This window comes from Chelonia mydas, chromosome 6 (assembly GCF_015237465.2).
Source record: "Chelonia mydas isolate rCheMyd1 chromosome 6, rCheMyd1.pri.v2, whole genome shotgun sequence".
Lineage (NCBI taxonomy): Eukaryota > Metazoa > Chordata > Testudines > Cheloniidae > Chelonia > Chelonia mydas.
The window spans coordinates 70,599,319-70,723,185 of record NC_051246.2 but is presented as its reverse complement, the minus strand read 5'-3'; the positions used below and the strand labels follow the sequence as shown (position 1 = coordinate 70,723,185).

The 123,867-nt window shown below is 42.3% G+C and overlaps 3 protein-coding genes and 1 long non-coding RNA gene across 23 annotated transcripts; 1 reads left to right on the top strand and 3 right to left on the bottom strand.

Annotated features, from left to right (window-relative positions):
* Positions 1–1,723: 1,723 nt before the first annotated feature.
* Positions 1,724–34,233, bottom strand: VPS39 (VPS39 subunit of HOPS complex). 6 transcript variants are annotated; one of them, XM_043548093.1, is made up of 27 exons: positions 33,931–34,159; positions 29,571–29,636; positions 28,553–28,579; positions 28,007–28,071; positions 27,120–27,162; positions 26,605–26,655; positions 26,069–26,163; positions 23,819–23,917; positions 22,919–23,011; positions 21,442–21,625; positions 20,710–20,830; positions 18,642–18,762; positions 18,093–18,222; positions 16,947–17,089; positions 15,949–16,092; positions 15,129–15,270; positions 14,662–14,748; positions 12,558–12,631; positions 11,735–11,833; positions 11,311–11,428; positions 10,026–10,154; positions 9,308–9,410; positions 7,559–7,604; positions 6,800–6,949; positions 5,625–5,759; positions 5,235–5,326; positions 1,724–3,965 (listed from the first exon to the last, which is right to left on the bottom strand). In XM_043548093.1, the coding sequence occupies exons 1-27, from the start codon at positions 34,001–34,003 to the stop codon at positions 3,890–3,892; spliced, it is 2,706 nt and encodes a 901-aa protein (XP_043404028.1). In that variant the 5' UTR covers positions 34,004–34,159; the 3' UTR covers positions 1,724–3,889. The 6 variants fall into 6 exon arrangements, with proteins under 6 accessions (XP_043404028.1, XP_037756351.1, XP_043404029.1 ...); XM_037900423.2 differs by lacking the exon at positions 26,605–26,655 and having other exon boundaries at positions 33,931–34,216; XM_043548094.1 differs by lacking the exon at positions 28,553–28,579 and having other exon boundaries at positions 33,931–34,194.
* Positions 34,234–40,754: 6,521 nt separating this feature from the next.
* On the bottom strand, positions 40,755–69,738 carry TMEM87A (transmembrane protein 87A). Of its 9 annotated transcripts, none has more exons than XM_037900417.2 (21): positions 69,529–69,738; positions 68,428–68,488; positions 65,931–66,028; positions 64,486–64,602; positions 62,361–62,414; positions 62,202–62,255; positions 61,011–61,146; positions 60,073–60,134; positions 57,868–58,051; positions 55,949–56,048; positions 54,461–54,554; positions 53,761–53,832; positions 51,681–51,789; positions 49,843–49,901; positions 49,444–49,547; positions 48,918–48,988; positions 46,695–46,756; positions 45,377–45,429; positions 43,679–43,709; positions 42,808–42,934; positions 40,755–41,559 (listed from the first exon to the last, which is right to left on the bottom strand). In XM_037900417.2, exons 1-21 carry the CDS (start codon positions 69,652–69,654, stop codon positions 41,537–41,539), a joined length of 1,797 nt encoding a protein of 598 aa, XP_037756345.1. In that variant the 5' UTR covers positions 69,655–69,738; the 3' UTR covers positions 40,755–41,536. The 9 variants fall into 9 exon arrangements, with proteins under 9 accessions (XP_037756345.1, XP_037756343.1, XP_043404587.1 ...); XM_037900415.2 differs by having other exon boundaries at positions 45,377–45,432; positions 69,529–69,736; XM_043548652.1 differs by lacking the exon at positions 53,761–53,832 and adding an exon at positions 53,050–53,118 and having other exon boundaries at positions 69,529–69,732.
* A 406-nt stretch (positions 69,739–70,144) lies between these two features.
* On the bottom strand, positions 70,145–72,912 carry LOC122466277. The gene is made up of 3 exons (XR_006291667.1): positions 72,764–72,912; positions 71,596–71,730; positions 70,145–71,506 (listed from the first exon to the last, which is right to left on the bottom strand). It is a non-coding gene; the product is annotated as an uncharacterized LOC122466277 (long non-coding RNA).
* On the top strand, positions 71,409–122,724 carry GANC (glucosidase alpha, neutral C). 7 transcript variants are annotated; one of them, XM_037900409.2, is made up of 24 exons: positions 71,410–71,561; positions 75,101–75,163; positions 76,756–76,864; positions 78,398–78,480; positions 79,077–79,259; positions 81,172–81,220; positions 84,348–84,414; positions 86,899–86,995; positions 88,612–88,792; positions 89,443–89,596; positions 91,153–91,388; positions 95,544–95,670; positions 97,829–97,908; positions 99,029–99,172; positions 99,605–99,701; positions 100,049–100,150; positions 100,673–100,916; positions 103,043–103,107; positions 107,311–107,387; positions 114,367–114,441; positions 115,276–115,389; positions 116,128–116,240; positions 117,158–117,270; positions 118,727–122,724. In XM_037900409.2, the coding sequence occupies exons 1-24, from the start codon at positions 71,533–71,535 to the stop codon at positions 118,834–118,836; spliced, it is 2,712 nt and encodes a 903-aa protein (XP_037756337.1). In that variant the 5' UTR covers positions 71,410–71,532; the 3' UTR covers positions 118,837–122,724. The 7 variants fall into 7 exon arrangements, 6 of the variants coding, with proteins under 6 accessions (XP_037756342.1, XP_037756337.1, XP_027673962.2 ...); XM_027818161.3 differs by having other exon boundaries at positions 78,398–78,525; XM_037900410.2 differs by lacking the exons at positions 71,410–71,561; positions 78,398–78,480 and adding an exon at positions 74,663–74,816.
* Positions 122,725–123,867: the final 1,143 nt, after the last annotated feature.

Here is a 123,867-nt window from a genome sequence, read left to right as displayed (position 1 = left end):
TCAGCAAATTCAGAAAGTACCATGTAAGCTGCCTTGGCTGTCAGTCCTGGAACTTTTCAGGCTTATAGCCCTTAGATGTATGAGCCTGAGACAAGTTACGCAGGTGACGACTCTTCTGTCTCTTGCTTGCATCTGGGCTCATCTTTGGCTTGGTCCTCTTTTCCACCGGTCAAACAGACACCAATGTAATGGTGGATAAATAGGACCTGAGTGGATACAGAATGGGAGCTTGGAGTGGAATCACAGCTCTCTAAGAAACGGACCCGATGACTGAGCCCTGGTTGTAGCTCTCCTCTGAGTCTGAGAAAGTTTGCATCTGCTTCTCTAGGAGGAAAAGTTTCAGCCTCAAGTCCCTTGCTCTCTGGTATGCCTGAAGAAAATGCAAGATGGAACATCTTTCCGGGACATTCTCGGAGACAAAGCAAGCAGCTTTGTGTCTATATTTCTGGCTCTGCCACAGATGGGCATCAAAGCATATAGAAGAGGCAGGTCTTAACTCCTAGCTACTTAGTGTCTGCCATGATTCTAGAATACCTGTACAGAAGGGGTCTAGGTTAACTAAAAACTTATCTATGTACAGTATATGAAATATATACACACATTTGCCAGGCACAAAAAAGAACTGCATTAACTACACTGCCAACTATACCAACTACATTATACAAGGGTAAGTAAATTGGCAGTATGCAAAGTAGACACTTTTACTGATTCTGGCACTAAGATGGAACCTGTAGAGGCAAATGAGGCACATTCGGACCCATTCTGCCCTTACGTGGTGGTGCATGATGGCATTTAGGGTACAGGTTGGCTACAGACACTGCTGGCCAAAAGAATCCAATCTCATGTGCCTGGGGCACATGCAACCCAAGAGTGAAATCTATGTGGACAGGCATGTGAAGTAGAAAGATTACAAGGGACACTGGCAAGTTGAAGTACCAGCACACTCAACTTTACACAAAACATGGAGATAGAAAAATTTCTCAGAACACATTTCTTTTACATTTGCTGACAGGACTTAGATGTATTTTTCTCTCCCAATGCCTTTACATATGTTCACCTGTAAAAACATTATGCCACAGAAATATTGTCTATTTCATGTAAAAAAATAGCATTATACAAACAATGTTAAGGCAGAGAGAGGAAGAATAGTCTTGGAGCTAGGGCACTGGAATGGGGAAGTCAGTAGACTGGGGTCCTATCTATTTCTGGCTCTCCCAGAAATTTCTTGTGGGACCCTGGAAAATATCAGCTTTAAACCTATGTTCCCAAACTGTTTTGTAGACCTCAGCAAGAGTTAAAAATATAAAGTCTTGCTCAAAGAAAATCACTTCAGTAATTAAGTTATGAATGTCTGACATTACTAAATGCCACTTGAATGGGAGCAACTTTCAAAGCATAATTAAAAAAAACAAAGGATAGAAAATATAGAGCTTTAAAACATTCAAGTGAATAGTAGACCCTCATAGCTCTCTAGATAATGCTCAAGTTCAGGAACCAACAGGCAAGAGGGGCCTTAGCCCAGGTTTTTAAAAACAGGATAGTGCCACCTGCATTATTTTCAGTAACATGGAATGACTTCTGAAGACTAACAGGTAAATAGGAATAATACTGGGATCTCAACTTTGTGTTACTGACCCTTAGAAGACCAAAGGAAAGAAATAATATGTAAATCCAGAGCAGCTCAGCTAGCTACTATCATCCACACAATAAAATGAAGAATAGACTGGTTTACAATATTTATTATTACAATATATTGCTTTAAACAAAACTTCCATACGGTTAGTAAATCCAAACCACAGTACGAGGACAGCAGAACTGCAGCGCAAACCACACCTCTGCAAATGTATGCAAAAAAGCTGAACAGAGGCACATAAGCGTCACCGTGAGAGAAGAGTAAACTACAGACCCCAACAGTGGGAGTGCAGATTTACAGGCAGCAGATAGTCCGATTTACCCATCCTCCTTACCAATATCAGAAAGGTCTTGTCTTCTGTATGCAAAAACTGTAGGGCCTTGAGAGATACCCTTCTTTCACTGTCAGCTCCCAAACATCTTCCTCTTGTACCTGAACTAGTATATAAACACACTATAGAATATGTGCAAATTGAACACAAGCATGTATTAGGTTCTCTTGTTCAAAGAGAAGGTTAAAAAAGTAAGTCCAACGCCCCTAACCTCTACAGAAAGGCACCACCAGCAGTATTACCCAAGACATCTAAGGTTAGTGGCAACCATGGCCTTGAAACAAAAAACAGATGGCAGAAGGAGTAGGCTATATGACCACAGTATGGTATTTGCAGAGTTTGAAGGTGAGGTAGGATCAGTTATATCCTACAGAAGACCTGTTGCTAAAAGTGTTTTTAAAAAAGGGACTTAAATAAACATGTAAACAGTGGAATTCAATGACATTGTGGGCAGATGGGTTTTTGTTTTTAAAATTTGTTTTCTCAACTCCTTGTTTGGGGAGTAGAATAGATTTTAAAGGAAAATGTGTATGATAATTGTGTGCCATGCTCCATATCATTTAATACTTAATTTTAGAAGTATGGCTAAACTGGGATGTTATTACCCACATTCAATTATGCTGAACCATGTATTACTGCTGACTTTGTTCATTGCTGCTCAGATTCTTTGTACAGTAAGTGAACACGCAAGTACCCTTATATCAACTTTGCTACAGATTAAAGTTCATAGAAAAAGAAAAGTATTACAGACTATGAAGAAGTATACTGCATCCAGTTTTGTGTATTTAGAATCCTCACGCCAAAGTAAAAATTAAAAAAAAAACAAAAACCGCCAACCTGCGCAGAAGGGAGTTGATCTAAAGCCCTCAGAGACATCGAAATGCAGTCTATATTTTACTTTAATGCTGGAGAGAGAACTATAGACTGAAGAGCTATTTACATGCATAGGGATCTCAAATGTTCTCTAGAAGCTCAAGCAAGAGATACATTTCAGTCCCTGTCAAAAATGTTACTTTTAGGGGGTGCTCTTTTTGGTACAAGTGCAAGTGAGAACTTCCCTTCTTCAGGTAGTCATTGCTGCTTCTCAAAAGCATCCACTCATGTTGGAAGTGACTGTACACAGTGCAAACAGTATGTGAGCTAATTCATATTTACATACCTCTACCAAACTAAAGTCAAAAAGGGAAAAATAAATGCTTACCACTGAAGCCTACTGTGTATGACTAACTCCTGTGGAACTCCTGTATATCAGAAGATGAGTTGATAAGCACTCTAGGCATCAAAGATAAGTTCCTTTGTTCAACATCTAGTTATTCCCAACATTGGGACAAAGGTGAAGTCAGACACAATTGTTCAAGTATTAAGCACAAGAGCCTCATCCTCTTGCTCGCTCTCCCTCCCCCACCCCCTCATACACACAACTTGGTGGATAAAAGTAGATTTCAATACAATGTTAATACAGTTGCAGTGACTTTTCAAGGGTTTTACCTTTTGAGGAATATTAGAGTGAGCCACAAACAAGGCCAGATCAAGAAGTTTACACCTTAATAGAAAATATTTACTTTAAAACATGCCCTCATTGGTAAACACCACAGAAGTGTTCAGAAACTAGCCTGCAAGGTTTGGAGCACAATACTAGCTCATTGCTGGTCAATTTCCATTCTTCCTCATCTTGGTGTGTTAAGAGGTATATATAGTTGCCAGCAATTTAACAGTTAAAAATGTCAATTTTCAAATAAGTCAGTACTGCCAAGTTGCAAGTCGAGTCAGTCCAGAGACATGCTGGGTACAAGCTATTTATAACATGTTCCTAGCAACATGCCTCAAAACTTCAGATCATCAACTTTTCCTAAACAAGTCTTCACTTCTGTATTTCATGCGAGTGTTGTCGCTAGTGCAGTCCGTCTAATATATGGCAACATGCTTCAGGTATCTGCCGTACTGACTTCTTTGGAGCAGAAGTAGTGCACAACTACTGCATTAGGGTATCGGGCAAATGCACTGTGAAGAAACAGAATAGCACACAAGATCAAATGTCAGTATAATCAATACCCAGTTTTCCCTGTTCACTATACAAGCTTGATTTTTGTTACAGTCAGAAAAGTGACTAGATAAGACTGCTACTTTCTTAACTAAGAGAATTCCTGACTACGTTTCAATTATAGCATCAGTTTTATTGGAGATGTCCCAAGCAAAGAACTCATCTGGACTTTGCAGCATCGTGATTCAAAAATGAAGTACACAGTATACACTAACCCTACCTTCAGCCAGTACTTCAAGATCATACTTAACAGGGAAAACTGGATCAATGCACACCAATAATTCAGTGCTCTAAGAGACAGCTGACTGTATTCATTAAAGCAGCAAGCAGAGAGAGCTCTACTCCCCACTAGATTCTGAATATCAGTCATGTCTTAAGAGGGAATTAATCCCACCACCAATAACAGCAGCTAAAAGTTGTTAGGTGATATAAGATTTAGTTTGGAGCTGACGCACTGAAAGGGGTGAGGGAAGGGAACGTCAAAATCTCTGCTCCACATCAGACTGATTTCTTCCTGAAAACTCCAGGGATGAAAATGGTGAGAGGAGAATAATTATTGGAAGTTTTGACACCAAACCATTGCTGCTGCTCAGATGCATTAATGTGATTGGCACATAAGGTGCAGGTTGATTTGGGAGCACAAAGTAGCCATAACCACACTTAAGGTTTCAGATTTACAAAGCCTTTATATTATATACATTATACTTTCAAAACTGAGAGACCACCTATAAAAATGTATATAAAGAAGCCATGTGCAATCCTAACGAGGGCCACTCGACATGGACCAAACTGTACTGTGTTTACAAAGAGTTTTCAGATTCCAGGATGCAAAACTACTTTTTATAGTGATCATCATCCACTCTGTACAGAGTTCGAGCTCTGCAGTCAACATCTTAGGTGATATCAGCATATCAATTACTTGCTCCATCAGTCTTGGAAGAAAAGCCCCATGAAACTTGAAATTGCTTTATTGTGTCTGTGCTGGAGGCTTGAAAATCCAAGAGAAGTTATTTTTGCAGTTCATTTTTTTTTTTTTTTTTTGTTATAGGCATCAAGAGGTTAACCACTCTGCTAAGATTACAGTTTCCAATTCATTGTACACTTCTGAAAGTTCTCCCTCAGTTGTCTGCTCCTGGATTTACATATCCTTACTTCTCTGCAAGAATAAGCCAGACTAATTTGTTTTTGTACCACAAGCCTCTTTAGGAAGAATGCTCTGTATTACTCACCTATTTCCTATCTTCTTTTTACACACAGTGCACACTTTTTCCTCTGTGATGATACACTTCACCTGCTGATGCAAAATCCTCTCCTCCTGAACCTGTAGGAGAATGGAAACATGGTAAGCAGTGCAATGCTACACCTCAGCCACCTTTCTAGTCTGAATAAACAGAAGGATAGTATTTTTAATTACCTTTAGTTTCCCACTATCCTGAAATGCAAGAGTTATGATTTGCTGATTAGTGTGCATTTAGTAATCTTGGCTATGCTACAACACCATCTAGAGGACAAGTTTCCTGTACTGGTAATGAAGAGCTCAAATTTTTACAGTCTTTCCATTTAACAGAACTTTTGAAAATCCACTCTGATAAAGGAGGATAAAAGAGGTGGATACAAACCCTCAGGAATTCTGCATGAAGAAGATTTTTTAGTACTTGGTTGAATCGCTTCTTCTGGGCATTTTCTTCAAGGACTTTTTCTAGGAAGATTCGAATCTCACTAATTTGAGTATTTGCTGGGAGCAGGTTTATAGCCTAGAAGCGACAGGACAAGTTGTAAGAAAGACAAAGGGGTATGGAAGGAAAACAAAAAGCAATGGGATTGAGACATTCATTTTTGTCCAGTTTCAGAGCGGTAGCCATGTTAGTCTGTGTCAGCAAAAAGAACGCGGAGTACTTGTGGCACCTTAGAGACTAACAAATTTATTTATTCGTGGGCTAAAGCCTACTTCATCGGATGCACGCAGTGGAAAATACAGAAGGAAGGTATTACACACACCATGAAAAAATGGGTGTTGCCATACCCACTATAAGGAGAGTTATCAGTTAAGGTGAGCTATTATCAGCAGGAGAAAAAAAACCTTTTGTAGTGATAATCAAGATGGCCCATTTCCAACAGCTGACAAGAAGGTGTGAGCAACAGTAGGGGGAAAAAATAAGCATGGGGAAATAGTTTTACTTTGTGTAATGACCCTTCCACTCAGTCTTTATTCAAGCCTAATTTAATGGTGTCCAGTTTGCAAATTAATTCCAATTCGGCTGTTTCTCATTGGAGTCTGTTTTTGAAGTTCTTTTGTTGAAGAATTGCCACTTTGAAGTCTGTAATCGAGTGACCAGGGAGACTGAAGTGTTCTCTGACTGGTTTTTGAATGTTATAATGTTACTGTTACTCACACCTTCTTGTGAATGGTTGGAAATGGGCCATCCTCATTATCACTACAAAAGGTTTTTTTTCTCCTGCTGATAATAGCTCACCTTAACTGATCACTCTCGTTATAGTGGGTATGGCAATACTCATTTTTTCATGTTCTCCCTCTCTCTGTGTATGTATGTGTATATCTATCTATCTTCCTTCTGTATTTTCCACTGCATGCATCCGATGAAGTGGGTTTTAGCCCATGAAAGCTTATGCTTAAATAAATTTGTTAGTCTCTAAGCTGCCACAAGTACTCCTCGTTCATTTCTGTCCAGATACTTTTAGGATCTGCTCCCAGAGCCTACCCTTAACTCCAGTGTTTTTCACTGTAATTCAAGATATAGCAACTATCCATATCCATAAGGTAAGGAATCCTTACCTTAGTAGTATCTAATTTGCTGTGATGCAATTCTAAAACCTGCAGGGCAGCCTGGAGATTGGCTTGAGGCTCCAACAGCTCCATCTTGATTGGCCCCAGGCAATGTACACTAGGTGGGGATAGATACATCCGGAGTAGAGACAGATACACCTGTTTCACACAAAACACAATAAAGACAAGCATAACAAAAACAGACACCACTGAACTCTAACCGCTACAGGGCTAACTCTGCAAAACACCATGGCACTGACAAGTAGGAATTTTGATATAGACTTAAAATCTATTAGCCTTAAGCAGCTTGTCTCCTGAACAAGTTTGTGCATTTATTAATTTTCAAGCCTTCAGCACAGAACAAATTTTAGATATTAAAATTTGCACCTCCTTTCTCTACAGCTCTGCTGCATGTATTCAGACTCATCTGTTGTCTTAAGTAGCAAGTTTTACTACTTTTTATTCTGGTTAGCAGCATCAACACAGCCCAGAGGGACACAGCTGGATTCTATTCCTACTTGTAAAACAGAGCTGTTGGCCAACGAAAAAGTTCAGTCATTTCCTACAACCCAGCAACATTCCAAACAGGAGAGAAGTTGTGAAAAATGTACGACAAGTTCCTCAATAGAAGATGATACAAAGGACCCTGCCCCCTGAGAAGTTCTGAGCAACCACAGGTCTCCTTTAAATTTGCTAAATATGGAGACAATAGTTTAATTCATGTATCACTCACATGAGCAACAAGAATATGGACATAAAGCTACTCACATCTTTGTTGCCATCTTTGCTTCTGTCATAGTGTTTATGGCAGTACCTACAACAGACGTGAAATGAATGAAATGTGAGATTGTCTTGTAGATCAATAAATCCACACAAGCAATAAGTATTAAGTTTGGACAGCCTCAGCAATACAGAACATGTACTAAAAGTAGAGCAGAGCATTTACAAGGGGCACTTTTCATTCTCATCTATGTGATACTGGTGAAAAGGGGAGATTTTAAATTTTTTTAAAAATACCTGTCTCAATCCAAGATATTTAAATTTGAAATATCATTGAGTTCTGGGGTGTAAACAAAAACAAACAAAAAAATCTGAGAAACTTATCTTAGGTTGACTATCAATGCAGCCAAAGAAATAAATGGATAAATCCTGGGGTAACAGGCCAATGAATGGTAACAGAATTTAAAATATAAGAAAGAGGTGCCTGATCAGCACACAGCAGGGTGAATGCCTCCCAATAGGCGTTACCTGAAGAGGTATGCACAAAGTTAACAGCCCCCATGTCTAGCTACAAAGAAACCGTTGGAAGCACACCTGCCAATATCTAGGTGCTGGTTAGTTGTATTTTCACCCAAATGCTTTGAATTTGTTAAAAAATACAGAGAGGAATCAGCCATAGACTCCACCTAGTAGGAGCAGCTGCAGAAGCAGACAAAGCAGGGACTACTGCACGGGGTGAGGGAGAGGGTAAAATGTGGCCCTAGCTGGGCCACCCCTTCCATAGCACCATCTGGACTCAAATGGGGACCTCCCCGTCACCAGGAGACCACAGGGAAAAACTGCAGAGGAACTGCAAGGAACTCCAGCCCACAGGAGCAACTGAAAAAGCAGCCAAGGCAGAGACCTTCAGTTATTCAGAGACCTTTCCACAGTTTTGACTGAAATTTCTCTGCCATGTGCTGATTGCCTCCCACTTCCCAGTCTCAGTTTCACTTCTTACCCTCTCGTCCCCTGCCATGTTCCCCTCATCGCCTTCCCTTTTTATGCAACTTATCCGCTCCTCCCGACTAACCCCTCTCCTGCCTGCTGCCAAAAAAAGGGCACTATTATAGCAGTGCTTCCTCTGCTTGTGTTGTATGCTTTCCCCTAGCCTCTGTCTTGTCTATTTAGATTGTAAGATCAGAGCAAGGACTGTTCGCTGTTCTCTTTGTGAAGTGCTAGCACAATGGGGCCTCACTCTCATTTGTTTCTTAGGCTCCATCATAACAAACATGCTGTTTAACTACCAACAACTTCTAATGGAAAAGAAACTCCTTGCTAACACAGTTCCTTCTAATTAAGGAAGGATATTGCAGTAGAAGATTAATATGTAATAATAGGGCACAAGCTAAGAGACAACAAGAAGTGCTTATATTACAGGGTGAAAAACTAAAAAAGCCAGTCAGTGACTGCTCTGCTATTTAAGACTAATTGGAGCCCAAGTAAAGAAACAGGTACTTGGCTTGAGGCACTGACAAATGCAACAGCATGGGAAGGCCAAGCCCCAAGAAATGTGGAGATGCTAGCTGTGATCAGAAGAGTTATTCATGCATCATGCACACAGGGAGAATCCCAACCAACAAGCGTGGCAGGTATGAGAGATCAAAAAGTCTACAATACTTATCATGTTCTAAGTGCACATACAACATTTAACAACCCCACCCCACCCACAGAGACATGAAGCATCAATGGTTGGAGAGAAGCTATTTTAAAAAACAACCTTGAAAAAAAATGGATATGGAGGGAGAAAAGGCTTACATTTCAGCCATTTTGGTATCCTTCAGAATGTGGACATAAATAATGAGGGCTTGTTCATGCTTCCCCATACGACCCAACAGCAGGGCACGTTCTTCTAGGAGACCTAGAGGGGATCATCATAAAGTAATAATCAGTGCCTGCCACAGAAAAGAGAAAATTCAAGCTCCACTACAACAACAGACCAAGGAACTGGAAGAGATGGGAACAGGAGTGAAAAGCAGGAGAAAAGTATAAATTGTGGCATGAACAGAAGGTCAGACACGACTAACTCGATGACCCATCGGTGGTGTCTAACCACATCAAACACTATCACTTTACTGGATCCTGAACTATTTTTGCCAGTGTCCCCACCACCTTTTTTACTGAACATGCTTGGGATGCTTTGCGATGCGCGTAGGATGCTTCAAGGGCCATTGTTGGTCTGCAGCAACCGAAGTTCATCTACAGGTTACAGTATAAATTTAAAAGAAGTCAGTCAGCAACTCATCTTATCCCACCACAGACCCAGAGGGGAATTCCACTCTACGAGTCACAAAGCCCAAACAGCCAGCACTGGTGTATACAACAATGATTGTCAACAACTGACCTAATAGTTCTTTTCCATTTCTAGTTACTATAATTTTATAAACAGGAAGGAGAGCACAGAAAGATGTTGCTGTGCAACATGAAACTAAATAGGTCTCAAGCTGAAGGAAGCTAGAGCATGACTAGCACTCACCATCAAAGGGGAAATCACTGATGAGCCTACTAGGTTCATAGCAGCTAGAAATCTCAAGAAAACAGAGCAGCTTTCTCCGATACTCCCCCAGCTCCCCTTCCTCCTCTCCAGCAGGCACTGGAATTTTATCTGTGAGGGGGAGAAAGCTGTCAGAGTTAGTATCATGTGGGTTCTCCCACAGTAACAAAGGGAACAGGGAGACAGAACATTTTCACCGAACTATTTTGCAAGAAGTCAAATGTTGTTTACAATACCCCATGCACTGGGGACCATGTGCAATAAAAGATGCATGAATAACTCTTAAGGAGTTGAAAACGATCGTCTCCTTTTTTAGGCCACTTGATAATGAAGCAGATAAGACTAGTAATGAAATTGAAAACCTCTCTTTCCCAAACCACAGAATTCAGGAAAGCCTAGTCTCAACTCCACATAACCATGACAAAAAAAGTTTCTTGTTGCTACCCTAGAATTTCCTTTAACGCATGAAACTATAAGCTCTATATAAGTCCACCACTATTGTACTCCCTTCATCCTACATTAGAAGCATGCTGTGCTCTTTTCTCTAGTAAGTGCACTAGCAAAGAGAACCTACAATTTAAATAATTGATGACATGAATAATGGAGTGGACAATTTACTTATAAAATCTGTGGATAACGCCAACATGGAAGGGGTTGCAAGCATTTTGGAGGACAGGACTGGAATTCAAAAGGACCTGGATAAATTGTAGAATTGGTCCCACACTTTAAGAACGATGTGGATAAATGAGAGAGAGTCCAGAGGAGAGCAACAAAAATGATAAAAGGCTTAGAAAACCTGACCTGTGAGGAAAGGTTAAAAACCTGGGCGTGTTGAGTCTTGAGAAAAGCAGACAGAGAGCCTGAAAACAGTCATCAGGTATGTTAAGGTCTGTTAGAAAAAGAGGATGATGATAACTGTTCCCCATGTCCACTGAAGGCAGGACAAGTAGTAACGGGCTTAATTAGGAATGCTTTTAGCTGTAAGAATAGTTAAGCACTGAAACAGGGTTTCAAAAAAAGAGGCTGTGGAATCCCTGTCTTTGCAGGTTTTTAAAAACAGGTTAGACAAACACCTGTCTAACGGGATGATCTAGGTATACATGATCCTGCCTCAGCAAAGAGGATGGACCAGAGGACGGGTTGAGGTCCATTTCACCCCTACATTTCCAAGAGACTTCTAAGACAACATCTAGCCAGTGCGCTCTGCAATCTCCCCTTCCTGTATCACTGCCTGTTGCAAGGCAAGGCAGATCATGGTTAGAAGTACCTGCAGGGAAGGAGCAGAGATATTCCTTCATTAATCCTTGCACCTTCTCACAGTACAGCTGGATCAGACAATTGTGGAATTCTGAGCCTGTCTCCTCCCAAACATGGATGATGTGTTCCTGTGAATAAACACACAGTTCAAGAGCTCATCAAAAAGAAAAAAAGCTTCCTCTTCCTTCAGAAAGTGAGTCCGTGCAGTCTAGCAACAGTTCCACACTTTTCTCCACTGACCACCACTTAGGAATGCCAAAAATGGCTCCCGAGTCCCACTCGCTTCCACCTCCTAATAACTGTATATTTTGTTTATTTCACCTCATGCTGAACTTAGTATTCTTTACAAAATTTCAGATTCTAACACTCAAGAGCAGAGGCTTAATAAATACATATGTTAAATTAGCAGCACTGTTTTCAATGTAAGTTCTTACCAGGTAAGGGATAGCCAGGCTTTTAAAGCTTTCTATCAAGAAGTTGAGTACTTTGTCTCGAGGCAGGGATTCTACTTCAGGAAGGTCTTCTGTAAATATCTGCCAAACAAAATTTCTATTCAGGGACTGATTTTTACATGTAGAGTGTAGTCTTGTTTTTCTGAAGCATAGGAGTCAGAGGTATTGCAACACACAAGCCCTCAAATCAAATGTGGAAGCTGTCTGACGAATGAAAGCAGCAGATTCACCCACTTGGCGCTGCCTTGTATCTGGAATGAGCAGCAATGTTCTCCATTGCTACCCTATGTATCACATACATTGCCTACTAAAAAGTGCACTTAAACTTGTGTTCTACCACCAGAAGCTGCAGCAGAGAAGGAATGAAAAACGAAGAGAGCAAGTTATAGCTGGTATTTAAATATACCATATGAAATTGTGTGCAACCACAAAATACATCATCAATAGTAACATTACACAGGGCCCTTATTGCTGGTTACAGCAAAAGCCCCGCGTACAGGGGGAACTGCATGGATGAGAAGCTTTAGTTGTCGTGAAATTATTCCCACATGCTCATCTTCAAGTAGAAGGCTATTTTAGGAAACACATAGGCATGCTCTACCTCCTTCCATTACCAGACAGGTAAGGTTCTTTAATTTCTGCACTGAATGTAAGTGAAAAACTAAACATTGCACTGGAGTTCAATAGTAATAACTGGACTCCGATCTCTGAGGACAAGGCTTCTGAGGACAAGGACAAACAACTGCTGCTATACTAATGGCATCAATAGCCAGATGAAAGATACATCTAATGTAGCAACTCTTACCTTCAATCCATCATCAGGAAAGTCTCTGAGCACCCATGTGGAATAGAGGAACACCAAGTGCAAGTTTTCTGTGCCTGGAACAAGAACCAAAGTAATAAACACTCACCACAATCTGAATTACTGGTTCCTGCACATGCAGTGATTTGCATAGTGAAGTATTTTCACAACCTGAGGTGCTAGAAGTTTGATTTAAGAAAAAAAATAAAGCTTGAATTAGAGAGAGCAAATTCTGTACTAAGGCCCCAGTTTGCCATTCAGCTAGCTCCCACTTGCAAATCAAGTCAGCCAAATACTTGGGGGGAAATAGCTCAGTGGTTTGAGCATTGGCCTGCTAAACCCAGGGTTGTGAGTTCAATCCTTGAGGGGGCCATTTTGGGATCTGGGGCAAAAATTGGGGATTGGTCCTGCTTTGAGCAGGGGGTTGGACTAGATGACCTCCTGAGGTCCCTTCTAACTCTGATATTCTATGATTCTATATGGTACCATTAGACTTAAACAATCACAAGAAAAACAAGATCCAATGGCTGGAGACTGAAACAAAAAAATTTAGATCAATAAGATGCTCTTAAAAAAACCAGAGTAATTAACTATTGGAACAACTTGCCATGGGTTGTGGTGGATTCTTCATCACTGGAAATTTTTAAATCAAGATTGGGTATTTTTCTAAAAAAAAAATATTCTCTACTTTAAACAGGAATTATTTTATGGGAGTCCTAAGGCCTGTGCTATATCAGACTAGATGGTCATAACGCTTCTGACCTTATAATTTCAGAGATGCCAACCTTGCTCGGAGTCTTAGGAATGTTTATGAAAAAAGTTAGGGAGAAATAGGGAAGTTGCTTGGACCTGTGCCAACTGCCAAAGTTGGGAAGCCAAATGAAGACGGGAGTCTGGAGTAGCGCTTAAAAACGTCTAATCGATATTATAAGCACTTCTGTGCATATCAGAGTAATAAGTGTTTCAAGATGAAGTGACATTTAGTAACAATAAACATCAATAGCCATGACCAGGTCAGACCATGATTTTGGGGATATCCTCACTCATTTTTAATCACCCACACCAATCATTTTGGTTAACAGTGGTGGCTGGTGAACTTTGAGGCAAGTCACTGCAGCAGAGCAAACAAACAAACAAACCCACACACCAATCATGCCCACTTCCTCGCATGGCAATATCCCCTCCACCGGGGGGCAACCAGAATTTTCCTGAGGTGTCACACACACCCCTCTCACCCCCTGGGGCATGCACGTTTATATGGGGTTCCTTCTTTTGCATTATCATGACCTCTTTTTCTCTCTCCCCAGCCCCTTAGAAACAGGAACCTCTCCCCCAACCTCCATCTATGGTCAAGAGCTGCCCCCACCGGTTGTCTCCTTCCATCAGAACAGGCAGAAGGGGAATATTGGCCCTAAGAAAGCTGCCCTCTTACACCACCTAATATTGGCCCTTCATTACCTTGGCCAGCCCAGACCTGGACCTCCTTCCCAGGATGATCCTCCTGTCATGTACCCTCTCTTCCTCTGCCCTCTTCTGCCCCTCTGGCTTCTCTCCCACAACTGTGCAGTAAGGGTCAGCCAGAAAACAAGCCATTGTCAGGGGATTTGGGGAGCTGATTCATTGCCCAAGCCTCATGTTGCATGTTGCACTCTAACTGCCCTATGTGAAATCCCCTGGTGCATTCTAGGTACCTAGAGCACATTGCCATAACAGCACCCTAACCCATTCAAAATCACCACTGTTTGCTTTCTATGAGGCCCTCACTGCACCACAGTGGCACTGGAGCAGAAAGCCCCTTGCAGCCATGGCACTACTTGCGGTGTTCGTCTGAACCAAGTGGTGGTGGGTGACTGACACACACACACACTTTATATGTTATACATATAAAAATGTGTGTGCTTACAAAATAGATAGATTTAAGACAGAATTAGTAATTTTGTAACATGTACAAATTGGGAGGATTACAGAAAATATGGATGGTTGGCATCTCTGCAATTTATGAAAATTCACAAAAAAAAAGAGTTAAGTGGCATGCCAAGTCTAGGTAATGAGGGTCAGAGGCGTCCCTTTAAAAGGGAGATTCCCACTTACCCCGATCTGCACTCACCCAAATGCTGTAGATATTGCACGGTCCTTTCATGGCCCTTCAAAGGAGAGTTGGCTTTCTTTGATTGATCCACTAGCACCTGCAGAGCTTTTAGTAGAAGAAAGAGATCAATTCCATGGGGATTATACTTAAATTTAGAAAGCAGCTTCCTGCATTCACTGAGAACTCATGCTCCTGGGAGAGCAGGACGACAAAGCATGCTCCTCCCATTGCAGCAGAACAGGAAAAATTATTTTTACATGTCAACTTTTTGCTACACAAGAAGCTCTTGGCAAGGACATACCCCAGGCAAACAACAGGGATAAATACTTAAGTCAAATAATTATTTAATCAAGAGACTGCTACAATGGGAGGCCATTCTGAAATACTGTTAGTTTAAGAATGAACAGACTCTTGTCAGCAAGGGATGGGTTAAGATGTATAGCAGAGGTGTGCACTCCATTCACCCCTCTTCCTTCCTCACTTACCTTTTTCATGCAGCCCTTTCTTCTCATACAGTATTATCAGCTCACTGTACTTGTGCGCCTTCTTCAGTACATGCTCACTCTCTTCTATGTGGCAGTGATTATTCTCCAGTCGTAGCAATGGTGCTACCAGAGCTACATTTGTCTGTAAGCAAGGGAAGGGCATTCAGAGGTTTCAGATTCATGAACTGTGCACTCAGGCTCATAGTGTCCAACACTATAATCAAGAACACAGGAAGGGGAGGAGATCCAGAAAAGAGAAAATATCCATTATGGCACAAGAAGTGGGATTTTAACATTTGAAAGGGAATCCTCTACTCTTGTCAATTTTACATGCAGTTTAACTTTGGTGTTCAGTGAGCAAGCAGATAGCCAATGGCCCATATACCAGCACTTCTTTACTCACTATGGTGGAGGCCAGCTGTTGAGAAACATTAACTTCAGGAGTAATGGTCTCCGACAACTCTCTCCATCTAGTTAAGCATAGCAATGAGAGAGAAGCATGCTTACAAATATGTAGGTATTTCTCTATACTTCAAAACAGAACATTTCTCTTTGAGGAAAAGCAACCTTGCAAATCCAAGGAAGTAAACAGATATGCTTGCCAAGTTCAGTGAAGTTGTCTGTTGCTAATGAAGAAATAAGATGAGATGAAATTAAGTTCCACAAAGCACTTTAGTCCATGAAGGACAGATGTTCACTTGAACAACCTCAAATGAAACTATTCCTTATCCTGTCTTCCAATTTTCCACACCCCAAACTCCCAGTGGAGTTTACTTTTTATAGACCTTTATAAGCTCGCTGGGTTAGGCAGGGAACTCACATGTAGGTAACACTTGAGCAAGGTGGTGTCAATGATTTGGAGCAACTTCTTTTTGGATTTGATGGTGGGTGTTCCTTCCATGAGGGGTGAGGTGCTGGACTGGTGGTCGGAGTCATTTAACTTCTTTACCAGCTGACTTCTTTTCTGCAGACAACAGAATGAGATTTTAAAAGTATGTATTTTATTCCATCATCCCACAAATACCGTTCCAAAGGAAAACATAGGCCAACCTAAACCCTCTTAATTATAATCCATTACACACACCCATCAACTGTCCCTCCGCAAATGTCTCAATTTAGATACAAGATGTACTCATCCATAACTCTGGGTGCATTTAGCTCTAGGGCCTCAACTAATATCACCTTCCATGATACCACACCATGATAGGAGTAGTCCCCAATGTATACTAATTTTACACCCCCAATTTGACAAGCCTACTATTAATCTACATTAACCAAGTTTTATGAAAATTTAAGATTTGACATTTGTTTAAGAAAAAAGCACAAATGTCCAACTCCTTTTGGTGGTGTCTTTCACCATCTATCCTTAATAGGCCAACGTGTCACAAACTAGTGAGAATAAATCTATAAATAGAAAAAGTAATATTTAGTTACTACTTTTAATTATTTAAGTCTAGGAAAGTAAACTATCAAAGTTTGTCAGCATTGTAAGTACCTTATAGAAGCCAGCCAAATTCTCAGCTGATACAGCTCCATTGATTCCACACTAGCTGAAGTTCTGGTCTTTTATCTTTATCTTGGCCCTATCACTATGTAATTAGGCTTTTTAGCTATCAAGGGAGAGAACAGTATAGTAGACCATGGGAACCAGTGAGAGGGAAAGCATAGCTAACCAGATACATTTGGGGTATGCTCCAAATCCAGCACTGTATTCTTCTGACATCTCCCTGCTATGCAGTGTCCCCTTACTGAAGTCACCAGGTCAGGGCTGGGCATCAGAAGCCAAATTCCCTAGAGGTACATATTAACAGCATTTACCTGAGTTAGATAGTCTATGAGTGCTAAGTGTGCTTTCTCCAGCTCAGCCCCAGAGAGCACCGGCAGAGGATTAGGATACTGCAACTGTTTCCTGTAATCAGTGGGCAGCAAGTCAGGATACAGACCCATCACATGAGTGGGATCTAAGCAAAAAACAACCAGTATTTGTAAGTTTCATAGCATCTTGTTTTTCAAAATACCAGTATTATATAGCTTTCTGGTAATTAGTGCAGTTGATCATAGACAAGCCCCCAGCACTTAGTAGTTTCATCTTCCTGGTTCTTTACAAATAATTGTCTCTACACTATTAAATCGCTAATCAAGTATCCCCATTTTACACATGAGGAAATGGAAGCAGAAGTTAAGTGAGGCAAGGGGGAGACAAAGCTGGAGCAGAATTCTTAAGTTCATGCCTTCCCCGACCCACAATATTCATTCTGTTGCTAGAGCTTAGTGCAGAGTCCCAGCACTAATAATGAGGTTCAATGGTAGGACTGTGAATTAATACTGCTGGTTGCAAAAGGCTTCTAAGAACACAACACCATTGTAATAAATCCAATGAGCTTCGGAACAGATTACATGGACAGACCTGACCAGCAGTTCCCATTACTAATGAATATCAGTTTCATGCAGTTTACAAACTCTAAAGTTCATTACTTAGATTAAAATCCTGGCTCCTGATCTGTTCCTCAGGTCCCAGGAGTAAAGTTTTCAAGAAGTCCTAATTCCCAAAAGTGACTTAGGTGCTTAAGACTCACTGAAAGTCATGTCTGAAGCTGAAAGTTGACTATTCAGGGAACTTCTGACATTCACTCACTTCCTTCTTATTCCATTCCATGAAATGTTCATCAAGCAGAAAAACAGGTAGCGGCTCACTGATTTTTAGCAGTGGCTGGTGCTCATAAAACTCAGAGTGAAGGAACTTTGTACAGGTGCCCCTTCTACTTCTATTCCAACTTGTGACACTTTTTGTAGAGTAGTGGGGAGGGTTTCAGGGTCTAACCAACAAACTAATCTTTGGGCTGCACAAGATGACACTACTTGTTCTCAGACTAAATCAAGTTCAGCACCAGCATCAATTTCCGGTGAGATTTACTGTAGTCTCCCCTCACTCACATTCTTCAACCCCAGGCTATACCAAGTTACCTGTACCGAGCTTTGCAAAAACCTGCATGGATTCATCGAAGCGCTTCTGGCAGAAGAGGTTAAAGGCATAGAGGTTCTTAATGTGATGAATCTGTTGTTGCTTTTCACTATCTGAATCGTCTTTCATTTCCTACACAAATACAAACCCAGGAATAAGAAGAAGAATTCTTGTGCTTAAATATAAAGAGAACAGAGAAGAAAAACTGACAGTGTTGAGCTTGAAATCCATTGAAAAGAATGGGAAAACCCAGGATTGAACAGGTGACCAAAAGCACCTAAACTTCTAAAAACAGACAGCTTGTCAAGGATGGGCAGCACTGGATAGCAGAGTAGAGCCAGGAGACAGGAAGTTGTTAAATGGCTAAGGGGTTAGTCAAGAGAAACTAGAGAGTTTGTGTGAAGTGGACATCAAGGAGGTTAAGACCTCAGGGCTTGCAACAGTGCTTAGTGGCAGCAGTTACCAAACAGACTACAGAGACTGGCCCATGATTCTATACCCAGCAATACAAATAGTGTATTCCACCCACACCACTAAAGATGACAACTTACCGCCAACTGCAGAGCCAATTCAAACTGCTTGTCTTGGAGAAGCTGCTGGATCTGGGTTGCTATGGAGACTGGAAGGAGACGCCAAACAAAATGATTGCTGGCCACATACACAATATTCGTACTACAATTGGAAGAGAAAAGGCCAGTTACTAAGATATAATAGTGAGGCAGGAACTCTAGCCCACATCTTGCAAGAAGAGTCTATCCTGGTTAACACTTGTATGACTTAACCAGATATACTAAAGTGGTGAGGTTACTCAGGTTCTCCTTTCCCTGCTCAACATAGCGGTGAAGGCAAAACAGAAAGCGATTAAACCACCACTATGAATTCCTGAGGACACTTGGGGTACATCTACACTGCAATTAGATACCTGCGGCTGGATTGCAGGAAAGAACTTCAGAAAGGAATTAAAAGGAAGAGAAGCATAGCAAGGGAAGAGAACCTTATCTTGAGGTGCATATCAAAGGCTTGCTTGTATATATTTGGGGGTACAAAGGGACACAGGCACCCTTCAGTGAGGAAGTAAAAGGACCGCGCTTTTGCTTCATGCAAAAGGAGTCTCAACTATGCTTAGCTGAAAACACCGAAGAGAACTTTGAGTGAGAAATTTCTTTGGACAAGAGAGTAATTTAGTTAAGATTAGTCTCTTGAAAGTATGTTACAATTTTGTTTTATATGTAACCATTTGTTTCCAATATTCTTACTCTTTATTACTTAAATTTCTAGTCATTGATAATACTGTATATATTCATATTTACAATGAAAACAAGTTTAAGTGTACTAGTGTTAAGCAATGTGCTCATCTTGAGTTAAATCTTAGAAGCTGGTGTTTGGGAATAGCAGGGCCGGTGAGTCTGAGTATTCAATGGATAGAGGCCGGACGCTGCAGGGAAGATGCCAAGTATTTGCGAGTTGTGGTGTGCCTGTTGCTACCCGTACAGAGAAAGTGAGGTCTGCAGAGGCCTAGCAGGCAGTGCTTATGCTCTCAGAGGCTGGTGGTGGTTTCAGGGACTTGACCACAGAATACACAGACAAGACTACTTCACAGTAAGGGCAGGCAGCAGTGAGGTGCTTCACAATCCTGGGTACCCTCGTGAAGAGTCACAGTATTCCATTTCCACAAGAAGCTTGTCATGAAGGCACTACTGCAGCCACCCCAATAATCAAAACTTGAAACAGGAATCAAAGGTTCTACTAGAGAGCAAGGGAACCCCCCACTATGCCCTTAAAAGCCACGAGAGATCAGTTTATACATATTTACCGTCATCAAGGTCAAGTGATGCTGCCCTGAATAACATCTACTTTTCATATTCAGAGCGACTTAAACACCCAATCAATCCTCAACACCCACGTGAGGTAGGCAAGTATTACCTTTTACTTTAAAGAGGGAGAAACTGAGAAAGAATGTTTAAGTGGCTTAGTCAAGGTCAGAGGGAGTTGGAACAGAATTAAGGATTTTCTAGCTCCCTGTGTTGTGCTCAGAACATGAGCCTCCCCAGCCCCTGCCCCACAATCAGACACATTTTGTTAATCTTAAGCCTTTTTTTTAAAAAAAAAATCCCAGGGAAAGTTTTGTGCAAACTTGTCAGTGCTTCTAGCTGCCTTCTACCAAAAAAAAAAAAAAAAGAAAAAAAAAGAAAAGAGGGCAGTTATACCCCCAAATCACCAGGTTAGTTTAAATCAAAACAGGTTACATAACTAAGCAATCAGGATACAAGTATCCTGTCTATACTAGCCACTGCAGAATGAGGAGGGCTGTGAGAGGTACAGAGGAATTTAGTTCCAAGAAAGCAGCAGAACACAAGAGAACAGTGTCCCTTATCCAGTAACCCTAAGGTCAACACAGCATAGTGTAGCAACAAGAGGGGCAGATTATTAAGGTTCTGGCTATGAGCTGTTTACAACTTCTGACTCCACAGGTCAGAGAAGAAACATGATGATGGAACTCATGGTGCTAGTTTACCATAGTTACATTTCAGATTGTATGGAAGGGCACAATACACAGAAACTGTTGAAGAAGAAAGAGACTAGGTATAGGGAGAGATGAAAAAGGAAGTGCTCTTGTACCCTCCAGAGGTGATGAAGCGTGGTCTTTGCAGCTCAATACTCTGCACCAGCAGCCGGGGTTCAAAAGTGCGAATCTCCACATATCTTGGTAGCACCGCAATGATGTATGGAGGCTGATGTTCTGTTTGGGAGATGGAACAAGCATGCATCAGACAGATTTCTCCAGTATACCCTGGAAAGGGCCATGACTCACAACATAACTTCCCTCCAGAAATGTTCAGTATGTTACGCCCTTCTCACCCATCCCCCAAATCCATCAATGAGCTTAATGCTAGAAATTAACAGCAATTCACTGATTCCTATCATTTTTTTCCCCCTCAGTTTTCCTTGCCACTTCTCTCTCACCACGTGCAAATTCTGCAGTACTCAACTGCTCACAAAAGCCAAAATCAGGTTTTAAATTACAAAAACAAGTGGCACATATGTAGTGTCTTATTTGCAGATCTCAAATCACTTTACAAAGATGGAGTTATCCCCACCATACTGAAAAAGAAACTGAGGGCACAGAAGTTGAGAGCAAGGAAGTAGAGACAGAAATATAACCCATGCCTCTCTGCTCGAATCACTAGGTCATGCTAGCTAGCACTCAGATGATTTTAATAAAATCAGTGTGACACAATCAAAGCCTCATACATTAAGCTAGTAAACTTAAATCTGCTCCATTCATAAGAAACAAAAAGCTGACGAATCCTAGTTGGATTACAGCAAGGAAAAACTACTTCTAGTCCTCACCCATAGCTATGGGAATGTCTGTCCAATTCAAGGCACCTTTCTGAGTACAGATCCCTTCTTCGTTAAGTACTACCGTTAGATCATCTTGACCAACTGCAACTTTTCCATCTGCTAAGGGAGCCACCAATGGTTCAAGCTGCTTCCCTGTGGGGAACAGTTCTTTGATGGACCCTTTTCCATCCACCTGTGAGAGGAAGGGGGCGGGTGGGAGGGGAAAGGTCATTCAGTTTTCACTGTGGAGTTGTCATCTCAAAACTGTAGAAGACTACTCGATGAAAAGATAGACTTTATAGCATATTTTTTGGAAAGTGATACATGAGTCTCAAAATATCCACTAACACATGAAGGTAGTTTTGAAGGCTATTTGTAGGTCATCTTTTGTATGTATCAAAATATTACTTGTTAGCATTGCAATTTAAAAATAAATTTGTATTTTTCTCTTAATTTGAGGAAGTCTGTTCCTATTGCTAATAGACTACTGTAACTGGATGATCTTGTTATTTAGCCACTAAGGCGTACAGTCTGTGTAGCATGATAATACTGATGTCAGTAAAAGTGTGCAGTAGTCCATAGATTTTCCTTGGACTCCCTTCTCATTCATATATGGGCCTTATTTAAGTGACAGTACCATAGGAATGTATTTCATTTTCCTAAAATATCAGCATAAAATGATAAAGATGGAAAACTATAGTAATGGGAATAATTATGACTATTGTTAATGTTGCTGTCAAATTAACCAATAGAAGGCACTATTTCATTTCAGTCCTGCAGTGGAATCTGAAATAATTAACAGTGATGAATTTAGATATTTAAAAGGATGTTGTCAAATTGAAACTGTTTAATTTCAGCTGAAGCACTAAAATAATTTTGGTGAAGTTACTCTGCCCCTCGAATAATCTCACTTTTAAAAAAACCCTATTGAATAAGTTTCAGAGTAGCAGCAATGTTAGTTTGTATCCGCAAAAAGAAAAGGAGTACTTGTGGCACCTTAGAGACTAACAAATTTATCTGAGCATAAAGTGAGTTGTAGCTCACGAAAGCTTATGATCAAATAAATTTGTTAGTCTCTAAGGTGCCACAAGTACTCCTTTCCTATTGAATAGGTTATTTTTAAAATATTTTCCCCTCTTATGTTGAGGTGTAAATACACCAAACAAAAGGGAAACTATGAAACAGAGTTAAAGTGCTGCCCAGCTGAAAAAATGTTTTCTTAATTTAATTCAGTTACACTAATCTTAGGCATTACTTGCAACAGCTAGATAGTTTGTTTTTCAGAAAGACAAGCAAAATAAAGGAACATGCACGCTTTTGCGGAAGGAGGTGTAAGCTGAAAGACAGCATGTCAAAAATGGCACATTTTTATAATAAACAGTGTCTATCTCACACTCTGAATCCTCCCTCCTTGGGAGCAGTCTATGTCTTCTCCTTAAAAGGATTAACATCCCCTTACATACTCAGTTCAAAGTCCTGTTCTTACCCTTATCAGATAATAGTCCCTCTTGAAACCTACACAGATAGAATTTTCACACCATGCCATAGACTTGGGCACATCCGGCACACTGAAGTCCCCCTGAAGAATGAAAGGAAAGTAAGTCACATTGGCTGCTTTAGGAGCTAACTATGCCTTCCCCGGGCTCCCTTTTAACCTGTGGTCTGGAAAGCTTGTTTCATATTTAATTGTGGGGAGGCAATACTGTAACACTGAGCACATTACCCTTTCTTCACTCTTATACAGTAGGAAAGGTTTCTTTTAAGACTGAGCACCCTACTAGCTACAGAACTGCAAACATTAGATATTACTGCAAAATATTGATCTGCTTATTGAATAATTCTCACTAACATCATGCTTGCTGCAGGAAAGGGCAGACTACATCGGTTTAAGAAGTGGAGTCTACTTTAGAATCACTCCCAACCCTTCCTGGCCAGGGAACGATAGCATTCAGCTAGAATGTCCCAACTCCATATTCTGCACAGCAGCATTTTTCTATAACTAGACCGTGTGACCTTCCTGAACAGTTATTTAATTGGGCCTCAAAGTGGACCAGAGCTAGAATGCAGAGGACAATTAGGATTGTATACAAATTGTACCTTTCTATCACTACCCATAGTCTTCAAGAGAGGAGTCAGTCTTCTGGTTCCTGGTGATTTTCACCCATAACTAGCTCCCAATCCATTATTTCGATGGTATCAACACTTTGCTTTCAATTGCTGCTTCTTTGTTAAACCATGCAGCACCAACACTATCAAGTGCACCCTGGAAGCAGAACCTAACACTAATTCTGAATTATACTGCTGATTAAACTGGGGTATTAAAAACAATTTGATACTCTGGCAAGGGCTCTCGTACGGTCTAGTGATTCCCACAGCACTATCTCACCTGTAGCTCATAGAACTCCCTGTCCTTCCAGAAATACAGCTGTAGCTTCTTCCGCACTGCCACGCACATCCTCAGCACCTCCTCCCCTGTATCAGAGTGCTGTGAAAACAGACAGCCTCACATGCGTTAGGATTAGAAGGTAAATAAGGACGATAATATCGGGCCATAAATAATCCTAAACCTATAGCACAACTGGTCAATGGAAAAGCTGAGTAAATTTTCATGCTCCCATCGGGTCACCATGAACTATTTTCTTCACTGGGCCAAACCCAAAGTGGATGTCAATCAAGGTGCTGAACTTGAGTTCAGATGTGCATGTGACCAGAAGAAAGATTCAAGATGTATTCTGAAATAATTAATGTAAGAAATCTAGGCCACAATAGGACTTGTTATTGAAAGCTACCAGGATGACAGCCCTGGAGACTGAAGTTGTGTGTACATGACAGAAATGAATTGGGTAGCAGCAGTATAAGCTTACTCACATTTGTCACTGTTCCTCAACCTTATTTTGGTGAGACCACCTCTATACAGAAAAAGATAGGCCAAAGCCCCAATGAACAGGCATAGACTGACCTTTCTGCAGAGACCAAACACTGGGATGGTGGTTTATGCAATGAGGACACCTGTTCCATTTCCCTGTAGACAAGATGCACCAAACCCTTTCATGTAGTCATCCAGCCAGCCTTCAAGATGGTAATGGCTCACAGTCACTACTACCCCGAGCTAGACCTGAAGAGGTGAAAGCCACCAATTCCCATTGCCCATTATTCAGCCACCTACTCCCACTATTTTTCCTGTAGCTCTCACAATGTGCTAGGTGCTGTACAAACGAAGAAAGGCAGTCTTTCCCCAAGACCCTTCAGTCAACAAGAGAAGTTGTTTGTACCTTTTTCTCCTACTCTAAGTGGTCAGTGGTGCTTTGCTGTCCCCAGTTGCCCTTCCACCTCATCATTAGTTAATTACTTTCTTGACAGCGTCATGGTAGGAATATGACTATGGAGAGGGCAGTGCTTTACATATCAGCTCCAAGAGGGGTTCCACATGTAGTCAAGCAGTGTGGGAGAAAAAGACAGCAGGTGGAAACTATTACTACTGATGAAGTGGAAAGGACTGTGGCAATATGAAAAAGACAAGGACAGATAAGCATTAAAAATTGGCATTAGTCAGGACCTTGAATGTAAAGATGAAAAGCTTGACACTTATGTGCTGAAGGAGTGGGGAACAAGGGATTCAAAGAAAGGGGGATATGATCATATTAATGAACTAATATGATCTAAGGGTCTATGTTTTGTATTCTAATTAATTAGAATAGTTTATTGACAAGAGGCACCACTGCAAGTACACGCTAAGTCAGACACCCACACACAAAAAGTACACCCAATTATAACAAGACATTTTGTAATGCTTGGATTTGCATGTTTCATATGATTTAGCATTAGCTGTATGTTAACACTAGAAGCCCAAGACTAAATAATTATGAGAAAATGTTTAACACTGGGCAAAAGTTTCAGCTTGCCTAATTACAAAGACCAAGCTCCCTTTGAAGAGTAAATCAAAGCACTAGAGGTACACCATTAACTTAAGTCTCCTCTAGCTATAAGCAAGGCCTGGGGACCAAAGTACAGGTAAATTGATTAACTGATTTGTGTGTAAATAAGAGACCATTTTTATAAGACCGTAGGACCTGGATGAAGGACCACCTTATCCTTATGGAACATTATATAGACTGAATCAGCCATTAGTGTCTCTAAGACACTCTAGATTAATGTAACTGTTACCAGAAACAATTTTCAGAGAAAGATGGTGAAGTGAAAATTCAAAGAACCACTCAAATGGTGGTTCCATTACCTTTGTAAGCCCCACTGTAAGTCTCAAGATGGGGATGGCTTCCAAACTGAAAAAAGCACTTGAAGAACCACCCTTTAAAAATCTCATCACTGAGGATGAAAATTCAGTTGAGTCTTGAATCAATGGGTGAAACGCCAAAATTACAACCAAGTGTACTCTTACAAAGTGGAGGAAGAAACCAAGACCAACATTCTTAAAACTTGGTGCCTGGAGTGAACTTCCTAAGTCCACTGTTAAACACGTAAATAAGCAGCCTGATTTTCAGAAGTGCTGAACCCCAACATCTCCCAATTTCTCACATAATAACTTTGTAACATACAAAACCCTCTGAGCAATTTGAAAGTTAGTCTTTGTTATGAGACTTTGTCAGAACACTTACAACATTAACCTGCCTCCACTTACCTGTAAGTCACACGTGAACAGAGATGCACCTTTTGCCTTAGAGACTGTGGTGATTTGTTGAAATGTCAACAGGTCGTGGACATAAATGTTATTTTCTGTTTTAGACAAAATTCCTAATTATTGTTCAATAATTTAAAAAACATGCAACTCATTTTTAATTTACAGAAACTATCACAAGACACTTTACAAAGCAGATCCAAACTAGTGAGAGAAATTTAAAGTTTCAGGATAGGAAGGAGACGGGTTTTTTTTTCCCCCCTTCACAATCTGAAAACAATCAGTGAGGCAGAGACAAAAAGGTTTCTGGGTTGCAGAAGACTTTCACACCAACTGTGGCAAGACTGCATGAAGGAACCAAGAACGGGTGCTAAACAAGCAAGCAAAGTGGAAGACAGACAGAAGAGAAAGCAGGCGACAGCAAGTTCATGATGGAAGCTCTCATTAAAAAAAAGACCATTTTGAACTGGCTCCTGAAATTTGTGGGTGGTGAACAGAGTTGAAAGTTGGAGCTGGTGTGGTCAAGTTTTTGTACGCACGAGAACGCAGGCAGCAGCATTCTACACATGCTGGAGTCGGGAGAGCTGGGACTTGGAGGTCAAAAAGGAAGGAGTTGTACCATAAGTAAAAAGAGACAAGGAAGATCATAATTCAAGAATAAGTTCACCCAACATACAGTACTCAAAATTCTTGCATAAGTTATTTGAATATTAGTGGTCTGTTCCCCAAATGTCTTTACTGGCTTAAGGGTAGCCCAGCTGCTTCTTAACCTATACTGCACAACACTTCCCTGCAAATTAGAGGGCAGAATTCTAGACTCAGTGACTTTAAAACAACTAGACCGCCATGCAGGTGTGAAGGACCACCCCAAATCAAGATGGTGGCAAACTGTTTTAAGAATAAGCCTTAGAGTAGGTGAGGGTATGAATTATTCACTTTCCTTGGTACAACAAACGGACAGTCTATATGGGGGTGGGGAAAAAGAGATGTCATGCTCAGCCAAGTAATTGCACCAAAAAAAAGAACTAAATACTGAAACATATTCTTCACTTACCTAACAAACTGACCAGAATTTTAAATTGGGAAACGACATGAATCTGAAAAGAGAATTGTATTAAAGCAACATCTCTACAAGCCAAACACTATTCCCTGCCCCCGCACCCGGACATGGACAGAGATTTAATTAGTCTATGCAAATAGTTTTATTTACCCACACAAGGCAATGAAGATGGGGCTACTGTTACTTTCTATGCAACATTCCTCCAGCTACTGTACAATCCCATACCTATACTCATGAAGTGTCTGATAAAGCTAGCTTATATTTTTTATATCCTTTCCGAGTGAGAAAGCTTAACAATGTAGATCCCTTTAACAAGATTTAACCATGTTCTGGTGCTTCACCAATAAAAGGATGTAAATGATTCCTTAAAAACTACTGTTCTTCTCCAACGAAAAGGTAAGGTGCTCTACTGCAGTGATACATTCAGTGTGCTAACATCTATCGAAATTAAAATGATAATAAAACTGACAGCAAGTCAGTACACAGCTATTCTAGATTCCAGCCTCTAATAGCCAAAACAATATTTGCACTTTAATAGCATGTTTCATCAAAGGATATCAAGTACCATGTCACACAGCAATGTATTATCTCCATCGTACAAACATGTATGATTTGCTGGAGGTCACAGCGATTCAGTAAGTGAGTCCTAACACCAAGTCATCTACTGTAACCACCAATCCAAGTTCCTTCCTACTGTAGGAAGGGACTGTGGACAAACTCACAGTCTAGTCTGTGCCACTCCCAACAAAGTTTACTGCTTAACAAAAAAAAAAAAAAAAAAAAAAGCTTTCTGGGGATTCCAGATTAATGTATTTCACATTGCACCCTCTTAGTGGAATCACCAGCAATTTTCCCCAATGTCAGCAACTGCCATTTCCTACCTGCTGAATCTTTTTTGAGAAGTTCTTGTTGGATTTCTCTAGTGTCACTTCAAATCTGTTGCAACCTACCAAGCAGAGATTAAAGAGCAACATAAAATCACAGTTGCCTTCAGATTTATTACTGCATAAACCCTTACTCTAAGTCCCATAAATTATAGCAGAAATCAAATTAAGTATCTAATGACAGAAGACTGCATGTCTTGTAAGAAGTGTGTGCTTCCTTTTTCTTAAACCAGTTTGGGGGATCTGAGGTTGTCATACATATCTAGCTGGGGATTCCAAAAACATGGTTTCACTTCATGAAGTCAGCAAATCAGAAGGTCCCATCTTTAGCTAAATCCTTGCCTTGGAATCTCAGATCCTAATATAATTTAATTAAATATTTAAAAAAACCCAAGCTATGAAGACAGCCCTAAAGCACCTTTTTTCCCAGCCAATCAAATACCAGCAACTCAAATCTCCAGGAAGCACATCACTGCAAGATGGAAAAAGAAAAAAACACTTCACTACAAGGGTTTAAAAGGAGTTTTATGGATACAAACTTACAGCCACTTTCTGATGATGTAACCTCTCCTGGTATTGATGCAAAAAGGGGGAGAAATTTACCAAGTGAGACAAAAGACACTAGCAACTCAAGTCAGCATGATCTATTGAAATACTGCCTATGGAGGCTGGGAAAGAGCTGGAATTAGGGTTTAGGAATCCAAGTGTCTACAATAGAAAGAGAATCCTTCTGAGACCAGGTGCAATTGGGGGCAGATCTGCCACACCTTTTAACTTTTTCCTTTGCAATCCAATGAGCTATTAAATTAAAGTACATTTAATAGTATGGCTTTCTGCATATTATAACTGGTAGATACCAGAGATATAGATCTGCTTAACATGAGTAATTTTATATATGATTCTAAATATAATAAGCGCTCTTTGTGGCATCACCAGAATGCACTGAGGCCACTTGTGACCGCTTCCTCAAAAGACAGAGAGGGGAGTATTTTTTGGTCTAGATTAGAATGTTCGGATTCTGAACCAGGTTTAATTTTATTATGTATATTGATCAAGATGGTGGGTCTCATCTTTTAATTAAGTTGCCCTTTTACTGAACCACCAATCTGATCTATTCGCCAGGTTCTGTTAGAGTTTATGCATGGTGGGTATTGTATTCATGCAGATTACACTAATTTACTGTAAATACACATGTGGAAACCATTATAGTTCAGATAGATAACCAGAAACTTCTATGCTTAAACTCTGTACCATTTTCTTTTTAATTTTATCATCTTAATACAATTCTTAACTTTGGTGGAATCTTGTGAGAAAGGGTAATTTTTAAAGCAGATGGTAAACTCTAGAAGACAGTTAACAGAGTAGAAGGAAAGAAAAGGTAAGATCTGTACATATTGCAGTGGCCCTGTATAAACATTTTCGTAAGCTACAGGTGATAAAAGCTGCTGTTCAGTATACTAAATGTACAAGGGTACCAGTATTATTAGAGTCACTGAAGAGTGGAGAAAGATACGTTGTCATAATATTGCACAAAAGCTTGGGGTTTTTTGTACAAGCTCACCTATATCCTTCCTGATCCTGTAAAGGAGGAGATGCCCTTGTTTGGTGCCAACAAGCAGCCATTCCTCTGTAAGATAAGAGAATTCTTATCAGTACCAATAAGAATACCCCTCTCAGCTAAAATTAATCTGAAAATTCTTCATCTTCTTAAACCGAAGCCCACTGTTGAATGGTCCAAAACATATTATGGCAAATTTCGGCTGGGGAATGTGCATGGCTCTTCCACTGTTTCCCTAGAGCAGGGGTACGCAAACTTTTTGGCCCAAGGGCCACATCTGGGTATGGAAATTGTATGGTGGGCCATGAATGCTCACAAAATTGGGGGTTGGGGTGAGGGCTCCGGTTGGGGGTGCAGGCTCTGGGGTAGGGCCAGAAATGAGGAGTTCAGGGTGTGAGAGGAGGCTCCAGGCTGGGGCAGGGGTACGGGGGTGAGGGCTCGGGTGCAGGCTCTGGGGTGCGGGAGGGTGGGACCAATGGGTTCAGAGGGTAGGAGGGGGATATGGGCTGGGGCAAGGGGTCAGGGTGCAGGCTCTGGGCTGCGCTTACCTCAAACAGCTCACAGAAGCAGCTTCATGTCCCCCCCAGCTCCCATGCAGAGACACGGCCAGGCAGCTCCGTGTGCTGCCCCATCTGCAGGTGCCGCCCCTGCAGCTCCTATTGACCCTGTTTTCTGGCCAATGGGAGCTGCGGAGGCAGTGGCAGCGTGCAAAGCCTACTGGCTGCCCATATGCTTAGGAGCCGGAGGAAGCCGCACAGAGCAAGCCTCCAACCCCGCTCCCCAGCAGGAGCTTGAGGGCTGGATTAAAAGGTCTGAAGGGCTGGATGCAGCCCCCGAACTGTAGTTTGCCCAAGTCTGCCCTAGAGGAAGTGCTTACATATAGAGTAACCTTTGTTTTGGGAAACAAACATTTCCAGGGATCAGGAAAGAAGTATGAAAACATGGCCCCGATACTGGAGCCTACTTGCTCATAATTAGGGCCTTACCAAATTGGTGGCCATGAAAAACGTGTTATGGACCATGAAATCTGGTCTTGTATGCGCGTTTATCCCATACTATACAGATTTCACAGGGGAGACCAATGTTTCGCAAATTGGAGGTCCTGATCCAAAAGCCAGTTGCAGGCACGGGGGTGGGGGGGAGAGTGTCGCCAGGTTATTGTATGGAGATCATGGTATTGTCACCCTTAACTTCTGCACTGCCTTCAGAGCTGGGTGGCTGGAGAGTGGCGGCTGTTAACTGAGGGCCCAGATCTGCAGGCAACAGCAAAGAAGTAAGGGTGGCAATACCATAACATGCTGTCTTTACTTCTGTGCTGCTGTTTGAGGAGGCTCTGCCTTCAGAGCTCGGATCCCAGCTAGCAGCTGCCACTCTCCAGCTGCCCAACCCTGAAGGTGGCGCTGCCACCAGCAGCAGTGCAGAAGTAAGGGTAGCAGTACTGCAACCCCCCTACAATAACCTTGCAATCCCCCACAACTCCTTTTCATGTCAGGGCCCCTACAATTACAACACCATGAGATTTCACATTTAAATAGGTGAAATCATGAAATTTATGATTTTTAAAATCCTATGATCGTGAAATTGACCAAAATGGACTGTGAATTAGGTAGGGCCCTACTCATAATGAAGTAAAAGGGAGAGAGCTCCGCATTCTTCATAAATATACATAAACTACTTTTCAAGCATTGGCTGCTGCATACAGATGCCTGGTGTTCCTCCCAACTTATTGGTCTACACAGTGAAAAATTGGAGGGAGCAAGATAAATTTAGATACTACCATTTGTGAGTTCTGACTTTGAACACAGTAGTCGAACATTTAGAAGCCACAGTGGTCCCCATGAATTATTCAGTTATGTCTGAAGTGATTACATTAGTAAAAAAAAAAAAATGGTATTTGAGTTGCTGTGACACGTAAAAGTCAATCATTTTGGATTTACAAAGTAGAATACTTGAGAAATCCACTGTTTTTCCACACACACACACTTTCATACATTGCATATTAGAAGGCTTTGAATCTAAGTGTTACTGTGCAACTCATCCACAAAAATCTTTGTTCATTAAATTTCAATTAATCTTTAGCTTCATAACAGGGAAAACTTTACTAAACATATGAAATTTACCTTTCCCTTTTTCACACCATATTTTCTCAAAGCTACTTGTGATTTAACAAGATCTTGCTTCCCCTGAGCCTCCTTTTCTCCTATTTAATCAGAAATTAAGTCAAAACTGGAAGTACAACATCTCTCTTCCATGAGACTGCTGTGCTCAAAAAACCCACAGGATTATGACTTCAATGAAACAAATAAATTTGTTCTGCAATGAAGTTTCTCAGTTTCAATGTTTTCTCCACTGTATTAGTGCCACTGTAAGGAATATATTCAATTTAGCTACAGAATTTAAGTCACAGTGTTTTGTTTTTAAGGCTTAATTAAAAACAAGCCAAGTTTCTGACAAAGTTACTCTTTTACATGAAAGTTTTTGTTCCATAGCATAACATTTATTTGAAACTGCTCCAATGGTTTAGTATTAAAAAGAGTCCCAAAGAAAGCTGATTAGAGCATAGATGAGGCAGTCAAAGGTGCATGATAAATAAGACCTATTCACCTAGGTATCACTCACACAAATTTGCTATGAACCATCTACTTGCTAAACTTGATTTGTTAATATCACAGCTTTACTATATTAACAAGCAATCTACAAGAAAGAAAGTTACAGGGAGAAACTAGCTAACCCATATTTATAAATATTGAAACATTTTATACTACTGTAAGTAATCACTGCTCCATCTACAGTAATAACAGTTACTTGAATTGTCACTTAGGCCTGATCTACACTTAAAATTTGAGTCGACATAGGTTGGCATAGCCCTGAGAGACATAGCTAACTCCCATGGTAGATGCTGCTAGTTCAATGGAAAAATGATTCTATCCTCGGGGGTGGGGGGTGTTTACCTACACTGATAGAAAATCCCCTTCTGCCAGCACAGACTGCATCAGCATAGCTATGGTGCTGTAGCTATGCCCCTAGTTCCAGAGTATACACACAGCCTTGGATAACTGTTCTAACCCACCAGGTCAGATTGTTTTGTATTTAAGACACAAAGAATGGGTTTATTCACAAATAAAACACACCAGGTAGGGAAAGGCAAAGTATCACTTCTTATGCTACACAAGAACACATTTTCTCCCTCTCTACCATTCAGACTCACACTTAACACACAATGGGAACGAAAAACACGGAGGATACACAAGACCAAAACAAAAAATTTCATCCCACAACAAACAAACCTATTCAAGGTTTCAGAGTAGCAGCCGCATTAGTCTGTATCCGCAAAAAGAAAAGGAGTACTTATGGCACCTTAGAGGCGAACAAATTTGAGTATAAGCTTTCGTGAGGTACAGCTCACTTCACCGGATGCATGCAGTGGAAAATACACTGGGGAGATTTATATACACAGAGAACATGAAAAAATGGGTGTTACCATACACACTGTAAGGAGAGTGATCAGGTAAGGTGAGCTATTACCAGCAGGAGAGCGGGGGGGGGGGAAGGGGGTTTTACAATGATAACACCAATTTTTTCATGTTCTGTGTGTATATAAATCTCCCCACTGTATTTTCCACTGAATGCATCCGATGAAGTGAGCTGTAGCTCACAAAAGCTTATACTCAAATAAATTGGTTAGTCTCTAAGGTGCCACTAGTCCTCCTTTTCTTTTCACTTTGTGTAATGACACATTCACTCCCAGTCTTTATTCAAGTCTACAAACTGAGCGCAACCAGATCAGACAGATCACCCAAACGTTTAAAAAACAGACCCATACACAGACCAAAGTGGGTCACTTCCACTACCCTTCAAAACTGCATCTTTTTAATGAATGGAGGCTACAAATCACACTTCAGCCCAGTTCCAGTCCCCACTCTCTCTATTCCCTGTAACGGGGGCTCAATCCCCGCTAGCCGTTGCCCTGGGCTACGCTCAAGATGGGTCACACAAGTGGTTTGTAGAGACCCCAAAATTCGAAGTCTGGAGCGTGTTTTTAGAAAGAGTTTCGAGCCCTTCCCGCGAGGAACCCACCCCGCGGACGGGAACAGCCGCAGCGAGCCGGGAGGCTGAGGGCAGCGCTGTGTCCCAGGGGTGCCTGGAGACACTGGGCTCAGGGGCAGCGGGCTCAGCCGCGGACACCAGGGCGCGCGGCCACAAGCGGGCCGCGGCCTCGGAGCTGGTCCCAGGGGCAGGCGGACGAACCGCCGCGGGGTCCCCGGGACTCCTTCGCGGGGCCCGCCACCCACTCCGCCGCCGGGTCCCCGGGGGAGGGGCCAAGGCCCGTGGGGAGGAGTCCGGGGGCAGCCCCGCCGCTCACCCCAAGCCGCCAGACAGTCTATCTGCAGCGGCAGCTTCTCCAGGATCGGCACCGGCTCGAAGGCGTCGTGCATGGCGGCAGCTCCCCGCGCTCGCCCCGGGCCGGTAGCGCCACCTCAACCGCACCCCCGGGCCGGCCAGGCTGGAGAATCCTGCGCCTCCCCGACGCAGGGCCCCCGCGGCCCCAAGTACAGGCCCAGCTGATCCCCAACCCTTCCCAGCAGCCCCCGCGCCCAGTCCGTTCCGCTTCCCCGCGGGAGCCCGCCCATAAGCTCCGCCCCCTCCGCAGGGCAAGCTCCGCCCTAGGCCCCGCCCCCTCCCCGAGCCTGCAGCCCCGCCCTATGGGTCCGGCCCGCTCCCGGCTCCACCCCGACCCGCGAGGCCTGTGCCCCTTAGAGGCGCCTCGTCCGGCCCGAGGCGTCCCGCTCCCACCTCCCCTTGACTCCGCTCCAGAGCCCGGCCCTTCCCTACCCCGGCACGGGGCGAGTCCCCCCTACTGCCAGCCCGGCCTCCCTGCAGTGCCCCTCGCCCTTCCCCGGCCCGGCCCATGCGCACGGGGCCCGCTCGCCCCCAGACCTGTAGCTCAGAGCCCGCCTGCGCGCCGTGACTCTGCCGCTTCTGAGCGGCATGGCCTAAAGCAAACGCGCTGTTCAGCAGGAGTAACGTGACACCTGCTCTCTGAAGCAGGACCCCAGGCCCTGAGCGCTGTGAACGTCCCGTCCCTCTTAATGGGGGGGGTAGAAACACCGAAGGCTGCTGCCTCCTTAAATAGGTTCAATAGTCGCCACTTCACGGCTGCTCAGCTTGGCAGAATCATCCAGCCACCATGCTTGCAGCCGGGGGCCATGGAGCAGTAAGCACTGGCGCACGCAGGAGGGCATCCAGTTAAAACACAAGCGCTGGCCCAGGGAGTTCAAGCTGCTGTTCACTTCCGACCGTTCCCCCAACATTTAAGGTACCAGGAGCCTGCCCGGAGAAGGGGAGGAAAGGATGGCGTATCACCCTGTAACAGTAGCTATTAGAGTCACCCCGTAAGCATGACCCATCTCACAGTGACTAGGACCAAACTAAAATTAAAAAGGGCAGTTTCGTTCCAGCACTCGCAGACGTGTGCGTTCATGACCTCAGCTTCAGCTGCTTCCTTAGGGCTAAAACACCAAGGGGCAGCCAGGGCCTATGCACCAAAACCACAACTTATCAAAGGAACCGTTACACTTGCTAAGACCAATTGGCCATCGAGCCTATCTCCTTTCCTTGACAGTTTACAGTAGAAAATGAATAAAGCTCAAGATTATGAGGCTCAATAAAATGAAGCTTACATTTTGATAAGATAGTTATGTCATGCCTTTGCAACCATTTGTCAGCCTACTTTTTACTGCCTCTCACAGTTAAAGTGAGAATAGTAGTGGTGTTACTGTCCTAAAACAAACATATTGCTCTTTTTGACTTCTGTACTATCAGCAAGGATGTATTAACATTGCTTTATACATGTACAGTATTTATGATACAATTGTACCCATTACTTCATAGAGGTGAAGCCAAACTCCATTGTCACCCTCTTCAGCAACTGCATGTGAGCCTTATTCATTCTCTTTCCATCAAGGCTGATGGTTCTTCCCTTCATCACATGACCCTAGTCTCATCTAATTCTACCAAGCTTCTACCACCCTCATCATAGATTCATAGATATTCAGGTCAGAAGGGACCATTATGATCATCTAGTCTGACCTCCTGCACAACGCAGGCCACAGAATCTCACCCACCCACCCCTGCGAAAAACCTCTCACCTATGTCTATGCTACTGAAGTTCTCAAATCGTGGTTTAAAGACTTCAAGGAGCAAAGAATCCTCCAGCAAGTGACCCTTGCCCCATGCTACAGAGGAAGGCGAAAAACCTCCAGGGCCTCTTCCAATCTGCCCTGGAGGAAAATTCCTTCCCGAGATCCTGACTCCTCATGGGGAGGTGGCCGGGGGCCACCCCGCCCTTCACCCCAAGCTGCTAGACAGTCTATCTGCAGGGTAGGGGCAGCCTCAACACTGAGTCTGTGGCCTGGGGGAGCTTCACAGGGATCTTCCCACCTGTGCTCCCAATGCCATGCTGGAGCCTCCACCTTTAAACACATAAAATTTGCATCATTTTTATTTTTTTGGCACAGAATGCCCTCAGGAGTAACCACTTGCACTGTTAAGTACCCTACTGCTCATAAGACTACTCTCAAATATAAGTTATCCAGAGTGATGGTACAGCTGAGCCCATAGCATTAAACTATTTCATGAGAGGAAACAGACTCTTGCCACTGAAAAAATATAGGAAACCCATGTCAAAACAAAAAAAGGGAAAGTAGCTGAGAGCCAGAAATTGTGTAGAATACATACTGAAACAGAGTGTGCATTTTGTTGATTAGGTATAGTATCCATCCACAGGATGGAGAGACAGCTTCAATATTGAATCAATCTACTGCTTGAGAAAAGTCAAGTAACAGCATGGATCAAGAGCCCAGCATAGCTGTTGGCTGATAGTATGCGATCTCTGCTATAAGAAAAGGAGTACTTGTGGCACCTTAGAGACTAACCAATTTATTTGAGCATAAGCTTTTTTGTGAGCTACAGCTCACTTCATGGGATGCATACTGTGGAAAGTGTAGATCTTTTATACACACAAAAGATGAAAAAATACCTCCTCCCACCCCACTCTCCTGCTGGCAATAGCTTATCTAAAGTGATCGCTCTCCTTACAATGTGTATGATAATCAAGTTGGGCCATTTCCAGCACAAATCCAGGTTTTCTCATGGGGGGGGGGGATGAGAAAACCTGGATTTGTGCTGGAAATGGCCCAACTTGATTATCATACACATTGTAAGGAGAGCGATCACTTTAGATAAGCTATTGCCAGCAGGAGAGTGGGGTGGGAGGAGGTATTTTTTCATCTTTTGTGTGTATAAAAGATCTTCTATGCTTTCCACAGTATGCATCCCATGAAGTGAGCTGTAGCTCACAAAAGCTTATGCTCAAATAAATTGGTTAGTCTCTAAGGTGCCACAAATACTCCTTTTCTTTTTGCGAATACAGACTAACACGGCTGTTACTCTGATCTCTGCTATGTTTATTGTCCTCTCAAACCTCTTGCACACCTAGCCAGTTTTACCAATTTTGAAAGTTGTTCGAAATACCTCTTAAGCTTAGATTCAAAATTCAAATATATGTCCTGGACAACCATCTCAAGAGCTTTTCAACCAGCAAGTGACATCAAGCAAGTGACGATTATTGCTGAGCTTAATTTATAACAGGGAATAGGACAACTATTAGAATGGAATCAGAGAGGAGGTAAGTAAGATAGCAGGCATCTGAGGGTTAAAAGGGAAATAGTAAACTAGAGCTTGATTATTGTTTAAAGAAGCCAAGTTCCTTGCAACTCTTTTGAACAAAGATTATTTTCTGTCCATTCCCCATCACAAAGCAGAGCTGCTCAGCAGAAGGAATCCAACTGAGTTAGGTCCTTCCTATGCCCTGACCTAGGTTTTATTAAAAACACACATATAACCATCTCCACATTGCAGTTCCAAGGCAGGTGGTGATTCTTTGTTCTATTCACCTCTAATATCAAACAGGAGTTAAAGAAAATAGCACAGAAGAGCCAGTTAGCAGCAGCATGGGAGCCAGCAAACAGAGCCAGAAAACAGGGGCGTTTGAGTGTAGAGCTGTTGGAGAAGAAGGGAGGCAAGCCCCTCTTTCTTAAGGGCAGAGAGCAAGTTCTTGGGAGTCTGTTTGCTTGCTGGTTTGCTTTCTGTTTTTCAGTTTTCAGAGGCTGGTAGGGGCAGAGTGCTGTGAGAGAAGCAGAGCCTTTGATCATAGCAGAGCCCTGATTAGGGGGCCTATAAAGGAAGCCAAACAGCCAGCAACAGGGGCACAGGAGACAGCAAACAGAGCAGAAAATGGAGTCTGGAAGAGGGAGTGTGGTGTTCTGAGCTTGCAGGGTTTTTCCCCCTTGACAGGAGCTTAGGCAGGAATGCTATGACAGACACAAAGGCAGCAGTGGTAGTGATCCAAGGAATGGAAGAAACAGAGAAGATGACTAGACATGGATGCTATGGGATGTACGTTATCCTGGAACAGGTACCCAAAGAGCCCAAAAACTTCATTTGAATGAAGTGGCGCCTGATAGAGCTAATGGAAGAGAAGATCCGAGGTTTGGAGATGCAGGTGGAAAGCATGCTTGAGTTTCAAAGGGGATTCAAGCTGATGATGGAGGGAAGGCAAGGGGAGGCAGAAGGGAAAACTCAGGACTCTCAGATTGAAGCTGGACTAAAGAACTGTGAGGATAGACTGCTGGATGAGGAAAGTGGCCTATGGAAGCATGAGACTGTGGTGTTACAAAAAATGTGAACATGATTTGATCTCCAAGATAATCCACTTTCTAGACAAAGGAAATGCAGTAGATCGAGTCTACCTGGATTTCAGTAAGGCATCTGATACAGTTCCACATGGGAAATTATAAGTTAAATTGGAGAAGACTGGGATTAATATGAGAACTAAAAGGCGGAGAATGAACTGGTTAAAGGGGAGACTACAATGGGTCATACTGAAAGGGGAACTGTCAGGCTGGAGGGAGGTTACTTGTGGAGTTCTTGAGGGATCCATCTTGGGACCAAATTTTATTTAACATTTTCATTCATGACCTTGGCATAAAAAGTGGGAGTGCTTTAATAAAATTTGCACATGACAAAGTTGGAAGGAGGACCGGAATATCTGGACAACCTTGAAAACTGAAATAATAGAAATAGGATGAAATTTAATAGTGCAAAGTCATGCACTTGGGGACTAACGACAAGAATTTCTGCTGAGGATTTATCAGTTGGAGGTGAAAGAGGAGGAAAAGGCCTGGTTGTAAGAATTGATCACAGGATGACTATGAGCTACCAATGCAATGGGGCCGTGAAAAAGGCTAAATCAAACCTAGGATGCATCAGGTGAGGCATTTCCAATAGGGACAGGAAAGTGTTACTGCCATTATACAAGGCACTGGTGAGACCTCATCAGGAATACTGTGTGCAATTCTTGTCTCCCATTTTTAAGATAAATTCAGACCAGTACAGGTACAGAGAAGAGCTACCAGGATGATCAGAGGAAGGGAAAACCTACCATATGAAAAAAGACTCAAAGAGCTTGGCTTATTTAGCCTAACCAAAGGCTGAGGGGAGATATGATTGCTGTCTATAAATACATCAGAGGAATAAATACCAGGGAGGGAGAGGAGTTATTTAAGTTAAGAACCAATGTTGACACAAGAACAAATGGATATAAACTGGCCATCAACAAGTTTAGGCTTGAAATTAGATGATGGTTTCTAACCCTCAGACGAATGAAGTTCTGGAACAGCCTTCCAAGGGGAGCAATGTGGGCAAAAAACCTCATTGGCTTCAAAGACTGAGCTTGGTAAGTTTATGGACGGGATGGTATGATGAGACTGCTACAATGACATGTGGCCCATCTGCGACTGCTAGTAGCAAATATCCCCAATATCCAGGGATGGGAACACTAGATGGAGAGGGCTTCGAGTTACTACAGAGAATTCTTTCCCAGATGTCTGGCGGGTGGATCTTGCTGACATGCTCAGTGTCCAAATGATTGCCGTATTTGGGGTCAGGAAGGAATCTTCCTCTTGGTCAGATTGGCAAAAACCCTGTAGGTTTTTTGCCTTCATCTGCACCATTAGGCACGGTTTACTTGCTGATTTAAACTAGAGTAAATGGCTGATACCCTGTAACATGAAGTCTTTAAATCATTATTTGAGGACTTCAGTAACTCAGCTACAAGTTATGGGTCTATTACAGGAGTTGGTGGGCGAGGTTCTGTGGCCCGCAACATGCAGGAGGTCAGACTAAGGCCAGAAGGGATCATTGTGCTCATCTAAAGTTTATGAGTCTGAGATTTTAGTAAAAACCAACAGGACTACTTGTGGCACCTTAGAGACTAAATTTGTTAGTCTCTAAGGTGCCACAAGTAATCCTGTTCTTTTTGCGGATACAGAGTAACATGGCTGCTACTCTGAAACCTGAGATTTTAGTGCAGTTCTCCTGCACAAAAGCAGCTCTATCAAGGGCACTTTGAGTGTTACATGTTATCTCATCAATTTCTGAAATAAATGTGCTCAATTTACAAGTAAAAACCTGCTTAACTAGTGGTACTGCAAACTCCACATGGGATGTAACAGTCAAGCTGTTGCCTCCTGTGTCATTATCAGTAGTAAAGACACTGCAGGCCAATTATAGCCTCACTCACACCCGTACAACTTACACATGCAAACCTGTGGCCTACAATGGGCATGCACATGTAAATTATTGCCAAGTGAAACTTCCAGGCTAGAAAGTATGAAAGATGATTAAAAAACCAAAAGCAAAGACTTTTTTCCACTCTTTTAAAAAATGAGACGACCATTCTGTACAGAACAGAAATCTGCAACTCAGACATTGATCAAATGAACAAAAAGCACCTGTTGGCCCCAGGGATGGACTAGACAGGAAAAATCGATCCCTAAACCACTTACATAACAGGTGAATTTTTAAACTCCCCACTGCTCCCCCTCACCCCCACGCCCGCTTAACTTTCCCCAGGAGCCGAAGTATCCCAGCAGAACGTATTAGGATCAAAACCAGCAAAACTTTTGCCTACAGGGGAAAAGAAGAACCTGCTCCCTCTGGGATGTGGTGCCATCATCTCATGGGTAAGTACGGACCTCTAGGCAGACAGGTCACTTGCACAGAGTAGAGTTCTACTGAAATATCTAGTTAATATTTGCTTAACTTCATAGACAAACATTAGCAAAGTGTTGTAGGAAGTTTTTATTAGGCCACGCAACACTTTGAAGGTATGGGTAAGTCATTTTTAGGCATCCACCACATTGCCGGCAATGAGATGTGCCACAACAACAAATGCTGAAGTTATGCAACTGTTGCTCCTAGGTCAATGACATTTAAAATAGAAAATCTTTCCTATACACAGTGTTGTTAATAAAATTGCACTTGGTTTTGTTAAAAACATCAATATCATTGTAACTTTTTCAAATATTTCCTTTTTGGTATCTCAATTGATTTCCTTCAATTACTGGGGCTTCTTACTCAAAAACCTCCTCTCCTTCTAAGCCAGCTGCGCAGTCTCCATTTATTAGCCATTATTTTCAGTAAAATGGGAAGGTTGTTTCTAAAGTAACTCTTCACCACCTTCTTCTACCCTCCACCAAAAACAGGTAGTTGACCTGTGGAAGTTAATTGTAACATTGAATTCATAGTCCCTCAGTCAGATGTTAGGACTTTTAGTTTGACAGATTAAATATCTGAAGAAAGTTACAGAAGGTGCTGGAACACACATTTAAATCACTTAAAAATCCAAACTTGTAAATTCACTGTAAATTCAAACATTTTTCAAAGGTTTATCAATGTCCTCGCGAACCTCTTCCACAGTGAACTGCGTAAGATGCCCTCGCTCAAATACAGTGTCCAGTTCCAACGGTGAAGATCGAGAGAGATAAGTAGGATGCGCCTGATCCACTGGGCAGCCTACGGGAAATAGAACTTCCAAGAAGCTGCTTCTTCACTCCATTTTGGATCTTTCAAAGTGTGTAATCATTCTTTCCTGCAAAATTCAAAAAAGGTCATTGAAGTTTGTAATTTTTGTCTCTGTGTTTACATCACTCAGTACTAAGAGCCCACTCTTCACATGTTTATAGATAACGCACATGCATTGCAGAACAGTGGTTATACACGGAATAAGAGATATATAAAGAGAGTGCTCAAATTTTGACAAGATATTAATTTGTCCAGTCAGAAATCTAACTGCACATATAGGGGAAAAGTTACCTTTCTGAGTATACACTGCTACTCGATCTCTGTTTAGGTCAGATCATTACATGTTAACTCTGAATGTGTGAAGATACATATCATGTACACATTACAGAACTTCGTATGCTGGTTAGAGAGAAGCACACTCAAATACTGACATAATGCGTTTCTCCCTAACTAGCAGGAGGTTTGTGTTTTGTCAGTCCCAAATAGGTGAAAAGGGAACTCTTAATCAAACCTTAAAGTTTGGAACTCATCTAATACTACAAAAAAGCAGAAAGAAAAATATGTGCTAAAATCAAGGAAAAAACTATTCACTAAATAATTTGTGGAGTGCTATAATAATCCATCATCTCTCTCATTAAATTCTCTTCAGCAAGAACAATTTTTGCCTAGTGGTTCCAGATACAGTAGAGAGCACACTTTGTCAAGAATTTAATCAACTCATCAACATTCATAGCATTGGACATCATCAAATTAGGCTTGAATAAAGACTGGGAGTGGATGGGTCATTACACAAATTAAAATCTATTTCCCCATGCTAACTTTTCCCCCCTACTGTTACTCACACCTTCTTGTCAACTGTTTGAAATGGGCCATCCTGATTATCACTACAAAAGTATTTTTTCTCCTGCTGATAATAGCGCACCTTAATTAATTTTTCTCATTAGAGTTGGTATAGCAACGCCCATCTTTTCACTGTGTGTGCGTGCGCGCACACGTCTGTCTTCCTACTGTATTTTCCACTCCATGCATCTAATGAAGTGGGTTTTAGCCCACAAAAGCTTATAACAAATTTGGGCAGTTTAAGATGCCAGAAGTAGTCCTCGTTCTTTTTGCTGATACAAAGTAATATGGCTACCACTCTGAAACCTGTCAGCATTATTTAGGTGACTGATTTTATTGTAATTCAACATGAGGCACAGATTTCACATATTAACCCTTTATTTGGCCCAAAAGCAACACGCAAATGATGGTATTAACCAAAACTCAACTTCTAGAACAGTGGTGCACAAACTTTTCCAGTCGCACCCCCACTTACCATTAATGGAATCTGTCTGCACTCCCTCCATTACAGCACCGCCAAGGCTTCCCCAGCTTGGGCTGAAGGCAAAGCTGGGGGTGGAACTGTGGATGGGGGAGGAGCTGGGGCTAGAGGCAGAGCTTGGCTGTGGGCAAAGAGGGAATCACAGCAGAGCGGAGCTGGAAACACAACGTAGCACTCCCTCCCTGCCTCCCATGGGGGCTGGCCCAGGCCTGGAGGCAGAGCAGGACTGGGGCTGAATGAGTTTGGGAAAGAAGTGAAGCTGGGGGCAGAGTGGGACTAGATGCACAGTGCTCCCTCCCAACCAGGGCTGGTTGACATCCCACTGCACCCCCGGCCCACAAAATGTTCCTCGCCCCCCCCTCCCCCCACCAATTTGGGGACCACTGTTCTAGAAACAGCTGCTAATTTATGTACCAGCATCTGCAGAGCCAGCAAGCCAGAAACAGCGCTGTTTTGCTACAACATAAGTTACTGGAATTCACACAAACGTGGAAGGAGACAGGGAAATGGGGCTTTACTTTGAGTAAACATGCATGGCACTACTACATGAAGGGATCATCTAGTATTTTAAAATCATTTGGATTTAAAATAATTGTTTCATGATAAACTGCAATCTGCTGCACAGGTTCTACCATTCTTGAAAGTCTTTCAGCTGAACACTAGTTTACACCGTTCATATTTAGGGCAAGTTATTGTATTTCATCCAATTAGAACATCAGTACTTCCTCCCCTCCCCCTTCCTGCTGCATTTATAGGAACATAAAGCTCAGTTCTAACAGGCCAAGTCAACCTCTTTAATGAAAGACTCATGACTCCCTTGGCATGTCATAAGACTTCAATTTGTGCTGAAGGCTTGTTTACTGACCTCATCTGAATCCAGAAGGGCTGGGAGAGCACTGCAGTAAAAAAAACAAACAAAGATTGTTACACAGACCCAAGCACTAAATGACTGAAAACATCAATGTCAGCTTTAACACCTCCAGCTTTTTGACAGGGAGTAGGTTATAATGGAGAAGACCACCAACTCTTTGCTAAAATTAGAGAACTGGAGGAAGACAGAGAAAGACATTAACAGAGTGAGATGGGACCTAAGTAGTATTATCAAATACCAATACCAAAATCAGTTCCTAAGTTCTGCTTTCATTGTCCAGCTCTCAAATTCCCATCGCTTGAAATCAGCCAGAAGATATCAACTTTCAAAAACTCTCAAGTAAAATGACAGTGTCTTTTATAGCCTCTTATTTACTTTATGTGGTGGAGAGGAGTATCTTGCCTTTTACTAGCTTTCAGTACCCTCTAATTAAAGACAAACCCCAAGCAAATGATGACAAATTTTCACAAGATACACCGGTTTTCCTCAGTGTAGTATTCTGAAACTGTACTTAGTATCCTATCATGTATAAACTCAATTGTATTTTTGTTAAACAGAGTTGTGTATTTAAATCCAGGATCTGAGTTTTCTGCTGGAATGCCAGTATCAGAACTATAAGCCAGTATCCATCATGGTTTACATATGATTTAAAAAAGATAAATTTAGGCATAGAACACCAAAGTTTAAACTGTAAAAATCACTATTAAGGCAGAAGTGATACCGGTTGTGTACAGTGGGCTTCCACACTGCCAATGTCAAATATCACTGAACTAACAGCCACTAAACAGAAGGCCCAGACATTCTGTCTTAACTACCAAACTTAATAAAAATTATTCACAATTTATATTATATTAGGAAAAACACTCAAATGTACATCCAGAGCACACTACTGAGGGAAGCTAATTTGATTTTAACTCCACAAAAAAAAAAGCAAGTCATTGGACATGGGATTCAAAACACAAGTGGCTAACACTGACTTCAGCTCATTATTCATAGTCATGAGGTGATATACAGAAGCCACAACAGGAAAAAGTTTCTATCATACAAATATCACTACTCATTGCCAGAATTACACTGATTTCTCCATCCACAGAGCACAAGAATGTGTCAGCTCAGTCCTGTATCTTTTAAATGTCTTGGTCCTTTAACTAAAAGGAGTAGGACTTTACCCGTGTGCGATACCTCTAACTACACAAATGTTGAACGCTTAAAGCCAAACATGTCACCAAAACATTGAACCAGAGACTTACTTATTCCCAGTAGCCTCACTTGTAGTACTGCTGATTTTCAGCTTGAGGTCAAATCCTCATAAGGGACCATTTGCACCTACCATTATCCTCAACTGCAGTGACTATTTAAGAAATTCCCAGTCTACATTTCGGCAGATGCATTACATTTAAGGATAATTTCACCACAGCAGCAAGAGAAGGACAAACACCAAGATTTAAAGAAGGTGCAGTTTTAGATTTTTTTTAAAAACCACTTAATAAACCCTATCAAATACTACATATGGCTATACATTTACGCTTAACATGCTGCACAGACGTACTCTTAAAGTCAGAGGCCAACTCCAGAAAGGGTTCAGCACTTGCCCAGCAGACCCAGCACCAAAACTGCTGGCATTCGAACTATACTTCCAGTGCTTCTGACTCCAATGCAGCTACTACTGCTTGTCACAGTACAGATACTCACACATCAGTCACTGAAGAAGGAACATTCTCTTCTACCCACTTCAGATCATCTTCCTGCTAGAAGCACAGAAACCAAACATTAAAATCAAAAATGACAAGACTCTTTGAAGGGGTTTGCAAATGAATACATTTCCTCTAGCCTACCTGAAAAGTTCAGCATTAACTATAGTGGATGCCCACACAAGAAATGCAAATTGTTATTTCTGGATTAAGGAATCAAGTTCAGAAGATCAGGGAAGTCACAATAAATGTTTAAAACATTTTTCAGCCATTTTTAAGCCAGAGCCTACTCAGCCAAGAATGAACTTAAAATGCTACGATAATGTATAAAACATTGTATTAAAACACAAAAATAGGATTCAGAATGTGGCATTCAAAAGATTAAAGAGTACATCCTATGTTAATGTAACCTTCCTAATTTTTGTTGAGACTCACTTTTATAACACTAGGAGGACTGTTGATTTGTATGAACTGACATTTTGATTTGCGATACATAATATTACCCAGGATTTTTGAGCACTGAACATATTTCTACTCTGCTTTTTTGCTGAACAGAAAACAATGGGCAGTTTTATCTTTATATTAAGGATATCTGTGAATTAGAAGTCATCTTTATTTGAATGTCCTTGCTGCTGACTCAAGAGTTTGAGGAACTCCTTGCTACTGCCAAAGCAGAACAGAGATTTCAGGGAGCAACAGGGTTCTACAGTTTATGCATGCTTTAGACAAAAATGAGCTCGACCCTAAAGGCTTTAGAGAAACAATTTTGGAATGCATTTTCTACCTACTCGTGAATAAATCCTGAGTTTTACAGGGTCACATGTGGAAAATGCAGACGTCTTAAATGCACTCACAAAAGATACACATGTACCTCAGGTGGTTGTGCATCTGACTGAAAAGCATACAGGATTTGGAAACATAGGGTAAGCAGTGTAAATGCCCTTTGAATCCAGTTCAGCTTCCATGTATTTTTCTGTTTTGAAGCAATCTTAGAACCTGAGAGACTAGCTACACAAAGGCTAAATTAGCCAGTTTCAGAGAACTTGGTGTAATATGAAACAGTTCTGTCTCTAATGCATTTTGTGCAAGTTCTCAAAGCACATACTGAATTCTGATTTACCAGAAAGCTAAAACACAAAATCTGTTCACAAGCACCACGATCATCATGTTTTGACCCAAATCACTCACTGCTTGGAAAGGACAAACACAGATACTTGGTTTGCTCCTGTTACAGAGCTCCTATTTAAGGGGCAGCCAACTGAGTGATCTGGCATTACTTTTACTTAGTGATAGGGCCAAGGTGGGAAGGGCATACTCACAGCTTTGTTTGCTTTCACATTTCCATTTGGTTCTTGTTTTGTACTTCTCATTTTCATTCCCTCTGCAAAGGGGAGACACGACAGACACGGGATATTAAACTATGTCAGTACGTAAACTGTACATGGCATATCTATTAGGAATACTCTACTGAAGCCAAAGATCATTAATTAGGGGAAAGGGCATGCTACCTATTTAAAAGCAGAGAGTCCCCTTTCCAGGTAGCAAAAGTAACTTCTCAGAAAAATTCATATACATTTTTAACAAACAATACTAAGGGTTGGTCTGCATGGTGCAACAATGCACCCTAGGGGTGTGTGGAAACAGCACTATGTTGAAGTGCTGCAGGAAACTTTTAGTGCACACCACATTCACACACTTTAGAAATCATTCCCCCGCTAGTGTGCATTGCTACACGGTCTAGGCAAGTCCAAAGTGAAGCTCAGTGAACACCTATGATAACTATAACTCTAAGAGGAAAAGGATCTTTCTTCAGTGTACTTTTATGCATGATCCATTTCACTGTTCCTGTAAGAACCAGCTCCCCCACCTTTTCTGTGAGCCTTTCAATCATCATTTCAAACCCATCTTAATTTGCTGTCCAGCAGTAGCATCTGAAAGTCCCCACTATCTGAAGGCTAGTTGCCTACAAAGTTGAAGATCTCAGACCAGTTCCTAGTGGACAAGATTACACACGAGTGCCCCCATTGGCAGTTTCATCTGAGAAGTCAGAGACTGAACAGGCCAGGTAGAGACTGAACATTTAGTGGTGGTGTTCCTCTAAGGCTAGGGTTAAGTCTAGTGGCAGCGTGGAGGAGTTTACGCTGCTGGTGACAGTGCTGCTATACCTGTCCTTGATTAATTCAGCACTAAGATTCCTTCCCCACCCCACCCCCAAAGAAAGGAAAATTAGAAAGATTCTGTTCCTGTCTTTAGGCTTAGTTATGAAATTAAAAGAATTAAAAAGTTAGCTTAAGTTTGGTTGAGAAAATAATATATTTGCTGTCTGGTTTGTGGCCAGTAAGGAAGGGGCTCTAATCAGCAAGTAAAAGAAGGCCATGAGAATAATAAATAGTATCACTTGTAGTGTGGGAAGGACGTACGGTTCAAAAAAAAAACTAACTAATAAAATAAAGAGCTGCAGTAACAAGACAAAGAAAAAATGGTCTTAAGAGAAACAAACACAAACCTTCCCACTCTTCTGCTGGTGAGCGGTTGGGGGAGGGGGAGAGAAGGAGATAAAGGAAGGCCTTGGAGGAAGGAAAGAAGCAAGGAGAAACTCCTTCAAACTGGGACTTTTGCTAAAGCTAGTGAAAGGTATAAAAAAAGCCATGAATCTGAAGCTTCTTTGTCAGACCGCTACATGATCATGCTGGAGCATACCAGGATAAGATGGTTTTCTCTAGGTCTGGCCTATTTGTAAGTATACTGATCACAGGCTTACAAATACTTTGGTACTGTATTGGGTGTAGTGACTGCTTATTTCAGAGATGGGCAAACTACATCCAGCCTGCAGGACCCTCCTGCCCGGCCCCTGAGCTCCTGGCCCAGGAAGCTAGTCCCTGGCCCCTCCCCTACTGTTCCCCTTCCTAGGCAGGCTCAGCTCACTGTGCCACCAGCGCAATGCTCTGGGCGGCCTGACCCAGTGCTCTGTGCTGCGCGGTGGCGTGGCTGGCTCCAGCTGGGTGGCACGGCTGCCTGTCCTGGTGCTCTGGGCAGCGCAGCTGCAGTGCCACCAGCGCTCCAGGCAGCACAGTAAGGGGGCAAGGAGCAAGGGGGTTGGATAGAGGGCAGGGAAGTTTGGGGTGATGGTCAGGGGGTTGAGGCGTGGATAGTCGTGGGCGCGGTCAGAGGGCGGGGAACAGGGTTGTTGAGTGGGGGCAGAGGTTCCAGGGGCAGTCATGGGACAGGGGGGATCGGATGTGGCAGGAGTCCCGGGGGGGCCGCCACGGGGCGAGAAGCAGGGGAGGTTGGACGGGGCGGAGGCCAGGCCACGTCTGGCTGTTTGGGGAGGCACTGCCCCTCCTAACCAGCCCTCCATACAATTTCGGAAACCCAGTGTGGCCCTCAAGCCAAGAAGTTTGTCTGCCCCGGCTTATTTTTAGGCTGTTAAGTATGTTTAGAGCAATTGTATAAAACACCATTTGGCCTTTGGATTTAAAGAATTTATGGTTAAAAGAGTGTCTGGCAGTCTCCCATATTAATATTAATAATTCCAACATTACCAAAACTTTCCTTTAACATGGGCTCTTTCTGTTCATCCTCATCTTCCTCAGACAATGGTGAGAAAGCAAACCTTTTGAGAAGAGGAAAGAATGAAGACACCATGACACAGATGCACAAAGTCAAAATATCTTACATAAATGTCATTTTGAAGAGATTATCTTGCCATTTTTATTATTTCACTATTCTGGACAGCTCCCTCTAATTGTAAGTTAGATTTTTGATCAACCACAAGCTGAGATAATTTAAGTACTCATACCATTTCCCTTTTTTAAATAAATGTTACTAAGGAGAGCCTATAAATCTACAAATGCTGCTTCCACTTTCTGCGGTCAGGATATACAACATGAACTATACTTCCTTCTCAATCCCTATATACACACACACACACACACACACGCAGCTCACAGAGCCTGCAGAAAAGTTTAGCAAGTGACCATGCAGTACACCAGAACTGCTGGAAATGCTCTCTTTGGATAGACTTGACTTTAAGAAGTCAAGATTACTTTAAGGTAAAACACGTTAAACCTTTGATTGTTGGCAGACGGCCTCCATAGAACCATGATGACAAAAAGGATCATTGAGAACAACAGTCGCCAGATGGCATCATCCACCCACAGCTCCTGCCAGTCCTGTCAAGAAAACAGAGAATCCATGCCCTCAGTCTTTTTTTTTTTTTTAAATACACTGGTGAAGTAGAAACACCTGTGACAAGGAGTAAAGTTGCAGTTCTGTTCTAAATGGCTCCCCAAAGGCTGTAAATTTCCATGGATTAAGACTTCACTGTATGCTCCTCCACATGAAGGGGACTCTACAGGAAGAGCATCTGCCAGCTTCCCCAACCTTACTTCCTCTACCTCCAAATCCAGATTTTAAGGAAGGAAGTCGTAATCATGGAAACCACTTAGGTATAAGATGCAAACTCACCAACTGACAATCAACCAGCCTGAACTTCATGGTGGTCCAGATGATAAATACAATAGATGCTGAAGGCAGGAAAAAAAAAACTTGGTAAAACCAGTAAGTCAGAGTTTTTCTACCACTAGAGTATCTAAGAACTAAGTAATCATGCCCCGGGACTTCAAAGGCAAAAGCCTTTTACAGTAAACTGTTGATAGTTTAAACTTTTCCTGTTACATCCTTTTCTTCCAATCACAAAGGGACGATGATTCTGCAGAAGTCATCTCACATCAGTTAATTCAGCCACTGAAATTGAGAGCTGAATTCAATGTTCTTGTTTCCCCCAAAGCATGCTTGTCCAAGACATGGCAGGGAATGATCCCCCACTACTTCCTTCTTCTCCATGGGACTATTTTTTGAAGAATTACATAACTTAATTCTAGCAGCATTCTAGACAATGTAACAGTTTAACATTTATGAAATCTATAGTTCTTTACAAGCTACATCCACAGCAATAGTGAAGAATAGTCACCTCAAGCAAGCATACTTGCAGTCAATTGGCACACAATATATTGCATGACAGATTGGTGACTTACACAAAGAAAACACCTCGATCTTATGAAAAATGCCAAGGAATCTAATGATTTTAAAAACAAGGTTCTGCTGATACTGTACAAGGTTTCATTCCAAAGACCTTCAGAGTGAACTGCATGTAACTCAATTTATCAGCCTTTGGAAAAAATTAAAAGTTAAGTTAAGGTCAATTTCCGACTGGTTATGACAAGAAGTCAAGATATTTCAGATCAGAGGCTTCAAATACTATACTCTATCTCTTCAAGTAAAAAGGTCTGAGCTAAACCTCAAACCTGAATTTCCCATTCTCATCTTACTTTCCTTCTTTTAGAGAGACAGATTAGGATATTGGCATTCAAAGACATCAGGCCTCTTTATGATCAGATTACAAGTACAAAATATTTTAAAGTAACCAAGCCTCCCACCTACCATTCCTGGAATTTAGAACTTATTACCTTGGGCCAAAAGCAAGTTTTAATGCAGAAGCTAAGCGTTCCCCATAGTGGGCTTTAAAGGATGGAGTTTTTTTTAAATACTGGTTGTATTTTGGAGCAGCTTAGTTTCAGATGCTGCCAAGAATGTCAACCAAACCCACCTATTTAATGGACACATTTTCTAAAACAAGTTTCAAACATCTCAGTCCCTTATGGGAATTGAGTTAATAGCAATCTGCTCACTGCCTGGATAGGGTTTTTGGGTGGGTGAGAAAAACGGAGTCTGGTAGCATTATTAGGTATGTCCTTGACGTTAGCTGGATTTTATTTGATGCAAATAGGTACAAACTTTAAATTCTAATTTCCCGTCCAAAAATAGCCTGCCCTCTCTTTTCTAAAATGAGCAGATGTTCTTTTTCACAAAGCCACTCTGCTCAAAGATTAAGCTGTCAGCATGGTGGAGCCATAACACATTTTAAAAGCTCCCATTAACCAGTACAAAGTGGTACTGCAGTGTTGGAGGAAGCCACTACCCATCTCAGCAGGAGATTTCAGCACAGGATGCAGCTGCTAGTGAAGCATGAGGATGTCTGGGGAGAGGAAAGGGGACCATAATGAAAGAAACTTCAAAAAACTATTAAGCTTATTCAGATAAATGCTAATTTGAAGCTACTGTTTATGGATAGTCAGAAAAAGTCTGGCAGAAGCCCACCACTATGCAAGTCTGAGTGCTCAAGAGCAAACACTGAAATGCCAAAGGCCAATAAACTGACCCAAAGCAGCGCTTTAGTAAACTAAACCAGCCCCATCATACCTGGAAAGTGCACTATTTAGTGAGGAAGGGAACCCACAGCTCACCTGCTACTGCCAAGATAAGAGTGTTGGTGAAATGCCGGTAAAGAGAGAGTTTCACAATGTTCCTCCGCAGTTTTAGCAGCTTCATCGTTTGAGTCAGGCTGATGAATATGTATGGCAAGTCAAGGAAAGCAAGCTTAAGAATCAAGTTCTTGATAACAAGTAGGATACAGCTTTTGTACACACCTCAAGCAACACTGTCATGCCATACAGACATAGCGCCCCTGCAACCCTCCCTAACAGCAGCACAGCCACAGTGACCCAGCCCTCCTGCACTGCAGAAGGTCATCCAGAGGCAGTGCTCCTGAACAGTGGTTTACTACAATTGGTTTTCCATACCCATCCTTTTATGTCACCCCACTCCACCCAGGCCTAGTACTCTGATATCACCACATCAGTAAGCTAGCCTGATGCAAAATTTCACAACTCCACTACAGTAGTTCATACCTGCAGGAAAACTTAACATGCATTTTGAGAAGAGAAAAATAGGTTTAAAACCTGGTCATGCGTTTAATATAAATGGACAGCACATCCATGTTTGTCTTTACCTACTTTCCTGCAATTTTAATTGTACAATAATCAAACGTGTGTTTAAGACAAAAGACTGACATCACTGTAAGAGGAATAAGGAGGTTGCCCTGGCCTGGAAAGAGAAAGGTGAACTTTTTGGCATATCCTAATTTTTCAGGTTCGGTAGTTTCAAGAGCTTATACTAAACCTAGTCAAGTCCTAAACTCAAAGGGTCTCAGCGCAGCAGAAGACAAACAGTAAATGTGGAAGAGGAGGCTGGGAAGAGGTTTAAACAAATGATTGAGAAAACTGCTTAAAAAGTTAACTCTTTCTTGTCCCCAAACTACTTTATGAGACCTGTAAGTTCTGAGAAGAAATTTTAGCACTAGTGTCAAAATAAAGAGTTTTCTACCAGTTTAAAACAAAACCAAAAAACTCAAAACCACCCCTCCCCACCAAAAAAAAACAAACCACTCCCAAACAAAAACACTCTCAGTAAGGTCAGGACGGACCATAGTCCAAAAGCTGCTGTTCTGAATACTGCTTCAATACAACTTTAGAGTAAACTCACATCAATAAGCAGAGACCACCACAACACAAAAACTACATGTTCACTATGGTAAGGGTTAGGACCTGTTCCAAAAAGAATTCACAAACCTCTGTTGGCAATTTAAAATTTGTTACATGAGTTATGGAAATAGAGCTTACCTGAACCCTTAGGCCACAGGGCCTATGGTAGCTGTTCGACAAAAAGATGGCATGTCATTCAATATGGCAAAAAATGTTTGCTGCGGAAAGATTCCCTGAAGATCAAACTCCAAAGAAAAAACACTGCACCAAATTAAACAGTGAAGAAGGATATCCACCAGCAGAGGGCAGTATCTAGGAAAGCCAGGGGAATAAAAGCCAAGGAGGCAAGATCATTCTGTGCCTAGAGATAAAGAGAAAGACCCAGTGAGAACAAGATGAATGGGAAAGCAAAGCACACACCAAAAATCATCAAGCATTCAGTCCCAGGTTATCATTTTACCATCAGAGAACATAAATACAGAACTGGAAAGCTATTAAGCCCCTATGCCTTGCTGTTGAAGCAGAGGGTTTGAATTAAGCGTTCAACACAAGGGACAGAGTATTTTGTTAAAAGCAGAAAACGCCACACACAGTTCTGATCCCCACAAGCAACTGATATGGCAAGAAGTAAGTTTTTAGAGTAGGTAAGTAACTCATTGAACAGGCACCCCTAATGAGCAGACAGCCTTCATGGTGCTGCGCTGCAACAACACCACTTCTTACAGAAAGTTTGTTATAGATCTTTGCAGGTAGGCTTTTTACTGTGTTGGTGCCAAAGACTACATGTTCCACTTTTGAGCACTAAATTTAAACAAAATGGCACAAGTTGATGGAACCCACTAGGAGACAACATACAAGATGTGATCAACAGTCCTCTCGCACATACACAAAAATTCATTTAGGATGTTATTTTGTTAAGAAATTCACTTGTACTGGTCTCTGCAACAGGCACTGAACATTTCCTAGAAAAATTAGCCATATTGTGCAACTTCTGAAAGGATATCCACAAAATAATACAGGCGTCAATCAGTGACAGACCCAAGTTTGCTATCAGAGCCATAGCGCCATAGAAAAACTGAAAGGGTACCAAATAAGAGACCGAAAGTCAAAATAAGCGATCCCAAGAATTCTATCAAGTCAGGTGCAAAACCAAATTAAAGGACCAAATATTGTCCTTGTGAAGCCAAACCCCATCGACCTCAAAAATGACTACAATAAAAGCTTTTAAGAATTAAAATAGTCTTCACTGGGCTATTAAAATATGCAGCTTCAAAAATTTGCAAGGAGCATCCATTTCTATTTGCCAGCATGTTTTTCCCCCTGCACGAGGCCCAGTGAAACCTCTCTTGACTACTAGGCACAAATTCAAAACCTTGTCAATTCTGGACCCAAAAAACTCCACTTATTTTCAAGTATTCCTATTTCAAAGCACCAAAATTATTTTCCATTGCAGAGAATTACATTTTGGGGAGGAGACATGGCAAGAAATTGGTAAAATAGCTGGAAAAATAAAGCCTTCCCAACAACACTTCACAACTGTCTTCTCTTCCCCCTAAGGCACTGGGAATTTTCATTCTCCAAATTTCCCTATTGTAGCATAGCCCAAGGATCCTTCACTACATTACAGTATATGTAATCACACATAAGACCAACAATTGCTACATCTGTGGCACACATGAAAACACAGGTAAGTGTCTACTGACCCCTGTGACTCTAAGGACACCTTCCATGCCAGAAAATAATAAATAGAGCACTCCAGCCGTGACTACTTTGTGAAGAGTGACTCCAAGACGAGGCCTGCAGGGAAATATAAAAAAAAAAAAAAAAAAAAAAAAAATGAAAAAAGCTAAAAAACCCACACCTCAGCAAAAGGCACATGATTCAAGGTTTCTCATCACAAGTTATAGATCTAGGAAGTTATTTTGTTATGGTGCTCTAGGCTCATGGTGTCACGTTAGGCTTTGTCCAGGCTTGAATTTAAAAGTGTGATTTTAAGAGTACAGTACAATGAAAGTTTCACACACTATGTGTAAGATAAAAACCACTTCAAGATCCAGACTTAAATTCAGACACAGAAAAAGTTTGTCTCACACTTCATGGGAATTTATAATATACATACACAAGTGGTCTTCTCTAACCACTTTTTGAACATTCAAAAGCGTTTTAGACTTTCATTGTGAGAGATAATGGATTAATCTCAGTCTAGCCTAAGAACCATAACATCCCCAAAATCTAGTTTAACATTTTCCTTTCTTAGCTTCCTTTAATCTTGGTTCTATTGTCTTCTGAAATACTTTTCTTCATTTATTAGAGTTATTCTGATCTCTATGCCAAACTTTGTCCCCCATGTTCTCTCCCCTCTAGATTACACACATTTTAGTGCATTTGGTCCTTCCTCATAGGTCTTATCCTTTAATCCTTTTGCATTTGTTGCATCCTCTCTAGTTTTTCCATATCTTTCTTTAAAAAGATCAGAACCAGAACTGCATATTCCCCGAAGTGGGTACCTAAAGTCGTCCCCGCCCACTCATCTCCATACTCCCTCCCATCTCAAGAAGATTCAGCAAATGCACTTAAGAACAGTTCTCTCTACCTGTTTTAGTCCCATTACTATCCACATTTAAAGGGTTTAAAGAAAATATTTTGAATGAATGATCACACTTCTACCATTCCCCATAACTCACCCACTTGCTGATATTTTCCTCTCCTGAACACTGAGCACTTTGTACTCAATTATATTCACTGCACAGTAGTATCTGATCATGCATGCACACAGCCTTCACACTCATCTGACTACATGATGGAGAGTGACTGTGTTAACAGAATCCATTACTTAGTGCTGTCAGCAGCTATGTTTTTTTAAAACTTTGAGTTAATTTTTAACATTCTCAAGAAACATTTATTTAAGCTCATATGCATTACGAAATGTCATTTTTCGGTAGATAGGTCAGCTTCCTCACTGACAGGGTCTCCAATTTGAGAAAAGAGTATTGAACTACAGAAAGATTTTTGTCTTCTCTTTAAAATTCTCTTTCCATTTTTGGTTCCAATAGTTTTTTTATTTAACATTTGACTTCATTTTGTCCCACTGCAGCATCCATTTTCCAAGTTTGCTAATAACATTCAAATGTCGTTTAACCACTTTAAAGAAACGTGTTGAGCCTGTAACATGAGATGAGGTTGTCACTTACCTGACTATCCCGTATCCCAGGCTGACGATGATTACTAGAGTTCGAGCCAGTGAACGTTTCACTGCAGAAAGCAGCTCTGCAAGTATCAGTGCACCTTGGACTACCAAGAACAAAGCACAAGAAACTTGGTTACTAAACGTGTAATTCAGGTTCTGAATAAGTGCTGCAGGTAATAGCAAACTACAGTGGTCAAGACTATTCCAAGAAATGCAGGCACATTAAAATGCATCAATCTTTTTATGATCTACTGTTGGAGCAAGCTTCCAGGAAGAGCTGAATACTTCATTCAGCACCAAAGGAGTTAATGAGAAACTTTTTTTCTCAGAAAATGTCTGTATGCATATGGTCTACATAAAGTAGATTAGACAAAACCTACCTTTAAGTATCTTCTAGCTGAGAGATGAACTGAAGAATGTTATTTCAGTCTCATACCTCACCACAGGGTATACACAAATAATTAAATCAGACTGAATACCAAATGATCTTAACTCATGCAGAAACCAAAATATGGTAAATGCCCTTCCCCATTCCTTCTTGCAAATACTTTGAATGTAGCACTTAAGCATCTCCTGGGCATTAATAGCATCCCAAGTAGCCAGCCAACAAGATCCTCTACGTTGTGGATCAGGACGGCTGCATGTAAAAATTCTGTTAGACCATGCTGTAGTTTCACTCACTTAGATCCTTCTTTAAGATCTTGGTGGGAAGCCCTGTGCTAGTGCATCCCACCTAGAACCCAACACACTCCAATCAGTTTCAACTGCAATCCAACAGTGAGTTGGTACAGTAATTAATTTTGGTTGCTACCAGCGTGAGCCAGATTATAATTAGTGATCTAGATAGGTGAAATGTCACATATCCCAAAGCAAGTCATACAACCCATTAATTCACAACCCAGCTCTGTCTATAACTCAACTTGTTGCATCTAGCTTTGGCATTTGTGATCTATTACCTTGTGTTTTAAGGCTTCCTGATGTACTACAGCACAAACTTCTCTAACACATAAGAATGTAAGGGTGAGCAAAACAGCACAAGTGTCAGCTTTAAATTAGCTTAAGTCAGATCCTAAAATGTTTTTGAAGTATTTTCTAAAATACAACATTATAGATTCATAAAAATGTAGGGCTGGAAGGAACCTCAAAGTTACCTAGTCCTTCCCTCCACACTGGGGCAGGAAGTAGTATACCTAGACCGTCCGTGATGGTTATCTGTCTAATCTGTTTTTAAAAACCTCCAATGACAAGGATCCCACAACCTCCCTAGGCAACCTGCTCCAGTGCTTCACTATCTTTATGGTTAGCAAGATTTTCCTATACAGACAAATTCAATGTGCTATGTAGGTTAAGTCTCAGAGAACGTCAAAGCACTTTAGAAACAAGATTCAATTATCCCTATGAAGTAGGTATTACTCTCTTTTTCCAGATGGGACAATGAAGACTGAAGACTTCAGTTTACTAAATTTCAGAGGTCATCCAGAGAGCCTGTGGCACAATTGGAAACAGAACCCAAAAATGTTGACTACTTATTCCTTGTTCTGAGGTGCCCTACTAATCAAAGAGTTATTGCATGTACATTACCTAATTAGTTATATATTCGAGTAAGTCATTACCACCTTACCCTGCCCATGACAATGGGTATGACTACACTACAATCAGAGGGGTGACTACAGAATATGTAGAGCTAGTTTTGATCTAGCTAGCTCAAACAATAACAGTGAGGCCACAGCAGCACATACTAGTTGATCGAATACATATGTAGGGCCCCGGAAGAGCCTGTACAGCTCCTAGTGCCGCAGCTACACCACTAGAATTATTCAACTGGCTAAATCAAAGCTACCTCAGGATGTTGACATGTGCCGAGTCACACTTCTGACTGTAGTGTAGATATACCCATAACTGAAAGTGGTTCTTGGTACATACCAGATTCTCCCGTGTAGCGGATATTCTGGAATTCTGCATAGAAGACTGCTTTCTCCAGCATTCCCAGGAAGATAACCGCACCAATCCAGAACTGGATCCTCAGGAGGTCCCGCCAATAACAGGCTGACCACGCAAGCCACAGAACTCCAAAGAACACATACACGATACACATCACCATGAAAAACTACCATATCAGGAGGGAAACAAGGAAAGGATTAATAGAATGGTTAGACCCAATACCATTTCCATGGAAGGACAGTGCATGAATTTAAATACAGCTACATTTTCTTAGTAAAGCACAGCAGCTTTTGAAATGTCTATATCCAACTACGCTGGAAAATAAAAAAAGGTTCACTTCACATTTCTTTCCTCGGGTTCTGTAACAGTCTGGAGGCATGGTACAAATTTCTCACTACCAGCAGATGGAATCAATTAAATTGAGTTTGAGGGATTCCATTCTTATGTTAGAGGCGCTTCCCAGCTTATTCTCGGCAGACTCTTCCAAAAGAGTAAAGCAAATATCACTAGCCTCAAAAAACTCCAATCAGAATCTGCACTTGTACAAATCATCCCCCAAACACCAAGAAACATTACCCCCCTTGCACCGGTTTGTTCTTGTAGTTCCAAACTTCTCTGCCACCCTTAAGGGACATTTCAGAAACTTCCCTGAATCTATCGCGGAAAGATTTAATGTAAGAGGCAGGCTTATCTCTCATACCATTCTGTAAAGCACAAGTTACGGGGTGATTATTGGAACCCTCCCCTCCCAGGTAGGGAAGAGACTTGCTTTTCATTACAGATCTGTTTGGTCATTTCCCCCAGTCCCAAAATCACCTTCTGACACATGTGGCCAGCAAACAAACAGTTTTTGACCAAATCTGAAGTCATTCAAAAGAGGCGAGTAAGACACAGGACCTAGAAAAAGCCTCAGAAATTTATCACAAAAGGATGTTCAAACTAACACTCTGCTATGTTTTAGGTCCAAAGTGACTTGATGACTTTACTTAAGTCTCTTAAACAAGATCTTTCAGACATGCATTGCATAGAAGCAAACTTGTCATGTTGAGAAACAGATTTTGTAAGTCATTTGATGGATTAGAAACATCAGAACACCACACCAGATCATGGTGAACTTCCAATAGATCATTGAGGCTCAATGTGCAAGAAAGATGAGGATGAAGACCGTAAAGCACATAAAACAAATGGCCACTCAATATGGATCAGTTACACGGCCAGAACAAAGACGTGGGACAGCATGGGGACAACTGCAGTCTCTCCCTGCAGTAAACTGGTTTTTAAACTAGGCCATTGAGAAACTGCAGAATCTCAACGCACTTCCTGATCAGGAGAGGATTTTCTTCCCTATACACCTTTGTGTCCACGTTACTCATACAATTCAAATAGAAGGACCTAGCCACAGCAGCTTCACCCTCCATCAAAGGTGCCCTCTAGACTTAAAGGCCCTTTTCCTGGATCGCTCACATTGGGTCACTCACACAGAATAAATGAGCCTTGGAAAATTCTGCTGCATGCTTCCTACTTCTGCAGAAAGTGAAGCGTGCAGCATCTCAGTCACAACCAGAGACTACTGCTTACCCCCGCCCAGTAGCAGAGACCATTAAAGATATTACTTTTTGTCAGTCTTTTCCCAAGGTCTCTATAAAGGGAACGAACATTTTGTTTAAGTCTCTTTACTTCTTCAGCCAGTAGGAAAGCACTTCACCCCCTGGAAAGAAACAACTAAGAACTGAGTCAGCTAGAAGCTGAGTTATTCTATCACTGTCTGGTGGCAGTGAAGAACAGTAGGGGGTGGCTACCACAGAAGAGCAGAGAAAGCAACGACACTCAAAATGGTAACATTAAGCAAAAATAAAGAATAGTGAGTTTCCTCAGATGAGCTAAGACAGGAGAGTATGTACTGAAAGTTGCAATTCATGAGTGGATAACTATACTAATGATACTGTTGCCCTCTGGCATGACTAGTCTACAGCAGCTATGTTATAGCACTCAGACAAGAAAAAAAAATTAATACTGGAACATGCTAATTCCTGAACTTTGCAGAGTAGGGAAAATACATGAAAAACAATGTTCTTTATTCATGCTGAGCCACTAAGTCACTGTGATTGACTACACTGCTCAAGAAAAGATTTTACTGGGATTTATGTCAACTCTGTAGGCAAACTAAAGAAAGCCAGTTTTACTTACAATCATGAGAGGATAGTCTGCAAGAGAGAGGTACTCATATGGACCCTTCAGTTCCACAGTCACTGTCAAAACACAATCCAACTGGTTTGAACAGGAAACAACGCAGGGAACTGGAATAACCACCTAATTCTGACATCAACATGATAACAGAGATATTCCAAATCTTTACATAGTGCAGCATCTCTTAAATGTAATTTGTACTTCAATCACAAAGAAAGATTAAGTCTTATATAAAACAATGAATTACATGCTTGTATTCAAAAATGACATGCCCTGTTATACATAGCATTCTTCTTTAGTGAAAAGTAAATTATATTAATTTGTGCTATGAAGAGCCTGTGCAGACTAGGGCAAGTTCAAGACTACATTTAAGTCTTAATTTTGAATTTCCTTCTTTTTCTTAATTGCCTATGCACTGTAGCCACTTTGAAAACAAATGTCATGCCAATAACATTTTAACTGAAGATATGCTAAAGAGTTTAGTATTTCCCTCAAAGATGTGCACATGGTTCCAAGTCACTGCTAGTAGCAACTGCAAGGTGTTAATTTTGATCTTGCAATGCTCTACACCACTTGAGGCCTGGTTACTTAAGAGTGTTACTATAAACAACTATATTAGTTGGGTGTTCTTGCAACATCCTTATGTGGAGGGACAATACTCAGAACTGAATTACTGAGGACTTGATAGTTTCTACCATTAGTTTGACAAAGCCCAAAGCTGTTATCCTCCTGATACCACGCATGGCTCATCTATTGCCTTAGGCTAAGGGGAGCTGTAATTGGGAATATTATTGTGTGTGAGATAGAAGATGGAAGTCTTTAAACTGACACTGAGCTGCACAGTGTATATTGCATAAAAGCACCTAAAGAATTCTGATAAGAACATTCAATAAGTCAAAAATAAATAAGAGAATGAAAGATGGCTATATACAGCTTACTTGTAAAGAGACTCTCTTTTGGATCAGAGGAGGGTGCCATTATCTCCCTCCTTTTCATGTTCAAGGCTGAAATCCCAATTTGCACAATGAAGATATATGGCCCATCTTTCTGGGTTTGGATCACAGCATTCCTTGCCTGAAAAGGAAGTTTCCAGATGTACGTACAGACCAACACAGAGCAAATCAGATTAATGCAAAACTAACGTCTTCTGATGAGACTCCTGAAATGATTTTAAGCAGGCACAATATTCACAGATGAGGCTATAACCACGATGTTCTCCCCCAAAGCCCTTATGCTGGGAAATATATGAACAATATGAATGTATAACACAATGGGAGCTGTCCACCTAGTGGACCTGTATTAATACTTTTCATTCAATCTCCAACCTGTTCTCACAGTTGTAACACACTAGGGCGAGGCTCCTAAAAATTGTGGTTTATATGCAATGCACTAAAAGTTAGTAAAGCTAATCAGACAGACAACCACAAAAACTACAGTGATGTCAGGAAAAAGACTTTCCTGGATTCAGTTCAACGAACACACACATTCACCAAGACTATTTTGCTTCTTACTCTCTGAAAGCAACAGCAACAACAGAACTATACAGAGTTCTTTGGCTTTGATAGCAGCCATTCAAATTGTATAACATGAAACACCAAAGATTATTGAGATGGAGTAAGAACCTTCCATATTGATCATTTGCTGTAGAAATTACTGTTGGCTGTGGGACATCCCTCATGCTTACAACTCAGATCTGCCAATAAATCAGATATTTAATAAGACAAAATTATCAATGATAAAATCTGTTAAGGCTGATTGATATATATCAATCACACACACCAATATTTGTGTGTTGAACGTTTAAACCTAACTATTGTATTTAATTTTATTTCTGATAACACCAGTCTGTCCTTTAATGGAATCCAGAGAGAACATGGACTTAAAAACTAAATGTTTCATACAAAGATTGTGGAACATCTAGAACTATTGCCAAATTACCTATGTTCCACATAATTATTACACTATGACAAGGCTGAAACATATCTAGCTTCCATAAGATTCAGTGTAGCAAAAATAATAGCACTACCATTAATACATACTAAAAAGAATTTGTGCAAATATAAAATAATTTTTATTTAGAGCTGCTATATTCCACACCACCCTTATGCCTAAAATCCTCAGATACTTACAGTTTTCTCTGCCACCATTGTGTGGTTTGTTGCATTCGCCTTATCTTTTAAACTCTTAAAGACATAAAAAGCAGCAAATCAATCAAGATTCCAAAAGCTTCCCCACCACACACCATCACCCCCATTTAAAAATCATGTACACCAAAGAAAAGTAATTACCTCTTGTTTTTCATCTGAGAGGCGTTCTAGGGGAATATACTCTTTATAGAAAATCTTTAGGATAAAAAAAATATAAACATTTATTTCTAAGGAAGTGTTTAAAGACAAGTTATATCAGCAGTGCTTCTGCTGTTAAAATTAGATTACAAGAAAGCACATTCTGAAACATAGCAACAGAGGGTTAATTTACAGGGAGAAGCCCCTCTCTCATTTCCCTAACCCAAACTCTCTCCACAGCGGAGACAGCACTACTAAATACAACAGGTTTCGTTTTTATAGAATTGGACCCACAGATTTAATTTGAGGAGTAAAGAAGTTAATTTCCATAATAAAGTGTGCACCACTTAGAGAGTTCTAAGCACCTCCCTATTAGAGGTAACTCACAAAGAAAAAAGTTGGACCCAAGCTGTTTTATTTCTTTATGCATAAAATAGTCCTGAAAGGGTGGGTTTAGTTGGGTTGTATTTGCAGATTTTTTTTGCTGCTTGTTTTTTACATAAGAAATTCAGATCTTAACTACCCAGAAAGACAGTACAGTGACTGGAGAACTAATGAAACTACTACTTCAGAAGATTCTGAGAGCTAAGCAACTGAGTGGGAAAGTCTTTGCCAGACTGTTTATAATAGTTTATTAGCTGATACACATTTGGAGAAAGGATGTCTTCGTTCAAGATTTCAGTTGTGATTTCAAAGGCGCCCAAGGAAAAGTCACACAGGGTATATGCCTACACTGCAAGAATACAGCCATAGCCGGTCGTGTCAGCTGACTTGTGCTTGGGCTGCAGAGCTACAAAACTGAAACGCAGACGTTCCAGCTCCGCCTCCAACCCAAGCCTGAGGATCTACACTGCAATTTTATACGCCCTGCAGCCTGAGTCAGCTGACATGGGCCAGCAATAAAGTGTTTTACTTCAGTGTAGACATACCCTTAGGGTCTTCTGAAAATCCCACCCTTACCACCTTAGCAATTCTATTAATATATGGCCTCCTAATACACAGCTGAGATGCACAAGAGCTCTTCTAGTAAAAGCAGAGAAAACAGTTGACATTTCTGATATTTCTAAATGTAAAAGCAGGCAACGTATTTTAAAATGTGTTTCAAGCCATCTTTATACATCAAAGTAGTTAAAAAGGAGCACAAACATGATTTTTAAAAAATCCTTTTCCAGTCATCTTTAACTATGCCTCATTGCTTACTTAGTACGCCAGATTCAAGAGTTAAGAGAAGTTTCCTGGTGTTCACAACCCAATGTCCTTTGTTTCAACTAGTAACAGCCTAATACAGATGCCAAGCTGTACATTTCTCCTTGAATTCTCTATGTACAAACTGTTAAACAAACAGTACGTTTACTGACATTTGGTATTAACAGAGTTGTGCAGATTCCCGTGGCAAGATACAACTGGTGTAGGGCGTGTATTTGTACACTCCCCCTTGATTCCTTTCCACAAAGCACATACCTCCACGTGTAACTGCCCACTTGGGCCCTCCTCTTCCCCCTCTTGTTTGGTCTTATGCTTTAAGTACTCTTTTGCCTTTTCACTATGTGGACTTCAGTTGCTTGAAGTTTCTAATTTATTGACAGTGTGTTATATAATCTACCTATCCACCTAGTCTTTAAATTTACGTTCATTTAAATGTTAATCTTGAACAGTCACCTGGCAAAAAAGCTGAGGGCATTATTCAGCAAGGAATGTAAAGCCCAGTATGCTGTGTACTTCCCACAGCCCCCCAAAAACAGTGCCCACTCTGTATATGGACACACCCACAAGCTTCCCAGCAGAGAGCTCTATGCCATTCCCCAATATGAAGTAGACACAGTGTTGCCGATATGGAAAACTCCACCATTTAAGTCTGCTTTTTGGGGCCAGATTTTGAACAGTAAACATTAAATAAACCAAAACAAAGAAATCATGGTTATAGTTTGTTTTGTTGTCTGTTATTTGTTATACACATATAAAGATACATCTTCTCCTCTTTAAGGTAGGGGATATGTACTCATCAGCTAAGGCAGCACCTGTAGCTGCAACAAGCCCAACTGTTCCAGTAGGAATCATCCCAATCCTTTCCTCTGTATGTGGTATGAGAGAACATGGTGGGATTACAAAGCCTTCACCAACATCATACCTGTGGTTTGAAGAGCTCAGAACAGTTGGGGAAGAAGAGCGAAGCCATAGCGTAGGATCCTGACCAACCCGTACGTGCTTCAGAAGTAGCTCCAAAATAAGACATGGCTTGATCATCCTGTCAGATACATAATAGAACTTTTGTTTGGCATTTGATATATCAAGTGATTTTTCTCAGCAGCTAGAAAAAATGGAAAGCAACACGACTTCCCTTAATGTACAAACATCCATGAAGAGAATAGGACATCTAAAACAAAAGAAGTATTTCCCATCCTGTCCATACAAAATGAATTTACCCAGATTAATCACAAAGATATTCATGGTAAAAACCCCTTCTATGTAAATTTAGAATGGGGATCAAAACACATCTTATAATTGAACTCCCTGTTCTCTAACCAGAGAGTGGCAACTAGTTCTTCCATGATTTTTAAACATAATCTTAGACAATTATATACGTACATAACTGAATGCCAGTCAGTCCACAAAGTTATTTTCATGAAAGTTGCACTGTAAACTATAAATATACGGCATATATTATACAATACTAATAGTGAACATTTGTTACCATATAAAAGGAACCTCAGTTCAGAGCTAACTTGCTTAATAGTCAACTGCACCTGAAATAAGGTTGTACCACTGGTTTAAAAAAAAAGTCAACATGGCTGTAAAGGCCTCAATCCTGCAAATATTTACACCTGTGGTTAATTTTAAGTACATGTGTAGTTGGGATGAAATCAGTGGGATTACTTATATGCTTAAATTTAGGGGAGATGCATAAATCAGCAACACGGAAGCCTAAATTATTAGAAATACCTTAGACAGAAGAGAGTTTAATATAAGACGTTATATTCAGTACATTTTATGAACCTGAGAATGAAAATTACGTAAACTATCACAAACTGCTACACAGAAGTATCTGAAGTTGTAGAAAAGTTGTATGTTCTACTGTATTTGAGAAACAGTATGCATTATATAATGTACAGACTTGTAAGTAGCATATACAATAGGGGTTTGAATTAAGGTTGAATACAACCTCAGTTTAGGTATTTGCTGAGCTTTGAGTGCCAAATTCTCTAATAATTTTTTGTACTGAATATTAAATGTCTGCATTTTTAATCAGAGTTGATCGGTTTGTTTGGGTTTTTCTAGTTGCTTTTTTATCCTCTGCATCTAGATGAAGAAAATTAGTGTAAACACTCAAGAGCTAATGGACTGATCCAAAATCCACTGAAGTCAATAGAAAGACTCCCCTTGCATTCAATAAGCTTTGGATCATGCCCTCTGCATTTCCCAGTTACCGCCAGAGTACAGTCCCTCCTCAGAACAGCAGACAGGAATGAGATATAAATGAAGTATCCAAGCTCAAATCCACTAAGCCACCATGACTAAAAAAAAAAAAAAAAAAAAAAAAACAAACACCACCATGCAGTTCCGGATGATTCTTACCCCAAAGTTGGAGACTTCATCGTAGCAATCAGAATGTCTAAAGTACCAGGTAACATTATAACCTTGCAAGGGATCACAAGCCTTCTCATCTCCTTCAACTACAAGGAAAACAAGACAGAAAAAAAACGTAACAAGTCCTCATATGCCAGGTTTTCCCCTAGCTATTAATGGACTAGTACCATATATAACGTTACTCCCCTGCCGAACTACAATAAACAATGAATAATATGCTTATTCAAAGAAGTGACCAGCAACAGAAGAGCAGAAAGTATGTTCTTCTGAGACAGTCACTATTGTTCAAAAGAACACAAAGTGACCCATGTGGAGACTAGAATTCCATTCATTCTGATGTTACAAGTTTCCACTTGCGGGTGTCTGAAGATGTTTGAAATTATTCTTTAACACAGTGAAGCAGGGTGCTAAAGCAAATGACAATTCTTGTAAAGCAGCAAGCACCAAACTAAATGGAAGCAGTACTAACCCTTCACAAAGACTACAAACTCAAAATACACAAGATAATTTAACCCTTAGGTACAGACAGTGTAGCTCAGGGTAAGCTCTCTCCCTCAGTTTACCCATCTGTAAGACAAGAGTCCTCACTGGGGAATTGTGAGGCTTTAATTTGTGTTTGAAAAGATACAGCGCGGTCCAGTGGATAGGGCATTGGATTTGGAGTGAGAAGATGTGTCTTGGGTTCTATTGACAGCTCTGCCACTGACCTGTTGTGTGACCATGTACAAAATTTCATTTCTATGTGCCTCTGTTTCCCCTCCTGCCCTTTGTCTGCTCATTTATTTCCGCTGCAAATGCTTCACAATCTTACAACCCTTACTTACAGCCCCAATTTCTACACACTACTGTAATGCACATAATTCATAATTATAATAAGATTTATACAAAAATAAAGAGGGTCAAGTATTAAGGCTCTAGACGCCCGTGCCTTAAATTTCTAAAACACCAGCCATCCCTCTCACCAACATAGCTGATTTCTTTCCAAGGCTCGCCTCCACAGCAGCCTGCATAAACAGCCATCTTGCAAGGTGCTATAAAGTTCAATAGAACTTCAGGCTATTTTGAACGAGTGGGGGAAACCTGTTCCTGAGCTGATGGCCCCTCAAAGAACACTATCATCAGCCACCTTGTTTAAATTAAAGTGGAGTCAGATAAAAGCATAATTTTTTAACTGTGAGAATAATTTAACCATTGGAACAATTTACCATGGGTTTTGATGGAGTCTCCATCAATGACCATTTTTAAATCAAGACTGGATGTTTTTCAAAAAGATATGCTCTGTGAATTAGTTTGGGGAAGTTCTATGGTAGACCAGATGATGATGATGGTGGTCCCTTCTGGGCTTGGAATCTATGAATCAAATGCCGCCATTGATTGCAAATGTAGCAGTATGGCACAAGGAGAGGTGGTCTTCTCAAGTAGCAGAGTATCAAGTCCTAATTAAGACTTTATATATCAAAACCAGCATCTTCCATCTGGAAACCAGTAGGTAGCCAGGGCACATCATGGAGCACCAGTAACATGTCCTGCCACCAAGTACCACCAGTTAATAGGCAGGTTACTGCACTCTGCACAACCTTACATTTCCAGATTGACCTCAACTATATCCCCTTGCAGAGTCAACTGGAATAATCCAGTTTTGAAGTGGCAAAGACAAGGATCACTGCAAGAAGATTTTCATTTGGGAAAAAAAAAAATTGGTCACAGTCTCCTGGCCACACGCAGATGGTAAAAAGCTCTCCTGGACACTGCTGCTATATGATCATCTAACAGCAGCTGGAGACCCCATAAGATTCCCAATGAAGGTGGGTAAACAAATGGTGAGAACATACCCTCAGTCAAAAGGCAAGAGACCATCTTCACCACATTATCCAATTGCTTCCCCCAACTCACCAACTGTACCTGTCTTATCTAGATTGAGCATCAGCCAGCTGGCTTCCACCACTGCCCCAATCTTCCTCTGACACTGGCCTAGACTTTCAACAGCATGGCTATAACTGGAGACAGTGACAGAGCTGAAGGTCATCAGCATACTGAAAACACAGCAGCCCCTATCTTCTGACTAACCCTCCCAACAGCCCCACACATTGAACAGGAGAGGAGACAAGACAAATCCTTGCACAAGTCCATATTATGGTACCCAAAGAAAAGAGAAGCAACTTTCCCATATCACTTTCCGGAAATATTTAGCCAAGAACGAACGAAGCCACCCAAGAGTAGCACCATTCACTCCTACTACAATTTGCAGTAAGTTAACACCACCTCTTAATCAAAGGTGTCAAAGGCTGCTAACAGATCTAACAGTATCAGTATGGGCACATGATTTTAATCCATAGCTAGCAGATCATCTACCCATGTAACCAGTTTGATATCATTGGAGAAGTCACAGTTTTACGAGCACTTTCATCCAAGTATTACTACATTGTGATGACTACTAGATTGAGTAGAGACTAGCATAACAGACTCATCCACCAAGAGCACTTACACTTCAGGAAAATTGTGGTGTTGCTGAAGAGAACCTTTCCAAAATGAAAAAACTTCTTCCCCTGCAAAGACAAAAAAAAAGAGATGAGGAAGACAATTGGATAACATTAGATAATTTAAATAAGTAAACACTTTCACCCAGAATTTCAAGCACAATAGTCAAGAGAACCCAAACTCTTAAGCAAGAGCTCGCCTAACTGATTTAGTATTTGTGATTCTTCCACCTCCGATTCTAGCATATCCAGCCAAACCTACAAAGGAGATCTTGCAAAGGTGTTTTACTTAAATCAGACTTTGCTTCTTTGTGATATATAAAAAGGGTCTAGGTTTTGTTTTTTAAAAAGGAGTTTTACCCCTAAAAGTAACAAGAGCTGTGATCCTCTCTAATTTTGCTGGAAGACCTCAAGGATTTCTCAGAGGATGTGAGCTGTTAGTTTCCACAACTTGGCTGATAGTGGAGAGAAGCTGATTCTTTAACAGATGTCCTTTCACCAAAAGGTTTTAATCACTAATGTTAAACAGCTATAAAACACAGTTTAGCAGTCTGATAAGAAAGCCTTCCTCTTCTCAAATGCAGTTTTCATTTTCTGTACTCTTTTGAGGTTATTTCACTAGAACTAAAGGCATCAGAGTGTCTTCTGGGCTATACAAATGCAAAACACGAGTCAAAAAAAATTATAATAAAAGTTTCCAGCCCTTCTACACAAATCGAATGAAAAAGAAGCCCAACAAGCCCAACTTTGTTCCCTTTCGAAGGTCACCTTAAAAACTCTAGGACCATGTTACTGAGCAAAGACGATGGCAAGAGTCTCATGCCCCAGGAAAAAACCCAACAGTGCAGCGACCAAACGAGCAGACAGCCCCGCGCACACGCTGCCCCGGGCGGGCCGGCCCAGACCACTGCCACCCTGGGAAGCCCCCAGCGACACCTCCGCCTCTCCCCGCGCCGGGGCCCGCCGCACCGCACCACAGCCCCCTCCCTCCCGCCTGGGGACAGGGCGGGGCAACATCGTCCGTCCCCCCCCCGGCTCCGCGTCCCGGATCTGCCCCACCCCCGGGATCCGGGATGGAGCGGGGAGCGGCCCCCCCGGCCCGCACTCACCAGAGGCACCGGCAGCCGCCACTTGGAGAGCTGGGCGGCGCCGACCGGGCCCGGGAGCAGCACCAGCAGCAGGGCCGCCACAGGCACTAAGCGGAGCCTCCGCCACCAGCGCCGCGGAGCAGCCATCCTGCCGCAGCGAGCGAGCGCTGAGCGGGCCTCGCCCCTTCCGGGCCTGGGCGGCAGGGCGTGCCCGCTGCGCGGTGTCACTGCCGCCGGCGTCGGGGATGGGAACGGGGGAGGAGCGTCTCTCCACGTAGTATTCATGCGTCATCACAACCTTATGAGGCAGAGATATGACGTCCCTCTTGGGGCAGGTTCTGTTGATGTGCTGAGTGGCGTCGGCTTGTTGCGCCCCCACCAGGGGCTACAGGCGCCCACGCAGTATTGCCTCATCGTGACACAACTTCACCTCCTTGTATTGTGACATGAGGCGGTCACAGTGCTGGCCTTACACCAAAACTTCATCGATTTGGAGTGGTTTTGTCCCACCCTGATAGAGTTACTATATCACAGCAGGTGTCTGTATTGTTACAGACATACTTGCTGACAGGTATTTTGAAATAAATTATCACAATAATTGAAACTGGCATGATTATATAGTGTTATTTTGACAAATAAAACACGCTGAATTTTAAAATAATGGGTGTAGAATTTTTAGGCACAGAATTCCCCTAGGAGTAAGAATCTTATAATTCTGCATACAATGCTGATACACATATTTTATCAGAACAATAATGCACAGCAGACTGTGAATTTTCAACTGATACAGTGCATATCTTGTACAAAATTTATCATAAAAAGGGTGAACATTGTGCGGTAGACTGTCACTGTCATCTAACTGTGTCCCATGATGAGGCGATGCAAAAGTTAGTCCAAGTACACAAACTGAAAATAGGTGAGTACAATGCTATCTGAGGGCTTGGGCAGATTTTATCTGCATACTTTTCCAGCCTTTGAAGCCTTTTTCAGATTGTACTGGGGCACAGCATTGACACACCATTGTGTTGCATATTTATTTACTTTTGTTAGATTTCACTAAACAGTGCCTGGTTTCTTACTTTATAAAGAACAAAGCTTAATAATAAGTTAACATATGAAATCTCCATATGCAGGTCCGTTTACAGAAAATGGTCTCCAGAAGAGTAAGAATTGCAGTTTTAGTTATCTTAGAGTGAGGAGATGAAGTCTAACTTTAGATCCCATTATGAGGCTTTTGACTACATTAGAAACTGTCACAAGAGTCAGTCAAACCATTAAAACGTGGGAGAAATTTACCAATCACCACCACATTTTCTTTTTTAAAGTATAAACCTGATACAGAGAACTGAATCCAACCCAGATCAGTAATGACCAAACTTGTTACACTCTGAAAGAGGTTTGGTGGCTTATGTGAAATGAGTTGTTGGTAGGGACACAGTCCATTTCCTAGTGAACAAGTGACCACATCATAAAAACTACCCCAAATATAGAACTCACTGGTAATCACAGCAGAGGTACGAACAACTGGGTGATCATGTGAACTGAATTCCCATCTGACTGTAAAGGAGGGGCCTCTAGGGCAGGCAGGAAAAGTTTGTCTCTAGTGTAATTGCTCTATAAATAAATTGTGGGTTTGCCCATAGGATTGTCAGCTGCAAGTCTGGTGATGCTGCCAGCACTTTAAAAAAAAATGCAGGCTTGTAGATGTTTGCCAGCTGTTTGTTTTCTAAATACCTTCTCCATCCCCACCTTGATACCAATTCTCTGGGCACCACACTAATAAACATGTCACGCCATATTGTCATTTGCAGTTATTCTTTACACGCAAATTGACATTCAGACGAACTGCTGACTAAAGAAGAACTCAATTTCCCAGAATCCTTTCAGAGAAGGTGCAGAGGCTGTCATTGGCTGAAGGCTTCCCTCTGTCATTGGTACTGCACGATCAGTAGTGAAGGTGAGGAGACATTTACCGACAGACGTACATCAGGTCACAGCACTGTAGTTCACAAAATACTGAGTTTAATGGAACCAGCTAAGGAAGAAGAAAGCAGGTAAAACACAAATAATTGTGCAATTGCTACGTACAGATCTGAGTTGACAGGAGAGTGCTTGGCTGGGAGGAAGGGGAGAGAAAGGCACTTTTTCTTCAGGCATAGCCCTTCCTCATCTTCAGTTTTACTTTGCAAACTTAACAGCTGTCATCATTTGAGGACATTGTTTCTTTAACATACAATAAGAAACATTATGGGTCAAATATTTACAGAATAATATTGAGAAGGCACTGAAAATAGCAGGCATACATTATTAGAAAACAATGTAATGAGAAAAGGAGTACTTGTGGCACCTTAGAGACTAACCAATTTATTTGAGCATGAGCTTTCGTGAGCTACAGCTCACTTCATCGGATGCATATCTCCTGGAGCAGACCTGGGAAACCAGACCTGGGTAAACAGTTGTGCTGTCAGGACATGGGGCAGCGATTTTATGTTCCCTTGCTGACATCATAATAGGATCACCTGCCATGGCTAGGACACTGGGCTGGGACCTGGCAGAGCAGGATGCACAAAGGTCTCCCTACCCCCCATTGCTGGCCCCCACAGGAGGCTTGCTGCATCCTCACCTCAAGAGTCCTGCCCCAGACTGTTGTTGATTTCCTCCACCAGGAAGCAGAGGATTATAGATTCTGGGCTTGAGCAAGCAAACACTCTTGGTGCTTGCCCCAGCGGAGGCTGTGGGCCATAGATCGTGGGCCATACTCAGCCTGCACTCAGGAGGCCGGAGTGCTAGACTTTTGGTGAGTATTCCATCCAGGGGCCCGGGCTACCAGCTGACAGGCTGAGTCCTCCATTGGAGATTGGAAGTACAGAGTGAGCAGTGCCGGGACCACAAGTCAGGCCTCCCGACAACATGCAGCTGACCTACTGACTCCCCCACACACCGCTAGAAGGGAGTACCCAGACCCAAGATGGAGGAACCCTTGCAAGCTGGAAGAATCTTTCCCTCATGCATTGCCATCAGGGTTTGAACCAGAACAAGTCAGTATAGACTTCCACCACTTGAGCTAAAGAACTAAAGGCTAGACTATCAAAAGGGACTTAGATGTTCCAGCTCCTAAGTGCTCTGCCTCCCAATGGAATTGGGACCCAGGCCCACCCTACTCTGCCAGGTCTTGACCCAGGGCCCTGCAGAACCAGTAGTCCTGATTTCAGATTCAGGTTCCCTCAACAAACACGCTCCTTGGGCCACTTCCTACCCTTGAATCCAGTTCCAACAGTTTCCCCAGGGGCAGCAGCCTCCTGTCTCCCTCTGTCTCCCATTGATTGGGGTCCTGCAGTGGACTCAGCCTCTGCACTCTGGGGCCCTGGCAGGAACCCACAACCTGCATCCACTCTCCTGCTCAGTCAGCCCATACTGAGCTGAGCTGGTTTCTTTTATACCCTGCTTCCAGCTGGAGCATGCTCAGCAAGGGTGAGGAGGCATGGCCTCTGAGCCCCCAGTGAATGGTTAACTCCTGCTGGGCCAGTAGGGGGTTGGTATACCCCATCATAGTGAGACAAAGAAAAAGCACTTCTCCACCCTGAGGTTTCTCTCCCTGTGGAAATCCAAAGACTACTGCAAAAAAATGGAAGTGTTCAGACTTCTCAAAAAAAGGTCAAAAGAATGTTTTATAATGAAAAATTTTCAGCAGCCTAAATACAAGGGTCACTGCCAACTCTCTCTGTAATGATACAGATTAATTAATACATTTGCCATTGTATTTGTTTATTTCAACCAGCAGTTAGGACTTGATTCAGGAATCATGTGTAGTTCTCTGGCCTATATTATGTAGTAGGTCAGACTTGATCATAATGGTCCCCTCTGATTTACAATGTATGAATCCATGAATTGACTATAATATTCTTTGTAATCAGGCCATAGTTGCATAAATTGCATTTATCTGCAATTTTGTATGTTGCATGTATAAGCACAGCCATCCTGAGTCAGACAATGGCCCATTTAGCCCAGTATCCTGTCTCTAGCAGTGGCTAGTATTTGAGTTTCCATGGGAGTGTACAGAACAGGGCAGCTGAAGTGATTCATCCCTGTTTTCCCCTCCCAGCTTCTAGCAGTCAGAGGTTTAGGCTAATCTCAAGTATGTCATTACATCCCTGGCCATCTTGGTTAATAGCCATTGATGGACCTATCCTCCTTGAATTAATCTAATTCTTTTTTGAACCCAGTTATACTTTTGGCCATCACAACATCATATGGCAATGAGTTCCACAGGTTAATTGTGCATTGCATGAAAAAATACTTCCTCTTATTTGTATTAAACCTACTGCCTACTCTTTTTGTCAGGTGACCCCTGATTTTTATACGGTGGAGAAGGAAAATAACTCTCTACTTTTTTCCACACTATTCATAGACCTCTGTCATATTCCCCCTTAACTGTCTCTTTTTTGAGCTAAGTAACCCTAATCTTTTAGTTTCTCCTTGTGTGGAAGCCTTTCCATACCCTTGATCATCTTTGTTGCCCCTTTCTGAATCTTTTCCTGTTCCACTATATCCTTTATGAGATGAGGCGACCAAACTGGACACAGTATTCAAGGTGTGGGCATACCATGTATTCATATACTGTCATTATGATATTTTCTGTCTTATTTTCTATCCCTTTCCTAATATTTCCTAGGATTCTGTTAGTCTTTTTGACCACTGCTACGCATTGAGCTGACATTTTTCAGAAAACTATCTGAATTTGTTGGATGTATGTTTTATACAGTTATTAGATATTGACAAAAAGTGAGATCAAAATCTGTTGGAAGATGTAAGGCACTTCTGTTTTTAGAATCGTAAGAACTTCTGGCCTTATTTTCCCCTGGATAACGTAGGTATTTAGTTATTAATTAGCCATTAATTAAAGCACAGTACTTAATTACTAGCATCTATTTTTCTGAATTCTTTGGGCTCAGCTATGATACTTCAGAGGGCTGACTCACACAACCCAAGTTGTGCTGTCTGGAAACTTTCAGCCTGTTCTTGAAAGGGTTGATCATCTGTGGATGAGAGTTGCATGTGCTCAGTACCTACTAGGATCAGACCCACTATGCCTTTGGGAAGAACAATTACTTCGAGAGATAATGGGGTAGCACACAATGGCTGAGCAGTAGAATTTATTACATCTCTTCAACAGGCACTGCCAGCTATAGGGGAGGCAAGAGAAGGCATTCCTGAGTTTCTCCCTCTCTATTCCCACCTCTAGAAGTGGACCATGAACTGAGTTACTGAGACTGCCGTTGGACAACTCATCTCAAACTGCAGGATCCCAAGTAGTTATTTGTGCTAATAGTCAACTCTTTTAGTCACTGATTTAATGATTTTTGTCTAAATATCAAGGTTTTAAATGGAAATCATTTAGTACTCAAAACCATGAGAATAATTCATGTATTTCAGTACGAAAGCTCAAAATGGTTCAGTTCCAATACTCTTTGCATTTCAATGCTATGTAAACTGTAAGCATTTTCTTTAATCCCCCCTGCTCTTGTGCTGTCATTATTTGATCATTTAACAGGTGTTTAGAAAACAGACTTCTTAAATGTTCTGTTTTATTTAGTGTTCAAGATGAGGCTGTGGACAAAAGCAACTTTAAGAACTGCAACCACATTGCTTTCTACAGGTAAGGATGTGGGTTCCAACCTACGTGTATTTTTCACACTCGGCACGATTGATTTATTTCATTATATTACATGGACATCTATAATGAGGATTCTAAATAAGGGAGGTGTTTTTTTAAAGCCAACAATACTGAACTTAAAACAAAAAATAAATTACAGTTCATAATCATACCTTAGTTTAGAGCAACCAAGGAATACACAAAGTTTGAGAATGAATACGACTTTCAAGGAGAGTTTCCACTCAACAGCAATACCATTTTTGGAAATAATTAGTATATGCTAAATAGAAATGGGGTCAAACTGAAATCTCAAATGCAGGATCATCTCATCCTCCCCCAAAATTCCAGAAAAGTCTGAATTTGAATCTCTATATCTTAACAAGCACCTATGCTATTTACCTTTGGATAAGCTTGTAGGGGGCTTGTTTTCTGGATATTGTTCTTCTGTGTCCCAAAATGGCATAAATCTCACAAAGATCAGTTGTTCTCCAGAGATTTCTGCCCTTTGGGGCCAAAGTTTTATAAGACTAACTCAGAGGATTTCAGTGGTGCTGAACCTGAACGATAGCCCTAGTTTAACATCAAACCTGAACTCCATGCCCTATTATTCTGATTATATATAAATATAAACATTCCCTTCTCCCGCATCTACCTGGAATCCATTTTCCAACTATTATCTGATTTTATGTGGAGAAAAGAAGTAACTGTCTCTAATTGTACTAATTAGCCAATTATACATCTGACTAAGGTTTTAATCTTACATGTTTGTTTCTCTTCTGCAGTGAAATCCATCCTAAAGGCCCAGTTATGCACAGCAGGATAGCTTTTCTTGATTAGTAGTTTTTATGTTAGTTCCCCTCTTGGTCATGCTTTTAAAGACACCATTTTTAAATGAGTCTATATTTCTCCACCGAATTCTAATCTATACAAAATACATATAAATCTTACATACACACAAGGGAATTGGTTCACCCACCAATGAAATGCAGCAGCTATTTACCATGACATCTGAAACCAGGAATATGACAGGAAGTGAAGTAAACTTTATCCATCTGAAACTGTCTGCAGGGGGAAGTTAAGGAGGCAGAATATGATTGCCAAACTTGGAATTTGGCCAGTGCACTTGGGTTAACCCTATTATTGCAAAAACAATTGTACTGATATTTTTAGTGATTGTGAACTCAAAAACTCTCTTTTGTAACTCATACACATGATATATTTATAAACTTTTCAGGACAGGAACCATGTCTTTTTCTATCTTTGTACAGCACCTGATACAGCAGAAACCTAGTCCCGGTCAGGGCTTCCAGGTGTTATACATAATTAATAATAATGTCTTAACATAATGAAAAAATAGCAAGTAGTGAATGTAACTGGATTTCTGAAGGATGCCAACTAAGAGTTTGTGAAGGAAAGATGCAATTAAAAGTAATGGCATTCTTTGAATTCCTTCGTCTCAGAGAACTGCATAATACGTATATGAAAAATGCAAGAGAGTTATCCTCAGTAAACAATTCCTATTTAATGTAGTATTCCCTAACATCATGTAAACCATGACATTTATAGAGGCCAACAACAATTCTATGTCTTTGCAGGCGTCAGAAACTTTTGCATCCTGGGAAGTCCTTGTATCGAGCATTGTTGGATTCGGTTACATTATGCAATGATAGTGTCAAACTCCAAATAATTAATGAGGAGAATAAGGTGAGATCTCACACAATAAGGGAGGTAATGGTAAAAGAAGAGACTGTAAATTGGAAAACTGGGTCCTTTCTCTACTGGCTCTCTTTAAAATGAGACTGATAATATTTGCCCACATTTGTAAAGTCATTTGAGATCCTTCAATGCAGGTAGTTCTGTGATATAATGCAAAATATTACCATCACAAAGATGTCCTTGATTTTACAGATAATTTATATGAATATAAAGAGAGGCTTATTTAAAGAAATTAAATATTTTTTTTCGTTTTGGTGACAATACAAAAAACCTAAACAGACGTCTTTTTACCTGAAAAAGGTTTTTTAGATTTAGGGCTTTCTCCCCCATTCCAAAATAACAAATTCAAGTCTGAGTGAGAGCAAGGTGATTTCCTTTGTGTGTTGTAGTGCATGCCAACTGAAAAACTTTAGCAAAAATGATGACTCCTGTAGTTTTCAAAAAAAGAATTTTGCATCCTATAACATTTTGTCTTGAAAGTTTTCCTTCCCAAAATTTCACAAAAAAGGAAGTTAAATGAGCAAAGACATTTGCTATCTCGTGGTCCTAGTGATTTCCTATACAAAAGATCCAGGATCAGACAAATTCAGCCTCTCACACTAACAGGAACATAAAGGGTCTAGTCTATGAAGTTAGCATATTAAGCTCTTAGGGTGAGGAACAGCCTTACAGGAATCCCTACAGCCTGATCGAAGGAATGACAATGACATTCCTCCTCACCTACAACAGATTGATGGCCAACATTCCAGGTGTCATCCTAGAAGAGAGGGGGGGAAAAAACGGGGCGGGGGACAACGACATTGTGAAGATTTTCAAGGTTCCTGCATGTAGCAGACACTACACAATGGGGCGGGGGGGGGGAGGAGTTATTTGGGGTGAGAGAGAGTTATGTGGCTTCCACTCCACTTCACATACCTCTGAATTACCAAGGTTACAAAGATCAATTATAGACCTACTAGGTAGGTAATACCTACAACCTTTTTTTTTCTTAATTTCCCACTGTGCAGCGCCACCGGTGTAAGCACCATTGGGAGTACTTCTGTAGATAGGGCATTGACATTTTTAACACAATGCCACCTAACCTGGCTCACAGCAGTTCTCAACAGCACAGCAATAAAAATGCCTGAGCCTCAAACCTTGTCTACACTAGTGCTCTCGCGGTTGTTGGTATTGGTGGTGTTGCACCAAGACAATGGTGGCAATTTCCTGAAAAATGCTAAACAAAGCCTCCAGCTTGGCTTTTTGTAAAAAATTCAGTCCAGTTTCACTTACAAACTAAGAATATTTGTTTCTTAAAAACAGTGAAATAGACCTATCTGGTACAAATTCAAATGCATAGTGACTGTTTGTGTGCAGTTTTGTGCCTACTAAACTGTACTGGATCAGAAGGCAGACATAGATTTTTTTCAGAAAATAAAAGTCTGGTGATATGAGATCCAGAATTTCTGAATTAAAATATAAATCGATGCCTTTATCACAGTGTAGCACTAGCTGCTACTCTACCTGTTTGTTTGTTTCCAGGTTCCTCTCCTAGTGGAAATCTATGCAATAGAAGGCAACATTTTCAGGCTTAAAATTAATGAGGTAGCTCCTCTCAAATCAAGGTATGAAGTCTCTGATGTTCTCATAAAAGAACCTAACACTCAGAGGTAAGCTCTGGAAGGTGATATAGTCTATTAATTGCTTATACCCCTTCCCCCTCAACAGCGTGTGCTGATCCCTCTCATGAATATCAGGAATTTATAGGAATAGAAAAAAAGCAATTGGCTTATGAAGGCGAATTTGTGCCTGAGGATAAATGTTACACGTTGAGGAAGATGATATAGCCTCATATGTGAAACCTGTAACTATATGAGCCAGCCAGAAAGTGGGCTAGACCTTAGTATGCATCATTTTGACCTAATGTGTTGTCTATTTGTATTGAGAAAATAAAAACTATTGAGAATGTTGAAGGAAACTTTGTAGCCAGCTATTGCACTGTTCAGTCTGTGGCCAGATCCAGGAGTCCTTAGTGCTTACTCAGAACCCACAGTTATTTAAGAGACTGGAGTTTTGCTTCAATAGCAGTTTCAAGATTTGGCCTTATGTTACACAATTATTCTTAAATTATCTTTTGTCTAATTTGTTGTTGTTTATCTACAATTATCTAAAACCTATGGAAATCCATTACCTATCCTTTTTTTTTTTTTTTATTTGCCAGGCTCTCTATAGCCCAGAAGGAGGCAGGTATTCTGGTACTGACATGTGTCGGTGAGGACCGCAAGCTTCATGTCACAGCAAATCCATTCCAGATAGAACTAGAGTCCAAGGGTGAGACTATACTGAGTGTGAACACCAGTGGCCTGTTGTACTTCGAGCATCTACAACCGCCACCCCAAAACAGGTGTGATATCTCTATATCCCACAGTGTGCAGTGTTTGTGATGCTGCTGAAAATAAACCAACAAGAATTCAGATCAGCAAAAATACTGCAGTGCCACCATTTGTAATGCTACTGTCAATGTGCAGTGCTCTTGGCTCTGATATTCAGAAAAGTACCAGCACAGCAACTAAGGACAGACTCTCTTCTGACTTACTCCCTGTGAGATCCCACTGAAGTCAGGACAGAATTTGATCCTGTGAGGCCACATCCATCCTATCTCTGATTGAGGGCACCCCAAACATTGAAACCTGCTCAACTAGAGCAGTGGTTCTCAACCAGGGGTACATGTGTCCTTGGGGGTACGTAAAGGTCTTTTAGGGGGTACATCAGCTGATCTAGATATTTGCCTAGTTTTATTACAGACTACATGAAAAGCACTAGTGAAGGCAGTACAAACTAAAATTTCATATAGACAATGACTTGTTTATACTGTTCTATATACCAGGGGTGACTAAACTGCAACCCTTTCACAGTAAAAGTACTGCTCTCGGAGCCCCCCCCACAATCTTCCCCCCCCCCCCAATTCGCCACCAGCCAGACTGTTTGAGGGGAGCTTGGAGCTTCTGACCTGTGGCGGGATGGTGGGGCTAGGGGCTTCTACCCAGAAGGGGGGAGGATCTCGGGGCTTCAGCCCCACAGGAGGCGCCTGCTGGGGCTCGGGACCCTGGCAGGCACACCCTACAGGGCTGAAGCCCCGAGACCCCCCAATCCCGCAGGGCAGAAGCCCCTAGCCCAACCACCCCGCCACAGGTCTGAAGCCCTGAGCCCCAGCAGGCACGTCCCTGCTCTCAGTCTTTTGAAGATTGTCGTATTCGGCTCAGAAGGTTAGTAAGTTTGGCCATCCCTGCTACATACTATACACTGAAATGTCAGTACAATATTTATATTCCAATTGATTTATTTTATAATTATATGGTAAAAATGAGAAAGTGAGCAATTTTTCAGTAATAGTGCACTGTGACACTTTTGTATTTTTATGTCTAATTTTGTAAGCAAGTAGTTTTTAAGTGAGGTGTAACCTGGGGGTACGCAAGACTAATCAGACTCCTGAAAGGGGTACAGTAGTCTGGAAAGGTTGAGAGCCACTCAGCTAGAGCATTTGCCAAAGGGGCTCTCATCTCCTTGAATCTTTGATGAAGGGATTCTGGACCAGTTTAACTTAAAGCTGTTTGAACCCATTCATTCTGCCTCTTTATCCTATTTCTGGGCCAATTCTATAAGATACTGAGGATCCTTAATTCCCCTTGACTTTACTGGGGAGTTGAGGGGGCCCAGTATCTCATTTGATCAGGTTCTTAATTTTATCTACTCATCCTCATTATAGCTGAACCTGCTCCTTATGAAGGCATCATTCATCAAATAGCTGCAATATTTAGCACTCCAGCCCGTTGCAAGATACTGGAAGAATGAGGGGTCATAAAGCAGGGGAAATGGGAATGTGGGGCTAGTCTGCAGAGCTGAGAAAGCAACATGGTAGATAACTCTACCCTAGGGAAAATAATTACTTTAAAAAAATTCTTGTAATTGACAAAGAGCCCTCTGCATGACAGAACACACAAAAATATCTAGTCTGAAAATCTTCTATGCGGGGATAAAAAGGGGAAAATGCTGACATTATTAGAAGTGACTGTAGAAACCTCAGGGACCAGTTCAACAGAATAACCCAAACTAGCTCTGGTTTGGAAAGAAGATCACTGTAAGCAATTAAATACTAAAATCACTTGTCAACTACAGCTGTCAACACACATGATTACTTTTCAGAAAAGTCGAAAGCTAAAAGTTCCAGATATTGTAGGAGGTGTTGCAGTTTTTAAAGTTTTCTATCTGAAATCCTCTCAATTAACTGGTTATTTCTGCTCATTTGTTTTCATTAGCAAAACTACAGCACTAAAGAAAGAGGACACATCAATTGACTCCTCGCAGGTAACCCAAGCTTGGTTTGATTCTGGCATTAGTACCCCGTGGGAAGGATGGATCAGTTGTCATGAATACAAACTATGTGTTTCTATGGCATGGGCTGGTGTTATGGCAGGGTTTTCCAAACAGCCAAACTGAGGCCACACTGGCAACTTGCCAGGAGCCTGAGGCCCACGTTTCACCTGTATAAAATTGTGTTAAATAGGCCAGAGGCATATTCTCAGCCACATACATCCCTGGTACTGTTGCAGGATTCTCTTTGAAGAGAGTCCTGGTCCTGGCAGTGGATAAAGACACACATCTGTTTCTGAGTGGGCTGTGTTAGTACAGTGTGTGCAGATGGCTATTTGCTCCACCATGTTGTTATAATTGACAAGAGGAGAGGCTAGAGGAGGTTCCACCTATATCCTACCTTGGAACCCATTCCAGGTCAACCTTAGATGTGGACCAATGAGAGTGCTCCTAGGATGTCATAGGAGGTCAGAATTGGTGTAGGACATTACCCAGAGTACAAATCTGGACTGATAAACAGCTGTGTCCCCTCAATTCTCCAAGTTGGGGTGTCTTTTACACTGCTTTGCTGTGACAGCAACCACTCTTGATCAGCTCACACTCAGCCTCCCGCATGTAAACCACTCCCACCTATATTGTATGAGTGCTATGATCAGCCACTCTTGAATCAAACTGCGGAGCAACACCAGCAAATTTTCAGTCCCAGACTTACCCCAGAAATGTGTGTCTTGTACTGCCTAGTACTCTCCTGGACAATACAAGCTCATATGAAGTCTGTCCTTTATTAATAGAAAATGATATGCCCAAATCTTATTACCCCAAATGGAGTTTCCCAAACACACTGGTTTAGGTAAAACAATAAAACAAATTTATTAACTACAGAAAGATAGATTTTAGGTGATTACAAGTAATAAGGAATAAAAGTCAGAAATGATTACAAGGAAATAAAAGGTAAAATGCAACTAACACCTAACTTAACAAGCTAGGTGAATACAAAGCAAAAGTCTCTCACCACATGTTCCAGCAGCCTTACTGGCTGAACCTCTTTCAGTCAGGATCTCTTCCCCAGTCCAATGATGCTTCCTTTGTTCTTCAGGTGTTGATGATGCCCTGGGTAGAGAGCAAGGGAGAGATGATTTGGAAGAGATGATCTCCCCTTATAGCCTTTTCTCTTGTGCAACAGTCATCTCCAGTTGAGATTCAGTAGACAGAAAGTCTGTGGGGGCAGGAACCTCAGGTTGCTTCTTTGTCAAAATGTAGGGTTTTTTAGCCCACATCCCCTCTCCTGCCAAGGAGTGGCCACTCAGGTGATGGTCCACTTAATCTCATTGACACCTGGCCGAGGCGTTGGCTTGCCTTTTGTCTCTGGGGAACTGGTTTGTGGCTGCCCTCCAGAACATGTTAGAACCTGTCTTACTATCATACAGTAGAATCTTACAACTGTATAAACAATGTTGCCACACATATTTTACCAAGACAATAATCAACAAAGCCTGAGTTTTCAAATGATACCTTACAAAGTATGTTTTGTACAAAATTTATCCTAGTCTTGTAAAAGGGGTGAACATAAGGGAACAGACTGTCACAGAGAGCAAGCTCATTTTATGCTGAAGTGAGTGTGAAAAAGAAAACCAGAAAGAATATTACAAAAAGATTAAATTCAAGGAGATTGGATAGTAGGGCACAGGGCTCAAGAATTGAGGCTCAAGACTCCTATAAGGGCTGGAGACTCTAGGAGGCTTATCCATTGCCTGGCTTGTCCTGGGAGCTCAGGATCAAATATGTTGAAATAGTATCTGTATTGCTTTGTGAGTTTTCAAGATCTTTTTGTGCAGTACCAAGTCAAGTGTTGTCCTTCTGTAAGGCATTTGACTTGGTACCACACATTTTGATTAAAAAACTAGAACGTAAAATTAACTTGGCACATTAAATGGATTAAAAGCTGGCTAACTGATAGGTCTCAAAATGTAACTGTAAATGGGGAGTTGTGATCAAGCGGCTGTGTTTCCAGTGGGTTCCCGCAAGGCTAGGTTCTTGGCTCTACATTATTTAATGACCTGACCTTCAGTGACCTGGAAGAAAACCTCAGGTCATCACCAATAAAGTTTTCACATGATGCACAAATTGAGGAAATGGAAATAATGAAAAGGGTAGATCACTGGATCAGAGCAATCTGGATCACTTGGTAAACAGGGCACAAGCAAACTAAGTGTTTTTAATACGGCTAAATGTATGCATCTAGGAACAAAGAACATAGGCCATATTTAGAGGATGGGGGACTCCATCCTGGGAAGCAGTGACTCTGAAAAAGATTTGGGGTGGGGGCATGTGGATAATCAGCTGAACATGAGCTCCCAGTGTGATGGTGTGGCCCAAGATGCTAATGCAATCCTGGAGATGCATAAACAGGGGGATCTTGCATAGGAGCCCAGAGGTTATTTTACCCCTATGTTTGGCACTGGTGCGACTACTACTGGAATATTGTGTCCAGTTCTGGTATCCATAATTCAAGATGAATAAACAGGAGAAGATTCAGAGAGGAGGCACAAGAATAATTAAAGGATTAGAAAACATGTCTTACAGTGATAGTTTGTTAGAATCTACACAGGGAACAAATATTTAACAGGCTTTTCAATCTAGCAGAGAAAGGTATAACACGATCCAATGGCTGGAAGCTGAAGCCAGACAAATTCAGATAGGAAACAAGATGGACGTTTTTAACAATGAGAGTAATTAACCATTGGAACAATTTACCGAGGATTTTGGTGGATGTATTTTTTTTAAAGCTATGCTCAAGGCATTATTTCAGGTAAGTTCTGTGGCCTGTGTTATATCAGGAGCTCAGACTAGATGATTACGGTTGTCCCTTCTGGCCTTGGAATCTATGCTGCTCTTGTGTACTGCAGCAGAGCACAGTAGTGTTCCACCAGAGCATCAGTTCTTCAGGGTACACAGGCCTGGACCAAACCTGAAGTGTTTTTTGGCCCATATTCCACCTACATTCAACAACATATCAAGTAAATAACGCATCTCAAGAGGATACATGTGTATCACTCATAAATAAAATGTTCTGTAAACAAGCGCAGTTGGCTAAGTTAATTGCTTATTTTTATACATGTAGGAAAATCAAGAGGATCTGGGTCTCTGGCAAGAGGAATTTGGCAGTTTTTTAGACATCAAAGCTAACGGTAAAATTAAGCCTAGAATTGAAAACAACTTTACCGGTTTGCATAAGAATGTGCTCATATTTCTATCTGCCTTTTTGTTTAACTACTTAATGGTTATCCATCTCACTCTTTTTTTCCTACTGGAAGGCTCAAGGGATACATTAATAATACTATTAATGGACTATAGACCTCTCTAGGTCACTAGTTCAATTCCAGCCTAAATTAGTAATGAACAAATTCATAATAACCTGTTGTGTTCTACATAAAATGAATGGGTTAACTCAATCAATTTCCTAATGGGCCAGGCTCTGCATGACAAAACATTATCACATAAGCCTTTATCACAGTGGGCACTAAGTTAGCAGACCCAGTAGAGAGGCCAACGATTGATTGGGCCTGCGGTGCAATCCACAAAGGTATTTAGGTGCCTAAGTCCTGTTTTTAGGCACCACTGTGATCCACAGAACTCTCACGCAGCTGCCACCTAACCCTGTAGATGGCTAAGTTTTTGCCTCTGGGCATGCAGACTGCAGCCTCACGCTAGGTGCCCAGGTGCCTATCTCCTGCCTGAGCATGCGCACTGCCGCCTCATGGTAGGCATCCAGATGTCTGTCTCCTGTGTCAGCCCCAGAGCAATTCACAAACTGGGAAAGAGACATTCAGCTGTCTAAGTCCCGTACAGGAGCCCAGATCCAGTAGGCATGCTCAAAGGCTGCAGGATTGGGCTCCTCAGCTGAGTTCACATAAAACAGCTGGGAGGGAGGGGAAGAAAAGGAAGAGGAAGGGTAGCTCCCTTATAACTGTTAGCCTGGTGGACAGGGTTCTCACCCAGGCTATGGCTAACCTCTGGTTCAAGCTCCCCTTCCTCCTGTGGGGGAGAAGGAATTTGAACTGAGATTAGCCCCCACTGTGGGCTCCTTCAGTCTCACCTATTTAAGTTGTTCCACTTTAATTGAACAATTATATATAAATTGGGCCAGAGAAAGAGTTAGAATGACTGTATGGCCTAGTGGTTAAAGCACTCACCTGAAAGTGGACAATCCCTGGTCAAATTCCTTCTCTCGCTTAGGAGGAGCGGGAACTCAAACCATGGATCTTTTACATCCTGAGTGAGCACTCTATCTACTAGGCTAAAGGTTGAAGGGGAGATCCTGCACCCAGCAGTTTTGTTGTGGGCCCCACACACAATTTACTGGGATGAATATCTATCTTCCCTGGTTTGTGGATTACTAGCAGGGCAAGGCGCCTCCCTGCAGCCCAGACTTAGGTGCCTTTCTCCATGAGAGGGGCAGGATTTAGGACAGCCTCCACCTTTGGTCTCATCTCCCACTGGCTAGGTTAGGCAGCTCCCCACCTACCACACTGGCTTTGTGGACTGCAGTCTAAGGTGCCTAACTCTCATTCACTGTATAGGAGCCCAGGCTCCTAACTCATGCTTTGTGGATTGCAGTGTTGTTCCTGAGATTTGCCAGGCCCCTAAAAGTTAGGAGCCATGATCCTCAGCGTCACAATGTCTAAGTCCTTTTGTGGAGCTGGGCCATGGAAACTAAATTGCTGCAACCTCCCTTCTCTAGAGGTTGTCTAGGTCATGGCTGAGAAGGCACACAGTTGGCACAGTGTGGGGAAACTCTCACTCCTGTTGCCTGTGCTGTACCTGCTCTGTGGAAAGAAAGAGAATTTCAGTCTCCAGGACTTGCAACCCAAAATCTTTCAAAGGCACGAAGATCAATATACAATGATTTTGATTGGTTGGCTAAAGCTCGTCTAAGAAGTGATTAAAGTCCCATACCTTATCCTTGGTGAAATGTAAAACTTGCTATCTAAAGAATGTTGCATGAACTGGTATAAAATACGTAAGGCTGCATTTTTGTAACAGCTGCCACTGAAGTCATGGATTCCCTGGGGAATAAAGTCCATACGGTCAGATTTTTGTGTGTGTGTCACTCTGAAGTAACCCCATTTACTTCGTTGGGGTTGCTCTGGATTTACACAGATAAAATAAAATGATTTAGCTGACAGCGTTGATATGACTTGTTTAAGCCATGTGTGTGCTCTGCTGCTGCCTCTCCTGAGGCTAAAACAGGAAAGCAGTGCTGGAAAAGAGGGAGCACTGACTTTCTTACTTCACCTTGTTGCACTGCTTCTGCCGCAGGGCAGAGCTTGCAGGAATTGAAATAGAAATTGTAAACAGTTTTATTGCATAATAGAGAATAGTTTGATAAAAATAAAGTAACCTGCAAGTTTTGACATTTTTTACTATAAATTCATTCTTTTTGCCCTTCATGATTAGATAAAAATTTATAAACAACAAATTTACAAACAAGTACCCCTAGAAAACTTTCCCATAGAGTAAGTATATAATAATGGAGGTGACCCTCAAATCAAGTTTGAAGCAATTAGTAAACAGAACATTTTTATAATTAGTATGTTCTGATCTATTTCTTAAAGTTAGGCCATGATGAGAGCACAACTCAGGGCTGTTGTATTTTAATACTGTTCCTACAGGTCCCAGTTCCATAGGCTTGGATTTTTCTTTGCATGGATGTGAACATGTCTATGGAATACCAGAGCATGCAGAAACACTTCTCCTCAAAAACACCAGGTAAAAGACTAGCTGATTTGCTTCTAAAGAGGGCTATAATTCTGATTTTGGGAATAATTAGGAGGGGTAGCACATCTGAAACTTGAAGATCCAATGGGAACAAATGCCGGTGATCTTTCTCCTGATGTCACCTTTGAACATTTAGATTTGCACAACAGTTTAACTGAGCACACCGGATTGTTGTTCGGAGGTCCATTGCGAGTCATAACAGACATATTAGTGGTGTGATGTGAGGAAATCCAAGACTGAATGACCAGAAGGAGTGGGATCCTTTTTCCCCAAATTAGAGTGGTTACTGCAGTTTAGGTGTTAGGTGGATTGGTGAATAAATAAAGAAAACTTTATAAGTTCTGTAATGGAGAAGCCATAAAGTTTTCCAGATGATTTAATTCAAACAAAGCTTGAGATGTGTATGACATATACCAGTTGTGACAAAGTTCCTCCTCTACCTTGGTGGGTCTTGCGCCTATTGGCGGATTTGCTCGCCTAGGAGCTTCACGGCAGCCCTCAGTTTGGCCGTTTTCGTGAACCCACAGTCCAGGCCAACTCCTCCTGTGTCTGACCAGGAGTTGGGAGGTTTGGAGGGAACCCGGGCCTGCCCTCTACTCCAGGTTCCAGCCCAGGGCCCTGTGGAATGCAGCTGTCTAGAGTGCCTCCTGGAACAGCTGTGCGACAGCTACAACTCCCTGGGCTACTTCCCCATGGCCTCCTCCCAACACCTTCTTTATTCTCACCATAGGACCTTCCTCCTGGTATCTGATAATGTTTGTACTCTTCCGTCCTCCAACAGTATGCATTCTCACTCTCACCTCAAGCGCCTCTTGCTCCCAGCTCCTTACATGCGCACCACAAACTGAAGTGAGCTCCTTTTTAAACCCAGGTGCGCTGATTACCCTGCCTTAAAAGCAGCTTCTTGATTGGCTGCAGGTGTTCTAATCAGCCTGTCTGTCTTAATTGTCTCCAGAAGGTTCCTGATTGTTCTGGAGCCTTCCCTGTTACCTTACCCAAGGAAAAGGGACCTACTTAACCTGGGGCTAATATATCTGCCTTCTGTTACTCTCCTGTAGCCATCTGGCCCGACCCTGTCACACAGTACAGTATACAGTACATTTTGTATTTTGTTCTAATGGTAGCAACACATAAAATGATGGCATCTGTCCCCAAGGTGTGGGCTGCTCTGCTTCCAACTCCACAGTGCTGCTGCTGACTCTTCCTGTTCTCTATTATGTTTCTATGCAGCCAATTCTGTATGGGTATTTCTCAGGTTTAAAAAGAATATACTTTACTGAAATGCATAAAAGAGCAGCTCCAGACGGCTCTATGGGATTTAAGCAGAAAAATGGGGAAGGCGAGTGTTAATAGTGTAAGGATAAGACCACATCAGAAGCAGTGTCAATGACAGCAAGAGATATAATTTGATACAGCTAGCTTTGAGCAAAGCGAAAGAAATGGTCATCCATGCCACGTGTTGTATCTTGCTGATAAATGATAGACAATAATAAAGAATACACCATATTAATCCGTGCTGTAACGCCTTTGAGTTCAGTAGATTTACAGCAGAGTTAACTTGGCCCAGTGAGTAATTATTACAAGTAACGTTTGTTTGTTCATTCCAGTGACGATGATGCCTACCGGCTTTTTAACTTGGATGTCTATGGGCACAAGATCTATGACAAAATGGGCATTTATGGTTCAGTGCCCTTTCTGTTAGCACATAAACCTGACAGAACTTCTGGGATCTTCTGGCTGAATTCCTCAGAAACTCTAGTGGAGATTAATACAAAAGCTGTAATGGAGGTAAGAGATGCATGGTATTGTGCCCAGGAGTTCAATAAGAAATTAAAATAATCCTGTACAGGGCAATCTGATAGTGTAATTTCATGTTCACCTTTTGCCTCAGTGAATCAGGAATTGTAACTCTGTTTTCTCTCCTTCCCCATTTATTTTAGTGAACTTTAGACATGATCACAAGGATGCATTTTTCAGAAGACAAGATGCAGGAATCACATAATAAATTCCATATGAGAAAAGAAAATTTTGAAGTACTTCAAACCCTGCAAGAGAAATCCACAAAAATAAATATCCGACACAATCAAGTGCAGAAAACATATTGAGCGTTTTTTAGCTAGCATTTATCAAACCATGGAATTTAGAAATTCTTGGTATTTCACACACACACACCCCCCTCCAATACTTCATGTGACTACATTGTTGATATTCAGGGAACAAGGATATAGTTGTGATTTCACATCCAACATTAGTTTTACTTATTAAAATGAGACAGTAAAATAAGATATTGCATTATCATGGTCAAAAATACATGATTTAGATTTAATTATATAAAAATCAGAGAGAAATATTGAGGTCTGGACAATCAATGGAGAGAATGTAAAATTAATCTTTGGTGGAGAGAGGGCTTCAGTATCTACTTTTTGTTTCTTTCAAAGCATGTACCATCCAGATCCCCTCCAGACATAACTAAGCAGAGAGTGGTGCCTCAAACTGATGTGCACTGGATGTCAGAAAGTGGAATAATTGATGTTTTCCTCCTAATGGGACCCACCCCTTTTGATATCTTCAAGCAGTATGCACAATTGACAGGTATTATCTTGCATCAATGAAGAAATAGTATTGTACTTTCATCACTGAGGTTCCCTGTCATCACCTAAATAATGTGGAAAAATTACCTGCTGGACATGTTGTATCAAAAAGTGCACTAATGTTTACTTATCTCATTGAATGAAGTAGGACAGCCGTTCCCAAAATGTGGTTCATAGAGCACTTATTGGTGTTCTGTGAAAAGATGGCTTTCATCCTTGTTTTCAACAGCATCTACAGGTGTCCAGGCTTGGCCTCTAAAAGTAGCTGGAAACGTTAAGCCAATCTATTTGTTACTACTTGAGGCTGCTCTTCCATGAGAGAAGAGAGGAAACAGGAGAAAATCCTAGCAAGTGGCGCTACCAAGCACCAGTGGGAGAAAGGAATGAAGCAACTGGATAGTACCTCTAAGGGAGCAGGAGGAGGAGATGGTAGCTGGCCAGTGTGTCCATGAGAGGAGGTAGCAAAGTGACAGAAAAGCAAGTGCAGGGAATAGGAGACGAAAGAGGCCAGATGGCAAAGGGTCATGGGCAAGGGGAGACAGAAGAGCAAAAGTGGAGACAGTGTGACTAACTTTTTATAAAGGAAAAATTACTTACTACATTATTGGCAGTGTTGTTGTAGCCATGTTGGTCCCTGGATATTAGAGAGACAAGATGAGTGAGGTAATATGTTTTATTGGACCAACTTCAGTTGGTTGAAGAAGAGCTCCATGAGGTAAGCTCAAAAGCTTGGTGAAAGAGACAACAGAAGTTGGTCCAATAAAAGGTATAACCTCACCCACTTTGTCTTACTACATTTAAGACAGTTAAGAGCACACAAACTTTCCTAATGTTACTTGTCCACATAAGCAATTGCCACTGGGATATTATTTGATCATGAATAGGAGGAGAAGTGGTCCATTTGGTCATGAATGGGAGGACAGATAGTTCACAAGACTGTCTCTCAAAGCTGAGGTCCACACAATGAAAACGTTTCAAAAAAATGTGACCCTCTGGTCTCTCTGTATTGTTGCACCTAAAGAACCTGTTTGATTTTCTATTACTAAACAAATATTAGTTTCTGCTCAAGTGCCAGATTAAGGGGAATTACAAATCATTCTTGAGGTGAACTGGTAGGAAGATTACAATGGCTTTCTCCACTGAGCCTGATCTTGTTAGTCATTCATGTCAATGAGAATTAAATTCACCCACAATAGTTTTAAAACTTCAACAAAAATTTTAGCATGGAGAATAATAATGGTCACTAGAATAACACTGCATTGTTATGCCACCCTGTAACAATATGTTTTCTCACCCATATGATATAAATAATTACAGCAGCTTCTGCTAAAGTTAAGCCTGTCCATAATTTTTGTTATGATCTTAGTTTCTGGTGTTACAAACTCAAAATGTGAAAATTATGCTCTGGACTGAACCGTATGCTTCAGTTTCAAACAGTTGCATGTGATTTCAGCCATGCCAATCCCATTGACTTTTCCAAAGATTCAAGGTAACCGTGAAAGGAAATACCATTATTATGCTTATTGGCTTAGTTTCTAATTTCATATCTGTTCCTAGGCACTCAAGCCCTGCCTCCACTCTTTTCCTTGGGCTACCACCAGTGCCGCTGGAACTATGAGGATGAGCAGGATGTAAAGGCAGTAGACGCTGGCTTTGATGAGCATGACATCCCTTATGATGTTATATGGCTGGACATAGAGCACACAGAGAGCAAGAGGTACTTCACGTGGGACAAGAAAAAATTCCAACACCCCGAAAGGATGCAGGAACTGCTCAAGAGAAAAAAACGCAAGGTACATTATACAGAGGGAAGAAGAAAAATGTCATAATACAGCATAATCAAGGGAGGCCCTAAATACTTGAGCAAACGTATCTCATTCCATGTCCCCACCAGCAGTTACTATTGGCTGTGGTGGGTCAGTTCTTACTAGTGTTTTGCTTAGTTAGCATAAGGCAGAGAACAAAGCTTTCTTGGTCTAGGCTCCACTATGTGAAACTCATCTTACAGGAGGTTTCACTGCCGTCCTTTTGGCCGTGTTTAGGTCATAAAGGAAGGTCTGTTTATTTCAACAGGGCAACCTGGAACCATTGTTAAGCCCCTTTCTCTGTTTTTGCTTTCTTTTTTATATTGACAATCCTTTTTCTCCCCTATTTATGTTAACTGGGAATTGTTCCTTCTTGTTTGGTGGGATTGGTTGCCTAAGAGCTACTGAGTTTGCCCTTGTGTCAGATCCTTTGGCTGTGGTTGGCAGTCTATTCAGGTTGGTTAATCTTGATTTCTGCTTTTACTGTATAGTCCTTAGATGTATGGACTTATAAATGTATTAAATATACAAGTGCAGGATCTAGAGGATATGTAACCAACTAATGAACTCATACAATAGTTGATCTCAGCCAAAAGCCAACGATTGTTGGAGCAGTGTTAAAGTAGTGAAGTCATAGTAAGTTACATAGTAGCACCTCTTCCGTCCATGGATTTAATGGCTGCAGAAGGCACCTAAGCAAAATAAAATGGTCAAATTTTTTTAAAAGTCAGGAAAATTTTATAATTGATATTTGTTATGCATGTTAAGATATGGGTGTGACACCCCCCAAAGTACAATCCAGCTCATAGAATAGCTGTGCCCCCTTAATTCTCCAGTCTGGCATACACTGTGCGCTGCTTTGCTTTATGAGTTGCCACTCTGCCCACTCTCCCAGCCTCTAATATGCATTTCACCCCCAGACAACTAGCTACCAGAGTTTTATGCCCAGCCACTCTTGAATTACATATAGAATGACACTCGTTTATCCCTGGTCCCAGCCTTGCACCCCAGAAATGTGCGTCTTACACTGCTCAAGACCCGCTTAGTCAGTGCAAGCTCTTAAATTTGTCATTTTATCAAACAAAATTAATATGGACTGGCCCTTGCTAATCTGCGTAGATTCCCCAAACTCTTCAGCCAAAAACACCTGGGTTTAGATAAAACATTAAAATAAGTTTATTAACTACAGAAAGATAGATTTTTAAGTGATTACTAGTGGAGTAGGAATTGAAGATCAGAATTGGTTACAAAAATAAATAAAAGATATAAACTACAAGCTGTTTCTTAAACTTTACCAAGGCTAAATTTGAAGCAAACAGTTTTTCTCATCCCTCTGGCTGTTGCAGGCAGTTCAATTCTTAGTACACCGGCTGGTTGCCTTTCCCAGCCTGGGGATCAATCTTCCCCAGTTCCAAGTCTTACAATCAATCTTGTTTTAGTAAAGATGAGAGAGAAGAGAGGTGGCCAGGGGCCTTTGTTCCCCCTTTTTATATTGTGACCAGGTGCCTGGATGGGCTACACTGAGAATGCTATATTCAGGGCAGACTGCAAGGAATAGGGCAGACAATCTCGCAGACTAGTGGTTTATTCTATTATTAGATTCACCAAGCCAGTAACAAAACAGCTTCTGCAATATCACACTGGGTACCAAGAAGCCTGAGAGAGCCTGGCTGGGAGTCAGCAGTGACCCCAGGGCCTGGGCTCAGCTGCCAGGGACAGAGGCTGAGCAAGCCAGAATCATACCGGGCGGGAAGGGGGCTCCAGGTTGCTTGGCCCCGACCCCAGCAGCTGGGCTGGCAGTGGGCTGCCCCCCACCCAGGTCTTGTTGCTGGGGACAGGGGCCAAACAAGCCAGCTCCCCCTCCCTACCCCTGGCATGCTCAGCCTTGTCCCAGGCAGCCAGACCTGAGTAGGAAGCAGGCTGCTGCTGCCTTCCAGTCAGGCTCTCTCAGGCGGAAGCCGCTGCATCATGCTCCCTTCCCAGCTGCTGGGGAGAGCTGCTGAATATGCAGAGAGGAGACACAGGGAGAGAAGGACGGAGCCCTCTCTGCCCCTCCTCCTCCCCGCAGGTAATGTGGAGCAGGGAGAACGCCGCAGCCCAAGGCTGGGCGGAGGGCAGGGGGGTCACTGGGCAGAGGAGACATGTGGGGCGGTCATATGCAATGTTCCCTCTAATTTTTCCCATTCATGTGCAGAATTAATTTTGTTATGTACACCAATATTGAGATGATGTGTGGTGGGGGTGGGGCCGAGGGGTTTGGCATGTGGGAGGAGGCTCAAGACTGAGGCAGAGGGTTGGGGTGCAGGGACTAAGGCTCTGGCTGGGCGTGCGGGCTCTGGGGTGGGGCCAGTGATGAGGGGTTCTGGGTGCGGGAGGGGACTGAGGGCTAGAGCAGGGAATTGGGATGCGGGAGAGGGTGAGGGTTCTGGCTGGGGGTGCAGGCTGTGGGGTGGGGCCGGGGATGAGGGGTTTGAGGTGCAGGATGCCCTGGGGCTGCGGCGGGGAGAGAGGACTCCCCACAGCCCTCTCCCCACCACAACCGTTCCGCGGCTGGGGCCGAGGGCGCCTCTCCCCGCCGCAGCAGCTCCGGGACCAGGGGAGAGGCTCCTCTCCCTGCCGCAGCAGCTCCAGGGCTGGGGGAGTTAAGTGTGTACCTCTTGGTGGCCTCCTGCGTGGCCATGCAGGCCGCACCTTGGAGGGAACTTAGGTCACATGTCCTCCCGAGTATGGGGAGGCAGGAGTCCTCTATGGTCTCTTGTTAAGTTATGGATCATACCCAACTTGACCACTCTGTCAGTTTCACATGTATCTTGACCCTTTTCACTGGAAAAGTTCTTGCTGTGTCTTGAGGTCAGGCAACTCCATTGCCTATGTGCTCTGCACTCAGATTTCCATATGAATTGCAAATTCTTGCTTGCACCTTCTGTGTGCATGCAGCTTGAGGTGTCTCTGGGGATGACATGCCAATCCTTTGTTTATAGGTCTTTTGTTATTTCTAAAGAGCTAGTCTGTGGGCATTCCTCAGACTCACAACATGTTTCAGTAGCAAACATACAGCAAAATCTCATAACTCCATATACAGTGTTGATACACACATTTTAACAGGGCAATAATATTCAGCAGACTATAACTTTTCCCAGTGATACCTCACAAGGCATACTTTATACAAGATTTATCATAATAAGTGGTGACCATAATAGCATATGCTGTCACAATGTGTAATGTGGCAGGGCACTTCTTCCATCTCACCACGCTTAATGCTTCCCCCACTGATGATGGTGGGGCCTGAAGTAAATCAGCATCATTCTGGGTAGTGTTGGGCTTCCCATTCTGGGTTTATTTATCTGTATTTTCAAGGCAGGCCCAAGGAGTACTCCTCTACCAAACAAAAGAAACAAATGCATAACACAAAGTATGGGGGAATACCTTTTCCTACCCCTTCTTGATGGGGGTGGTGTTGCCTTGTTATTGGCCGCCAGGGTGTCCATCCTTCTCCTAAATAGGCAGTCTGTTTGGTGGTTTCCCCTGGAGGGAGAAGAGCACCCTCTCACCCTGGAGAAGCCTTTTTCCCTGCTGCCACTAATCCTGCAGCAGCTTGTCTCTCCTCCCTCTCTCCCACCAGGAGAGGGGTTTTTAAATGTCCCAGGCAGGTCCCAGGTGTCCTTAGTTGACCTGAGATAATTTCTTTTCAGCTTGCACGAAAAAGGGCCTTTTTCATTCTAGGCCTAATATCCCTGCCTTCCATCACTCCGATTACAACAGTCCAGCCTGACGTTGTCACAGTAATTAAATGTTATGGTTTAGGGAAGAAACTAGTCACCAAAACGATCAGGGAGAAATTTATTTTCCCACCTCATCAAATGTGTAATGTTGTATTATATTGTTTTTAGGGGTGGGGAGGTTACTATCTTCTGAAGCATGTGGTATAGTACTGACCCTTATTTCAGGTAGACCAGCATGCACTGCTACTTGTCTTGTGAAATCAGCTAGTTTACATATGTATAGTAAGTATGCACAAGGGCCAGTAACTCCTTTTTTAAAAATGTGACTGCCCGGGCCTTAACCTGACTCAGGACTGAGCTCTTTCTGTAACATGCTGAACAGTTGATGCTAATGGTGTCTTCTCATCTCTTTTGGTGGCAGCTTGTCGTCATTATAGATCCTCACATTAAGGTTGATCCCATGTACACCCTATACTCTGAGGCCAAAAAGAAGGGGTATTTTGTGAAGGATAGGAAAGGCCAAGACTTTGAGGGCATCTGTTGGCCAGGTAAGAAAACCCACTGCTTATAGTTTATACATTACAATTTGCTTATTTTGTAATGTGTAGCAGAATAGCATGAGTCAAAAGTGGATGGTCTAAAGGGAAAAAATGTTGGTGTAATTCTTGGATATTCATGATTCCAAGCCTTTAATAGTTCTTTTGACAGTTCTAATGCATCTCCTAGTCTTCTCAGCTCTAATTCCTCCACCACTAGTTCTATTATCGCTGTATACATGGGCGCCAACTCTGTGGGTGCTCCACAAATAGTGGGTGCTCAGCACCCACTGGCAGCCCCCCTAATCAGCTCCACCCCCTCCCCCCAGCACCTCCTGCCCACCAGCGGCCACACCGATCAGCTCCTTCCCCTCCCTCCCAGTGCCTCCTGCCTGCCATGGATCAGCTGTTCAGCAGCATGCAGGAGGCACTGGGGGAAAGGAGGAGGAGCTAGGGTGGGGCACACTCAGGGGAGGGTGCAGAATGGGGCAGGGCAAAGGTGGATGGGGGGTGGGAAGAGGCAGAGCTGGGTGGGAGCTTGGGGGAAGGGGTGGAGTGGGGGCAGGGCCTGGGGTGGAGCGGGGTTAAGCACCCCCCGGCAATTTAGGAAGACAGTGCCTCTGTCTGCATATAATCTAGATGCATGGCACCATAAAGTTACTGAACTTGTGTAAAGATCAGTACTCTAAGTTGTCCAATGTTACGTAAATCCTACTCAGCCTGTTACATGAAATTGTTTATAAAAGTAAGCAAAAGTTGAGTCAAATAGACTGGTACAAACTAGATTGTTAAAAGAACTGTAATAAGAGATCTTCAAGGTTCCTGCTGAAGTCACTGGTTGGTATAACAACAAGCTGAAAGATTCTAGAAATAGGAGGAATTGTTCATAGTTAAAATCACTGAACTGTGTTAATTTTAATGAGATGAGATTGCTATTCCTTCTTGTATTTTTAATGGTGGTTGTTACAATGGGAGTAAGCCAGTGATAACATAAAACCCAAGACCACGCTTCACTGTTTAATGTTGTAAGAATGAACAAGGGTTTCATTAACACGTTCTCCCTAGTGGGTCCTGAGACACCCCTTTGAAAACACTTCAAACTTTATGGAGTGTGGCTTGTATTCTTTACTGTATAGTGTGTGGCTAGAGGAATCCTTTCCATTTGAAGTTTGTGGGGCCATGCAGGGAGAGACAGTGGCCATGGCACTGTGAGAATGAAACAGTACCAGAAAGATCCTTTTCAGCAAAGGTGGGAACAGCAAAATCGGAAAAGGGTTAGATCAGATGGCGGAGGAAAAGTCTGAGAAGGGAAAAGGGAAAGTGAGATAAGAGTTAATAGGATTTGGACGCCATTAAGGTTGGCAAGCCCCAATTTTATATTTTAAAATATCCATCTGATTCCAGAAAACATGACTTTTGAAGGAGTTGCCAGTCTTAAAATTCTATCTTCAAGCTGGACAACCTAGCAACAAATAAACCAGGGAGTCATGACATGGGTGAGGCTCTGAAATAAGTATATAGATGAACTTTGTTTCATTCCTGACTATACTTGCGAGTGCCTGCACTTCCGAAACTACCACTACGCTGTTGGTGAATACTGCACTACTGGCGCATGGAGAGTAGACATCTCTGTAAACAAGGAAATATATGAGGATCAGTGGGGTTCCAGAAGGGACATCAACTGACAGCAAATCAGCTGTCTGTGTGCAATGTTTAATCACTGTGGCTCAGTCTATACTATATAATGAACATAGCACAACCATTGCAGACCACTTGTGTACGTCAGAAAGCAGTTGCCCACCTCCTGAGTGACACTACCCTGTAACATCAAGGCTTTGATTCCTTCCCTGGCTTCCAGTTTGCTTCTAGGTGCCATTCAAAATGCTGGTCACCATCTTTAAATGATGTGAAACTTAGCCCACCAGAGCCCAAGAATAGTGCTCTTCAGATCACAGTGTAAGGTGTACTTGTTTAGTTTAGCACTTGGTTACACTTTGCTCAGGTTTTTGTTCCTGGCATTTTGGGTTATGTATTAAGGTTACAGCAAGGGCAGAAGTCTCGGTGTGACTCATTGTGGAGATTGTTGTATCGACATGTCACAATGCTTGAATGCCAAGGCAATAGATGCTATAAAAGTTAACGTAATCAATGTGATGGTCCACACCTGCAGGTTCCTCTTCTTACCTGGATTTTACCAATCCTGAAGTCCGAGAATGGTATGCAGATCAGTTTTCCTTCAAATCATATAAGGTTTGTGTTTCTTCTCTTTGGATCCTACAGAGCACATCAAAAACCTGGAAATTGGGAAGAGATAGTCAGAGGAGATAAACTACTAGATAAGTAAGGTAGTGGGGCTTTGTATTTGTAGATGGTCATTAGACTGTAGAGGCAAATATCCTGAATATAGTGATAACCATATAGACTGCAGAAGGAGCCTCACTGTGGCCTTGTCAACACTAAGAAAAATAGAAGCCTAATTCATCACTGATGCAATTCCCCCAGCAATAGCAACAGTGGAGACTTTGGTGTGGACAGGGAACAGGCATTTTACCACCATGTCATCTAATGCAGCTGCCCCATTCCCAGCTTCTCTCAATAGGAGTCCACACAGGGAATGATGTGAGAGTGCTGTCTCTGAGGAGCTCACAGTTGTTCTCATGTCATTCTCCCCCACAATGAGTCCTTTTAAGTGAGGAGAATAGTGTGGAAGTACTGGCTGTTCATAGCCTAGAGTCACATCACTCCTAGCCCCTTCCAGGCTGTACTCAATATTAGACATGTGTGTCACTGAAACACTGCCCAGCTCCCAATCATTTTTTTGTTGGGGCCCCACTTTGCAAGGGGCAGGTAAACTCGCCCAACTTATGGCCCCTCACTTCACGTTCCAAGGCAACTTTGTCTCCCTGGTTTCTTTTTCCTGTCCTTTTCTGCAGTTTTCCTCTGGGCTTTTTAATATTTTAAAATTCTCTTATGAACTTTTATGCTCCCCTGCCTCCTTCCCACAATCACTCCCGAAAAGGCAACATTCTGCTTGCTGTGAGGCTTGAGGCATCTATTGGTTGCACATGTGGACTCGGCCCACAGAGCCATTTCAACTGAGTGCTATGAGAGCTGAAAAGCTCAGTTAAGCTTGTGGACTGCAACCCTGTACACATAAGCTGCTCCTGTGGCCAGATGAATTACGGGCTGTCAGAGAAGACAGACAGCTTTCAAGAAGTTGCCCTCAGCTTTACCTGGAGCCATGAGAGCATATTTGCAGCGCCACTGTTCTGTTGCTTCTCTTGCTGTGCATACCCTACCACTACAGTTTGGGTAACACTGGATTAACCTAATGACTTAAATGTACCCTAAATGCTACTTTGTATAACAGGGCTCTACTGACATCCTGTTTGTATGGAATGATATGAATGAGCCTTCAGTCTTCAAAGGGGCAGAACTAACCATGCAGAGAGATGCAGTCCACCATGGCAACTGGGAGCACCGGGAGGTTCACAATCTCTATGGCTTTTACCAGGTAGTGCAACTAAAGACAAAAATCAACTGCCAGAGATACTCTGTCATGGATGATTATGGCTATTATAATATGTACTGTGATAGCGCTCAGATGGTCCCATCAAGATTTGGCCCTGTTGTACTAGGTGCCAGTATGTTGGAATCAGCTTCTCCATGATAAATCAGACCCGTAACAGTGATAGCACTCCTGCATATCTTTTTACTGCAACAGTGTCATGACAGCAATCTATTACATATGCAGTGTTAGTATTTCTGTATTTTCCCCTGTTCTAGTGTCTTCCAGCAAACTGTTGGTACTTAACTAATAATAATTACTATTATTTCTGGACATATATTTCATATTGTTCCTGCCTTTAATTGGCTACAACAGGAGTGTGGTATATACGGTTTGTAATTAGGTTATCTCCTTGTCAGTTATTCTTATGCTTTGCAGCAAATGGCAACTGCAGAAGGACTTATCAAACGCTCTGGGGGACAGAACAGGCCATTTGTCCTCACGCGATCTTTCTTTGCTGGATCACAGAAGTATGGTAAGCATGGACAAGCTTCATGAAATCACAGAACAGTGCTGTTTTTCTGTAATGCTTTATTTATTTATTTATGCATGCTAGGCCTGGTACTTGGTACTAGGGCTGTCATACAATTAAAAAATAATTGCAATGAATCACAAGATTAAAAAAAGTTGTGATTGATTAATTGCAGTTTTAATCACACTGTTAAACAATAATAGAATACCAATTTAAATTCAGCAGAGTACTTGAAGCAAATTTATTAGCTTGCCACTTTCTTCTTTCTTTCCCCCTAATTGCAAGTATAAATTAATCTTGGGGCCTGAATTCAGTATGTAAACTTGAAACTATGCTACTGGTGTTTCCAGGTGCAGTATGGACAGGAGACAACGTAGCAGAGTGGAGTTACTTAAAAATCTCCATTCCAATGTTGCTCACAATCAGCATTGCAGGAATTTCATTCTGTGGAGGTAAGGAGTTTAACTGGATTCTTCACTAAATGTAGGCCACCAGATTTACTGAGCTTGTGTCTCAAGGTAGATTTAAACACACAACCACCAGAACAACCCACTTCTTTCCTACACTCCAATCTGTTTCAAAACAGTTTCCTATATTTAGTCCATTTACAGCTCCCAGTAGCATTCTTCTCTCCTTCCTTTGGCATATTTATCTTTGGTAGCCTGTGAGTCCCTTCAACTGACAGCTTGGAGTTGTCTTCCACGAGCATCAGTATAATTTTCCCCTGTGACAAGGAAAACCACTCACTGTGCCTCTAAAAGCTATCAACCCATTTCATCATCAAATGAGAGTCCGATAATTTTTTTCACTTTGTATGGCCAAGCAGCTGCCTTTCAGCAGGGTAGGAGATTGTGGAGATTGTGGTACCATATTATATTAATGTATTTATAGATTTGTAATGTTTGTAATAAGAGAAATTCATGTTTTTTCAGAACACTTTCAAAAACCAATTAGCATGTCTCTTTAAATTTTAGCTGATGTGGGCGGGTTTATTGGGGACCCAGAACCAGAGCTACTTGTTCGCTGGTATCAGGCTGGTGCATACCAACCATTCTTCAGAGGCCATGCAAATATCGAAAGCAAACGGCGTGAACCATGGCTATTTGGGGATGAGAACACACGGATCATCAGGGAAGCCATTAGAGAGCGCTACACCCTTCTGCCCTACTTGTATTCACTGTTCTACCGGGCACACACCACTGCGGAACCAGTCATGAGGTAAGATCATAAGGGGCTACATTAAAACTATTTAAACAACAGGAAGTCCGGTGGCACCTTAAAGACTAAGAGATTTATTTGGGCATAAGCTTTCGTGGGTAAAAAAACCCATTTCTTCAGATGCATGGAGTGAAAATCACAGATGCAGGCATTATATACTGACACATGAAGAGAAGTTGTTTTTGTGGATACAGACTAACACAGCTACCCCTTGATAATTAAAACTACTTGTATTGCTCTTTATATAAAGGCCCTTCTTATGAGCCAGGAAATTTAATAATTGTGTCAAGATGGATGTTTCAGAGAGGGAAATTAAATTACTCTCTCTTACTTTTGTGACTTTCAATTTGAATTTTTAAAAGCAAATAATATATACATTCATTTTCTAAAAGAGAGTAATTGAGCACATCACTTAATTAAACCATTACCACATACAGTCTTAGATAAATTTATAAAATACAGTGGACCCCAAGAAGAATGTTATCACTATTCTTATCCATATCTAAATTCTACCAGTGGATCCCTAAGCTGACCTAAAAGTTTCAAAGTCTGCCTTTTCTCTCTCTCTGGTAAATGCTTTTGGTTCATTTGAAGAAACTGGGCCAACTGGGTTACCTTTCCAGAGTTCATTTCATATAGATAATTCAAGTATGAGGTATACGCTATGCCACATTTCCTATAATCATTTTTCTTTTAGTAATGTAATATAGACGTTAAATTAGTAAACTAGCTTCCATTGTGCTCCTTTCCGATCTATAATGAGAGGTCTCAGTGGAGCTGTGAGCAACGGTCACATCAGTAGAAGATAAATATTACTAATCTCGCTTGTATTTTTGTCTCTTACAAATGGCACTGGAATTGCTGTCCTTTTTTAAAATTTCTCTTCACTAGTTGTAATGCAAAAGCATTTCAAGATAAGGCCTAACTTTTAATAGGGCAGAAGCTCTGGGATGCACTCAGTTGTGAACCTGATTTGTGCATGCAGGCACTACAAGAGCCAGTCAGTGAGGGCATCTGTCTGGCCCTTTGCATATACAAATGTCCCATTTGTATACAATGTCCAGCACCTAATCATGCCCTGAGCTTCTACCTTTCTAAAAATCAAACCCATGTTGACTATATACGATAATAAAATACTGCCAGGGTTATAGTTAGCTATTGTGGCAAATTCAGAAACTAAAAAGGAAGTGTGGTATTTTCTTCACTGGTTTATGAAGGCAAGCAGAATGTAAAATCTGCCTCTTTAGCAAGCCAATAAACATTAGTGTTGTAGCATTCAACAGGATGCCTATTAGTAAGCAGGTCAGGCAGGCATTGTTTGTGAGTGAATCCACAGAATTCCTCCAGTTCTTGTCTCTAACTAGAAAGAGCTATTGTTATCATAACATTTGGAATTATAAATACGCAAAAGAAGGCCTGTGCAGTGACCATGTGATTAGTGTACCACATTACTATGCAATTCATCTTCTGAGTCAGGTTTCTCAATCCCTGACCAACAGGATTGCTGTAGAACCAGCACAGTCAGCTGCTGAGAAGAAAAGAGACTGTCCCCCCAAGAAACTAGCCAGTGTAGGAGCAATGCTGATGGACTCTGAAGAAAAGTCCCGTCCATCTCTCCTCTGCTAGAAGAAAGATGAATGCTATATGGGTTCATGAGGAAAGGGGGGATTCCCAGGGTTGCCAAGGGCAAAACAGACACACATGCCGAAATCAGAGCAAAAAGAAAAACAAACAGGAGTTAGAATGAGCACACACATTGAGAAGCCCAAATACTGATCTGCTGAGGTCCCTTCCAACCCTGATATTCAGTGATACTGTGATCTGGCCTGCAAGAGCCTGGGGAGGAGGCTGAGTTAGACCAGCTTTTTGCTTGCAGTAGATACACTGGGAAGTGCCTTAACTCTTGTTCAGCTGGGAAACATAATGCTTGTATAAAAAGTGGCATTCAAAGGGACAGATGAGAAATGTGTCCAGTCTTCCTTGGCTGGATGGCGGTAGTCACAAAATGGGCCTTGTAGGAGAGCAGAAACGTAGAAAATGGTGGGGAGCCTGCAGACTCCAGCTGAGTCACAGTGGGATCCAATGGGAAAGAAGAAACTGACAAGACTCCACTTTGTTTTCTACAGGCCTCTCTGGGTAGAGTTCCCCAAGGAACAAGAAACTTTTGGTGTGGAAGACGAATACATGCTGGGTAAGTAAACCATTTCCTAAATCCAGACATCAGCTGGTGTTTAAATTTCAAAATAAAGCATAGAATCATAGAATCATAGAATATCAGGGTTGGAAGGGACCTCAGGAGGTCATCTAGTCCAACCCCCTGCTCAAAGCAGGACCAATCCTCAATTAAATCATCCCAGCCAGAACTTTGTCAAGCCTGACCTTAAAAACTTCTAAGGAAGGAGATTCTACCACCTCGCTAGGTAACGCATTCCAGTGTTTCACTACCCTCCTAGTGAAAAAGTTTTTCCTAATATCCAACCTAAACCTCCCCCACTGCAACTTGAGACCATTACTCCTTGTCCTGTCATCTGCTATCACTGAGAATAGTCTAGATCCATCCTCTTTGGAACCACCTCTCAGGTAGTTGAAAGCAGCTATCAAATCCCCCCTCATTCTTCTCTTCTGCAGACTAAACAATCCCAGTTCCCTCAGCCTCTCCTCATAAGTCATGTGTTCCAGACCCCTAATCATTTTTTTGCCCTCCGCTGGACATTTTCCAGTTTTTGCACATCCTTCTTGTAGTGTGGGGCCCAAAACTGGACACAGTACTCCAGATGAGGCCTCACCAATGTCGAATAGAGGGGAACGATCACATCCCTCGATCTGCTGGCTGTGCCCCTACTTATACATCCCAAAATGCCATTGGCCTTCTTGGCAACAAGGGCACACTGTTGACTCATATCCAGCTTCTTGTCCACTGTCACCCCTAGGTCCTTTTCCGCAGAACTGCTGCCTAGCCATTCGGTCCCTAGTCTGTAGCGGTGCATTGGATTCTTCCGTCCTAAGTGCAGGACCCTGCACTTATCCTTGTTGAACCTCATCAGATTTCTTTTGGCCCAATCCTCTAATTTGTCTAGGTCCCTCTGTATCCTATCCCTACCTGCCACCATATCTACCACTCCTCCTAGTTTAGTATCATCCGCAAATTTGCTGAGAGTGCAATCCACACCATCCTCCAGATCATTTATGAAGATATTGAACAAAACCAGCCCCAGGACCGACCCTTGGGGCACTCCACTTGATACCGGCTGCCAACTAGACATGGAGCCATTGATCACTACCCGTTGAGCCCGACAATCTAGCCAACTTTCTACCCACCTTATAGTGCATTTATCCAGCCCATACTTCTTTAACTTGCTGACAAGAATACTGTGGGAGACCGTGTCGAAAGCTTTGCTAAAGTCAAGAAACAATACATCCACTGCTTTCCCTTCATCCACAGACCCAGTAATCTCATCATAGAAGGCGATTAGATTAGTCAGGCATGACTTGCCCTTGGTGAATCCATGCTGACGGTTCCTGATCACTTTCCTCTCGTGTAACTGCTTCAGGATAGATTCCTTGAGGACCTGCTCCATGATTTTTCCGGGGACTGAGGTGAGGCTGACTGGCCTGTAGTTCCCAGGATTCTCCTTCTTCCCTTTTTTAAAGATTGGCACTACATTAGCCTTTTTCCAGTCATCTGGGACTTCCCCCGTTCGCCACGAGTTTTCAAAGATAATGGCCAATGGCTTTGCAATCACAGCCGCCAATTCCTTTAGCACTCTCGGATGCAACGCATCCAGCCCCATGGACTTGTGCACGTCCAGCTTTTCTAAATAGTCCCTAACTACCTCTTTCTCCACAGAGGGCTGGCCACCTACTCCCCATGCTGTGTTGCCCAGCGCAGCAGTCTGGGAGCTGACCTTGTTCGTGAAGACAGAGGCAAAAAAAGCATTAAGTACATTAGCTTTTTCCACATCCTCTGTCACTAGGTTGCCTCCCTCATTCAGAAAGGGGCCCACACTTTCCTTGGCTTTCTTCTTGTTGGCAACATACCTGAAGAAACCCTTCTTGTTACTCTTAACATCTCTTGCTAGCTGCAGCTCCAGGTGTGATTTGGCCCTCCTGATTTCATTCCTACGTGCCCGAGCAATATTTTTATACTCTTCCCTGGTCATCTGTCCAATCTTCCATTTCTTGTAAGCTTCTTTTTTATGTTTAAGATCTGCAAGGATTTCACCGTTAAGCCAAGCTGGTCTCCTGCCATGTTTACTATTCTTTCGACACATCGGGATGGTTTGTCCCTGTAACCTCAATAGGGATTCCTTGAAATACAGCCAGCTCTCCTGGACTCCTTTTCCCCTCATGTTATTCCCCCAGGGGATCCGACCCATCAGTTCCCTGAGGGAGTTGAAGTCTGCTTTCCTGAAGTCCAGGGTCCATATTCTGCTACTTACCTTTCTTCCCTGTGTCAGGATCCTGAACTCGACCATCTCATGGTCACTGCCTCCCAGATTCCCATCCACTTTTGCTTCCCCTACTAATTCTTCCCGGTTTGTAAGCAGCAAGTCAAGAAAAGCTCCCCCACTAGTTGGCTCCTCCAGCACTTGCACCAGGAAATTGTCCCCTACATTTTCCAAAAACTTCCTGGATTGTCTGTGCACCACTGTAGTGCTCTCCCAGCGGATATCAGGATGATTAAAGTCGCCCATGAGAACCAGGGCATGTGATCTGGTAGCTTCTGCGAGTTGCCGGAAGAAAGCCTCATCCACCTCATCCCCCTGGTCCAGTGGTCTGTAGCAGACTCTCACCACTACATCACTCTTGTTGCTCACATTTCTAAACTTAATCCAGAGACACTCAGGTTTTTCTGCAGTTTCATACTTGAGCTCTGAGCAGTCATACTGCTCCCTTACATACAGTGCTACTCCCCCACCTTTTCTGCCCTGCCTGTCCTTCCTGAACAATTTATAACCATCCATGACAGTACTCCAGTCATGTGAGTTATCCCACCAAGTCTCTGTTATTCCAATCACGTCATAATTCCTTGACATCACTAGGACCTCCAGTTCTCCCTGCTTGTTTCCAAGGCTTTGTGCATTTGTATATAGGCACTTGAGATAACCTGCTGATCGCCCCTCATTCTCAGTATGAGGTAGGAGCCCTCCCCTCACAGACGTGCACTTCTGCATATTACAGTAGCAAAAAGTATGAAAACCCTGGCCAAGATTTTTAAAAGTGAGTGATATTGGGTGCCCAGCCTGAGATATTGTAAAGAGGTTGAGGTGAAAAAATTGAGGCACTCATCATTAGTTGCTTTTGAAAATTCTTGGCCCCCATTTCCATATGGCAGAGCTGGAACCTGCATCAGGTGTGACAGCATCTAATAACTAATTATCGAGAGCTGATGGAGAGGTTGGAGTGATTTCAGTGCCTCTGATGGAATTCACCTTCTCTGTGGATTCTAATAAATCACCCCTGCCAGGGTTGAGTTACCTCTAGGACTAGAAAATACATCTTGAAGAGCAAATTTTTAGCGTTTTTGAATGTTCCAAATGTTAGAACTTCAGAAACTTTTCTCCCACACACCCTTGTCAGTTACACATCTTTGAACAGTGCACTATGCAATCAACCTACTCAATATATTTTTCAGAAAAAAGTGTAAACATTTCCAATGAAGAGCATTGAAAAGGAGTTTGTTTGCCAAATGGGGTTGCCTTCTTCCTTGCTTCTGGTTGTAAGAAAGTGTTTTTTGTTTAAATACAAAAATATATTAACAGATTCCCCCGTCCCTCACCAGTCCTGTGTGCAAGCACATTAACCCATAGGACCCTGGATTTTATCACCTGTGAAGGGGGAACATTTTTGTGGGAGTCCATTGTTAACATACTGGTTATACACCATAGTTTTGGATTCTGTGCTGGTGTTTAACATTGCATGGTGATAACTCTTATAGACATTGAGTACGACTTTCAAAAGCACCTAAATGAATTAGGCACCTGCCTAACTCCCATTGCATTTCAAAGAGATTTGAACATCTGATTCCCTTAGGTGCTTTTGAAAATCTTATCCAATAATTCTGTAGTCTTCAACCTTAAATATTAGCCCCACAATGGAATCTTTAGGTAAAGGCAAAACAATTATACAAGAGCTAGATATTATTATTAACTTATACAGCTCTTTTCATTAGTAGATCTCACAGTGCTCTCTTTACAAAGGAGGTCAGTATCATTATCCCTGTTTACAGATGGGGTAACTGAGGCACAGAGAGGCAAAGTGACTTGCCCAAGGTCACCCAGCAGACCAGTAGCCGAGCCACAAATAGAGCCCAGGTCTCCTTGAGTTTCAGTCCAATGCCCTATACACAGGCAATGCTGCGTGTTCTCATTTCTTTTTGTATCTCTTATTCCAGGAAACGCTTTACTGGTGCATCCAGTCATTGAACAAGAGGCCACTACAGTGAACGTTTTACTGCCTGGGTCAGATGAGGTGAGGGTAACTAAGAACCCACTCTGATGTTTGAATCAAAGAAAGTGCATTAACTCCATTCTCTTCTATCCCAGGATAACCAATAAGTGATAGTCCTACTAGTGGCAACCCAAGTCCCCTTCTCAAGGCCTCCTTTTCCCATTTGTATGTGTCTTGCACAGCAGTCTTTGTACTTTCTACACATAGACAACCCGCCCTGGGCCAGCGCACAGAGCCATTACTCTCGTCTAATTTAAATCCCTCCTCAAGCCCCGCTCCTTCTGTGACACCTTGTTGGAATTATTAATATTAATATGGAAACCCACCAAACACAAATTTAATCATAAATTCCTTTATTAAATCCAAAGGCCAAATGATACTTATACAATTGCTCTAAACATGCCTACAAAGCCTAACTAATAAGCAATTTACTATATCCAAACAGTAACAAAATATTTATAAGTATTTGATCAAGATACTTACAAATGGACTAAACTCAGGGGTATTTAGATCCATATTGGCTGGCTCCAACATGGTCAGGCAGGTATTAGCAATGAATCCTCTTAAGAGTTTACTTTTTATGCCCTTTTTACAAACAAGCGATGTCATTGCCAATTGCTGACTTCAGCTAAAAAATAATTTGACACAGTTCACCCTTATTTCCAGTCTTAATCTAGATAAGATTTAGCACCTCCTTTCTTCCCAAGGCCTTTCCTCCCTTTCCTCTAGCTGTCCAACAATTTCCCCATTGCACCTAGGTTTACACAGGCTTTAACACTGGTGTGTGAGTTGGGGAAGGGCCATGTTGACCCATTTTAAGACAGATTCTCTTTATTTTATTTAAAACCATCTGCAGTCATCGCCTTTGGTCAGAGGCCTTCTTTTTAGAACCCTTCTTTTTAGAACTTATCTCATTAGTTATTCTTTGAACCAGACATCCTCCCTACTTCATTCCTTCTTGCCTTATTACTTACTATTTTCAAGGCCTTCCTTCTACTTGCTACTCTGGGCCTTTCTTTACAACAAATATGTATTTCCTTAACCAAAGTTAAGCTAAATTTAGTTCTTTAATTTTATACTTATCCTACACCTCTGCAACACACTAGCTGACTTAAGCTATCTCCTTATTTATTTAATTTCCTTTTCCTAGGGTTAATTTCTCATTTATGTGGCAAGAAGGGGTCAAATGTTGGGACGGAAGATAGGAAAGACATTTGAGTTGAACCTGGGGGGAAAGACATGGGGGATGGATGGTAGAGGAAGGATGCAAGGAGAGGAACTTAAAACAATTTTTTCTTATAATCTTGCTGTGTGCCTGTCACTGTGATCACTTTCCTTGTACGTTATATTCTTTTTACCCAAGACTGCATTCTTCAGAGCAGGTATTGTCATTTCATCAACTAACACATTTTGGCCACTAGGCCTGGTCTACACTGAGGGGGGGAATCGATCTAAGTTATGCAACTTCAGCTACGTGAATAACGTAGCTGAATTAGACGTACTAAGACCTACTCACCGCGGTGTCTTCACTGCGGTGAGTCAACTGCTGCTGCTCCCCCATCGACTCTTCCTGCGCCTCTCGCGGCGGTGGAGAACAGGAGTCGATGGGAGAGCACTCGGGTGTCAATTTATCGCGTCTAGACTAGATGTGATAAATCGATTGCTGCCCACCAATCCAGCAGGTAGTATAGACATACCCTTAGGGTATGTCTACACTACGAAATTAGGTCGATATTATAGAAGTCGATTTTTAGAAACTGATTTATACAGTTAATTGCGTATGTTCACACTAAGCGCAGTAAGTCGGCGGAGTGCGTCCTCACTACCGTGGCTAGTATCAACTTACGGAGTGGTGCACTGTGGGTAGCTATCCTACAGTTCCCACAGTCTCTGCCACCTATTGGAATTCTGGGTTAAGCTCCCAATTCCTGATGGGTCAAAAACACCTGATGGGTGGTTTTGGGAACATGTCGTCAGTCGCCCCTCCCTCTGTGAAAGCAACGGCAGACAGTCGTTTCGTGCCTTTTTTCCGTGCGGACTCCATACTGCTTTCAGCAGACGGTGCAGTAGGACTGCTAACCGTCGTCATCCACCACTTTCGCTGCAGCTCTGCTCTCCTGTTCTCATGAATCCACCTCGCAGGTCCTCTCGTTGTTCTCTATAAATATCTATTTTCATGGCATCCGTCATCAGCCACCGCTTCTGCTGCAACTCTGCTCTCCTGCAGACGCCATACCACGGCAAGCATGGAGCCCGCTCAGATCACTGCTGCAGTTATGAGCATTGTAAACACCTCGCGTATTATCCTGCAGAATGTGCAGAACCAGAACCTTCAAAAGCAGGCGAGGAGGTGACAGCAGCGCGGTGACGAGGGTGATGAGGACATGGACACAGACTTCTCTCAAAGTATGGGCCCTGGCAATTTGGACATCCTGGTGGCAATGGGGCAGGCTCATGCCATGGAACACCAATTCTGGGCCCAGGAAACAAGCACAGACTGGCGGGACCGCATAGTGTTGCAGGTCTGGGATGATTCCCAGTGGCTGCGAAACTTTCACATGCGTAAGGGCACTTTCATGGAACTTTGTGACTTGCTTTCCCCTGCCCTGAAGCCCAAGAATACCAAGATGAGAGCAGCCCTCACAGTTGAGAAGTGAGTGGCGATAGCCCTCTGGAAGCCTGCAATGCCAGACACCTACCAGTCACTAGGGAATCAATTTGGAGTGGGCAAATCTACTGTGGGGGCTGCTGTGCTGCAAGTAGCCAACGCAATCATTGACCAGCTGCTATCAAGGGTAGTGACTCTGGGAAATGCGCAGGTCATAGCGGATGACTTTGCTGCAATGGGATTCCCTAACTGTGGGGGGCGGGGCGATAGACGGAACCCATACCCCTATCTTGGGACCGGACCACCTTGGCAGCCAGTACGTAAACCACAAGGGGTACTTTTCAGAGGTGCTGCAAGCACTGGTGGATCACAAGGGACGTTTCACCAGCATCAACGTGGGATGGCCGGGAAAGGTACATGATGCTCGCATCTTCAAGAACTCTGGTCTGTTTGAACAGCTGCAGGAAGGGACTTACTTCCCAGACCAGAAAATTACTGTTGGGGATGTTGAAATGCCTATAGTTATCCGCGGGGACCCAGCCTACCCCTTAATGCCCTGGCTCATGAAGCTGTACACAGGCACCCTGGACAGTAATAAGGAGCAAGTGCAGAATGGTGGTAGCATGTACTTTTGGATGTTTCAAAGCACGCTGGCACAGTTTACTGACTCGGTTAGGTCTCAGCACAAGCAATATTCCAATTGCAATTGCTGCTTGTTGTATGCTCCACAATATCTGTGAGAGTAACGGGGAGACATTTATGGTGGGGTGGGAGGTTGAGGCAACTCGCCTGGTGGCCAGTTTCACACAGCCAGACAACAGGGCGATTAGAAGAGCACAGCAGGGCGCACTGCGCATCAGAGAAGCTTTGAAAGCCAGTTTCATGACTGGCCAGAGTACGGTGTGGCAGTTGTGTTTGTTTCTCTTAAAGTTACCTGCCCACTATATATATGAAAGGAAATAAAGTCACAATTGTTTAAAAACCGTTCTTTATTATTTGTTGCACAAAACATTGAAAGAAATCAGAAGCTAGACTGGGGAGGGGGCAGTATTGGGTTAGGGGGGTGGAGGAGGAGGGAAGGACAAGTCCAGAAACCAAATCAAAATTTAGGATATGCCAGTTTTCTGCTGCTTGTGCAATCCTCTGGGGGTGACTGTGTGCATCCCCGTAGCCTCCCCCCCGTCCCCATGTTCTTGGGCATCTGGGTGAGGAGGCTATGGAACTTGGGGAGGAGGGAGGGCGGTTAAACAGGGGCTGCAGCGGCAGTCTGTGGTCTTGCTGCCTTTCCCACATTAGATCCACCATACATGTGGATCTAATGTCATGTCAGTTTGCTCCCCAGTGAGCTTGACCATAGCATCCTGCCTGCTCTCATCGCGCAAATCCCTCCTCTCTTCGTATTCATGTAATGCTTTACGCGACTCCGCAATTTTTTGCCTCCATGCATTCAGCTGGGCCCTATCAGTGCGGGAGGACTGCATGAGGTCGGCGAACATGTTGTCCCAAGTTCATTTTTTCCGCCTTCTGATCTGGACCAGCCTCTGGGACGGAGTAGACAGGGGCCGTGTTGAAACATTTGCACCTGCTGCGAGAGGAGAAAAAGGGAGGGTAGTATTTTAAAAGATACATTTTAGAGAACAAAGGGGACACACTTTCTCAGTGAAACAGGCAATTCATAGTACACAGCACATGTTCTTTCTGTACAAGGTCGCATTTTGCCTCTTATACTGAAGTGCCTGCCACTTTGGTGTGAGTAAGCCATCACATGCGGCTGGGCAACAGAATTCAGCTTGCAGGCAGCCATGGTAAGCCCTAGGGGCACGTGGGGTTCTGCTTCTTCCGCATTCATTTCAATGCTTGCAAACTGCCGAGCCCCCTTTCCCATAGCAAGCAATGCCTGGTGGGTTTGCCATATAAAAGGAGGGACTGCGGGCTCTCTGGGATGATCGCTTCACACAACACCTCCCCTCCTCCCCCGCACCGCGTGGCTCTGATGAGGCTCTGAGCAGGGAAGAGCCCTTTAAACTAAATGCGAACAGCCCAGCGTGACTGGGTTTTCCCCCACCCCGCACTGCGTGGCTCCGATCAAGCTGTCACTCACCAGAAGTGCCTTCTCCAGAGTCATGGTCCGGGAGCATGCCTTGGGAGTGGGGGGAGGCTATTGGCTCCAGCGTTAAGAATAGTTCCTGGCTAGGGGGGAAAACGGATTCCCCACTTGCTGCCTGTGCGCTGTCCTCCTCCTCTTCATCCTCCAAAAACTCATCCTCCTCGCTCCGTGCTACTCCCCCCTTGTAAGTGTCCACAGACAGTGGTGGGGTAGTGGTGGCCTCACCCCCCATAATTCTATGCAACTCACGGTTGAAGCAGCACGTATGGGGCTGTGACCCAGAGCACCCGTTCGCCCCCCTGGCTTTTTGGTACGCTTGCCTGAGCTCCTTGATTTTTGTATGACACTGCTCTGTGTCCCTGGAGTAGCCTCTTTCCGTGATGGCCCTGGAGACTTTAGCGTACGTATTTGTGTTTCTTTTTTTGGAACGTAGTTCTGCCATAACAGATTTGTCTCCCCAACATGCAATGAGGTCCAGTACCTCCCATTCGGACCATGCTGGTGCGTGTCTGCAAATCCGGGACTGCGTGGTCTCCTGTGATGGTGGACTGTGCTGATAGTCACCTGTGCTGAAGGTGACCAAACAGGAAATTCAAAAGTTCCCGGGGCTTTTACTGCCTACCTGGCTAGTGCATCAGAGTTGAGAGTGTTGTCCAGAGTGGTCACAAGGGAGCATTCTGGGATAGCTCCCGGAGGCCAATAACGTCGAATTGCATCCACAGTACCTGTAACCCGGAACTGCGATCTCGATTTTAGCGGTACTCCACTTGCCAAGGTGGAGTACAGAAATCGGATTAAAGAGCCCTTTAAATCGAAAAAACTGGTTTGGTCATGTGGACGGAATCAGTTTTATTTCAAAGTAACTCAGCTAATTCCGAAATAACCGCATACTGTAGACCAGGCCGGTTTCAGAATCAGAGACTGTGAGGGTGGTACCTTGGGAAGAGATTTCTTCAGCTTCCATGGCTAAGTGTTGACTAAAATTTTCTCAGCAGCTCAAGTAACTAGATTTCCCACATCACAGGAATCAGCTCTGACAAATGTAACTCATTGCACTGAGTAGGAGCTTCAGATCTAATTTTGGAGGCAGATGAACAGGGAGAAAAGGAGAGGAGGGAATAGCCTTGAGTATGAAAAGTCAAGTAAAAGCCTGTGGCTCTCCCCAATATGTCTCAGGAACTAGGAGTTCTTTGATCTCTTTGCTTGAGATAAGGCAGACTATAGAACTATGGGAGAGATTGCTTAGGGTCTCTCTCAGGAAGCTTTGACAAACACTTTTTTTTAGTTAAGATTTGTATAGGAATTCACTGCCTACCGTGGCTGTAACAGCTAATCTGGTCAGGGACTAGGTTGCAGAGGCACAGGGTACTTTGTATGGTCATTTTCAATGACCTGCTCTTAGAGCATGCTTTGGAATATCCCAATAAATTCAGTCAAGGCTGACATCTAGGTTGTAGTTATTTTGTTTGCCTTATTTTAGTTCCCAGATAATAGAGAAAAATCCACATTGACCTGCTTTATACGGTTTACAGGATTTACTCAGACAACATCAAAAACTGAATAACCTTACACTGGGGGCATGATCTCTCAAGGACAATGTGAAAATCACATGCTGTTGTGGGTGCCTAAAAATGCATTTGGCTTTTGGTGCATGAGAAGGTTTCAGTTGTCAGACCAGCCTAAATTTAACCCTTCACATGTACTAAACACTGAACTGAAAAGCCCTTTTACTTAACATAAAAAGACTGAAAATTCATGAGAAATAGACAATGTGTTCCTGTTGTCTCTCATACTCATTCCAAAGGCCCTAAAGCCAAAACAATCTAGCAATGGTACTAAAGAGGTTTGGTCCATAGCACATACCTCAGGACACAAGTTGGAGGCCTATAGAAAACTTAGATTATTTTAAGGTACAAATGTGCTTACATTGGATTTGTTTCTCATAAAGTATTTTTTAAAATAATTTAATTTTAAAATATTTAATTTTAAAATCATTTTGTGAGTGACACTGTTGCTTAGCTCCTGCAGCAACTTTGAAACCTGTTAGAGCAAATGCAACTTCTAGAAAAGGTCATTCTCCATTTTGTGTATCGCACATTTAGTAAGTGTCTCGGAAAGCTCTTTGGACTCAGCACACTAAATGCTATTCCTTGCATCACAAGAATACAGTAAAAGACACTGACAGCCAGAGATGAATTCACAAAGCAAAATGCCCCTGTGGAGTTATCAGATCTTTCCATAATATATATCTTATGTTTGTTTCTTCTGCCTTTTCCCCGATGTAGGTTTGGTATGACCTCAGAAGATTTAGACGACTAGACTATCCAGGGACTCTGAAGATCCCAGTAACACTGGAGAGTGTACGTTTTTATTTTGTAACATTGCTTTTATTGTGTTGACACGTTAAAATAGATTTTCTCTCAAACACTCATAAATCAGAATAGTGACATTAGGCTGCAGTCCTGCAAGGAGAATGAAAATCACTTCTGTGGAGGAAAAAAAAGCTGCTGTCTTAACTCAAGGCAACAAGGTTCAAACTAAGAAACAGCAAAGTGATCCTATGAGCACTGCAGGCTCAGAGAGACAAAGAAGGGGCTAATTACAGCAGAAGAGAACTCCACAGTGAACCCCCTTCCACCTCCAAATCACCTCCCACTTAGAGGGAGTATTTAGTAGAAAAGCTGAAAGTGCAGAAAGTATTTCAACAGTGTTCGTAGCGAAGGAGGGGTTCACTTGGACCGCCTCACATTTCTAGGTGGGGCTTCCTACTGTTCAACCCCTACATGAACGTCAGCACTGGACTCTCAGTGCCCATTATCCATGTAAGTTATAACAGCTGTTGTACCAGAGGAGGGCAATGGACTGTCTTTGTCAGTATCCCGTGTCCTTCATTCAGATGGACCCAGTTACACCACGGCCCCCAATATATGCTGCTGTTTGAGAAGACAGACACCGTACAGGGTGGGCACTCTCAGTAAATGTTGTTGGGATGATTTTGAGACAGGAAAAACACATGGGAAGATGACTTGTAAGCAGAATAGAGTTTATTCATCAACGTGCTGTCTGCTGAAATTCTCTATAGGTAATAAAAAACAGCTGCAATTTTCCCCGCAAAAGGCTAAAATTAAATGATCAGAGAATAGCACTAAGATTTCTACACTTGCATTCTTCTACCCTGGCTTTGTTATTGACAGATTCCAGTGTTCCAGCGAGGTGGGAGTGTGGTGCCCCTTAAGACCACAGTAGGAAGATCCACTGAATGGATGACAGATATTTCTTATGAACTCCGTGTTGCTCTGGATTCCAAGGTATTCTGGGATTACATTTAGTTTATACACCTGTCTTTTTATCCCTTCTTCCTGTCTCTTTTGGTCTCATCAGATCTGTGCTCCTCTTTGCTACCTGCAGCCTCTTTCTCTAGCAGTAGGACCTGCTTTATAGGGAACAGGAGGTCTCCTTCTGCCAGTTCAGCCAGCACAGTGCGGTCCTTGCCTACACACCAGCTAGAAGAAGAGCCAGTCTCCTCCAGATTGCTGTGGAGAAACTTGGCCCTCTTCTCACTTGTCTAGGCTCCACTCTTTGTGCTGGGCTTCATGCCAGAGCACACAAACTGTTCGTTCAGCATGAGACTAGGATTTCTGTACAAGTAGAGCATTTCCTGACCTTCCCCTTGCCCTTCCTCTCCTTGTCAGCCACCCTCCCTCCAGCAGCTTGGAGGAAGGAGAAGAGTGGTGGATTGCTTCAGGCCATAAACTTCCTCTTCAGAACCAGAAAGAATGAATTCAGCAACTGTCCTTTTAAATACAACCCAATAGCGGAAAGTACTGCACAGACACCACGATGAATTTACAAAACCATAACATCCAGAATGCTCTTTTAGTAATGCTGGATTGTTCTTCAAGGGAATGTTTTAACCTACCAGAGATCATAACGGTTCTAGTGGCTTGTAACTGTTTACTTCAGCATATAGTGATGCTTATTTACAGTTTCATTGTCCAACACTCAGGCTTCTGTTAACTTTGTTCTACATCTGATGTGCTCCATAGGACTTTGCAGTAGGTGAGCTCTATCTAGATGATGGACATTCATTTCAGTACCTCCATAAGAAGCAATTCCTGCACAGGAAATTCATTTTCCACAAGAATGTTTTCTCTTCCAGGTAATGGCAGCTGTTGCAGGTAAAATCCCCATAAAAGGAAATCCCTTTTATAATTCACTTTACTTAGCAACAACTGTGTGTTATTCTTGTCCACTGCTCAAGAACCCCCAGGGATAGAGAGTTTCACATGCAAAATTGGAGAGGTATGTGTTGCTCTACACAGTCAGACCTGGACTGTGTAGAGCATCTGGTTCACACTGTTCACCTGGACTGTGAGTGCAGCTCTATGAGTGTAGCACCATCATTAACCTACAGGGATTTTTCTTGCTCCTTCAGACCTCAGGTGTGAGTTCGAGATCATCTGTTCTATGAAACTTACCATAAAGCAGGATCATAGAATGGCTTGGGTAACAGGACTAAAACAGGTTTCAGAGTGGTATCCGTGTTAGTCTGTATCAGCAAAAACAGCGAGGAGTCCGTGTGGCACCTTAGAGACTAACAAATTTATTTGGGCATAAGCTTTTGTGGGCTAAAACCCATTCTGCATCTGATGCATCTGATGCAGAATGGGTTTTAGCCCACAAAAGCTTATGCCCAAATAAATTTGTTAGTCTCTAAGGTGCCACAAGGACTCCTCGTTGTTTATGACTAAAACACAGATTAGTCCTCTCAGTGCAGGCACAACTGAATCACGTAGACAGGCCCTTCACCATTTGTATCTATTTAAATCATTGTCAGATGCCATCCAGGTAACCAGGATCTTGTGAAACCTACTTATGCACCCATTAGGCAGTTGGTGATGGAGGGGAAAAAAATATCACACCTGCCTCAAGAAAAAGTATGTTAGGGAAAATAAACTATGTTTTGGATCCTGAAGTAAGAGACTAGTAGTGGTTTGTCCGTCGAAGTTTTATGCCTGGGTTGGCTCTCCAACCACAGGTAGAAATTACTGTGTCTGAGACTGTTTACTTTTTCAGCTGTGCTGATGAAATTGGGCAGTACCACACGAAATGTGTAGTTGAACGGGTACTAATTCTGGGAGTTCAAAAGCAACCCACATCTGTGACAGCCAGTCTCCAGAGTAAGAGAGGCAAGTATTTTATACTTCACTTCAATTTTTTAAAATGTTACTGTAATGGTAGCACTAATTACAGGTGGCAGATGACAACATTGAAAAGACAACTATAAGCATGGGGAGCAATAGTACAGGCTTCCCAGTGCTGTCCCTCCAGTTTATCCCACCCCCGTTCTTGAGGGACCGTCACTGTGGATAAGAGGGTAGTTCAGTTTGCAAGCCTAGTTAATCCTTGGCCCCTCTACTGAAAGTGTCAACTAAAGCACCAGTTGTTGCAACTCGTGTGTAAACTGGTGGCTTGACTGGGCAGAAACCACAGCAAACAGCAGTAAGGTTCATTCATTAGGAGAAAGTCTCGATAAACACAAAGCAAAACAAGGTAACAAAACTGCCTCAGCCTGGGGATCAGCCTAGCTCTCCGAGCCCAGAGAGGGAGCCCTGCCTTGCCCCAGGTGTTCTCCCCCTTCTGCCTCTCCAGCAGTCCTTCCACGGAGCATCTGTGCAAGGCAAAGTGAAATGGAGGCTGGGGTTAACTCCTTTTGCTGTGAGGACCAGGTAGTGCCTGTGATGTAGAGGGAGTGATCATTTTTCATTACACCTGCCCACTAGGGAACTGCACTGAAACTTGGGCGCCAGTGTCTCCATAGGAAGATACCTTACTGCTTTTGGAGACCAGGGACAAGGTTGTTGGCTGCTCCCACTGAAGGGCCCACCAGTGTAATAACTTACAGAGCCAAAACACACTTTGGTCAACAGTGACAATTGCCATATTTCAGGATTTACAAATTTTGATAACCTTATTTTACAGAGCATGCAGCTGGAGATACAATTTAATAATAACACTCTTAGACCCTCAAATAGGGTGGGTCAGACTGATCCAAGAAAGGAAATTTTCAGGCAAGAATAAGAGTTTCTGTTCTCTCGCTCACGCAGGAGGGTTCACAGATTCTGACAATGCAGAACCCACTGAACTATACAAGGACCTGCCTAGGGAAAACTAGTGAAATTTGCACAGAGGACCTGTCCCTCCAGGCACCTCCCTTTCCCCTTTGGGAATCATAATGTCATTGTTCCTGCCTGCACCTGTCTCTACCCCTGTTAAGGCACAAAAAGTGACAGTTAATGCAGAAACAAGCATTCGCTTCTGCTGGAATTTCTGCAGGAAAATCCTTGGATATGTCAGAGGATAAGGGTTCAGAATGGTAACTTCCCCCAAAAAACCCATGGAGTCCCAAGCACGTTTGCAGAGTTGTAGTAAAGGAAGAAGTGATACCGTAGACTCTGATGCACCCTTATGAGCATACTGGAGATCTGGCCAGTAATTGCTCTCCTTTTATCACCTCCATGCCTAACAGAGGAGATAATCTGACCCAATGAGGGTGAGAGAAACAAGGCAGTCATGTATAACTTTGTTCAGAAGAGGTTTTCTTAGAGTGCATCATAAACTCTCTCTTGTCCTATTGCAATTCAGATGGGAAAGACAAGGAAGTGGTTTTCACATATGATGCCAAGACCTCCACGTTGACACTGGAAAAACTATTATTAAATGTTGGTGCTGACTGGGAAATTCACATCAAGTGAGAGGAGAAACTGCGTCTTCAGAGAACTGGATGGAAAGTTGAAAGGAAATGGTTTTGAAGGACTTAAATTGCTCTCTTGAATCTGACTAGTTTGAAATAATGAAGGCAGAACTATAGCAGCTCCAGGCTAATCTTTCTTAACATTTTCTTTTAAAAGATTGATTTAATTTAGATTTAACAAGCTCTTCCCTGGTCAGTACCTGGCAAAAGTAATAGTAATGAGATCATGTCACTGGAAAAGGCTCATGGCTGTCCTGCCAAGGCTGGTTTGTTTTTGGCAAACAGGATTCTGCAGGCAGTGGGCTAAATTCTGCCCTTCCTTGCACCCATGCAATAAAGTCCTCCATTAGGCTGTGGAAGACACTGGGCCTGGTTTTCAAGGTCTTAAACCCAAGAATTTCTAGTTTTTAAATTTCAGGCAGTTTTCTAAGTGTCTGCAAATCACTGCTATCTTGACTGTTCAGCGAATAGGGAATTTCTGAGAGGGAGGAGGGGAGGAGCCCTGAATCAGTTCGATCAAATAGCATTGATGAATCTATGAAATGAAAAGGACTAAAATTTATGTCTAGGACACTGTGTGCAAACTACCTTGGGCAGAACCAACTTGAATGAGTGTGATTACTTCTGTTACAAGCATTCCCCTTCTGTCCCCACAGCACCTAGTCCACAAGACAAGGAACAGCCCTAGGGTATGTCTACACTACGAAATTAGGAAAGTAAATAACAGAGCTGGGTGAACAGTTCAGCAGTTGAATCTGAACTCAGCCCAAAGTTAAGATTTGGGAGGACAGTATGTACCAGGTGATGTGAGTGAATAAAGGATAATATGGGAATGGGGAAATCCCATTAAATATTTATTTCTAGACTTTATAACATTTAGATTTTTAAAAGGTGCCCAATTTTTATAAAGGATAATATTGGGTTTGGGTATTAACTGGACTCCCATAAACACTTTCTATCACAACACTTTTTCCCACTCCCAATGTGTTTTGGTTGGGGGGATTGCCCAAGGTTTTATTTGAATGAGTACCAACTGTTTAAATAGAAGGCCTGCACAAGAGAAGTTTTGCTCTTACAGATCTTATAAGACGTGTTACTGTAGGGCTCTCTTTCTGCAGACTTTAGCCCAGGGGTGGGCAAAGTGTGGCCCGCAGGCCACATACGGATCTCCAGCTGGTTTAATCCGGCCCTCGAGTTCCCCGCTGGGGAGCGGGGTCTGGGGTTTGCTCTGCTCCCACGCTCCAGCCAGGGAGCAGGGTCAGAGGCTGCTCTGCGCACGCGTGCCAAGGCTCCCGGAAGCAGCAGCTAGTCCCCACCTCCGGCTCCTATGTTTAGGGGCAGCCTGGGGGCTCCGCGCACTGCCCGCCCCAACCGCAGCTCCCATTGGCCGGGAACTGTAGCTAACGGGAGCTGCAGGGGCAGGGCCTGTGGATGGGACACCTGGCTGCCTGGCCGCATCTCTGCATAGGAGCTGGAGGGGGGACGTGCCGCTGCTTCCAGGAGCTGCTTGAGATAAGCGCCGCCCGGAGCCTGCACCCCTGAACTCCTCCCATGCCCCAAGCCCCAGCCAGAGCCCTCCCCCCCCCGCACCCCAACTCCCTGCCTCAGCCTGGAGCCCCCTGCTGCACCCTGAACTCCTCATTTTTGGCCCCACCCCAGAGCCTGCACCCCCATCCGGAGCCCTCACCCCCTCCTGTACCCCAACCCCAATTTCATGAGCATTCATGTCCCACCATACAATTTCCATACCCAGATGTGGCCCTCGGGCCAAAAAGTTTGCCCACCCCTCCTGCTTTAGCCGGTCCTTGGGCGGGGGGGCGGCGGGGGAGGTGCTCACACATGCCTGAATGCATGCAGTAGGGACAAGGTGCTTTTACCTTAGTGAGCTGAGGTTGGAAGATGGGAATGGAGGATACTGTTCCATACTGAAAACTTTAAAATGTTTAAAGTTTTCATTTTTATAATATAAAAATGTTAAACATTTTAAAGTTTTAACATGTTTAAAAGACTCTGCTTTTACCTGTCCTCTCCCATGCTCCCTCCCCAATTCCCTACACCTCCTCCTATTGCCATCATAGTCTCCTGCTCCCACCCCTTCTTCACCCTTTGCTCCTGCCTTCCAGAGTCCCCTCTTCCAAGACCAGGTTACACAGCTCCATGCCACTGTACCCCCAAGTCTTTGCCTCTCCCAGCCCACTGTCACTGGTCAATGGTTAGTTTAAACTGTTTGCCCAGCCCTACTTAATAATATCCATTTTGTTATAAGTCATATGTTATTTAAAAAAACAAGCCAAAGTCAGCTCTGATGCAAACCTGTGAATGAAGTCAATTGGTTATATGGATGTAAGCAAGCAGAATTCACTCCATTCTTTTAGCAAAATGAAGAGGATAGTAAATAGTTTGCTTGCCTCTTCAGATATTCTCTTGTTGCATGCATGTGGGTGGTGGGGAATAGAGAGAGGATCTCTAACTCCACACTGACCAGCAAATACCAACAAGCTTGTACATGTGCTAGCTTTTCCCACTAAACCTACGCAGTGCTTAGTCAATCAGTTCCACCTGCTGCAGTTATTCTCTGTAGGGGATTTCTGGGAGTGCCAAGTTTCAACACACAGCATTAACTGTTACCATTATATTCTAAATGACTGACTGCAACTTATTCAAACAAACCCATTCCACAAGGGACCCTGAGGATCTCCCTGTCCTTTATTCTGAGGAACTGTCTTTACTTTCCTCCCCCTTTAAAATTATATGCTCCCTCAAGCAGATGTGATCAGTGAGACTTTGACCAAGCACTAAATGTTGGGGACCTGAAGATTTCTGTTTAAATCACAGTTGAGCCAATCCATGTTGGGTGACCTGAGGTGAATCCTTTGTCTCCTTGAGCCTCAAATAGTCCAGTTTGAAAACAAGAGGATTTCACTGATCTGAGCTTTCCAAGGGACAGAAATGACAAAAACAGGGCCAAATTCTGGCCTTAGTTATGCCAGTGTAACCTTTAAGAGAGGGCAACATTTGATCCATGCTAAGAAAATTATCTTCCTACCTCAAAAATTAGGTAAAAAGTACTGGTTCTCCTCTTCAAGGACACAAGGGGCCTGACTCTGCTCTCACATTGATTTTACATGGTGTAACTCCACTGACTTCAGTGGATTCACTCCTACACCAGCATAAGTGAGAGGAGAATTGGGCCCTAGCTTTCTACCAGTGTGTGAGTTTTACATAAAATCTCTCTCTAACAGAGTTCATTATTGCTTCCTGCTTCTGAACATGACTTGATTGCTGTTGCTGGAGTGGTTAACATTCCATTAGAATGCTACAGACATTTTATCTTGATCTTATGAAGTGTGAAGGAAGATGTAATAAATGAACAAAGATTGTTTTCATCATGAAATAAGTCTTACGCCTTATTTCTTCCATCCTTCTTCCCACCATGGAGATCCACAAATAAGCATCCTTTGAAATGCACCATTTTAGTACAAAGTGGAGGCTATAGCGCTCTACTGCTAGTTAGACTGTGCCCGTCACTGTGATATCTGAGCACCGAGCAAATAATTTATTTGCTAAATTTACAAGTAGCAAAATCTTTAGGTCTGAGGACTTAGCTAAACTATGGTTCCAGGAGCAACATTCACATTATGTTTTTATAACAGCTATTACTTGTTTTCTGTATATTAATATAATAGTGCGGGCAAGGCAAATAATGAACATTTTTACATGTTGACTCATGCTGTTAGCAACTGAAGACTGATAAATAATTCAAATAATATATTAAAATAAAACAAATTGGAGATCAAATGTAATGAAAATTAAATAGAAACATTATTACAGGTGTATCTGATTTAGTTGGTTCTTTGCTTGAGCAGTAAATTTATTTTATTCCGCCTGACTTTGTGTATGTAAATATATCCAACATCTATATTTTAACCAAGGTTAGATATTATGGTATTTCTGTTTGCAAAGAAAACCTGTTGCAAAAGCTTCCTTGGGTCCAAATGAGCCCAGTTTTATTTAGGTCTGTGTTATATGTAGTCATGCCAAACCTCTCAGTTTTTGTAATACATACATTACTTGTTCTTTTACTAAGAAAGCTGGTCCCCCCTCTACAGGCCATTCTTGCTTGTCCTTGGAAATGCTTTAAGACCAACTCTACAAAAGTACCTGCCTATTGAGAAACAGCACAGGGGGAAATTATTTTCTGAACAAGTTTAACAGGAAACACTTCAGCTAATCCATGAAGAACAGGATGAGGTTAAAAGAAAGAAGAATCTGTCCACTTACCACTAACTACATGTGCAGTGGACCTGATTTTGATTTAGCCAATGGCCCACTGGTCACCCCAAGAATTTAAAGTGAAAAAAAGTAGTTAAACCCCGATTGGAGGGGAAATTCAGCACATCAGTCAGCCTCTCGGTGCAGTCTGCACAGATGTAAACTGTAATTAACCTGTGAAATTCTGTCATTTTCCATTTTATTTAAGGTCTCCTGGAAAGTATCGTTTTGTGGCATCGGAGCTACCATTAGTTTTGTAATGTTGCCATGAGATTGTCCTAGAGAATTTCACTGAGGGGGGATTTTATTAAAAAAAAAAATACTTAACATGTATTTTTGTGTTGTATGCCCCTATAGCTTGGTTAATGGAGGCATTCAGCCCATGAATTTGGGATTAATTCAAATTTCATATCAGCTTTCTATATTGATTTTTTTAAAAGGTAGTATTTATGCCTCCCCTGCCAAACAATGAACTTTTAGTTCGATGCTAATTCATATTAATGCTCAAAATTCCCCCCAAACATTTCAAATACCAGAATCTTTTCTGAATATTTGTATTAGCATACATAGAAATCAGCATTCAGAGAAGGACAAACAAAACTTTCATTGGTTCCAGAACAGTGACACCAGCACCACTATGATAGAGCAGCAATCTTGGCATAGCAATGAGCTCATCAAGTATCAGACGCTGCTTCTAGTATTTCCATTTGCTTTACTGCCAGGACATGGCACTGTGTGTGTGATGATAGTTAGCGAATTT

What these genes read in the sequence shown, in the direction of transcription:
- VPS39 (XM_043548093.1), bottom strand. Translation starts at nt 34,003, where the DNA reads ATGCACGACGCCTTCGAGCCGGTGCCGATCCTGGAGAAGCTGCCGCTG. An exon ending in AGACTGTCTGGCGGCTTGGG is followed by an intron (nt 29,637 to 33,930) that starts GTGAGCGGCGGG and finishes CTTATCTTACAG; the next exon opens with AGGAATGGCTGCTTGTTGGC. An exon ending in TTCCTGATGATGGATTGAAG is followed by an intron (nt 11,834 to 12,557) that starts GTAAGAGTTGCT and finishes TTTGTTTGGCAG; the next exon opens with ATATTTACAGAAGACCTTCC.
- TMEM87A (XM_037900415.2), bottom strand. Translation starts at nt 69,654, where the DNA reads ATGGCTGCTCCGCGGCGCTGGTGGCGGAGGCTCCGCTTAGTGCCTGTG. An exon ending in ACGCCTGTATTATTTTGTGG is followed by an intron (nt 51,790 to 53,760) that starts ATATCCTTTCAG and finishes GACTTGCCATAC; the next exon opens with ATATTCATCAGCCTGACTCA. An exon ending in GGCTGGTTGATTGTCAGTTG is followed by an intron (nt 49,548 to 49,842) that starts GTGAGTTTGCAT and finishes TTTTCTTGACAG; the next exon opens with GACTGGCAGGAGCTGTGGGT.
- GANC (XM_027818161.3), top strand. Translation starts at nt 71,533, where the DNA reads ATGGAACCAGCTAAGGAAGAAGAAAGCAG. An exon ending in CATCAATTGACTCCTCGCAG is followed by an intron (nt 81,221 to 84,347) that starts GTAACCCAAGCT and finishes TTATACATGTAG; the next exon opens with GAAAATCAAGAGGATCTGGG. An exon ending in TGAGGGCATCTGTTGGCCAG is followed by an intron (nt 95,671 to 97,828) that starts GTAAGAAAACCC and finishes CCACACCTGCAG; the next exon opens with GTTCCTCTTCTTACCTGGAT.